Source organism: Neolamprologus multifasciatus, chromosome 4, assembly GCF_963576455.1.
Source record: "Neolamprologus multifasciatus chromosome 4, fNeoMul1.2, whole genome shotgun sequence".
In the NCBI taxonomy this organism is placed as follows: Eukaryota; Metazoa; Chordata; class Actinopteri; order Cichliformes; family Cichlidae; genus Neolamprologus; species Neolamprologus multifasciatus.
In genome coordinates this window covers 16,624,995-16,769,173 of record NC_140442.1, presented here as the reverse complement: position 1 = coordinate 16,769,173, position 144,179 = coordinate 16,624,995, and the positions used below count along the sequence as shown (strand labels likewise).

The following is a 144,179-nucleotide window of genomic DNA, read 5'->3' as shown; positions in this document are numbered from 1 at the left end:
GGAAGCTCCTATTCTAGCTGCTATTCCAGCAGGACTACTATTTTTGACATCTGACAGAGAAAGTGCTTCATGGGTCAGTATCTAAGCTGATACTAATGCATCTAATGAAATCATGTATACCTCTATCACACTACTAATGTTAAATTTATCAGTCCACCTATCTATCTATCTATCTATCTATCTATCTATCTATCTATCTATCTATCTATCTATCTATCTATCTATCTATCTATCTATCTATCTATCTATCTATCTATCTATCTATCTATCTATCTATCTATCTATCTATCTATCTATCTATCTACCTACCTACCTACCTACCTACCTACCTACCTACCTACCTACCTACCTACCTACCTACCTACCTACCTACCTACCTACCTACCTACCTACCTACCTATCTATCCACCTCTCGTTTCTTTATATTTTGCTTCCAAGGAACCAGACTTTCTTGTAAATTTTTTACAAAGACCTGACACATGACCTGAGACATCCAGCTCACCCTTCAGTTGATTCATCTGCTGTTCACATCAGTAACAGTCTCAGTGGCAGGGTGGCTGTCAAGAAGCCTGGACTGGACTGAAAATCAGTGGTAACAGGTCTTATGGAGTGATGAATCCAAACTTGAAAGCTTTGGTTGGATAGAATATGGATAGGAGGTCAGGAGAGAGGTACAACAGTAAGTTTAAGTGACATCTGTCAAACATGGTGGAGGCTCTGTCATAGTTTGGTGTTGTAGATCTTGTCAAAATCGATGCAAATGTGACCACAGAAAAATACCGTACAGAAAACGCATACATGGTTAGAAAAGGACAAAATGGAACACCATCAGTCATCAGTCACCATCACCTTCCCAGAACAACTGATGAATTATTGAAGCAATGTGGGATCATCATGATGGAAAAAAAAGAACAAAGGACAACTGATGTCCTTCAAGAATCCAGAACTATTCCTGAAGACTAATCACAAGGAAGCTTTCCTAAAAGAAAAAAATAAAAGTGGTCATGCCAAAACATTGACTTTTAAACTTGTTAGATATGTGCAAACTCTATTTTTGCCTTATTCCCAGAATTTTCACATTTGCTTATGTGTGTTTCAGCAAAACATGGCAGATATTTTGGTATGGGGTGTTTCCGCCAATGTTTTGTGTTGAGTTTTTCAGCCACATTTCCACTTTGGTCTGATCAAATCAAAGACCTTGTTCCAGAAGTCTTCTAATTCGTTCAGATTCAACTTTGCAAACCTAAGCCATGCTGCTATGTTCTTTTTTAGAAAGAAGATGTTTTCTCTTTGCACACATCTCTGTTTCAAATCTCCATATTTTGTCTCCTTTTCTGTCTTCATTTATTTATTTGTACTATTTTTTTTTTTTAATATGTTCTATTTCTATTGTATATATTAATCGGCATATGCGGGTGGACAGCAAAGAAAGAATTTCCTTGCACAGAGAAATGCCTTTTCTCTTGTGACACATGACAATAAACACTTTTAGTCTTGAATCTTGAATCTTGACAGCCCTTCCAATAAAGCCATACTTCGGTGTTCATCTAAATCTACAGTCATGAAGTTAGCATTTAACATGCTAACACACCTGAATGCTTGCAAACTGTCAAAAACTTGCTTTTATAGTGGCACTCACACTTGCTGATGACCAGGTTGACTAGACGCACCTGGGTGCTACTGTCAGGGTGCTGGGTCTGTGACAAAGCATTTTGAGTTTGCTTTGTATTTTTGCTTTGTATTTTGATATGAATTGCAGAAATGTTAAAGTCTACTGTTTATTATCAGTATTTCCTAGTTCCTAGTCTAGGTTATCACCCATGCTTCCTTGTTAACGTGTCATTTCCTGTTTCCTGTGTAATTCTGTCTTGTCCTCTATGTATGACTTTTAGTTACGCCCGTGCCTCGTCCCCCTTATCTGTTCCCAGGTTCCTCTTCTTGTGTTCCTTTCCGTCACTCCAGTCTGTCATGTGTTTCATGTCTGCGTTTTCCATGTCCTATTGTCAAACACCTGTTGTCACAGACTTCGTCTCATTATGTTTCCTGTTTTATTTTGACAGTCTCGTGTTTCCATGTTCAGTGTGTTTAGTTGTGTCAGCTGTGTTCCCCAAGTGTTTCCACTTCCTACATTACCCTTCTGTGTATTTACTTTTCTTTCTCCCTTTGTTTAGTGTTGGGTTGTCTGTTTATCTTGCCTCATGATCATGGTTTTTCATGTCTTTTGAAGTCTCAGTTTTTTCATGCTCCAGTTCATGTTTGTAGTTGTCATGTCTACTTCTAGATGTTCCCAGTTTAGTTTATCATTTAGTTTTTGCCTCTGTTCGCCTTTGCCTTTGTTTTGTTCTTTGCGCTATCAGGCTAAATAAACGGCTCTGGTGCTGCTTTTTTTTTCTTTTCTGAAGTTTAAAAAAATACACAGGCTTTAGAATCTGGTTAGGGTCTGATAATTTTTCCCTATGTGTTATTATTACAGTATTTATTACTTTCAGTAACTATCATGGTGTTATTTTTGCCTCTTGTTTAGCTTTCAACTGTTGTTCTTTATCACAAAAGCTTCCATGTACCACAGGGATATTATCACTCTGATCATATTATATTATATTGTCCTTCACATTGATGCTTTAACTTTGGTCTTTTGAATAAAATTAACCACTGCTGACATTTTTGTTTTAGTTCTGACAATCAGATCATCAAATTGCCTGCTTGTGAAGTTGGGAGATTTTTTCTAGAAACTCCCTGCCACAGTCTCTGTCTGTATTCTTAGCTTCTGAACTCTTATATTTTCTTCACTGTGTGTTATTCCTGTATTCCTGACTGGGCGTTGTGCAGCTTATCTTGCAGTTTGACGTGTGAACTTAAAGGAAGAGTTTCTTCTGTGACTTTACACTGAGTCACTGCGTTTGTGTGTAGTCAGTGTGTGTATATGCATACATGTGTATCTGATGTTCTTGCTCTCTGTGAGGACGGCTTTGTATCATTGTCTTCGACTGCTACTGGAAAGACTCATGTGGCTCCCCATCCACCATAGGCTGACAGAAGGGCCTGCTGTATGACAAGTCATTGATGTCTAGATGATCTGAGAGGACACTATCTGCTCTCTCTCGCTCACACTGTGCGTGCGTGTGTGCTTGCAAGCGAAAGAACAAGTGAGTTTGAAGGAAAAGTTCAAGCTGATTGCCTTTTTTAGCTACAGAGAGCTGAGATCGTGGCTTCTGATGCATGTGAAAATATCCTATTAAATGTATGTGTCCCCACATGCAAATCTCATTGAAATAATACTGCACAATATAAGAGAAGGAAATGACCACAAAAGCACAATAACACCCCCGCTTCTTTCCCACATTGTGAATGAAGAAGAAATAAAAGGACACACTTACACCAAAAAGAAAAATTCAGTTCTTTACTCCCACTCAAGTAAACAAACACAGTTAATGCCAATTCAAATGAACAGGTGTGAAGAAGCAACAAAGAAGCTAAAAAACTTAACTTTTGCTGGCAGGAGCCTGAAGTAGAGCTCGGTGTTTTAACCTCTTCCTATAAAGTTTTTCCTGAGGAGCAAAAAGTGAAACTAGTGTGAAACCGCAGTGAAATGGTATTTTTAAGTTTAGTTAAGGACTGCGCTAAAAAAAAAATAAAAAAAAAAATCTAAGCACAGTAACAAAAGCACTTATAGAATGAGAAAGAAATGCAGTGTTATATGAAATGTCCTTAGTATGATAAATGATAAGCTTTAAAGTAGGAGCTGAAAAAAAACCTTTAGCATAGAGAAGAAGTGTAGAAGTGTAGAGAAAATTTAGTGCAAACACACACACACACACACACACATACACAGAAAAATTCCGAGTGTCATTCTAAAGCACTAACTAAGCTGCTTTAAAATTACTTTTGCCTGAAGCGTTTTGCCTGAGAAAGTTGCCAAGAAGTATATAAACCTAAGTGATGCAAAGTAGAGGTGTTGTCTTTCTATAAATTTTTTCCATATCTATTATTGCAATAAAGAATAATGACAGTGCGACGGTGCAACAGGCCTCTTCAGAGCACACGCTTTGATTTGTCATACTAAGAAAGCGCTGCAGATGAGAGTAGCAATCACAACAGTGACAGCGAGCCAGCACACAAAAGACCAGAATGGTGAAATTAAAGCAGTTAAATGTAATCTTGTCATCATTAATTTTATTAAATAAACTTCCACTTTCGATAATGTCAAAATATTGTGGATGGAAGTGTTCTCCACACAACTGTGTTGATTAAGCTTGATGAGTTTAATCTCTTCGTCTGACAGTGCCAGTCCTATGAATGTGTTCACCAGTGTTCGGGTCCTTACCACCCAAAAAAGTAATGTATTACACATTCCCCATTACTTTTATGTGCCCCTCAAATGTACTGTGACGTAATTACCAGTTAGTTCCACTCACTGACACGAACCCCTATCCTTATGACGACACCTACAATCTCTCTTTAAGTGTCTTTTAAGTCTTTAAGTTTGACCACAAAGCCAGCAATAGAATTCAAAGTTGAAATTCAGCTCAAAGTGACTTCAAAGTAACTGTCACAATGATTCTACTTCAGAAATATGTACAGACTGTAAATCCTTAAGCCTGACTACACAGCGCTGACTACGTTACCTGTTGTATTCAAGTTCTGGCTGCTGGGCTGATGTCAGCATTCACTTTAACTTCATTCTGGGTTCTTTGCTAGCTTTGTGCTAGCAGTACAATGCACTTGTTTCCCTCCTGGACAAAGTGTTGACTTTACCATTGTGCTCTTGTTCTTTTGCCCAGGAAAACTAAAAACATTGTCCATATCACCACTCCTCAAAAGTTGTAGACCATTCTGTCATTTTGTTTTGTTCTTTTTGTCTACCCACCTTGGAGACAACTGAGCCTTTGTAACACAAGTAACAACTTTATTGCAGTTGTACTGTGAATTTGAAAAATATAACGTGGTTACAGTAACATGTTGCTTTATAATCCTTTGCAGCCAACACTGGTCTTCACTTCACTGAAATCACAGTACAAGGTTATATGGTATTTTATCTAATCTAGTACATGCTCATGCTACAGTGTTGTTTGGTGTATTTATGGAGTTTAATGTGAAATAAAATATGACAGGATTTTATAAGGTGCATAATTGTTTACAATGGGTGATTTTAGCCCATTCATAGATGATTGCTAGCCAAAATCACAACATTAAATCATGTATAATTAAAATTCTGTTTTTGTGGATATAAATGAAATATTGCTCGCATGAAAAAAAATAAAAATTGGTTGCTTTCATAAGATCTTGTTGGTGCTAAAACCAGCTAATTTTAGCCCATTGCTAAGTGGTTACCAGGTGACACAATGGCACCATAACAGATAATGTATAACATGTCTTGAAATTAAAATTATTTATAGGTGCATAAATTCCTAAAAATTGTAATTTTAGCCTTTTGGTAAATTGTTGCTAGGCAACACGATGACACAATAATATGTGATATAGATAGGAACCTTCAGGCGCCTGAGAGAATTCTAGGAGGAGATTTTGTGTATTACAGTAAGATACTAATAAAAAACACGAACTGCTCCTTCTTTGCTGTTACTGTCTGTTCTTGTGTCAGGATTTAATTTAGCGCCTTTTTCCAAATTTCCCATAATGAAATCATGAGTAATTGAATTGCGTGACATTTAGTTAATTTGTAAAATTACACAGCTGCCAATATAAATAGAACCAAAACAGAATGTTTGGCCAGCGTTCATTTCAGTCACTACTGCAAGAGCAGCATTAATACAAAGACTGCTGTATAGTATGTTTACTATGACAGATCAGTGTGGCATAAAAATGACCAGATAGTGCTTACAACAACATTAGACAGCACAATGCAAGGAACAAAGAAAGTCTTAGTTTGGACCCAATGAAATTATACAAATTCAGTTATCACTAAGTACTTGGAAGGCCTTGCAAAATAAAATTATTGAAGAGTTGTTAAATTGATTAACCAGATCCCAGGATGAAAACATTTTAATGATGTTTCACTGTGTAACATGCCCACCTACATATTCAGAAGCCAACTCCCTACCCTTCTGAGCAAATAATAGTTGTTCAGTAAGAGCCTGTGTTTAGTAGACCCCAAGGCTCTTCACATATATTAGTTTTCAACTGCATATGCAAGTAAAGAAAGAAATATCCTTATCAGACCAAAGCATGCGTTTATAACAGGAAGGGCTCAGAACTTAGGATAAGTTCAGGGTAAGTCTTTGTAATTGAGTATATCAACAGGAGCACACCATTACCTGGTTTCTTCTAAGGAAAACTTGCAATTTGCATGTTAATGCAGAAACAAACATTAAATGTGAGAGCAAAGAACCCCGGCTTTGTTGCATTATTAATGGTTGCAGAGAGATAGCATAAAAAAGAAAGGTGGAGAGTAAGACTAGAGGAAAAGAAGACAGGAAGCAAGAAAAATGGCAATTTAGAAAGAAAGGTGAATCAAAAGCAAGAATAGAAAATGAATAAAACATAAATACATGCTATAAATATTACAACGACAAACAAAATAGAAGCAAAAAAAAGTGAATGACACTGGAGAAAATCTGCGAGACGGAAAAAGGCAGATTAATCTCATTTGAGTTTATTCAACCAATTAAACCGACTCCCATCTCCCTTGCTGTTTCTGTCTGTGCCAGATCAGCAAACCGCACAGTCTGTGCCACCCAAACTCTCAGTACCTGAAGCAACGAGCTATTTAAGCACCCATTAAATTATTCAGAAACCTCAGCAGTGTGCTGAACAAACTCTAAAACCGACTTTACCTGAACTTTTCATATCTAGTCTCATGTTGTTGTTGTTGTTTTTCGTAGTTCAACCCCTTATTTCTGTCTCATTCCTTTTATCTTCCTGTTCACATAATGTAAATTTCAAAAATAAGAACAGAAAGTGTCCCTATTTATATAGATATCGTAAGCTTGAGGCACAAGGCTGAAAAATAGGGCATAGGCTGAGATACAGTGCACGCTCTCTACAGTGAACAATGATTTGCAGGGTGAAAAATGATATGTGAGCTGGATTATTTTCTGTCAGGGTGTGAAATATTGTCACAGCCTTACAAGCCAGTGTGATTATGTTTTTTTTAATAACAGATTTCAAACAGATCTTCAATATCTTAAAACTCTTGCAGCAGATGAGCTACATGTGCAACTTTCACATTACCCCAACAGTTCCTTTTTTTTTGTTCTCTGACCCACTTTGCTACTGTCTCCATCCATTCGGTGTCACACCTCCAGCCTCACCTCAGGGGCATCATCCCTTTGGCCCATAATCCTTTATCCACATTGGTTGCAAACAATAACCACTGAAGCTAATTCCTCTTTATTTCCCTTGAGTGCCGTATCGCTCCTTATATTCAATAAAAAAAAGTTTTCGTTTCCTCAATCAAAAAATGATGTCTCCAACCTTTAAGCTTTGTTCATTCATTCTTTACACCTCCTCATATTGTCAGTGCGACTGCTCCGTGTTGGTCTGCAATGAACTGTAGGTTTTATTGCCGCTGTAGATCAGAGTTTTAGCCCATTGGATCCTATGTGGGTGTCTTTCAAAACTCAAAATTGAACAAAACACAGGGGAGATACTAAAGTACAACAGGAGCCCAGTTCTTTAAAGTTGTATTTTACCCAGTGGATATTTGTATTTCTCGCTGTATGAGTCACATGTGAGAGTGTAGATTTCCCCCTATTTTAAAAACAGAAGTTCTGTGACATGATCTTTATAAAGACAGAGCTGGAGTTGGTAGAGTTTTCTTTCCACCTCGTCATAGTGCTACAGGCTGACATGCAGCTCCAGCTGTCAGAAGAGTTCAGGGGAAACACATTCACTCCACACATCACACAAATCCATCCATCACCTCATCCAACCCCCTGACATCCAGCCTTCTCTCTCTGTCAGATTCAAATGCTGTCTAGAGGAAGGCTTGGAGCTGTGTTGGAAACCCATAGCTGGCTTAGCCAAAACCATGAAAAATGAATGTATTTTTCTATTGTGCTCTGGGGGCGGCCATCAAACTATCTTTTTAAGGCACCAAAACAGCTTCCTCTTTGTAGAAGAAAGAACACTGGTTGAAGAAGTCTCGCAGAGGAGGGAACCCATGAAAGATGAAGAGACAATCCGATGCTCCTTCTGTTTTATTAATGCCTGTGAGGAAAAGCAAGATATTCATTTTATTTTTGTTTTTTTGTCACTTGTCATTTGCTAAATTTCCCGTATTCAAATGTGGAAACTACAGTACTGTGCAAAGTCTTGAGTTTTGTCTTATAATTCTGTATATTTTGCTCCCAAGACGATAGAATCTCTTTTTTTTAAGTGATCTTGAGCAATTGTTCTCCAGGTTTTCTGTGTTTCTTCGAACATTGGCAACCTTTTCACTAATTTTCAGTCCAGTTTTTTTCTTTTTTGGTTAAGCAACTTGACACAGAATCACTGAGTTATAAAAAGGTACCTAACTCAAGGGATAAAGCAGAGTTGCATTTACACATAAAGTTTATCATGGATCCAATCTTTATTTTGTTACTAGCATCCTGCCACAAAAAATAAAAAATATCTTCCCATTTCTGTACTTGAATTAATAAAGAAATGACAAAGATAACACAGTTACATGGTTTGAAAGGCATAAAATAGTATTTTTGCACCAGCAAGGAAATTCCTAGCTGAAAATTAGGCACATTTCCGTATGCTGTGCAGTGAGTCCTTTGAGAAAACTGCACAAGTGGAAGACAAAAAAAAGAAGTGGCAGACCTTAAAAAAATAGCTATCTACAGCAGATGAACAATATATAAAAGTCATGTCCTTCACAAAAAGGAAAAGGTAAAAACCTGATGTAGAACCTGAGAGATGCATCTTGCCCGACAGCTGATTCAGCTACTGCTCACTTAAATCCCATCAGAAAAGGTCTCCCTTCTTAAGGAAGCAAAACAGGGAGAAAAGGCCAAAGTATGCTAAATTATAAAATAATTAAACTGAAAGTCAGTGATGACAGGTCTTGTCAAGTGATGAATACAAATTGTCACATGTAAGGTTGGGAGAGACGACGGTGAGTGTCTAGACCTATCTGTGAAACAGCGGAGGCTCAGTCATGGTTTGGGTTGCATTTCTGCCACTGTTGTTTGGGATTTTGTCAAAAATTGGAATTATGGACACATAAAAGTACCATCAGATTTTGATTCACCATGCTGTACCATCTGGAAAGCACCTGAAGTTTGACCACTTTAATTTTGCAGCATAGCAATGATCCCAAACACACTGTCAATGCAGTAAAAACATACCTATATAGAAAAAACACACTATCAGTCATGAACTAGCCGCTCTAGAGCCCAGACGTCAAAATTATAAAGCAGTGTAGATCATCTTAACAGAGAACAGAACAAAAGGCAGCCAAAGTAAGGTGAGATTTTGAATCCTGATATACCATTCTCTGCATGCCCATATGCTGTCAATAAAATGATGGCAGTAAATAGCTTTATAAAGCAAAGATCAATCGGATGACCTTGAAAGAGAGATTTCAATTTTCAATTTCTATCTATCTATCTATCTATCTATCTATCTATCTATCTATCTATCTTATGTATGTCACATTTCTATATCTATATATCTATATATCTATATCTATATACATATAGATATAGATATATATATATATATATATGTGTGTGTGTGTGTGTGTGTGTGTGTTGCCAATACACATCACAGTTGTAAGAATCATTGTGTCAAAGCTATGAGGCTTTTTGCCAGTTTTCGCCCAATAAATCATCAAGTTGACCTTGGTGGAAATAAGCCAACTTTCAATGGATTGTTAACGTGACCCCAATCTACACCTGTAGAAATTTTTTAGCAGGATTAATTTGAAACTTTGTGTGCTATTGTGTTTACAGACAATATCCCACGCAAACTCCACCAAAAACATAACCTTGTAGTAAGAGGAGGTAATAATGGGTGGCTCAAGACTTTTGAACACTACTGCAATTCAATCCATAAACTAAATCATTACTCACTTAACTTCAGAAAAAAGGAATTCAACAAGATACAATAATATTACAACAGGATAAGTAAACAAGACGACACACCAGCTAAACTGGACAAACACGCCATTCAGTGTGTCCTCAAGTTTAAACACAGCCCACTGGTGGCAGGTTCGTAAACAACATATGGACAAAACATATGCCAGCTCCCACACATACGCTTAAAACTGAACATATAGGTAGAACTTGAACACTTTACACCTTACTTGGTATACATATTTCTCTAGATTAAGCTATAGGTGAGTTAAGATGCTGAGATTGTTGTGATCTATAAAATGACTATTAATTGAAAGCATTTTATTTTATATGCATCCCTAATTAACCTTCTTTCTTAAACAGTGAGTATAACATGGCCAGCTCTTGGCCTCTTCTCAATTCATCTCGATACTTTTTTACATTTGATTTTTCCTCATTTCTCTTAACAAATGAGCAAATTTCTCTAACCTTTACATTCAATTCTAGAAAAACTAGGCCAACATAGTAGTGGCAGAATAGAAAACAAATATGTAAGCATGGATTGGTAGAACAGATTGAGGTCAGTTATTCAGAAACCTGCAGTTGCTGAATTGTCACAGCGCCTACTTTTCATACCTGAAAACTGTTATGATGAAAACTACAAGCTACTATCATGCAGAGAGAAACACAATGATCTGTTAGATGAAATTATTAATTCCTCATTTTTATTTGAAAGCACATGTGGAGCAAGACCCTTCTGTTTTATTGAGCCTATATTCAGCAGATTGCGATGTAGCCATTATTCATAAAGAGAGGCTACTTGAGTGAATTGCACAAGCAATGGGATGATATGTCAATCCATCAGTGTATCTCTATTAATTTGAGCTCTTGCTGTTGTTTTGTCTTACTGTAACTGGATGACAGTTTTAGTAATGAAGAAGGCATATTGTCAATTCGGCACGAGTGTCAGGTTAGCGAGAGTGTGTGGGAGACGTCTGTGGAGGGCTGTTACAGGTAGTGAAGAAAATTACTAAGTGCACAATGATCACTGCTTAACAGTTTGATAAAACATAACCGCAGTGAATGCTGCTTCAGAGTGGTGTGGCATGTTAATGTGCTATACTGCGGTTATGAGGAAATGGTGGTGATGAAACATCTCTGCAGGTGTGTAAACGAATCGAAAATGAGTTTTATTCTCAAGGAAAGTACGAGACAAACGAGCATAACGTCGCAATGCGAGGACATAAAGTAGATGACTGAAAACTTACTTGGACACATGTGAAGAGGGAAAACAATCACTCGCTAATTTGCACGCTTGATAATAGAACATTGCTTAGTGTTGTCAATATCTGAGCTCCCCTGCTGCGACTGGATGCTTGAAAAGAGAGTGTGTTATGAGCACTTCAAGTGGGCGATTCTGTAAATAAACAGGAAACAGCATTTGCTGAGTTCATTTTGAGAGCATTAAATAACAAAAACATGACATCACAGGGTTAGAATGGATCAATTAAGGTGCAAATAAATTAGCACCACAAAGAAGCATCCATCCATTTTATTCAGGGTTGGGGTGAGATTGGTGTCTATCCCAACTAAGTTTGTGGGAGAGGCTGTGTATACTCTGGACAGGTGTATCACAGGGCTAGAGTTAAACCTAGTTGTTTTCATGATTTCATTAAAAAAAGAAAGTGGCAGGAGATTTGTCTGGGCCTAGTCAATAAAAGAAATGGCAGGGTTATGTAGTAAAATGTGTTTTCAATCTTTTAAATCCATCATTTTAATCTCTTAAAAAATCCAAACATTCTGTGTGTGGCTCTAGTTGATTGGTTTTAGTCAATGGGCATTCGCATTTGTTGATATATATGCCTGAGCTGTTGCTGTAGCCTTGCATTTAGGGGGGCAATTGTGGCTCAAGAGTTGGGAGTTCGTCTTGTAATCGGAAGGTTGCCGGCAGCCTCGCCTCTGTCAGTGCGCCCCAGGGTGGCTGTGGCTACAATGTAGCTTGCCATCACCACTGTGTGAATGGGTGTGTAAAGCACTTTGGGGTCCTTAGGGACTAGTAAAGCGCTATATAAATACAGGCCATTTACCATTTCTATGAGATCATCATCTTCAATCTGATTGTTCCTTGTGGATTGGACAGATGTGCTGAGATGAGGTGCTCAAACTTGTATTTGTGCCATTCTTGTGGTTGTTTCAGAAGGATAATGCCTTTCCCAGCACTGCCAGAGTGACATAGGCCTTTCAAAATGTCTTCTTTTGAACACGTCTGGTACATGCTGGTCCAATGTGCTCTTCAGAAGAAGCCACAACCTAGGAACATTGCACAACTGCAGGCAGTGTTCACCCAGGAATGCTGTGCAATTCTCAAATAATAGATCTGGACACTTGCACAGTCTGCTTGCATCATGTCCAGAGAAGGTCATTCCTTATATTCCTTGTACACATATTATGGTGTGGACTTAAAATCTGTTTTTCACAAACTTGCACTTCTTTTTTTGACTAATATATTAAAGCTATGCTGGGAATACGTTTTAGATTATTAAGATACTATATTTATACATGCAAAGATCAGAGACTTGCTGCCTTCAGCATGCATGATTTAATGTTCCCCTGTATGAGATTTGTGTTTTAATCAATGTATCAAATCACTATTACTAAGTTATTATTATTCATATAATCATCCATCCATCTTTATAGCAATATCTAGGTCATGAGGAGAGTCCATCACAAGACTAACACGGAGACAGACAAACCACTGTCCAATTTGACTTTAACATCTGAAGAATCATTTCCAAACATCGCATGTTTCTTGGACTGTGGGAGGAAACACAACTGACCAAGAAGTTCAAACCAGGAACCTGGCTATATATGTGCTAACTGGTACTTTTGAATATTTAGGTCTAATTAATAGTATTTTTCCCCTTTACTGTGGCTTAAATATTTTTGGTTTAACTTCATCCTCCCATTACAATGTATCATTTGTGATTGTTCTCCTTTCTATTTTCTTACTTTATGTAGAAAAATGGGTTGGCCCTCCCAAGCTAAAAGAAAAGAAGTAGCTGTTTATTTGCTCAAAGATTGCCTGCTTATCACTGCTCCTTTATTAAATTCTAATTACATCATCATCATTGTAGGTTATTGTATCATTAACAATGTATTACTGTGTAGTATTTAGGGATGGGTACCGGTATCCGGTGCCATAAACGGTAGTAACCAGACCGAAAAGCAGCGCACATTTCGGTGCTTTATTTCGGTGCTTTTTTTTCCTGAGATGTGATACACTTTAGATTCTAGCCAATCATTTTACGTTTCCGAGGATAGTAGGCGGGTCCAGGATCGTACGTTCTTTTAGAGCAGAGCTACAGATTAAAAATGCCCAAGGCGAAGCGGTCAAAAGGCTGGCTGTACTTCATAGCAAAAGATGTAAACTCAGCAGCCTGCAACAAGTGCTTTAAGCTGATACCGTGATACTGTGCAAAGGAGGTAACTCCTCAAATCCGATGAAACACCTGACGACGCATAGCGTTTTTTTTTTTAAAGCCGAGAAATGCACCGTATTTGATAGCTTGCTGCGAGACCTCACACCGAGCACATCTACTGCAGGTGTGGTGCCTGTTTTCGGACCCGGAGTTAGCAACAAAAAACAAAAACCCCTAGCCCTGCCAGTGTAGCAGAAATGATGACGGATGATGATGGCAGCAGCAGCCGTTCTTCTCTGCGTGAGTAGCTTAATGTTGTTCGTGTGTAATTTAGTAGGTTAACCACGTTATTACATTAATGCATGTAAGGTGAACTAGCAAACATCATAGCTACATGCGGCTGTCTTCTTGTTTGATGGCAGATACTCTCTTCACCCTGGCTAAAAAGGCAAGTTAAACATGAGAGGTTTTTGGACAAAGTTTGTGTTTTTTTTTTTCTTCCATTGTTTAAGCACTGTTTCCAGCTAAGAGTGATACCATATGTGCCCTATAGCTGCAGAAAAGGCTAACATTGTTATCTGTTTACAAAAAAAACAGCTGAACATGAGAGGTTTTTGGACCAATTTTGTGTTCTCCATTCTTTAAGCACCGGTTTGAGCACCGTTTAAGCACCGGCACCATTTCAAAAGTACCGGTTTGGCACCAGTATCGGATAAAACCTAAACGATACCCATCCCTAGTAGTATTACTAAATGGTTTTGCATCATAGGCATATGTTTGTGTCCACATTAATACTCTCAGCTTCTGTCCTGCTATTTTGCAATTATAAACACCACCGCATATATAGCACATATCACAATATTACTACGCAATAACAACTGCTGATAAAATACCTTACAGTGCTTTTTTTTTTTTTTTTTTTGGGGGGGGGGGGGGTAATTAAGTAGTAACAACTTGCTAGTTCTGTGTTATTACTTTATTTTCACAAGGTATTACTAGCCACCTTATATTAACCCACCATTACCACAACTGTAACAGAAAGTGATGCCCGTATTTAGTCAAATGTACTTGTTACTATGCATATTGTGTATATCTTTATTGCATTTTTATATTATGTGCATGCAACTCACTGAAATGAAACAGTGGTTTAAATCCATTTTTACATCATATATGGATTATGTTAGAAAACAATGAATTGTTTCTGTCATTTATATTACAGATTCATCACTCAGAGTTCCATATGGTTAAACAGCTTTTTTTACTCATTGACATAATACACACTTTCAAACACACTTTGAAGTAATAGGTTATATTATGCAGCATTTATTTATTTATTGACACATTTAGATCAATGTAAAACACTTGATAAGCTCCTCAAACTTGTCTGTGTTGCTTGTTTTACAGAAATCATTGATTTGCAAAGGCTTCAGCATTGAGTCCAGAGGTTGGTCAGTATAAATGCTTTAAACCTGCAATATATATGAAAGTGAAGCGAGTCTACACTCCATCTAATCAAACTCTAGTCACTCTGTGATGTTCTTACCAGGCCAACTCTGTGTTAAAAAAAAAGATACTAAAAGCAGTCTTCAAGGCTTTAGTGTCAGTGTTTCATGTGAAGGTCTGGATAGAGAAATGCCAGGATGTTACTAATGAACACAAGTAGCAATGCCTGGAGAGCTCGCCTTTTCATGGCTACTCAACGAACTGATTAGCAATTCCTTTTCTGCATTTGAAGCCAATCAAAGTGGCTGACAGAGTGTAATCACTTGATATATCCTTTCATTTCCTGAAGCATTTTTTGTGCGGTTTACATGTTGGTTTTCAATTACACTCTGAGCAGCTATTACTCTTGGGGGTGGGGATTCAAAAATGTGTGTCTCAAAATGTCTGACACTGAGCAATAAACAAACAAATATAGCTGCTATAGTCTCTTGATGTTTGGCACGTGCAGGGATAATAGCTCATTAGGCCCCTAGTGTGTGGATGATAGCATATAGCGCTCGTGATGGGCAATCATTTGCTTTAATTAGAGTAAATGCATTCATCTTTCACTGTGTTCTCTGCTCACACTGGGGGCTCCTTGGGGATTTTCCTACGCTCTTAATTCCTCCCGTCTGCCTCTTCTAGCTGTCGTAAGACGATGTAAGAGAAGAGGTGCACATTGTAATACACTCCTTACTAATACATTTCTCAATATTCAAAGAGACAAGAATCTGTGCCATGAAGCTAGCATAATAATTATGGAGACCTTTTCCATGTGAAAGAGATTGATATCTCGTGGCATTACATCCCTCTGCACCAAGGATGTTTTCACACTAGACAATCTGTACTGTACCCTAGCATGTCTGACCCCAAAAGTTCAGTTAGTTGGACCGTGTGATTGCTGTGTGCTGTGCCTGGGTTTGACTAAGTGTAATGTGCCCTACATACAGAGGTTGGCCCTGAGCACAGTTCAATTGGACTATGGCACATACTGATGTAGTGTAATCAGTAATAATACCCAAGCATTTAAAATTATCAAAATAATAATTAAGGCAAAAAAAAAAAAGAGATGTACAGTTTGTAAAAGCCAAAGTCAATGCTCTTGAGGTCTGGTCTTTGGGGAGACCATTTTATGTTTTTCTATCTAGCTATGGTTTTATTGCATGTATAGTGTGTTTGGGACCATTACAATGTTGAAAAATGAAGCAGTTGCCAATGAGATGCTTTCCATAGAATGTTGCTGGGCACAGAGCATGACAGAGCCATATGTAAGATGCTGATGGCTGCAGACACTCACCTCTCTCCTGACCTCCTCCATATCCAGTATATTACCAGAAGTATTCACTGACCTAGTCATCATTGAATTAAGGTGTTCCAATCACTTCTATGGACACAGGTGTATAAAAGCAAGCACTTAAGTATGCAGACTGTTTCTACAAACATTTGTGAAAGAATGGGTCGCTCTCAGTGAGTTCCACCTGTGCAGCAAGTCCAGTTGTGACATTTCCTCACTACTAAATACTAAAAGACACTTAGCCTAAAACACAAAGCAAGGTCAGTGAATGCTGAGGCACATAGTTTCCAGAGGTTGCCAACAGAGACAGAGACAGTCACTACAGACATTCAAACTTCATGTGGGCTTCAGATTAGCTTCATGGAATGGGTTTCCATGGTTGCATCCAAGCCTTACATCACCATGCTCAGTGCAACATGTTTGATGTTGTTATGTAAAGCATGCCACCACTGGACTCTAGAGCAGTGAAGGTTGAAGACGAATCCTGTTCCTATGTCTGGCAATCCTATGGACAAGTCGAGGTTTCCAGGAGAACAGCACTTCACTGTAGCAGGTGTAAAGTTTGGTGGAGGGAGGATTATGATATATGATTGTTTTTCACCAGCTGTCCTCATCCTCTTAGTTCCAGTGAAACTCTTAATGCTTCAGCATACCAAGACGTTTTGGACAATTTCATGGTCACAACTTTGGTAAGTGGTGAATAGACTGAACTAACAACCTTCCATTTAGTAGATGACCTGCTCTACCTCCTGAGCTACAGCCACCCTGACTTTGGCATTAGTTTGGGGATGGGCCCTTCCTGTTCCAACATAACTGCACCCCAGTCCACAAAAAAGGTCCATGAAGACATGGATAAGCGTGTTGGTGTGGAAAAACTTGACTGGTCTGCACAGAGTCCTGACCTCAACCTAATAGAATGGGATGAATTAGAGTTTAGACTGTGAACCAGGCCTACTCATCCAACATCAGTGTCTAACTTTACAAATGTGCTTCTTGAAGAATGGCCACAAATTTCCATAAACACACTCCAAAACCTTCTGGAAAGCCTTTCCAGAAATGTTGAAACTCTTATGGCTGCAAAATGTCAGCTGACAGGATGTCACTCAAGTTCATATGACTGTGAAAGTAGTTGAACGAACATATAATATAGTCAGTGTTGGGGAGTAACGGAATACATGTACCGCCGTTACGTATTTAAAATACAAAATATGAGTAACTGTATTCCGTTACAGTTACCGTTTAAAACGGTGGTATTTAGAATACAGTTACTTTGTTGAAATAAATGGATTACACGGCAGTACTTTCCTGTTTCATATTGTCGCGGGGCAGAACTGTTTGGGTTTTGTTTGACAGCTATGTGCTGTTGTTCCAGGCGGACGGCAGCGTTATGGTTGACATGGTTACAGGGTGACGCTCTCTCTCTCTCTGCGTGTTTCCTGGGCGAGAGAGCACCTTTTTGTTGTTGTTGTTGTGCTAAGCTAATAGGCAGAATGCTACAGGCATAGCTCTAAAGAATGTAGCCTCATAGGCAGTGTAGTCCGTGCTGCAGGGAGAATGGACTGCCATACACGTTATGTGTCTGTGAGCGCGAGGAGGAAGAAAAAGGGGAGTGGAAAAGTACAAGCTGTCATCAAGCAGAAACGGGAGCTGGAAGCATGTAAATATAATAATAACCACTGCAGCCAAAAAGAGCAGGTGACAAGTCCAGTTGTAAGTAAGCTATTAAGACTCGACTGTACACTGTGTTGGTGTTTTCCTCTGAAACAATAAGTTCCCTTGGAGCAGCCTTTCAACTCCTCTCTCTGTCTCTCGCTAGCAAAGTTGACACAGACAACAAAGTAAAGCTAGTTTTCAGCTACGAGCCCGACACGAACCCGACGTATTAGCCAGAGGTCCCTTTACTACGGTTCGGAGCCGCGGACCTCCAGTAATAATAATAAATCATACAGCAATAGTACATTCATGTAGTTGTAAAAAACATGATAATATATTAAGTAAAAGTATTCAGAATACATTACTCTCATTGAGTAACGTAACGGAATACGTTACAAAATACATTTTGGGGCATGTGTTCTGTAATCTGTAGTGGAATACATTTTAAAAGTAACCTTCCCAACACTGAATATAGTCTATGCTAATGACAGTTTGAACCAAAAAATCCAGTTTTTATTTATCACCCCTTAAGACCTGTTGCCACTGATGCTCAGTGTAGTTCTTGTGTAATTTGGCATCCCTCATCCTTTTCTCCCTATTTCCCATCCCTATGAATGTCTTCTTGACAGACACCAATCCACTGAGACCATTTTTTTGTGTGTGTGTTCCAACTCATCCAGTTTCCTGGAATTTTTAACGACACGTTGCTGAGCTATGCCAAGTTTCTGTCTAATAGCTGTTTGCGAATCACCCTGTTGGTGCAAAAATATTATGTATTTATTTATACCAATAACTGTGTTACCTTAGGCTTATTTAATACACTAAAATAAAGAAATGGGAACACATGCATGTGGTTTGCATATCAGATGCAGATTACAATTGGTTATTTGCTGCGTTGGGCGATCGTGGCTCAAGAGTTGGGAGTTCGCCTTGTAATCGGAAGGTTGCTGGTTCGAGCCCCGGCTTGGACAGTCTCGGTTGTTGTGTTCTTGGGCAAGACACTTCAGCCGTTGCCTACTGGTGGTGGTCAGAGGGCCCGGTGGCGCTAGTGTCTGGCTGCCTCGCCTCTGTCAGTGCGCCCCAGGGTGGCAGGATTGCCATCACCAGTGTGTGAATGGGTGGATGACTGGTTGCGTAAAGCGCTTTGGCGGTCCTTAGGGACTAGAAAAGCGCTATACAAATACAGGCCATTTACCATATGTAAGCAATGCAGATTCATTTTCCTTATTATACCTGAATGATTCATAGGTCATGTTAGGCATTTTAACAAACATCAAAAAACAAAACATTCCTTTGAAAATGGTGAGGAACGAGGACTGGACTTAAAATGTGTTAAAAAGCATACAATGTCCAAAGAGAAACTGCAAAAGACCTTCCAAAACATGGGGAATTATTGATCAAGGCCTTGCGAATATAATTCAAATATACACAACCAAATTATGAAGAAATGAAGGGTTCCTCAATATGTTTCTCATGACCCACTGAGACGGAGGTCTGGCTGTCTTTGCTTAGACAGCTGCCACTGTAACCCATTGAGGGTTAAGGATTGTTAAAACCTAGATGTTTTGCCATTTAGAAAGATCCTTTGACAACAAGCAGTCCTAAAGCAACATTTATCTTCTCTTCTGCTATCCACCATTTACAATTAAGTTAACAGACTGGACAGGTACTATTGACAGCGAGGTAGTTTGCTGGACATTATTAGTGACTCAAATTCTGTCATTGAAACTGTGCTTAATGTTTTCTGTAGACCTCTGACCAGTTCAGTCAAGGGATTGATTTTCCTGCTTTTATAGTCTTAAAAATAGTCCAAACACCTTTTGTAAAGCAGTGTTTACTGTAAAAAGTCATCACTCAATGTTAAGTATAGATCAACAGAAGGTCACTTATGATGCCTGATTAATTTTTTTCCCTCCTGCGCTTCATTCATTACTATAGTTACCATCACCTCTGAGCACTTCTCTGGTCACTTTTTATCCTGTCCCTCTCAGTCAAAAGGTCGATCCTTAGTTATGGTTTTACATTATGAGCGAATATGCAATGACCAATATTTTTCTGTCATTTTAGTGTCATTCAGTGTAAATATATGGCCCTGTCAGCAAGTAATTAGATTTATTAATTTGGTATTTAACCCAAAATGAATCTTTGGTGAGAATTTGTAGATAGCATGTTTATTTTGAGTTCACAGTTTGTTACAGGGCAATAGAAACTGTGCAAAAAGGGATCAGGTGCACCTTGGTATGTCATTGTCAGATGCCATTCTATTAAAAACCACAATTTTGACACACTTTCTCAAAATATTGTATTCTCATGACAAGGTGACACATCTGGCTGGAGAAGAAATCCAATGTAATTAAGTGAGCCTAGAATCTTAGCCTCTCTCCTTGTTTGAACTAATTTTGTCTTGGGAGACAAACATGTGTCTCTTGATCTTTGGGAATGCGTCATTTTTTTGTTTTTCTTGATTGACAGGTTTTCGACAGAAAATATTCATTTCGATTGCTCTATAGCAAGAAAACAATCACTGATCACAGATTTTCTGCAAATTTCACGGGTTTTACCTGAAAGTAAAATATCCTTTACTTCAGCACTAGGCTTGAAGAATCCAGTGTTACTAATGGTCCCATTCACACACTCCTACACTGAAGTGAATGGTTCACAAACATGCGGCTGAAACCAAGCTTTCTACAAAAAGACCTCTATTAAAATCATCGTGATATAATGTCATTCTGTATATGTGTAGTTTTTTGCGCTATTTAACAGAAAAATGCTACTGATAAATGGGATTTGTAAAGCAAATGAACACAATCAAAGTGTAGAGGATAAAAGACTCTGCATCATCATTTGAGACAGAAAATACTGAATTTATTTTGGCCCTTAAACTGTCATTTAGCAAACTGGTGACATATTTATGACATTTCAGTATTATTTGTGTATAAAAAGACAGCAGCTAGTCCTATGTGAAAGTTTCATCTATAAATAGATTGGTACTCGTTGTAACCATATACTATATATGAATATTGAACATAACTACTGAGATATCAATCACTGGTTTTTAGACTCACATTTCAAAGCCTTTGTTTTAATATTGTAATCACTGATACCTTTTACCCTGAAGCAAAATTGTTAGGTTTGATTAGCAAGCTGCTTTCGGTATTGGTACATCACAGACACACACAGAAGCTGATAAGTGTTACTGGCTTAAGTAAAATATATATTCTAAAATTTCACACGCTAACATTTGAGTACAAACTTTTTGGTGGAGTGTGAAAAAATTTATAAAAAGCATAACCATATTATCTGTCAGGTTTTAGAAATGCTAAAGAAAAAGAAAAAACAGACACGCAGTCAAAGGGTCAAGTTCAGAAAACTGGAAATATTTCAGTCAGATGAAATGCAACATGCCCTGAATCAGACTGGGGACCTGTCTGAGGTGTACCCCGCCTCTCACGCTATTATAGCTGAGATATGCTCCAGCCAACCGCCACAAAAAGATAACTATGACTAAGAAAAATATTTGAAAGTTGTGGTAATCTATATCCAAAACTGGTACAGATGTCTAGCACTTTGAAGCGCCACAACACCTGAAGAAATGCCATATGAAAAACTGCAAAACTGAAGATGAAAAAACATTTGCCAACAGTCTTCCTCTTGAACAGAGTTTGATCTTCAGGTGTCTCCTCCTGAGTGTAGTCGCCCTACAAAATGAAATCTTGCTTTTTCTGATAAAAGAGAAATTGAATTTCCCAGAAAGCGCTGCCTTATGGTAAAGGCAAGATGGGAAAGGAAAGAACCGGTTGAGTTAAGGTTTTGGTAAACATTTCAGTTTTCATCAGGAAAACCTCTGAAATGTACTTATTGGGTGTCTAAAATGCTCCGTCCACTAGGTTAGAAAAGGTACAAGTGGAAACTTAGAAGGCAGTTGGACCTGCTTTTTGCTGCTGATCATTGTAAAAGAGACATGAAACATCCTCAGGACCAGAAAAGCAAGTCCATTTGTCTTTGAGTTATTACTTGTGATTCTGTTGCTACATTTCCAAACAGAGTAAACTGGGATTTTTTTAGTCATTCTGTGTCATACAAGGCTCAGTGGTAACTCTGCATGATCTCTGTTTGATGGTTTGCTGGAAAACTATCAAATACCGCAACCAGTACAAGATTGGCAACATGTGGAATATATAATTATGCAAAACCAGCGCAGTCAAATTCAGCTGTAGCAAAAGGAAATATTATCCTGTGCAGTTCTATTTTATCATAGTGTGCAGCAAAATTAAACATCTTTTCTTTTCATGATTAATATACAGCACGTCAATTCCAGGAAAAGGGAAATACAGAATAGCTGATTAGGACAAAGGTTCCTCTTTAAATGTAACAATGTGTCACCGTCAGTACCAAAGCACCCTTGGATGAAGTTCTGATTAGTCAGAACACTTTGCCATCTCTCTAGATACATAAAAGCTGAAGTGTATTAATCATTCATGTCAAAGGTGCAACAGTCTGAAGTACCAGGCAGCAATGGCAATGTCTTATGTCTATGCTTGAAAACCTTGGGACCTTTGAAAGTCTCCCATCACTGTCCATTGGCTTTACACTGAGTTGAAATATTGATTACCTTTCATATGTGCATTTCCATCATAAACATACCACTAACCAGTGAGCTGCTTGTCAGAACCCTCTTAAACTGTATTATTTCTAGACTGTGAATTGCTGCCCATATAGGATTCATTTCTAGTTTAATTGGACTAGCATCAACATGATGAGCTTAATTTTTTGGTAAATTATTGAAGTGCAGAGAAAAAAGAGAGAGAAAAGGGGAGTTTGGATAGTCTTTGTCGTTCAACAGCTTTTCATTTTTCATGTCAGTAAGGACACAAGATAAAGGAGAGCACATTTGTTGACACTCTCATCATTACCCAGAGCTCATGGTCTGCTGAAAGAGACAGAGAGAAAGAAGAAGGAGAAGGTCGTTGCCGTGTTTGCTTCTGTCTCCCCAACTGTGGACAAATATCTTTTTAGCATGCATGGTGCTTCCTTGACCTCTTTGCATTTGTGTAGACTCTGTATCTTTTTGCATGAATTGTTTTTTTTGTTTTTCTGTGCTTTTGTTTCAGGCATGGGATTCATTCCATCTGATGCAACAAACCGATATTGAGACAGTGTACGGCTCACCTGTGAAGACACTTTGACCAGTTTACTGGGGACTGGATGCCCTCCCCGCCATGAAAACTTTTGTATGTTGTGTGGGTTATGAAAAGATCCCAAGTGGTTGAACAAAAAAGGGGGTTGCTGAAAGATTCATAGAACCTTCGTTCAACAGGCGTTTCCATGGCAACACAACAGTCTCTGGTTAAAAAAACCAAAGGCCTCAATGCACACGCAGTTCCACCGCCTCAAAGACCCTTTGATTTCTGTATACACAGAGAAACGCATGCACACATACACATACGGGCGCCTGTTTTTTTTGTGCATTTTTGTTGCATCGCAAAAATTTTGTGTGTTTATTTCGTATACCCCTCTTGGAAATCATTTTAATCTCATTATTTTTTTGCAATAAACACTTGACTTGATTTTTAACAACTCAGAGGCAAACATTGTTTTCCTCATTTGAATGCGGAAAATGAGTTTAGATAGATTTACATGGTGTTACACAACTGATTAGAAGTAATTACTTCAATATGGGCTATTTGGGCAAACGTGGGAAAATTGAGTTTAAAATGATGATCCACAAATTTGTCCTCCTTCACACACACACACACACACATACAAAAAATCCCTCCATCATGTGGGTGATTTGTTTAAATCTAAGCAGTGGGACTGTGTGGAGGCTAGCTGCTCTTTTTGGACATATTTGAGCAGAGGGACGTGTTTCATTCATTTTCCTTTATGACGATGACATGATCCTTTTTCATCCTATCTTCAAATTCCCCCTTGCTATCCAAACTGACTGAGGCAACAAGCCGTCCACCCACGGTGTAACGTTCCCTTATTTCATAAATAAGGCATCCTCCTAAGTGAAGCGATTTAGTGCACAAGTAAGACAAGGAAGAGCCATTATTTTGGCATGTCATCACCTGCAGCTAAGATTTGGGTAAGGTCTCTCTGCATCTCTATCAAACATGCATAGACAGACAAGGGGGGCACACTCAGAGCCATATCTGCTTACAGAGTGTGCATCCTGAATAATAAAGCTAAAGCTAAATATGTCTCTGCCCTGTGAGATCAGCCAATGAAATACTTAATGAAGTAATAAGATGCTCTACATTATTCAAAAGTGAGGAGTCCAGATGGAATTAAGTGAACTCTGAAATGGACTCTCTTCCCACATACTTAGATGCTCTTAGATACAGTGTATGTTAATTGTTTTGATGTTGATGTCGTGTACAGGCAGTGCTTTGGCTATTAAAGGAATAAAAGGCAGGGGTTTCCTAAAAACAAAATAAAGAAAAAAAATGTCTTGATTCTTAAAAAATTCATGCCTGAAGGTGGATGGAGGTGTGTTTATCTGCAGAGATCCCACCCTCCTGTCTGTACTTTCTTGCTTGGGGCATTTCTCAGTTTTAAACTTTATTCAGTAGGTTTGCAGGCCCAAGCTTATAACAGCATGCAGCATGTGAGGCTGGAACTTTATAGAAAACAAACAGTGACCAACTAACATCTCCAACATAGTCTCTTGCTCCAGCTCTGTGTTTCACATTTGTATTACGTCTTGCAGGTCTGTGTGCTGTTTGATTGTCAGCTGAGCTGACGTACATAGTGTACGTAGTGTGCACTAAACTGTAAATTACAAGAGGACATCAGTTGCATTTACAACCATTTTCAGTCTAATCCTCATATCTGACTATTTTCATCAGAACACTGATCTATGAATCACTGAAGTATAAAAATGATGGTCATAAAATCAAGGGAAGTATTGTGTCTACACATGACAGACAACTTGATTTGTTCCAATTTCTTTATTTACATCTACATAAATGCCACAGATAACACAGAGTGATGGGCATAAAATGCACCAGAAAGAGCTATGAGCCATAAGTGCTAAGAGTTGTACTAAATTAGGGACAAAGTAGACTGAAAATCAGTGGCAACAGGAGTAATTAAACCAAATCTTAAAATTTTGGTTCACACCTCTGACATTATGTAGATAGAAGGACAAGCGAGAGGTATAACAGTGAATGTCTACAGTCATCTGTAAAACGAGGGAAGCTCTGTCATGGTCTGGGGTTGCATTTTAGCCAGTGACACTGGGGATCTTTTCAAAGTTTATGGAATTCTAAAAGCAAAAAAGTAACATCAGATTTTGATCGACCATACAGCACCATCTGGAAAGCATCTGATTGGCAACAGCTTCATTTTTCAGCATGGCAATGATCCCAAACACACTGCCAATGTAATAAAAACATACCTGTATGTATGTAAGTTGATGCATCTTTCACTAAATAGGTGAACCTATATCACATTTTCTGAGCAACATATTAAGAAAAGGAGGGGTCAAGACTTTTGCACAGCACTGTAACAGGCATGACTCCTGTTACACCTGTAGCGTGTTGTCTGTACTTATTGAACAGTCATGAAGCAGATAGATTTGATTTATTTGTCCAAATAAATAAAATGCAGCCAAAGCACAAAAGCTACTAATTACAAGGTTCTAGCATTTGTTCACTTTTACTTTTGTTATTTTGATACAGTTTTGTTTGCATTGTTTGAAGTTGCTGCATCCTTGCACTTTGTAATTGTTTGCTTTAAAGAGATAGAAGTACATTGTAAAAACTCTATTTTCATTTCTGCTTTTTACTCAGTTTATTGAGTTTTGTCTGAAGGCCTGTCAGCCAAGCAAGCCTTTAAGCAAAAACCCACAGCACAAACACACACATGTGTCCCTCATACACATGCGCACTTTCCTCTTATCAAAGCTGTTCTCTCTCTCTTACACTCTCTCTCCCTCTCTCTCTCACACACACACACCTTCCCTCAAACAGCTCTACTTTCTCTTCTACACGACATAACCACCCCGATTCGCACTGGAGAGATTAAGAGATTACAGAACTCCCGCTGGGTGTGTGTATGTGTGTGTTGTGTATGCCTGTGTGTTCCTTTGCCTGTGTGCGTGGGCGGGGCATCCTGTGTTGGACCTGTCTGTCAGAGCTTTTATTTCAGTTTTCAGGTTTTCAGTGCTTACACACCTACATGACCGATATGATTGATATGTTTATATCTACATCTATTCAGGAGTATCAATCATCTCTGGCCTCTCATCTTTTCAACCCACATCTATCTCTTTTTATACAATTAGACATGCCTTTTATGTGGCAATGAGTCTGTAATGTGTGGAAGTATCAGGTTCATCTACCTACTGTTTTATACATGTGGATATTTGAAACAAAAGAGTTCATCTTTTACTGCTTCTGTGCTTTTTAAGGGATTGATTAAACAATCCGATATTAAATTCCCAGTAATAATCAGCACAGGCCCTTTTCATTTTTCTCATCTACTAAGCTGACACAAATGTCTCTGCTTTTTTCATCATCACATTTCCAATAATGGTTAAACAGCCTTTTATTTCTGAGTGTGCTTGCTGTACAGAAACTTTGCATCACTGAAGTGGAGATGGGTGATGACGTTAAAGCAGAAGGACACGTCAAGCGTAATCACAACTTCAAGAGAAAATAACACAAAAGCTCAAGGACATAAGAAGTGACAACACGCTCCTCGAACTTCTTTGTGTCAGACGTGAGAATGAATTCTTTTATGTGTATGAAAAGCAGGTATGTCACGAAGGGCCTAGAAGAAAGTTTAGGCTTGCAGAGACCCCTGCTGTCCTCTCCCAAACATTGCAGCTTCATTCTTTCTGTACTGCATTGAGATGATGTTGACTGGCACACACTGGTAATATGTTTTCATGGAGGTCACTGCTTAACTGTGTGACTTTACAATATTTGTTTCTTATGCGTACGCATCTGATAATCAAACAATCAATACTTTCACATTTAATTTAAGAGGTTAAACAAAAGTATTGCATGAACTGTTAAATGAATTACAGACCTTTTTTATGTATATGTATGATCCCTCAACTGTTCTTTACCTTTGAGCAACTTTCATCGCTATTTGTTAATTAAGCAGATCTTTATTGGTATGACATGTTCAACTTAGATTTGGCATCTTTTAACTGGAACGCTTGACATGAGTTCCAAAGAGATAATGATCCGCACAACGGAGACTATCATAAAAGATAAAATAAGCCTATTAGAGATGTCCAATTCAACAAGCTGACTTATTCTTTAAGTGGATGAATGCACTGGCAAGCTCAGAAATACCATAAGAGTACATAGGACAATTGAAGTGGATTTGACTTAATAATTTCCTTAGTTAAGAACACCCCTTCACAACTTCCATTCAGATGAAGACCACTGTTGAGGATTTTAATGCATCATTTTCAAAGCCTGCAATATACAATTTACATTGGTCAAAAGTACAGACATTCTGTACTTAAGTAAAAGTACAGAAACTAGTGTTAAAAAATGGTTTAACATCTTTACTTGAGTAAAAGTAAAAAAGTACTTGCTCTCAAACGTACTCAAAGCAAGAAAGTAAAAAGTAGCTCTTCGGAGGGTGTTTCTTAAGCTTTGCTTGTGCAAAACTAACTAAACCTTGTGTTATATTAATGTATTAATAATAAAATAATATTAGTATATAGGAATACAAACTTTATTTCAGTCTAAATTGTAATTCTAATAAAAGTAATCAGCGTTAATCAGTCAATTAGAACATGAGCAGAGAAAAAGAAGAAACATTTTAAAAAATGGTTTTATTTTTGGTCACCTACATTGTGTGACTTTGCCTCTGAACAGGAAAATCAGCAGGAAAGAGGCTAAAATGAGATTCATCAGGCGAAGGAACCTTTAAATCCACCACAGTAGAGGAAACTAACCTGTTTATCCTACACTAACCTGCAGAGTGTTTTCATACATGAGGGCCCGGCAGCCTCGCCTCTGTCAGTGCGCCCCAGGGCAGCTGTGGCTTGCCATCACCAGTGTGTGAATGTGTGTGTGAATGGGTGGCTGACTGAATGTAGTGTAAAGCGCTTTGGGGTCCTTAGGGACTAAGTAAAGCGCTATACAAATACAGGCCATTTGCCATTTACCATACCACCTTTAAATAACACAGTTAATATACCTCAGTTTGATTTGCAGTATGTTTCACAATATGAAAAAACAGAATGTCACATGTACAGACCCAATATCTAATTTAAAAACATGAGGACTTACATGTAAGCTTTACATTTCCAATTTATCAAACACCACTGAGCAGTCCTTACCTTTAAATCTAACCTCTGTTCTTCCTCTCCTGTCCTGTCTTTCTTATCTTTCTCCATCTCTGAGTGAAGTTAGCTCTCTTTCTTTTCTCTCCCTGTGAAATACAGCAGCTGGACCTTTAGCTAGCAACACACTGTGCGAGAAACTGCACACAAACAGTTTGTGTGTTTGCTCAGCTGATAGAAACACTGCATTTGAAGTTACCTGACACTTAAAAGATATGACTCCCTTTTTGCTCCTCGCTCCTCTTTTCTACCACTAGCTAGATGCAGAAGTAGCACAATACCTGCAGTTGTTAAATATCAGAAAATAACACCCGGAGTGACGTGAAATAATAACTCCCTGCAAATCCATTAAACCAAATGTAACGATCCTGTTTTGAAAATGTAAGGAGTAGAAAGTAGAGAAAAATGTTTTAAAATGTAGGAAATAAAAGTATAAAGCTGTCTGAAAAAAAACCCCCCACTCAAACAAAGTACAGATACCTGAAATCTGTAAGTACAGTACTTTCCACCTCTGGTCAAAAGTATGTCTGCCAATGGCACCAGGCTACTAGTGTTTACTGATGCTGTGACTGCAGATAGAAGTAACAGGATGAATTCTGAAGTGTACAGGGCTCTTCTCTCTGCTCAGATTCAGCCAAATGCTGCAAAACTGATTGCACAGCGCTTCACAGTGCAAAAGGATAATGACCCAAAGCATACTGCAAAAGCAAATCTCAGCTTCTCAGGGGAAAGAAATATATAGAGATATTCTTCAATGGTCAAGTAAGTCAACTGATCTCAACCCAAAAGGAGCAGCTTTTCTGTCACTGAAGAGAAATCTGAGACCCACAAACAAGCAGCAACTGCAGGTGGCTGCAGAAAAAGCCTGGTAGAGCATCTCCAGGGTGAAAACACAGCTTTTGGTGATGCCCATGGGTCTAGACTTCAGGCAGTCATTGACTGAAAAAGATTTTTATCCAAGTATGAAAAGAAATTGTAATATTTAAAAATATGTGGGAAAAATATGTGTGAAATGTATGTGAATTAAAGCTAAAAGTAAGCATTACAATCATATTGGTTGTTTGATTTAAATTTGGCCTCAACTGGAGTAGTAACCACCAATAGCCATTTCAGTGTATTCCTATACACCTTACATCCAAGAGCTTGTCAGGAGGTGTATGAACCTACATCACAACAGAGACCTGCAGACTCACGGCAGTCCCTTTGCTAATGAAGTTCTCCTGGTCAAACACTGATGATTAACGATTGTATTCTTTTTCTTGTCTGCTTTTTTTTGTTTGGCGTTTTCACAAATCTGCGACCATGTTAGTTAAAAACACCAAAGTCATTCGCCGATGCAGAGATTGAGGAAGCAATAGATTGTCATCTCTTGTGTTCTACATGGTAAAATTTATGTTTTTGTCAATGGAGTCTGGTGGGTTTGACAAGACTGATTCAAACATGAACTATGAGGTACTTACTGAACTGGGTGCCAGTCACCCACATTCACATTTGTTGAACAAATTAGGCTTGACAGTGAGCCTAACTTGTGTGTTTCTGTGTACAGTCCATACAGGAAACTCTAGTTTCCCTTCAGTATGAGCATCCCTTTAATGCCTAATGATGAAAGATAATTTCACCAAAATCTAATCTAATTTTTTTTTGTTTGTTTGTTTGTTTTTAAAACTGGGGACACACATACAAAAAATAGACAAAGAACCTTATCTTGTCATGTCTGGTTGTGTGCGTTAAATTATATTGTGTTCTTTTTTTAGTAATAATAGTAATAATAGTAATGTATATTTTATTGATCCCCGTGGGGAAATTCCTCTCTACATTTAACCCATTCACTCAGTGATCATCATATTATTACTTCCTATATTAATTTATATTGTTATCTCTCTTTTCACTTCACATCTGTATTAACTGTCCTCCTTCTGTGGCCTCTGTGTCAGATTGTCTTTGTGCCATGAGTCAGGCGTTCCAGCAGGCTTGTGTAAGTCCTCCCATGTGCCTGAGACTGCCTGTTTTTCTGTTTTTTGACTCTCCTTTCTCCCTCTGCTTTTGTTTGCACTGTTGTTCCACAGCTGTGTTCTGAAGCCACTTTACCTCGAGTAAAGTCTGCCTTTTTGAACTCTTACCCTTCTTCTGATGTTGTATGTTTGATTCCTCATGTTCCTGCTTGTTGATCGTTACAGGCCTGTATTTTTTTAGTTTGACTTGTATCACCAAAAGTAAAGAGAGAAACATCTATCTATCTATCTTAGTTAATTGCAAGACATTGCATTGGATGGCAGTGACTTCTTTAAAACATTTAAAACAATAAGACAATTAGTGCCCTGGGATTAATTTATTCAAGCCAGTCTCAGCCTCCTGTTAATTTGGCATACTTGATCACCTAGTTTTATAATCAAATAGGAAGAGTTTCCTAACTACTAACTTTCTCTGTGAAAACTGTTAATAGAATTTGGTGGGAAATTACCTTTTAACACCTTTCTGCTGTCCCATTTTTAAAAAGGTGACAGTAATCCTTTCCTCTCCTCCATCCACTCGCCACCCTCGCCCCTTTATCCTATCTTCTCAATTACTGTTTCTTTCCTCCTTTCTTCCCATCTCCCCACCCTTTTGACTCCTGTCTTCTCATACCTGCTCCCAGCCCCCTTCCCTGACTGGAAAGTAGTGCGCTCTCTCTCTCTAAGCTTGTCCCACACCGAGGGCTGTGCCAATTAATGGCTGTCATGTTGCTCTGTGGTGGAGCTGCAGTAAGTGGTGCAGACAATTTGTATTACAGAGGGCCTATCTCATGCATGGGTAAGCTGGGTGATGTAGCCTGCCTGTGCTAATAGGCTGTGAATGCAGAGGCCACAGACCTTGAGCACTCCACAACCGGAAGGCTTAAGTTGGTGGTAGTCAAATTGTGCATTCAGAGTGGACAGAAGCTACATGACTGCACAGAATAAAAACTGTTTATATCTACAATCATTCTAGGTGACCCATGCAAAAGTAGATTGTGAGGCAACAAGCTACAGCTCTTTGCAGTCCTTCTTTCTTTCTATTTTATGGCATTCCAAGTTTTATAATTGGATCAAGCACTACAAAACACCTCATTACTTAAACTGAAGAGGCCTGTCTAGGCAGCTTTTCAGGGGATCGTGTGTGTGTGTGTGTGTGTGGTTGACTGCGATTGCATGTGCTTGTGTGAACCACTGTGAACGTGGTAAAAGTAAATGTGTGTCTAATGATTTACAGGAATTTACAGGACATAAAAGCTTGAAACACACGATGCATTACAGTACATGCAGTCTTTTTTTTCTTCATAACAATAGTTCACTGAGAAGAGCACTGAGATTTAAAGCACGTGGGACAGATTGGCTCACAGAAGGCAGGCATGAAAATGATTGGAGTGGATTAAAGATGTCAGTACTGCGTTTGACAGCATGGGAAAGCACTGGAAAGCAGAAGAATAAAGAATAGCCCAGGATTGCAGGCAGATGAGCAATTCCAGATCTTTCTTACTGAACTAATGCATAAGCTTGATGATAATGCGTATCAATCAAGGATCCTTACTGTGCCAGAAGAAATGCAAAATACTGTGTTTGATTTCCCCTATACTGCTCATTTATTGATGTATTTCTGTACCATCCTCACAGGTGGTTGCTGAGACACCTGAAGCAGGGATTTGTGGAAAAGGTCATCTGATCTGCATAATTTCTTATTACTAGGAATATTGGAAGTGATTGAACTGAGGCAGGTGGCAAGTGAGCAATTTATTATTTCATATGTCGCTAAATTAATTATCCCTCACCAAGCTGGGTGTGTACAATGTGGCAATGAAATTTACTTGTTTGTGCTTCTGTGTGTGTGTGCTGCATGTTAAAGGTTACTCTAATCTGCTAAGCACAAGTTCTGTCAAGCTTTTCAAAGATCATAGCTTCATTAATGAATATATCAACACTTCTCTATGTTTTGTCTTTTCTTGAGATGGATAGATGCTGCTCATTAATGCAGATATCTGATCAGCCAACCATATGGCTGCAACTCAGTACATTTAGGCATTAGACATGGTCACAATGGCCTGCTGAGCTCAGCATCAAAACGTGAAATAAAAGTGATTTAAGTTATTTCACACCTGGCATGGCTGTTGGTGCCAGACAGGCTGGTCTGAGAATTTCAGAAACTGATGATCTATGGGAATTTTCCCACATAACTAGTTCTAGGCTTTACAGAGAATGTTCCAGAAAAGAGAGAATATCAAGTGTGCAGCATTTCTTTGGGCAAAAACTTCTTGTTGATGTCAGAGGTCACAGGAGAATAGCCAAACTGCTTGAAGCAGATGTGAAGAATAACTCAAATAACCACTTGTTGCAGTCAAGATATGCATAAAAGCATTTCTGAATTTAAAACACATCAGACGTTGAAGCGGATAAGCAAAAACCAAACCAGGTGCCACTCTTGTGAGTTAAGAACATTAAACTGATACTACAGTTCAAACGGGCTAACAAAAATTGGACAATAGAAGACTGGAACAACTTCACCTGGACTGATGAGTCTCGATTTGTGCTGCAACAGATGGTATGAAGATGGTATGATCTAAACTTGGTGAAAACAACATAAAAATCATTGATGGGTGGGATATTTTCTTTGCAAACTTTGAGCTCCTTAGTGCCAATTGAGCATTGCCTTCAAAATCACCAGATCTCAAACCAGCAGAGTATCTTTGGGATGTGGTGGAAAACGTGGAGTCAAGAAATCTGTGTCAACTGTGTGATCCTATCATTTCAATATGGACCAAAATCTATGAAGAATGTTATCACAAAGAATTAATTATCTGACACTAAGTAGGTGTACCTAATAAAGTGGGTGCTTTACATTTAGGTCTATTTTTATTGAAACTTTTAACATAGCACACTATGACAAAAAAAGAAAAATCATACCTCTTTGTACATGCACACACAAACTGTGAAGGAAAGAAAGTTAAAGTCTTGAAAACCTAAAACAACTTGTGAATACAAAAGGGACACTTATTTGTAAAGTCCATGGTTTATCCAACAGTGTGCTTGCCTCTTCATGCATTATGCGTAAAAACACTTCTGCGAAGAATACATCTGTGCATCCTCAGTTGTTTAGAAGAAAATAAAAAAGGTATGAATGGATTAAAAACAGAGATAATTTTTTTTTAAAAGACAGGGATCATGAATCAGCATCGTACACAAACACATTTTTCCATAGGCCCATTGTTGTGCAAGGCAAAGAATTTCAGCTCCCTAGAGGCATTCCTTCAAAACTGTTATCAATCAACAACAACTGGCTATGTTTTTTTGATAATAAAAGCCCACATATAAATTAAAATGAATATAAAGCAGCCTTGGGGAAAAAGGGAGGGTGTGTGTGTGTGTGTGTGGGGGGGGGGGGGGGGGGGGGGGTCATCTGCATTTTTAAAACAAACTACATTACTCGTGAAGCCTTTATAAGTTGGCACCAGTGTTGGTAATCAGTAACTAATTACTGATTACTTCCCCTAAAAAGTAATCCCGTTACTTTACTGATTACTTATTTTCAAAAGTAATTAATTACTTAGTTACTTTTTAAAAACATGGTTTACAACCTGAATGGGTAATAAAGCGATAGATCTTTCAGCCCAATCTACTTTTTCTGCATAATCCATCATACAAAATGTAATCAAATGGAAAAGTCTATTTTTTAAACTTGTTTTATTAGTTTTAATCTTTTAACTTTATGCATCAAGCAAAAATTAAATTATATGCACCATTCTCTGACTTGAAGAAATTAGTTTAACATTTAAACCTATTTTCTGCACATTCCAGCACATAAAATAAAATATTTTTTGTGTTTACACTCAGTCTTTCAAATAGATGCAAGTAAAACACAGCAGAAAATAAATAAAATCAAAGACTAGTGGTCCTGTTGCTCTATTTTCACCTGTAAAGCAGGATTGGGGTAGGCGGAGGTGTAACGCAGCGTTCCTACGGGAAAGCAATGGTAATCTAATTACCGTTTTTGCAATAGTAATCCCTTACTTTACTCGTTACTTGAAAAAAGTAATCAGATTACAGTAACGCGTTACAAGTAATGCGTTACTGCCCATCTCTGGTTGGCACTGTCTTCATTTGTACCTGTATGCTTTTGTATGCTGTGTAATATAACTCGAATGGTTTCATGGTTCTCAATCTTTTTTTAGACATCTTCTTTTATAGAGGATTTTTTGCACCTTTTGAAAAACACAACCCAACAGGCTTTATATCAGTCCTTTTTTTACTCCTCCAACTCTCGCCTGTGAGACAGGGCAAAATAAATTGGAAGCAGAAAAGTGAGAATGCTGGAAAATATGGTTGATATGGCCAGAATGTGTCATTATTGAAGGTAGGCGTAAAAAGGGCAGGCGGTGTTATAGCTGGAGGAAATAATTTCTCTGCAAAATTCAGATTCAGTGTTTTTGTGCTAATGGGTCTGTCAAGGTGAGACCATCAACGCTGCAAAAAAAGAGGGGTGGACGGGGTGGGGGGTGAGTAATTATAAAAGATGTGTGTGCATGCACGAGTGTTTCATTGGGTTAGTGTGTTTGCACAGGTGTCGAAATCGAGAAAAAGAAAAGCAACAGAAGAGAGCCAAAAACAAAGATAGCTGCTGTAGAACAGTCATTTACAAGCTTTCATGAGTGACTAGTGACACCCACGCGTCATATGTCAGCATTGTACTGAATCATAATGGAAGATGTGTTGCAGGGAGGGTTATTATCATCCCATCCCATTATTTTGTTGTTTAGAGATCATTGAGATGTATCCTCTGTATATATACATATTAAAAAATTTGCTGTATTGATTTATATTACTTCTTAGCATCATTTCTCTTTCAGCGCCCCAGTAATATTCTGGTAAATATACCAAACGACTTTTCCATTTAGTCATAAGTCACTTTATAAATCTTGTAAATTTGTAGTGCTGTGGCTCTTCTGTTGTAACCCAAGAGAAGCAAGGCTTTTTGACACTTTCCTAAAGCCAATAATTCAAAAATAATTGGTTTAGTTTCACTGAATAAGTGCGAGTGATACAAAACAAAAAAAAAAAGCTTAATCTTTTAGATTGGTGCAATTAGTACTGCTACTAACAGTGCATAATGCTGAGGGTGCCATCTGTTATCCAGTTGCCATTCATCTTTTTCAAATTTACAGAGGTGTTTTGTGTGACTTTTGCACACTAGAGGGTGCACACGGATCTCGTCCAGATTTCTTTTGTTGCTTCCCAAACTGGCTGTTGAAAATAATGTATTTCACAGTTCTATGCACACAGATACACGTGTACTTAACACTTTAACCATGGAGCTATGTTAGTATTTTCTCTATACAGTGATATAACAGTTAAAAATGAAAAATATGAACCCTTAATCCTTATCTGTCGAAGTCTGGTGGATATGCTGGCATGGTTTTAATGGATGTTCTGAGTGATCATGTTTATCGTATGAGGAAACATTTGCTTTCTAACTACAGATGCATTTACATGAGAAATGATATATAATTTAATCTGAGCACCTATGAAGAATCTTAGGTGATACTCTCTACCTCCATCGCCAAAGCACCAAATGATGGAGTACCTTAGACAATAGTGGGCAAGCCCCCAACACATGTACATTGACGCTGCTGCTGATCCACAACTTACTAAGACATTTTATGCTGTTTTTTTCCTTTCATCTGTCACCCCTCTTTATGTCCCAGTGGCAGTAAGCCATTGTTTCTAATAAAGCCATATAGAGATTGCCCAGTCTGACTATGGAGCCACTCACAGCAGTCCCCTGAGGCATGGCATCACTCTCCCCTCTCTCTCCTGGCACACTGCTTCAACCCAAGAGAAGAGCTTTTCTGAATATGGATGAAAACCCCATGCTGCCAATGGGCACGCTGCTGTGGAGCAAATCTTAGTTCTGAGAGGAGAGTGGAAAGAGAGGAAGAGAGAGAGTGGATGAAAAAAAGAAAAAGCAAACTGCCAAACAGCAACTGTGATGCATGTAAACATCTTTCTCTGTATTTTAGACTCCAATCAATGGTGTATCGTTTAAAGGGTTATAAATTGTTATAAAAAACATAAAAAAGAGAAATTTAGACAAAAAGCCCAGATATTTTTGAATTTCTGTGACAGTGAAAAAAAATGTAAGGTGAACGTGACACACAGCACAGCCCACTGCAATGTCTTTGTTGTCAGTATCCAAGGCCAAATACACTTATGCTGTTTTTTCAAGTGCTTACACTATGTTCCTCTAAAATGCCAGTCCTTAGTTAAGTTCTCCAGGAATGACTGGGTATCCATCTGTTAATTTTGTGCCAAAAGCAATCACTCTTATCAGCCAGCACCTGCCATTTGCTTTTCCCAGCTGACATTTGATTAATTGACTAAATGATTTACTGGCAAATGTCATAAATGTGTGATCTGTGTGCATGTGTGTGTGTGTGTGTGTGTGTGTGTGTGTGTGTGTGTGTGTGTGTGTGTGTGTGTTTGAGGGGGTGGGCCAAATCTAATCAGGATGAGCTGTAAAGAAAATCATATCATATGCATCCATCAGTACACTGAATATACCTTTTCAGCTGAATATACTGAAAAAAATTGTACCATCTTGTAAAAATGCAGATATTTTCAGTAATTAAAATGTTCTGAAGATCTGAAATACATATATTAAATTATATTCAAAAACTGTAGCCCTAAATCTACATTAAATCTTATATTTTTTTCTATATTTTTGTAGGTTCTAGTTTAATAAACAGTATTTACATGTGTAAAAACAATAGTGAGGTGTGTGGTAGGAGTGGCAGATGGGGTCAAGGCGGGGGTGAGATTACATCATGGAACGACTCTGATCCCCTTCTTGATTACGGACAAGAAGGACAGGTTAACAAATGGACAGGAAGGCGTCTTCATGGACTGTGATGTTTGCAGAAGATATACTGTGATCTGTAGTGAGAGCAGGGAGCAGGTGGAAGAGAGTTTGGAAATGCTGAGGTATGCTCTGGCAAGAAGAGAAATTCAAGTAAATAGAAGGAAGACAGACTATGTGTGTGAATGAGAGGGAGACAGTGTAACAGTGAGCTACAGGGATCAGAGGTAGTGAAGTTAGATGCGTTTATATACCTGGGGTCAACCATCCAAAGCAACATATTGTGCACAAGAGAGGTTAAGATTAGGGTGCAGGCAGAGAGGAGTGACTGGTGAATAGTGTCGGGGTGATTTGTGATAGAAGGATACCAGCAAGAATGAAAGGAAGGTTTACAAGATGGTAGTGAGACCTGCTATGATTGAATGGTATGGAGACAGTAGTACTGACAAAAAGACAGGAGGCTTAACTGGAGGTGGCGAAGTTGAAGATTTCCATTGGGAGTTAAACCGATGGACAAAATTAGAAATATGTATTTCAGAGGGACAACTCAGGTTGAGCAGTTGAGACACAAAGTTAGTGAGCCAAGAGTGAGATTGTTTGGACATGTGCAAGGAAAGTGGATATATTATACAAAGGATGTTGACAATAGTGCTGCCAAGAAGGAGGAAAAGAGGAAGACTTGAAACAATGTTCATAGATGTAGTGAAGGAGGACATACAGAGGGTCGGTGTGACAGAAAAGGATGCTAGAGACAGGGTGAGATGGAGCTGATTCACCGTGGCAACCCCTAAACAGAGCAATAACCGAAGGAAGAAGAAGAAAAACAATGAAATTACCTAATAATATGGTTAAACATCACTATATTACAATTAATCGGTCTTAAAATTGCAGAAAAGTATTGTTATTTGTTGGGTTTTATTATGCAATTTTATTTGAAAAATCTTTTACATTTAATCCATATTTAATATGTTAAATTAAAAAATACTGTTGTAAAACTGGTAATAATGGTTTGTAGTTAAAGCAATCTACCGTTCCTTTTTGATTATATCAACTTTATTTGCAACATTGCTGGCATCATAATTTCAGATTTTTGTCATTCACATTCATGCTCCTTATGTGACAGTGACAGAGAGGAAGTGGTACTTGACACTTGTCAAGTCTTATCAGTGTGTGGAAATGCTACTGTGGTGGTGAACAAAGACAACTGTGAAGGAACATGTGGTTTAGAATTTGAAAGTACTGCTGCTCTCAGTTCCTGTTTGGTGGTTTCTTTGTACCTTTCCATTAATATGACGGCTGTCTTTTTAGTAGTAATCTTGTTCATTCGAATTTGTTAATCTGATATATAAATGATGCAATATTCTGCATAGTAAGATTACCATTTTCTTTACTACTACTATTTTAAGGAAAAGTTTAATGGAAAGTGTGCCTATCAGAATGTAGCTCATTATTACTAATAGAACCTGAGTGACCACATATATACCTCCATTTTGGATAAAAATAATGATTGACGTAGAATGGCTCAATATAAGTGTAAATTACCAGGGGTTGAAAGGCCACCAAATGTCAGCTGTGTCACCCAAAGGGATGGATAGTTTTTGGATTTTTATCAATATCGGTATTAGTACTATTATTGCTCAGTTGATAAATAAAGACATCAGCTCTCACTATGAAATGTGCATGCATCATTTTGATTAGATTTTTGTCAGAAATTCCCTCCTGTCTGGCCGGTGCTTGAGACACTGAGGCTCATGTGTTAAGAGCAGTGAGTCAATATTTAGTAGTTTAGATATTTATAAAACACAAGATAAAAGAAGGTGTTTGAGACATTTGACATGCATTCCACTGCAGGCATCTGTGCTGAAGTTAATGCTTGTAATTTACTGGTGGAGTTTTACTCTATGTGGGTAATAACTGCAAGGTTCACTGAGAATGAGTCTTACCTTGAATGGAACACAATTAGCATACCACTAACGAGCCCAATAAATAGGCTGTCAGTAGTTATAGATTAAAATAAGTAAAAAATATATATATTTTTTCCATTTTCTCACTTTTAACAACAGTAGATAGTTCACTGAAAATCACTGAAAACAAAATACTGTAAAATATGAATATGCAATCTCGCTTCCGTGTGCTGGCTACAGTGCAGGTGCTGGGAGTATTGCAAACAGTACAACTGAGTGCAGAAAACTTCAGAGCTTGGTGCTGCAAGAAAATGACCATTTATATTGACTGGGTCGAAATCAGAGCGTGCTGGTCCAATGCCAGAGGGGAATGGTGAGGGAGTTTGACTCTTCCAGAGTAGCAAGCACTTAGTAAGTAAATTACTCTAATGATTTAGCTAGTGGAGCTATAATAGCCAGTAGGCAGGGATGCATGTCTGAAGAGAGCAACTTTTCTTTCTTACAGAGCATAGTTCTACTTAGGACATCCTGCTGAGGAGATGAGCAGAGCAACGATATAAATAAAATAATATTACCATTGGAAAGTATTCTTTTTGAGGGTAGAGAAAGTAGAATGTTTAGAGATGCAGACTTTTGGGGCTTTCTTTCTTGTGAAAAATATAGTTTTCACAGGACTGTGAAAAACTAAGTGCACCCTTTCTGCTTCATTAGAATTAAGAGGGTAGGTAACAGGTGAGTGCGCCTAATCAGACGAAATTGATTAATTGATTATTAACAAGTCTGATAACCTCTATAAAAGTGGAAGTTTGGGGACTTTGCTCGTCTGGTGGACTCAGATGTATTAGCACAATGCCGTATTGTTGCCAAGAGTGGAAAATTCAGACTATACAGACCTCATTCAGCACGTTAGATGTTAAAGTTCATGCAGTTCAATTAGAAAAAGACTTAACAAGTATGGTTTGAAGGGTTGCCAGGAAAAAACCTCTTGTCTCAAAAAACCCCCAAACACCACATCGCTGTTTGCAAACCACGGGGCTTCTGAAATAATGTATTTTGGACAGATGAGACCAAATGGCTAGATATTTGGCCAAAATGCACAGCATCACATTAGCAAAAACCAAACGCAGCATATAAGCCCAAACATTTCACAGTGGCTGGGTTGATGATTTGGGCTTGTTTTGCAGCCATAGGACCAAGCAAAACAGCCAAGCTTGTTTTGCATGAATCCCTCTGCATATCAAAGATTTCTAGAGAATAACGTGAGTCCATCTGTCCATCAGCTAAAGCCAAAACTGAGTCATGCAACAAGGCAATTATCCCAAATCTACTAAAATAAAATAATAATGGTGTTGCAATGCCCCAATACCATTGCTCGTCCTCCAGACGAGACCTCATCATGATGGAACTGCTGTGGTGGGCCCATAAGAGAGCTGTGGATGAATGAATGTCCACAAATCTCAATGATATAAAGTAAGATTGAAGAAGAGTAGACCAGAATTACTGGTTATTGCTGTGAAAGGTGATTCGACATGCTGCTAAATCACGGGGTGTACTTAGTTTTTCAAATGACTGCATACTTGCCGCTATGAAGTAATTACATTTGACACTTTTAAACTGCTAACCAAAGCTCAAAATTGGTTTCTTTAAGAACTGTGACTATTTTTGTCATCATCAATTAATCTAACTAATAACATGCTGAACATTACAAATTTGTAGAAATAAAGTTCTATAGTATTTTCCACATTTCCCTACAGGCCAAAATGAGACCTTCGCGTTACTGATTTTGTTGCTTAACTCTCCAAACCTATAGGCATTTTGCTTTAATCAATGTCAAAATAACCTTTAATCATATTTTGAGGAAAAGGTCAAAATTTTAAAGAGTGACCTTATTTGAGCCATCAGTTAGAAAATGCTGGTACTGAATGCTGGTACTGGACTTCTGGTATAGAAGATAGAAAGTCAGCAGCCAGGTTACATGGTTTATTACAAAGTTGTGTGGTGGTGTCAGTCTTCTCATATATGTTTGACATCACTATACAGTATATGATATGTAGTTATTCACAAGTTTCCTGTGTGTCATGTCACTCATCACTGGGTATTGTGTCATAGACCAAGGACAGGAGAACTATGTTTTATGACACCGCTGTACCTTCAATAGCTGCCCTGAAGGGAAGAACTGAATATGGCACAGCTGCACACACACAATACCTAATGAAAATGGTGGCATGACAACCAAAGAGCTAAACTGCCTCTCTGATTGATGATGAGAGCATTATGCCACTGTACTGTACTTGTTACACCATACTGAAGCTTCATACAACCTTCTAACATTAATGGGGGCTTTGCGCCACTGGGAAGTTCACTGCAGGCACAGGTCTTGCAACTGGGGAAAAAAAAGTAGTGCAACACAAAAACACTCAGATCTAAGAGAACAGTAAGATGAGATGTGGAGATGAAGTAGAACGGTGGAAGCATAGTAAAAGACAATGAGAAAAAAGAAAGTGGGTTCTTTCTATGCCAAGGGTGAGATGACCAAGTTTCTAATGTGTCAAATTGATGTCTGTCTCTTCCCTCTAATTCTTTCTTTCTTCCATAGTCTTTCTTCTCTGACTAACACACACGAGCAGAGACTTCAGAGTGTTTTATAAAGAACTCCATTCAGCTATTGGCTGCCTAAATTGCCTCTCAATTTTCATTTGGCTCTTCAGTTAGTCTGTGTGCCTGCTCCCCTTGTGTTCTCTCTCAAACCACTAGAAGCGCTGCTTACAGGCGGATCAATGGCACAGCCCCAGGAGTAAAGGGAGAAGGACCGACTGAGGGTGTTTTGTCATTCTTCCTCTCCTCCCTCTGATGGTTTCCTGCATGTGTTTCCAAAGAAGGTACAGCTAATGCTAAAGTTCAAAGAATTGTATCTGTGTGTCAAAAAGCATTGTGCAGATCATTTTGAAAATACTTCTGAAAGTGTTTTCCAGTAATTAATAATTTGAGTTAAAACACGTACAATCTTTTTGATGGATAAAAGTAAAAGCATATGAATGAAATAGTGATGTTGCTACAGTTTATTCATAGTTGTCTATGAGTGAGTCAGGTTGTTTAGTAGTTTAGTAGCTAAGGCATAGATCTGTCAGATTCCTCGGGTAAAAATATTAATCAGGCATATCTGGTGATTGTTATTAATGGACACACCTACTATGATATTGATTTTCAAATGGTGGTTGTGATGCTTCCACTCCACTGATTTACACAATTTACTTTATCATAGAAACATCAATAATACAATAAATAAATTCCATTCATTTTATCTGCCTAGTCTCAAACAGCTTTAAAAAATTAAAGGAGAAACCACCTTTTGGTATTGAGCCATTGATCCTGTACGGCTTACTCTGAAGAAAACCTGCAAAAGATTTTCCCTTATTTGGCGTTGTTATCGTGGTGATGGAGAGCACTGTTTAACTTGTCCAGATTATAAAACCTTCCATGTATGTTTAATGAAATGAAAACATTAATCACTAAAATGTTTTCCTGTTATGAATGAAGTGAATAGAGGCCTTTTTATAATCAAATGTTCAGTATCTTTGACACACATTTAGCCCAGATTGACGGAAAAATATAAATATGAACATAGAAATGTTGTATGCATCTATTCGTTTTTAAACACCATACACCAAACACCATAGTTTTTAAAATGGTGTTTAAAAACTGGAGCAATGGCACTCCAGGCTTCCTAAAGGTCAAAGTTTGCCTTTAAACACTGGCTGCATTTTCACTCATTTTCAGTTTAATCCTCGTACTTGACCATTTTCAGAAGATTGTTTTGTTTGTTTTTTGTAAGCCACTTACACTGACCAATTCAAGTATAAAACAGACACATTGTAAAGGGATGAACCAGTGCTGTGTCTATGCAACAGACAATCTGTCTCTGAACCAACTTTAATTTGTATCTTTAGGCACTTTCTAACTAGCAGCATGTCACAAAAACACATTATCCCATTTCTTTCACAGAATCTTTGAAAAATGTCAAAGATAACATGAGTTGGCAGGTATAAAATAGTATTTTTGCAACAAGGTGAAGCCAAAGAGTGCTTTGATAGAAACCTAGCATACCTTGTCGTGTTGTGCAGTATGTCCCTAAAACAGATTTGAGGAAAGTGGACAAGTATGGTAAAAAACAACAACAAAAAAAACAAAAAACGAACAATCCAGTGCACATAAATAATATCTGAAAGTTATGTCCTTAAGAAATGGTAACGGCTTCATTTTTCAGCATGACAATGATCCCAAACACCCTGCCAGTGCAAGAAAAGGACACCTGGATAGAACAGCACACAAAGACTGCCAGTAATGAAATGACCTCCCCAGAGCTCAGACCTCAGTGTTATTGAAGCAGTGTGGGATCACCTTGACAGAGAACAGAACAAAAGATAGCCAAGATCCAAAGAAGAGCTTTGAATGTCCTTTATGAAGCCAGGAGAACAATTCCTAAAGAAAACTTAAAGAAATTAGATGAAAGCTTTCCTAAGAAAGTTCAATCTCTGAACAAAGAATGAAGAATAAAAGTGGTCATACACAGTATTGATTTTCAACATTTTCATTAGAATTGCAGAAACCTTGTTTGCATTACTGCATTTCCCATTTTCCTAGCAAAATATATCTAAAGAACAGTGACTCAAAACTTTTGTACAGTACTGATTTTTTTTTCTTTTCTATTTGAAACAAGTAAAGGAGAAACAAGGTCAGTTATCAGGACACACAGGTAATTCACAGATAAGTGTGGAATAAAGTGTGCAGTTTATCTTCCTACCAAATATTTAAGCATAATGTGACAGTAATTAGAGTGAGATGAAGCTCATATAAAGACCACACTTCCATTTAATTGGCTCAATATGGCTGAGTAATGAGTGTCTAAATACGCTCATACTGGTGTGATATCATTACAGAGACAGGTTCAATAAGACAGTTTTCCCCTCTAACATTCTCTGCTCTATTTCATAACTTTAAAAGAAACGGTTTCCAAAAGAGTTGACGGTGGCAAAAATAAAATAAAATAAAAAAAACCACAACGCAATAATTGAAAATAGGACAACAACCGCATATACAATTCTAAAACCCATGATGCTCATTTTAAATTTGATGTCAATATCACTTTTCAAAGAAAATTTTAAAGGGGCATGTTTATCACGATGTTGCATCATTTTTCCTGGAGTGACAAATTTGCAAGTGTGGCATCTTTTTACAGTACCTGTAGGTACTATAAACTACCACTGTCATTTATACACCTGTGGCACTGGGACTGGGATTGAAAACAATTACATTAGAATATTAAGAATCGTATCTTGTTGAACACTAATGGCGCAAGCAGAGATATGCAAGATACCCATGCAATGTGGACTAATGCATCTCAGTAACATCAGTGATGCTGAATTTTAGACTGTTGGACCCTCTCCTCTTTATTCTAAAGGATGTTCAGCAGTTATTCCCATAAAGAAGTTCAAATTTTACTTTTCAGACCACAGGACCGTTATCCTCAGTGCATCTGATATAAGACCATGAGAAGGCAGCAGTTTGATATCAAGCTCACAGCTGTGGATGCAACACAGAACTGTGTTTACAGACAAAAGTCTTCCTGACCCCATGCAGTGTTTTCCACTTGAGATTGTGACTTGGTTCTTTTATACAGGGTTTATATATATATATATTTTTAATTAATATTATATAGCAATAAAAATCCTACATGTAGAAAAAATATTCTCATTTTGTTTTTAGCTTTTTTGCCCACAGAGCCTTTCATGGAGTGATAGGTACCTCGTTACCTTTACTTCTGAAAACTGAAATCAGTCATGGACCTGCTGCCTTTTCTAAAAAAGCAATTAAGCCTAATAAAAGATATTTACATAAATTAGCTTTTCTGTTACACTGCCCTCACATACAACAGAAACCAATGAGCTTCAAGCGGCACAAAATTCAATCATTGCTGTCAGCAATAAACTCTTTCCAGGGAACTTTGAGCTTTCCAGGATTCTGTGTTAATGTAAGTGATAGTGCTAAATACAACGTTAACTATGATAATCTATCTGCTTCACTTCTTTCTGTACCTCCTACTCTTTTACTGGCAGAAGTCAGTTGCAGTGCAGCCAGAGGTATTTTGACTCAGACCTAATCACACTACACTCTCCACTTCACATTTTCCTAAGGTCCAAGGCACACGTTTACAAGGACACTGTGCTGATAGCCCGGGGAAACTGCTGGTTAATGTGAAGAAGTCAAGTTCAACAATACACAACATTTGACATAAAGAGAAAAGAGTTTGTGTTTGCCCTTGGAAGCCATATTCTCTCTCGGTCTGAGAGAAGGTTGTTTAGATGCTGTGTTGGAAAAGGGGTGCATATGATTTAATACTGCAACACGCACAGTCCAAGAGACTCATTTATCACAAGAACATTGAGAGAAAAAGAGCATAAAAAGGGAGTGACACAAAAGGAATATAAAGTGGAGAGAAAATAGATCATTTCTTGAGGTGTTTTAGACACATCAACATTTTTCCCCATCATCTGAGCCCCACCCAAGGCCCTGTCCCAGAGAAGCCAGCCAATTATACAAGGGCACTTATTCTGTGCTCACGTGTGTCAAAGTACTTGTGCATATACAGCTTTGTTTATTTTGAGTGCATGCCTGTGTGTTTACAGGTAAAAACATTAAGAGGCAAAAAGATTGATGTACTGCCTCGACTTAACATACGCTGCTGTAAAAGATTGTCTGCCTCAAAGCGATGATCAGGCTGTGTGTGTGTATGTATCTGCGTTCATCTCAGGCTGGCTGCTACATCTGTTTTGCCAGCGTGCTCTGTATGGTCTCAGTGGCTTTAATTAGCATTTTGCACTTATTTGGTTCAGATATAGTTGTGCATTTGTCCACATTAAAGCGTGTCCATAAGGCATATAGGTTGGAGGTAAAATGGGATGTAAGCCAAATCAATGCAAGTTTAAGCACGAGGGAAGTAATAATTGTTTTAATTTGTAAATGGAGAATATGGGGGAAGAGCAGGGAGGACTCTCTCTGCACTGTGTCTGTGTGTATCTGGATGAAAGCACGTGCCAAAGGGTTTCTTATTGATTGATTAGACAGGTATTCACTCTGGGTCTAAATAACACAGGTCCGTGGCCCGTGTTCTTCATTGAATTTTCTTTTCAACATATCATCCATGACATTTGCACACACCCCTGTGCAAAGATGCCAACTATATGAGGCGGTGGAACCACTCCTTGTATGTCCTAACTTTTTTTCACACTTAGTATAATATTTTGTTCATTGCTGCAACCTCTCATACATAATACTCTGTAACTTATTTTGGCGCAGCTTTGAAGCAGCTCTTCAGTAGGTCCCTGGGGCCCCTCAGGCCTGGGTTCCCAAAGCAAGCATGGCTAGTGTAGTCATTATCACTGCTTTTTAATGGCTTTGGTGGATGGTCTTCAGAGAATATTGTGTGTGTATGTGTTTGTGCTTTCTAAGTCATGCCTCTACCATGTATTTGTGAAATGTGTTTTCTTATGGGGATTTCTTATTAGTTTGATGTCTGTGAACCTGTGGTGGTTGCTGCCTGTTAAACAGTTGTTGGATCACCTTACGCTCAGTGCTTTCTTAAATATATCTTACTTAACTTGTCCAGCTGTGAACGCCTCTGTTGGTGGCTCTGTTGTGTTTATACTTAGACTGGGGTGACTTCAATCTCCTTTTAGTCCTTTGGAACAACATGATTTTGATAATATGGGACTATGCATGTTATTAAAGAATACAAGTGACAAATAACCAAAGGGACTTTAGTTGCCCAAGCTATTAGAAAATATGTCCCTTGTGGCATTATTAAATAAGTGTGATGTCGGCTATATTCAGATATTTTTCAAACAGGTAAAAACATGAACTATTCAGATTGAACTTTAGACATTACAGCTACTGCAACTGCTCTTTTAAGCCTCTTAGTTTGTTTGTGCACAAAACCTCGAGTCTTTCCCCATCCAGTGCACATAAAAATACACAAAACTTATGTCAGCACAGCCATTTCACAGCAGTATTGCTGACAATCTACTGTGCTCTTATAAATAATAGCTTTTTCTTTGCAGTTTGTTACTCTCCTTTTGACAGCACGGATGAATAAATCTTTAGATTTTGAGGTTCTTTACATAATGACAAAGTTGCATCAATTTAGACGGTAATTTGCTCCAAGATGTTTCTCTCCAGTATGTTTAGACAAACATAATGAGTACACTGGTGAATAGGCTGCTATAACCTCCATTGATATTCCTGACTTTCATAATGATTGTACTTGCTGAGGTGCTCAGAGGGGTCTTGAGAAGTTTGTTGAAACATTATTTAATATATACAGAATGTTCTACTTAAGCATACTCTGTTAAGTTTTACTTTTTTCAGTTATTGTTTTTATACGTGGGCTCAAAACATATTACAGCATATCTTCCATTTTTAAGCATGAAAATAATGAGTTAATATTTATCTCATAAATCAAGAAAACTACATTTTACCATAAAATCTGTGGCTATTAGATGTTAGTACTCTGGCTCTGATTGGTTGAATTGTGACAGTGTTCTGTGATTGTAAAAAATTTCTACAGAACTCTGCAAAAGTCTTGGGCCACCCAGTCATTTATTTTTAATTTACTAGAAAAAACAGGAAATGGGGCCAGTGATTTATTGAAACAGGATATAAAGCAAAAAAAAAAAAAAAAAAAACAAGCAAAAAACTGAGTTTGTAAAGCTCTAATGAGCTTACTCAATGTTTAGTATAACCACCTTTATTCTTCAGTGGAGGCTGAACTTTCATAAGCAAGCCTTCTTGTCATTTTATTAGGTGGCCTTCAGGAATATTTTCCAGGTTTGTTGAAGGACATTCAAAGCTCTTCATTGTGTGTGGGTTTATTGTTTTTCAAGGTTAGGTATGTTTTTACTGTCATGGCATTGTGTTTGGGATCATTGTCATGTTGAAAAATGAAGTCAGTCAGATGTTTTCCCAGATGGTTCACGGTGAATTTCATTCTGGCAGCACTTTTCTGCTTAATTCCATGCATTTTGACACAACCCATAATAGATCCTACATGATCTATTAAGGAGTGCTGTAAACTATTTGAATTTATGACTCCATAAGCCCTGTTGCCACTGATTTTCTGTTCTTACACAATTTGGCACAGCGCAACCTTTTCTCCCTGTTTCCCTTCCTTATAAATGGCTTGTTGACAGCCACCCTTATACTGAGACCATTTTGGATGAGATTTTGGTAAAGTAGTCATGGATGCAAAATTTAGGACCCAAATGCAGACATGCAGAGACTGGGAAACCAAAAGTGAGCTTCAATTTTGACTTGTTAAAAGTCCATAAACAAAGTCAACAGAATGTAAAACTGTCTGGATAAACAGAGAGGAGGTTAGCAGACACAACATCATAGGATAAAGGAAAGCAGGACTTAAACACACAAAAGGTCATCAGAAGAAGTGGACACAGGAGTGTAACGAGGTCCAGGTGACAACAAGAATTTTTGAGAGCACAAACCTCCACCAATTCTGCTCACTCTCTTTCTCTCAAGATATATTTTGGAGTCAACTTGAAAGAAAAGCAGATGTGAAATCTGAAAACCACATTATAATTTGGATCCAAATTATAATGTGATATTTAAAATCCCCATATACCAGTTTCATTTCCTAAATGTTACCAAAACAAAGAAAGATAGCAGATTTTAAGCACCATTTTAAATATGAAAGACATTTTATGAAAGCTTGACCTTATATGACCTCGAAGAAGAGGCCAAAGGTCCAAAGGTCTAATCTGAAATATAATATCCCTATATGCCCTTATGTTGGCAATAAAAACAATCTCAGTAAGTTTCAAATATTTGAAGTCTACGTCGGGTCTAGCTCCGTGCCAGTTCAAGTGTTCACAGACCATAATCCGCTTGTGTTTCTTTTCCGAATGCAAAACTCCAACCAGCGACTCATGCGCTGGTCCCTCCTTTTACAAGACTTCAACCTGCAAATTAGCCATAAAAAGGGCCTCGATAATGTCCTCGCCGATGCCCTATCTAGAGCAGTGTAAACATGTAGGAATTAAACATGCAGTGGTTGTTTAATTCTTATGGTGGGGGGTGTTACGTGCCTGTGTTGGTGGGTTATCTGTTTCCTAACGTGTGTATGCTAATTCACCTGTGCAGGGGCTCGGCTGTGATTGGTGGACCTAAGGAACGGCCTGATGTAACTGGTTCCTGCTGTGGACACGGACTATAAAAGGGCGACCGAACAGCTGCGGTGTGGGGGGTGTGGCAGACTTCCCGTGCACTTGCCGCAGGTCCAGACGGAGCAGCCGTGGCAATAGCTATTTGGTTAAATGGTCGGGCATGTGTGTAAAGTGCGGAGCAAGTAGGGGTGAGCTGACGATTATTTTGGGAAGCCTTCTTTTCTCCTGTGTTTTTAGACCAGGGAGGTCAGACTGTGTTATTCCTTTCTTTTCTTTTCCGTGAACAGGTCAGAGGAGAACCGAAGCCTAGGTTGTGTTTTGTTTGTTGTGTTGGCCTTAGCTCACCCCGAAATCATACACTCCCACTACCGTGAGTGCCATTGCTGTCAATAAATCATTGTTAAAAGTCCGATGCTGTGGCTGTGTCTGTTTGGGCGTGGGAAGTCACGGGACACCCCGCTCTTGTTACGGTCATCTCGAGCCAGGTCGTAACAAGCTCTATACAAAATCGTTATCAGTTTGACCTTTAGGTCCTTTCTATATGTACACAAAACATACCACACTTGTAAGAATCAAAGTTTCTAAGCTGTAAAACTTTTCGTCAATTTTTGACCAATAAATCGTTAGGTTGACCTTGAAGACCTTGGTGGATGTAGGCCAAATTTTAATGGATTGTTAACATAATCCCGCTCTACACCCCTACAAAGTTTTATGAGAATTCATTCAAAACTCCTCGAGCTATTGAATTTACAGATAAAAATGACGACACCGCCTTGGTGGAGGTAATAATCTAAAACAATGAGACAGCAGGGAAGTAAACAAAACACAAGACACTGTATGACTTATCAAATAAAACAAGAAGTGAAAACCATAAGTAAATGAGGAAATACAGCCAGAAGAACGGACACAGGGAAAAAGACACAGGAGACAGGATAAGATGGAAAACACTAAAAAAAATAAATCAAGATAACACAAACAGTAACTGTAACAGTAAACACTCAAGCCTGAAAATATTAAAGAACAATATGAAAAATGTAAGCAAGAAAACCAATAATGAAACAGAAAAAATTTCATTAAAAACAGAACTTGAAAGTCCAAACATTCAGCACAACGTGTTAAAGACCCAGGACTGTGACACTCTCAGGTCCTGTGTGAGGATATTTTTTAAGGACATGATTTTCAGCCACCGCGTATCTGCTGTTGATAGATTTTAGGCCTGCCACTTCTTTTTTTGGCCTCCATTTGTCTGGTTTCCATAGATTTTGTTAACAAGCCACTGCACACATTAGTGAGATATTTTCTAATAGCTCTTTTGAACGGAATACTTTTGTTTGTGAAAAATACTGTTTTATGTCTGTCAAACTGTGTTATCTTTGGTATTTTTAAAGATTCAACTAAAACAATCAGAACAAAGGATATGTTTTTGTGACAGGCTGCTAGTAACAAAAATACAATTTAAATTATTTCTTTTCTAAGCTGTCAGTTATGTGTAGACAGAAGACTGGTTTATCACGAGTTTAGTGCTTTTTTTATGCTTGAATGATTCGTAGGTCAGTGTTAAATGGATTAATAAACTAAAAGATTTCATTCTTCTTAAAATGGTGAGGTACAAGGACAGGACAGAAAATGAGTGAAAAAGTACCTGATGTGTACAGACAAACTTTGAAAGACTCCCAGAAAGCTTAGAGAAGTATTCCTGTAGTCCATTTTTCTTTTTAAAAATTACAAGAATGTTTGGCTCCTTGGAAGAAAAATATAAAGAAATGAGGGGTTGATAAAGACTTTTGGACAATACTTTGTGTCAACTCAAGCAGGCGCTATCTGTATCCAATGAGAAAGCTGGATGTGGACATTAAAATAAATTCAAGCAGGAAATCTGAAAAAAAAAAAAAGCTTTAGATTTACAATACTAACTGAAACATCTGTTTTCAGCAGCTTCTTAAGCATGACTGAAGGTGAAATGGCACATTTGAACTCAGTGTGCAACAAAAAGCTGCACTGATGTATTTGTGTACATGTGAGAGGCATGAATTTATAACTGCTTTGACCTCATGAAAACTATTTTGTTCACATATTTTAGCTCTGGTGTGAAAAGGTCATCAACTCAGCAACTTCTCTGAGCGTAGGCCGAGCGTTTCACATGACGTTTTTTTTTAGAGAATTGTCGACATTTTTTGTGAAGAATACTGCAGCTTAACATATGCTCTGTGTTGTTAACCTACTCAGAAATGCTTACAAATATATAAATGTTCTTGGGATGCAATGAATCCTCAAACATTCCCCTTTCATTGCTATCATAAGACAGTTCATTAAAATGTCAGGTTAAAGGAAGACAGACTCCAGCCTGCAATAATTCATCCAGCAAATGTCAGTGGTAAGTGACATACATGCCATCTAAAAATGAAAAAAGACAGAAAATTTCCATGTTGACCACAAATTGTCCAACTAATTTTTACATTAACCACACATTTATCTACTTCCCATCAGCGGGTGGTTACATAAATCTCAGTTAATGACGGGGAGGCTGTGAAGAGACCGAGGGAGTAAGATGGGAGCACAAGAAGGACGATGGAAATGTCCTAGAACACCACCCTGTTGTCCTTGTGCAGATTTTTAATAGAGTCATAAATACATGAAGACGTCAAGTGATTCGACTTGGTGGCAGTGGACTGCTTCAGGGCTGTCATACATCCATGTAACACAGATGCAACGGAAAGGCCAGGTAGATGGAGGCAGCTACATCACAGCAGGCATGGTTGATGGCTACTATAGCAGTGTGTGTTGCATGTAGGGAAGTGCAAATATGCTCAAAAATTAATCCACAGACTAGGGTGTCGCTTCCATAAACCTGCAAATATTTGACAAAAACTTTTTGAGTATGTTTTCTTGTTTAGTAGTCTGTACAAAAACAATAGGTTGCCAGTAAATAAATGTCAATGTTTTCCCTGAAAAGGCGAAGGTTAGATGATACCCTGTAAATGAGGATTTGCTGAAACACACACACACACACACACACACACACACACGCTCCATACCATAAATTACTTTTGAGAAAGAGAGAGAGAGTTTACAGTTTAGGAATCTATATAGCTTAGTTAGAAATTCAAATAAAGCTACAGGTATCAGATTGGGTTCTAACTTTTGCAGTGCTTGTGCACATTCTTTTATCAGACTTGCACCTTTATTCAGTGCAAAGCACATTTGAGCAAGTGATGTCCCAAGTTATCTTTCTTTACGGTCACTTTAAGAATAAAGGGATTTTTCTTTTGGCGCTCTTGTCTTGAATTACTGTTAGACCTCGCATTGGTAATTGCTAATAATCAGTTTTAAAACATTTGTTGAGTTTATGCCAAGCTGCAGCAGAAGGCTGTGGCCAGATGTCATTGTACAGCACTGAACAGGATGTGACTGCTTAGGTTGACAGATGGGCTCTGTCCCTCTATCTTTACTTCTCTTTGATCTTTGCTGTCTGTGACTGTCAGTCTGCTCCCTTCCAGCTGTTGCAGGCAGGGTGAATGCCAGACGATGCAAGACAGTTGCCGAGATGCCAGCTGCCAGACTGTCCTCACATGGGAAATTCTAGAGGGACTAAGGTGAAGGTCTGTACTTCACCTTAGTGAAGTACAGACTTCACTAAGGTGAAGTACATGTATTCATTAATGTATATGAATTAAGAATTCCAACTAACGTTCTTGCTGTGAGAATGTTATTCTTAATATTACAGTTGTTTTAATGGCAATGTTAATGTAATATTACTTTTAATATGATTATTGTTAAAGTTCTGTCACCTGACAGGAAGAAGGTTCATGATTCAAGTCACCTGGTCAGCTTTAGTCTTTCTGTGGAGTTTATGTAAGTGTAACCATGATCTGGAACATCATACCAACAGCTTCAGTTAATGAGTAATTAAATCAGATATGCGGGTTTCTGCATATTACTAATGAATTGGTTAATTTTTCACATGCTGCAGCCTGCAGTTGCTTCTTGTGACTCCATGTAGGTAAAGGCTGAGTAATAAGAAAATAACGTCATACCTAGGCCCCTTACACCTTCAACACATGCCCTTTCCCTTCTCATATGTCTGATGCTGTCACGGGTTGCCGGGGCAAGCCGTGTGTGAATTGTTAAAGGACCCAAGATGCAGACTGCTTCGGAAGTGAGCGAGCTTTATTAACATAACAAACAGGAACATGGTGGACAAAACAAAAACCTAAGAGTAACCTAAACTGGGAAAAGCTAAGCAAAAACAAATCTGAATCCTTGAAACATGAAACAGAGATGCGGGAGGAACACCGCGGGGAGAATGCACAGGAAGACGGAGGAAGATACACAGACAAACCAGCAACACACACAAGAAAACACAGGGCTTAAATACACACAGGGCAATCAGGAAATGGGAAACAGGAGGGAGGCACGGCTGGGAGTAATTGGATATAACAAGACAAGGGGAGTGAAACTAGAAACACTGACGAGAGACACAGACCTACAAAATAAAACAGGAACTTACACATGCAAGGACACAGACTTAGGCTAGGTTCACACTGCAGGTCTTGATGCTCAATTCCGATTTTTTGATCAAATCCGATTTTTTTGTCTGCTTGTTCACACTACAAATAAAATACGACAGCAAACGTGGTCTAGCGTGAACGCTCAAAGCGGCCCGCATGCGCAAAAGAAGATGCCACACACAACGCGCTCTGTTTAGACCCAGAGCAAACAATATTGTTTGACTGATGGCCCGTAATATAAAGACTTCGGACTTTACGTTTCCCAATTTTGCTTTAAGTTATTTTGTTATTTACATAATAATGTAGATAACCTAATAATGATCCTTATTGCTGTTTTAGAGGAGCGGTGCTTCAATGGATAGTTGCAGATTTCTGTCAGAATCTGCAGATTATACAGTACAAATAAAATGTTCACGTTTCTCCAACGCTGTCTTCCCAACAGTTTCACTGACATCTACACTGGATGGGCAGGAAGCGTTCGCGATGTCTTCTCGGGCGCTGATAATTGGCGTGTGTCTTGTGTCAGTGACGTAAAAGACGGATTTAATGCGACATGACCATTCAAACAGCAGTCGCTTTCTAAAACATCGGATATGTATCGGATTCAGTACCACAAGATATGCTCAAAAATTAATCCACAGACTAGGGTGTCGTTTCCATAAACCTGCAAATATTTGACAAAAACTTTTTTTGAGTATGTTTTCTTGTTTAGTAGTCTGTACAAAAAAAAATAAGTTGCCAGTAAATAAATGTTAATGTTTTCCCTGAAAAGGCGAAGGTTAGATGATACCCTGTAAATGAGGATTTGCTGAAACACACACACACACACACACACACACACACACACGCTCCATACCATGAATTACTTTTGAGAAAGAGAGAGAGAGTTTACAGTTTAGGAATCTATATAGTTTAGTTAGAAATTCAAATAAAGCTACAGGTATCAGATTGGGTTCTAACTTTTGCAGTGCTTGTGCACGTTCTTTTATCAGACTTGCACCTTTATTCAGTGCAAAGCACATTTGAGCAAGTGATGTCCCAAGTTATCTTTCTTTACGGTCACTTTAAGAATAAAGGGATTTTTCTTTTGGCGCTCTTGTCTTGAATTACTGTTACTGTCTTTCTGCATTGCACAAAGACACAGTATAATGACACCGCAGAAAGACACGGAATATCTCTACATGTATGGTTCTACCATGAAGCATGGAGGAGTAAGTGGGATGGTGTGGGAGGCCTTTGCTGATCACACTGTCACACTGAACCAGCATGGCTACAACAGCATCCTGCAGTGACATGCCATCCCATCTGGTTTGCGTTTACTTGGACCACCATTTATTTTTCAACAGGACAATGACCCCCAAACACACCTCCAAACTGGGTAAGGGCTGTTTGACCAAGAAGGAAAGTGATGGAGTGCTGCTCTAGATGGCCTGGCTTCCACAGTCACCTGACCAAAACCCAATCAAGATTCTTTGGGATGAGATGCACCGCAGAGTGAAGGCAAAAGAGCCAACAAATGCTCAGCCGGTGACTACCTCATGACATTCATTGAGAGAATGCCAAGAGTGTGCAAAGCAGTTATCAAAGCAAAGAGTGGCTATTTTGAGGATTCTAAAGTATAAAACATGTTTCAAGCTATTGTGTATAGGACTATGTATAGGACTTCCCTTCATTTGGCGGACAGCAGTTAAAAGACGGACTGTAACCAATGAATTTGCAATCACCAGAGTACCAATTAAACAAAAAATTAGCAAAGTCCTAAGTCCTAAAATCAAGAGAAATATGAGTTTTACCAAATTAAATCTCTAAAAATCAATCAAAACAATCTCAAGGCAGTAAAAACAATATCAAAACCAGAACTGCACAGAACACAATTAGTAGTCAAACAATATAGTGTGCCCATGGCTGGCAGCCTTAACACAAATACTATAGAAACCATTCCAGGAATTTGCTAAAGATATATCTTTATTAGCCTCATTAGGGTCTTTTTAAAACGGTCTGCTGGGTCTGGCTCCCCCTCCATGTCTAGCCCTGGTTCCAAAGAGCAACCCCACAGTTTCCCAGTCCCACATTTCCTTGATGTTCATTTAGCTCCTAACCCCTTTGCTCTGCTGTGCCTGTGACCCCCTGTGTTGGCCTCCTGTCTCCATTCTTTAAAGTGCCGCACAAGGGAGATGTAATTCATTGCATTGATTAGAGGAGATGTAGGTTGGAAGTAAGTTATTACATTTCAAAATAAAAGCATGCAAGGTATAAAGCAACCAAAAATCCATACCAAACACATTACAGAATTAGTATGAAGTACACATTTGAATGATAAAGGCCTGTACTAGAACACAGCTGTCATTTTCAGCTAAATGCTAACATCAGAACATCAGTTTTATTACAAAGAAGGAGGATGACTATAATCAACCACGATTGCCGCTCAGTCATTTTGCCCCATTATCTGTCTGTCCTTTGAATTTGAATTTGCTTTTTTTCTTAAGAAAAACTACCTTATGGCGCAGTAAAGTGGGTAGGAAACCACTAAATAGATCAGACTGACAGAACAGTATGATTTTTGACCGCCCTTTGCCCTTTTTTTAAATCTAATTTGACTCCACTAAACTTGCTGACAAACACTTTAAAAATGGTTTAGTGGTTTCAGACAGCAAAGGCTCCCATCTTTCAGTCACACATAGACTATTAAGATTTGAGTGCAGTGCAGTGGAGGCATCGCAAATTATAAACAACAGCAGATGCATCAGATCTGTTTAATTTTGAAACAATTTATCATTGTCCACAAAACACAGAGTAACTTACAGCAACATAAAGTCACGGGGAAAACAAAAATTATAGTTGAGGATCAACAAGGATGGGATGTATATGCCAAGATACTGTGTTGATTAAAAGAGGATGAAAATAGAAAAGTAGACAAACAAGCTGGATATGAGAGCCTGGTATTTCCAACACGCGGGGTTCCTGCCAGTTCTGGTGGAAATGAAGGTCTGGCCTCCCCCATCTTTTCTTTTGGTGTCTGATCCTGGCTCAGACACTCAGTCTGTGCTGCAATTTGTTTCCAACAAGTAGAAAAATTTAACACATGCACTCACAAATCTCTGTACAAGCTTGAAATCTGGCTGTGTCTTTCATTCTGCTTGCTTGCTTGTTTGTTTTCTTATCATCTCTCTTTTTTTGTTTTGGATGCAATTTTCTGTCTTTTTTGTCTCTGTTCATTATCTCCGCTTCCTTATTTCCTTTTCTCTTCAACTCTTTTCTCTCTTCAAGTCCTTGTGTGCCTCAGAGACTGTACTCCCTGCCTTGCTTCATTTCAGGCTTCAGGCTGTTTTAATGCACCAATTAGTCTGTTGTCTTGACTCATACAAAGTGAAAAGAGAAGAGGGGGTGAGGGAGCAGATTCTTCGGGACAAAAATTCCTCACAAGGTTTTACTGAGAGACTGAATGGTAACAAGCGAATACAATGCAGCTAATGGGCTATTGGTGTGGGATTTATGAAGATTCAGTGCCCTTAATTTGTGTGACTGAATACTGACATTGACATATGCACACATACACAAACAGGACCTTTGACCTCAGTCTTGGCTAGGTGGAATTGATTTGATTGGCCTTTGGCTCCCAGCAGCCTCCCACCTGCCCGGGGTCAACGGATCATTGACTTCTGGCACAACATGGAGGCTCAGAGAATTTGGGCTCTTACAGAAATCTCTTGTGGGCTGCTATCTAAGAGAATCCTCGCAGAGTTAAGTGCGTTCAAAGCCGTGACCTGCCCCTCTGACATCCCAGCAGAAACCTTATGCTGTCATGAATATGGTCATGAATATTCAGTGGTTGCTTTCTTTTCTTTCTGATGGAGTCAAGAGGAAAGTGCTCAACCGGCTGTTCTTTACCGCAGACTTAAAGAGTCTGCATATGGTATCTTTCCATATGCTTTAAAATGTCAGTCCTTCGCGTAGGAAGCTTTTTACAAAGTGCACTGTTTAACTTCTGCTCTTTTTTTTGTTTTTGTAAAATCAGTGGAGATCATGAACGATTTTATTCTTCATTGCTGAGCTGGAAGACTTGTTCAGAAGTTCAGAAAGTTAGATTCATGAAGCCCAGAAACATTTTGGTTGTTTTAATCATACAAATATCACACAAAAACCCCCAAAACAAAAAAAAACCTTTTGCAATTTTGGAAATCACATCAAAATATACCTGTAATAACCCTGTGAGGTCTAAGCCACATCCATAATGACAAGTAACTCCACCCAGAGCTCATATGATGGAGATATTATAAACCCCCTGAATAGCTGTTATCTGTTGTTTTCTGTCTCATAAATATTGCCAGTGGGCACTGCCGACTGCATACCAACAGAGAAATATAGTGCTGTGAAGTTACATTTGGACTAAATGGTTTGAGTAGAAGTTGGTTAAATTTACATTAAGTTTGCTTCACTTGTGTGATTTTTTGGGGGGGTTATTTTAGTAACTAATTCTTTACTCAAATTGAATTTATCTTCAGGCATTTTGGTGATAATCTTAAGACTGCAGAGAAAGGCTGACTCTCTTCATGACTCATATGGCAAGACTCTATCTGGAGCACTCATGGATTTAATTTGTACCCATGAGAAAATTGTGAAATGTCACAAAATCTCATGTCAGCTAATCAAAATTTTGTGTGTGTGTGTGTGTGTGTGTGTGTGTGTGTGTGTGTGTGTGTGTGTGTGTGTGTGTGTGTGTGTGTGTGTGTGTGTGTGTGTGTGTGTGTGCCACAAAGGCACAACTCTGCCCATGAGTGATTCTTGTGTAATTCTACCTTAAATGTTGGTTTGGAATTTTCACTGAAATCATCTGTTGTATCATTAAAGTTTGCTTTTCTTTTCTCTCATAGTCATCCGGTATTCTTTTCAGCTTGCAGTGCTTTGCAAGCTCTAACTTCATTAGCTTACCATTCATTAGCTACATGTTGAAGGAGGTCATTGCATTAAACTCACTTTTCTTTTCCAGATATCGCCTATTGAACATAAAAGTGTATATAAATCATAGATTTATTTAACTTCTCCAACTGCTTTACAACTTTATCATGTTTCTGCATTAAACCTAACCTTAACTGAAGCAATTAGCATGAAACTGGTAACAGAAAAGAAGATATTGCTGATGCATTCGTCACATTTTCATCAAAATGTTATGACATATATAATTTATATAAAAATGATTTCCAAATGATGTCTTGATGCTTTTCATGTTCCTTTTTCAGCATTAGATGTTTCACAGCCATTATGCAATCATTAAAATAACAGTTCCAGTTTTTATGAGAGCAGTAATGATTCATATCTTGGTCAGTCACACTTTGGAATTCTATTTTTTATAATAGTGAAAAGAAAATGCTCATAAATCACATTTCCTTTCTTATTCATAGCATTTGAAAAAACATATTTGTGTCGAATGGTGAGTTCATACCTGTTTCATAAATTATATTAGTCCTCCTCACCTTCATCTTCACACTGAGTTTCCTATGAAAACATACAATTGTGCATTATAATCATACACTCAATTTGGGTGATAGTCTTGCAGCTCTGGACCTCAATAACGACAGGTAAATTCATAGTTTTAGGAAAAAGTTGGTTCTGTACATGGATGACATTTATAAACCTGAATAGTAAACATATATAAGTAGATAAGGACAAAGAAAGAATAAAAAAACAGTAGCATCAATTTAATTTCTCACTGACAGAAATAAGATCTCATATGCATCCACTGTGTCCTATGAAATGACCGGTTTGAACTTCATAGATCAAACCGGTCAGTTTAGATTTTCTACCACTCTCATGTACATTTAAAATTGCAAGTGAGATGAGACTATTTAATTTTAAAGAGAAATAAAATAGAAGAAGCCACTTGTTCAGAACGGGACAATGTGTGGTTTTCTCTATATTGCAATAATTTTCTCTTATCGCAGAGAACTCTGACACCAGACAAGCTTGTCGTCTATCAATCCCAAATTCCTGCCGGCCAGGTCAGACATTAGCCAACTGAGGTGCCAAAAAAATGTGATGAAAGGGGGAAAATAAACTCAACTAAAGTGCTCAGAGACCTGTCAGACTCCCAGTGTGTGTTGATATATTGGCCTAACCTTCACGGGCAGATTTCACACTCTCTGTCTCACTGCTGTTCCATAATTATGGTGCTTGGACCAGTCGTTGGACTGAATGTGTTCTGAGAAGTAATACAGTTAATCCCAGATTAATTTACATGCATCTGTTGTTTTCAGTTGCCAGCCTTGCCCTGATTAACAAATTCTCACATCCAATCAATGGGACCTTAAATCGCCTGGTAAGAACCAGAACTTCTCCAGTAGCCTCTAGCCTGGCTGCTTTTTGTTTCCTACCATCTGCCAGTCCAAAAATGGTAAAATTAACAATCCATTGTGTAACATTGTACCACAACAGACTGAAAGCAATATGTTACCTATCAAAGAGTTTGTGAGAGTTTACATTTTAGGCACGGCTTACATTATTCAAGCACAAAGGTATGCATATACTAAGCACAGTGAAACAGCGGTACATCACATTTCATTGCCTAACTGTAGGCTATTTGATATGGCTATTTATACTAAGATCAGTTTAAGTATCAGTTTTAAATCTTCCTCTTCTGTCACACCACCCTCATGCATGTCTTCCTTCACTACCTCTGTGAATCTTCATGTGGTCTTTCTCTTTACCGCCTTTGTCAATATATCCATTATTCCTCCTTTGCACATATCCAATCCACCTCAGCCTTGCCTGTCCAAATTTGTCTCCAAACCGCTCAATCTGAGCTGTCCCTCTATTCATTACTAACATTGTCCATTCTGGTAACTCACAGTGAAAATGATAACATCTTCAGCTATATCACCCCCAGCTCTTCCTCCTGTCTTTTTCTTTGTACCACTGTCTCCTAACCATACTGTACATCAAAGCAGGCCATATTGTAAACGTTCCTTTTCACTCTTTCTGCTATCTTTCTCACTCCTGACACTTGTCTCCAGCCATTGCACCCTGCCGGCACTCTCTTCTTCACCTCTCTTGTGCACTGTCCATTATGGGCATATTGATCCAAATATCAATAGTATTGATACCAATGCTGGTAATGGTATCGGATTGATACTAGCTTGATAGGATTGATACATTCTTTCTATTCTCTAAGTAGTCCACTTAATTGTGCTAAACAAATGTCCATTTCTGGAAATGAAAAAATACATCAAACGTGCACCAGGAAAAATGTCAGTGTTGACTGTCATGTTTATTTCTAAAGTACATTAAGCCAAAAAGTTTCTTTTATTGTGTTAACTCATTGTTGCGCAAAGTAAAAATCTGTTATTTTATAGTCATTAATGTGTTCAGAATATGCAAATTGATAATGATTCATAAATCATGACACATTGATCTCCACTACATAAATTGACTTTGTGAGTTCAAATGATCAGCATCAGTATTTCTATCAGCAGTAATGGCCCTTTATTTATTCAGTATTGGATGGATTATAACATTTGCAGTATCACTCACCACTACTGTCCAGTGCTTTGGATAGCTGATCCCAGATATTTAAACTTGTTCACCTTAACTGCCTCTACTTGTCTCCCTCTCATTTACACACATGTATTATATCTTGTTTCTTCTGACTTTCATTCCTCGTCTCTCCAGAGCATACCTCCATATGTCCAGGCTCTCTTCTACCTACTCCTTACTTTCACTACAATTCACAGTGCTGTTAATTAACAATTAACGTCCCCAAAGACTCCTGCCTGACTTCATCTGTCAACCTTTCCATCACAATTGCTAATAAATAAATAAATACTCTGACCCCCACAACCATTTAATTTGGGATCATTTTCAGTCTCATTCATTCCTGTTAAACAACTGTTAAGAAAATATAGAATTATTTAAAATCGTCTGTTATTGGATCAGAAAAATAAATATTGAAATGCCGTAGGCCTTAAATTTCCTTACAATATTGCACTGAACTATATGTAATAACATTAGCAAACACCTCTGACTGTTATCTCAAAAGAGTCCACAGGATAAATATGTGAATTTCTGCCTTTAATGATGAAAATGAAGTGGTCATGTTTCCCTCAGGTTTACACTGCAGTGCAGCTTTTAGAGAAACATAGAGATTTATAATCTCATTCATCTTGGCCAACAGCTATTTCTTTCATCTGCTTGAAAACAGGAAGCAGAAGTTCAAAAGACAGCGAATGTGAATCAATAACACATACACAATTTTTCACATTAACACATGCTAACAAACACACATACACTAACACCACTAAGTAGCATGTTAAGTGATTTGTATTTTGAGTCATTATTCCAGGAAGTATTTTACTCCTGGGGAGGACAAAGCGTGGAAAATTTATTGCTCTGCTTTTAATTAACAAAAGCTGATAAGGTGTTCTAGGTTAGCTGATGGTGTGTTTGTTTTGTCTGTGTATGTTCAGTGTTTCATGACACCGGTTTTTATGCGGGCTGTTCAATAAAAGGCTTGATATTCAGCTAGACACTGAAATGTCACAAAATAAACAACAGGCATTTATCCTGCAGAATCTAACCTCACATCTATTCCACTGAAAAGATTTAAATACCAATATTTTTCAATATATTTATACCCATCAGGGATGAATGCATCCGCATTTCTGACAGTTATTTTGAAGTTTAATTATTAAGATGATGCTGTGGATATACAGTCTGTGAGCGGCAGTGGCACTGATTTATCTGCATCATAAGAAAAAGATGCTGCCATGACACAAGACCTCTTAAATTTAAATCTCTCCTACAAAAACACACCTCAAAACCTTTAAATCCAGTGTGTCATGTGGTCATTGGTTTTTTTTAATTCCAACACATCTAGTTTCTGGTCCAGTATAAAAGCCCAAGCAGCTGTTATACTGAATGTTTAGGCCAAGTTCTCTTTTTAATAGAGTGCAGGTCAACATTACCTATATTAACAATGACATTATATGTGGTCATATTTCATTGGCTTATTGACATGTCTGACTTTTAAGTTCTGTGCTGAGAATTTTGTTGAGAAATTGAGAAAACCTGCAAAACCATGTGCTCAAACCCCAGATGCCAGCAGTTCATTACAAGCTAAACCAAAGTAAATGTCTATATGAAGCACTTAAAACACAAGTGGTCTGGTTGGTTGTTAACTGCTGAATTTATTAATGTAGTAATGATCATTAAAACACAAAGAAACCTCACTGTGCCTGTGCTCACTGACCGGCACCATGAAGCCCGACTGGCTTTTGCTATAGAATACCAGAAATGGCAGGTCCACCACTGATGCCCTGTACTTTTTACAGACGAGAGCAGTCTCGTGCTGAGCGATGTGACAGATATGAAAACACCTGGAGAAGCTGTGGAGAATGATATGCTGCCTGTAACATTTTGTGTTGACGCATGCTCTATGATCATGGGTAAGGAAATCCCAGAAAGCTGGTTTTGTTCATCTGGACATGGCCTCAAATCTCAGGATGTACCAAAATTCACTGATCACATTATCCCTGGTTTACAAACACATCAAGTTCCCCAGGGAGGATATGAAAAGTGACAAAAGTGACAGTGACATGAGGGACATATAAAAGACGATGTGTACCATGAGCCAACGCATACGGATCAGTATTTTTAAGGTTTGACTCTCATCATCCACTTGAGCACAAACTGGGTGTCATCAGGAACTACAACACAGAGCGAACACCCTCTCCACAGACACAGCGGCCAGGGAAGCAGAAGAACATATCAAGAAGGCCCTGAGTAAATGTGGTTATCCCACCTGGACATTTGTCAAAGCTGGGAAGGCACCTAAAGAAAACTCCAGGCGATCCAGAAGAAAAGACTGCAGCCTTAGCAAAAAAACTTAGTGATCCCTTATGTGTCAGCTGACATTTTCTCTAAACACCGCGTCTCTGTGGCTTTCAAACCCCAAAACAAACTGCACTGAAAATTGATCTACCCCAAGAATCTGGTCCTCTGTTAAAAATCAAGTAATATAGTATGCTGTTAAGTGCCAGAAGGATTGTCATGATATATACATGTACTTATGGCTACTGATCAATGTTCATGACAGTTTTCATATTCATATTAATGATCATAAAACTGACCTCGCGGCCTATTGTTAGTTAGTGGTGCGACTTTTGGTCATTAAGCAAATGTGCTGTTTTTAAGGTTGGGGAAACCGGCAGTCAGCTGAGACTGAAGGAGTCACTTCGATGACTGACTAAATGCGTCCACAGAAAAACGGAAGCAACTTTCTGGGGTTGCCTATAACTGGTTTGGTGGTGGGTCATTGATGGTCTTGGCAGATATATCCATGGAAGGACCTCTTGAGGCAACAGCACCTTGACTGCCATTAGTTATCAGGATGAAATGTCACACACTATGCTGGTGGAGTGGGTCCTGATTTTCTCGTGGTGCATGACAATGGTTGTCGTCATGTGCTGAGAATATGAAGACACCGATATTATTACTGGTTCTGCGCTGACCTGAGCTAAATCCAATAGAAGACCACTGTACAGGACCTCAGTGATGCTCCGGTCTGGATATGGAAGAATTTCAGGACACCATCTGCGGTCTCATTAGGAGCATGCTCCCATGTTGTCAGGCATGCACGCATGCGCTCTACAATCTCCAGTACCATTTTGACCTGCTGCTATGAAATTTCAGCAAAATGGATTAGGTTGCTGCATCATTTTTTCACTTTGATTTTTGAGATGTCGTTGAATTCTCCCTCTGCAGGTTGATAACATTCATTTCCATCAAGCGATGTTGCAGCATTTCATTCCTAACACATTATCCAGTCAATATCAGATATGCAGCGTGATGTTTTTCCCCCCATTGAGATCTGATGTGTTTTCAAAGTGTTCTTTTCATTTTTCTTTGGCAGTATGTATCAAGTCCACACTCATATAACAGATCTTAGAATGTATAAAATGAAGGCAACACACCACACCTCCCTTTCTTTGTGTGATTGTAAGGAAACGGAGCACCTCAACTTTCAACAAGGGGTGCAATGTTACACTTTAGAAATGTAATCATTAAGTAAACATGCATCTAACGCTACACATCCAGTCTTCAGCTAGTGCTGGTGATGCATTTTTCTATTCCTTGCTAATGAACACGGAATGAGTCATGCACACCCCCTCGGTGTACATCTGTTTGAGTGTGTGTGTTCTCATAAAGCAGCTTCTGAGGAAATAATTTTAGACATTAGGAGTGAATATATGTGCATGTGTGGTTTTGATGTAATTTCAGATGGCTCTTCTCAGCTGCAAGATCCAAACTTGTTATGTCCTCGTTAATGCAACCACATACTGCGACAGAAACACAGGAGATCAGGGAGTCGGTGATTCCAGAATCTGATTATCCCCCGTATTCCTCTGAGAAAATACATGTTTACCTTATTATTATAAAGCTGTGCAAAGAAGAGAAAAAAAATACAAAAATGAGCTTCTAGTGAAGCCAAAATTGTTTTGCACCAACCTTCCTTTATGGTTGCACAAATTTTAGTTTTGTGTTCAGTCTCTGTTTTTTAATCTTATTTAAAAACAGGATTGCAATCTGCACAGCTCGTGTGCCTAATAAAGGGCCTGTGTTCTGTGGGATGATCACAGTCAATTCAATTTGGGATCAAAAGGTATCCACAGCGAGTATGAAATGCTAATGGCACTAGGAGAGGAAAACAGCTTGTGATATTGGACAACACTCACACTTTAACATTTTTTGAAAACACACACAAACACTGAAGTGAAAGGTTGCATCTAAAACCTTTTTGCACTTCTCATTGAGGAAAGAAACACATCAGGATACAAAATGTAATAAACGTCTTCTGGTTACAGTATAGGAAATGTAATATTTAGTTCAGCTGAATCAGTTTTCATGTATTTTGGGTGTGACTGTTACAGACACGCAGTGCTTCAGGGGAAAACTCTTTTAGCACATAGAGTCTCCGCCTACTCAGAAAAATCTAATTTATACATTCTCTCTGATAAAAGACAAGTAAAGGAGATCTATCGTGTTTCACTTGCGATGAATGGACAACTGCATAAAAAAAATCTATTTTACATTTTAGTTATGTGAGTAGACTGGACCTTGATTTATATGCTTAAAACATCCTGGCTGGGCCTTTACATAGCTTTTATGTGTTTGACTTTGAAACTCAAGAACAGCTGTAGGCATGTGGACCCAGCTGCCTCCTCTGGTTACTGTTAATGAGTTATGTACTGTTAATGGTAAATAAACTAACTGTGAACAGTAACTGCTTGACCTCACATTTTCCACTTTTATGAGAAGTCAGCTCTCAGCAGGTGCACAGATAGCAATGTTTCTTCCAGTTTCCCTGAAATAGGTGTTAAATTTATAGCATGCTTTATGTTTTGTTGGTTTTCAGGATTACATTTACTGTGCCAGATATGAATGTGTGATTTCTCTTTGTATACGTTTCTTACAAAACAGAACAATGCATATTTTAAGAAATCTGACAGTGGCATATCAATTTTATGATAAGAGCTAAATGTCTAGAATAAATTAAATTCAAAGGGCACACCGCCCACTTCTTTCTGCCAATGCAGCTCCGGAAGAACTTGCTCATCACAGAACTTTTTACATTTAAAATGCAAGGGCTGGTAAACAATAGGCATGACAAAGTAGACGAGCTCTCTGTGTGCAGAGTATCACTGAGAAAATATAGTGCAAGTGATAATCAAGAATATATTGCTATTATAGTCCCATAGAGCTGCTGTTGATGTCTCACACTCTTGATGTTCAGAGAAATTTTAATGGATAATCAAGGAACACAAGCAATGGAAGTATGAGGTAACTTCTTTATTAAATGGAGTTTTGATTAAAATGTAGTTTTATCATTTAACCACACACTGATACAATGCTTTACTCTAAACATTTTAAGCAATTTCTTTTAAATCTCACATCCACAGCCAGTTTGGTATTACTAGTTGACTTGACATGGGCACAGAGAGAACATGCAACCTCAAACAGGAAAACCCCAGTCAGGGTTCAAACCAACAACCTCACTGTGAGGTGACGGTGTTAATCACTATAGCCTCAATGTGACTCACAGATAATTTGACAAAAAACTAGAAGTAATACAGAAACATCCACACCAAGACTGGAGAAGGTTCTGGGGCAAAAACGAGTCAATGAAAAATAAATCAACAGCTTTTTAACTATTTATCGTGCCATGAAAACTCTGATGTTTTGAGTACATGTGGTCTTCAAAAGAAAATGAAAAAGCGTGACCTCCTGATTTATACTGACCCGAACCCTCAAAGCCAAGTACAGGAGGAGGAATAGTGAATATAAGGCACAGTGGATGTTGAACATCGAGCTGCCAGGAAAAAGGAAAAAAGAAGTTTCATGGATGTAAGAAGGAGGGCATGCAGATGGTTGGTGTGGCAGAGGAGGATGCTAGTGAAAGGGTGAAATAGAGGCAGATGACCCCTGCTGTGGTGACCCCTAAAGGAAGTAGCTGAAAGCAGGAGTTGAATCCTCAAAGCACAAGCTGAGGAGGATGATAAATGGCATTGATTTTTTAAAGTTTTATTTTAATTCTAAGAGATTTTGTGTGATGTGGTACTTAGTTCTGATAATAAAAGGGATTCTGATGTGCATGGCAGTCACAACAGTGCACTAAATTCATTATTAGACCCAACTGGCTTCTCTCAAAATGCAAATAAGTCAACTCACCATTCCAATAATGTTCTCAATCTCATTCTCCCATATGACATATCAACCTTTAATAGTAGTAGACCCCTATTCTATTACTATTTATTTAAATATTTATTTAAATAAATATTTTAATTGAAAATAGCTGACTAAACAGCATTACAGCAGAAATGACCCTTAAAGAAGATAACACATAAGCCGAAAAGGAAATCCAGCTAGTCCGGAAAGATCATTTACTACTTCTTTTTTTTTGAAATCCATAAATCTAAGACTATTTCCAATTTATTTTGACTGCTTTTCTCTTATTGATCTGCGTTTACCTCAATAATGACTTCATCCAGACCATGCATGTGTTTATTAGACCCCATCCATATAAGAAATCTTACCATTAAGTAATGCTTCAATATTAAATTGAAGCATTACTTAATGAGATTTAATGAGATTAAATCTCATTAAGTGTACACAAGCTTTTGTGGTGCTTGTAATTAAATACAATAAAACTCCATGACTGCATCCTTTCATATGCACGGTACTATCACAAAAAAAAAAATAGTTCCTGCATTTATTAGTTCTAGTTATTGACGTTATTGAAGCTGTTTTGATCCGAAACACAACAACAGGAGTATTAAATAAGACTAAAAATAGTTTTCCCACAGTAACTTGAATTTAAAATTAACACTCAGGCCCCATCATATCTTAAAAGCCTCATAGTGCCATGTTTTCCTAATAAACTTTCTCTCAGACTGCAGCTTACAGTACTCACTTCCTAAACTATCCATAAGAGGAATGGGAGGCATAGCCTTCAGCTACCAGGCTCCTCTCCTGTGAAACCTGCTCCCAGTTTAAAACTGAAATGAATAAGGTCATAAGTAAATACTTGCTCAGGATTTTTCTTTAAAAAAGCATTAGGCACCTCAAATGCTCAGGAGCCAATGTTGTCTGAGGATTTGTCTCAGGAGGCAGGTAAACATATGCATAGGACTGAAGGAGCCTGTGCGAATTCTGATGCTTACATCTGGACCAGGTTTGGATAGGTCCCAGATCTCTGACTGGGTGACAGCTTTGTCTCTGAGCCAAACTGGGCCAGCTGAGATGGGGGTTGTGATGGTGGTGGCCGGGAGTGGGGATTAGGGGAGTGTCAGGCGTTGACAAGGACAAACAGGACAGCCAAGCATCAGAGTGAGCCTATCTCTGCCTCTCTGCCTAATTCTCTCACCCGCTTTGTCTCTTTCTATCTCAAACAAGAACAAAGACACATAATTCAAGCTTTCAGAAATAAAATTGAATGTTTTTTATTTTAATGGATTGTTCTGATTGCGTCCTGTTTTTTCCTATTTTCAGATATTTCTGTCCATCAACCATTAAATTCCCAGTTCTAACTTTAGCTGCTGTAAGTGTTGTGATTTTCACTCTGATTAAAAGTGAATATCACATTGAAACTTTTTAATTCTTGCAAATTATTATCAGCGTGCTTGGAGCGGAAAACCAAATTTAATAAAAGAAAGCCAAACATTCCAACACGATAGTCCTGCCTTACAGACTGCAACACTGTGGTGAAATCAATGAAAAGAAACAATGTTGTCATCAGTTTTCAGCTTTCTTTCTTTTTGTCTATGTGCATTCGAGAACATGTGTGTGCAGTGTCAAATGTGTGTTTTCCATGAGTGTTTTAGTTATCTTTGTCGGAGTATAATCTGCTTTCTTTGTGAGAAACACAAAGGCAAGGGTTTCCCATAAACCCCAAAAAATATGATTAAAAGTGGTATAGAGGCACCATGTAGCAGCTGCAAACCTCCCAAAAAGCTGTAATTACTTTTGTCATCTTTCCATCTCACACCCTCTCCTAGAGTCTGATTACTTACCTAGGAGAAAATCTAATTGACACAGCAAATTGGAAAAAACACTCTGAGAACTTCAGCACCAAGCCATTTGATCCTAATTGGGAGAAATATAACTTTGCACTTTGCTAGGTCTTTGTGGGAAGGTTTAGAAGGGGATGTGATATCTGTCTTTTCACACTGCTGATTAAAATCAAATAGAGTCAGTAATTAAAGATTGGACCACCACTGGGAAGGCTAAAGACCGAGAAAGAAAAAGGATGAAGAGCTATTTCTGAAGGCTTTCTTTACTTTGTTAAGGTGCACACAAGACTCACGTTAGAGTTCTTTTTGTTGGCTCTGTTTGCCTGTGTGTTCATTTTGTTCTTATTTGTTTCCTCCTTATCCCGACTCTGGTACTGGTGCCAATGAGAGGTGGGAGCTTTTCTCTCAGGTGATAGATAAGCTCTGTCAATTTCACTTCAAGGTTTTGTAGGGGATGGAAGTTTTGGGTCAGTGGTGGTGTGTTTGCTTTTTAGCCCACAGTTTGTGTTTGTTGCTTAACTTTGGTTGAACTTGTTGAAGTACATTCATGTGGACTCACTGTACAAGGTGAAGCAGGCTATCACTATTTGCTATGTTGTATATATGCTAAAAGACTGTCAAGACCATTCTTATTATATTCGCTTCATCTAGCAAGAGATACTATAGAGCCGTTTTTTTTAAAGGGCAGTGTGCGTGATTTCATTTTATCCAACTATCTGAATACCTCTCCCTTTCTACATGAGTAGAAGACTTTACATCTCTTCAAAATAAAACCACAAAAGGCCTTATCCTGCTAATGCTAGCTAGCTTAGTTGGGAAGCTACATCTTGACATTTTCAAAATACAATGCACAGACATATAAATAAGCTAATGAGTACCAAGCAGGATAATAGTAAAATTTCACTCATCAGAATGGTACAGATCATTTTGCACTACATAGCAAGCCACTGATAATGGTCCTAGAAGCATCAAGAGCACAAGCCGAGTAAAGCGGTCCAGTTTATCTTTCCTTACTTCAATTTTTGGTGGACCCTTGTGAACTGTAGCCTTAGTTTCCTGTTCTCATCTGACAAGAGAAGCACCTGGTGTGGTCTTCTGCTGCTGGCCATTCTCCTCTGACCTCAAAGTATTTTTTTCCTAGAGAAATGCTGCTCACTCACTTTCTTTTTGGACCATTGTCTGTAAGCCCTAGAGATGGTTGTGTGGAAAAATCCAAAAAGACCAGCAGTTTCTGAAATACTCAGACCAACCCATGAGGAAATAACTGCCTTTGATTGTGGTATAATTGTTATCACCCTTCTCCCCGATTCTGATGCTCACTTTGAACTTCAGCAGGTTATCTTTATTACCTCTATGTGACTAAATGCATGGAGCTGCTGCCATGTGGTTGGCTGATTAGATATTTGTTTTAATGAACAGTTTAAGACACATACCTAAAGCATTTGGCCAGTGAAGGTATTATAGATACTTTTATACAGTTATATATATTAAAATAGTTTTCAAATATGTAATTTTTTAAAGGAATATTTACAGTAGTGAAAAGATACTTTTTCCCTACTTTAATTAATTAGCTAAAGTCATGAAATGGGGATTAGGTAAATGAAGGTAACAGAACTGGGGAAAATTAAGTTGAATGTAAAAATTCTTCAAAAGGACAGTCAGCGAGACAAATGTGCATTCCTTCCATTTATTTTTCAGTTGGAGTTAACTGAAGAGGCTCTCCAGTTAACTCAAACCTACAGCTGTTGAAAATGTTTCACACCAAAGTGAATACAAAGAGAATTTGGGAGGCACATCGAAAGGAAAGGCATTATTGATCATAAGTCTGCATGAATAGAAGCTGAATTTAGTACTAACCATTGTTAGAGAAAGAAATGCTTTTCTTATTATAAGTACTCTATTTATCATGTTTTAAAGGCTGTAACTCAATTGAACCTATAATAATGACACACACCATTATTTACATCATGTCTCTTTTCTTCTGATTGCAGCAGAGTTTTATGGGAGTTTAATTTCTCTAACAAAACATTCCTGATAGCTTGGCAAAATGCTAGTTTTATCAGTATAATAATATGTGTATAAGTTCAAAGTTGCATTTTAACTTAAAAGAATTAAAAACATTTTTTTTAATAGTGTACATATAAAAAGACCCTTTTGCAATTTACAGTTTTAAAATGAAGACATGCAACTGTGGACCATGTCTGAATCTATTTTAAAACTAGCATACACGCTCAAACAGAGTTAAAGACTGATGCTACAGACCAAGGTCTGCAGGGTTTCAACATGAGACAGTTCTTCAGAATCAACACACATGAGTGAGAGTTATTTGTCAGTTAAATTGTCTGGTGACAAGAAACTGCTAGAGATTCCCTTTCTTTCTGAGAAAAGTTGTAGGCATGTCAGACTTGTACAGCTCTGGCCAAAGGCTAATGAATGCTAAGGAGAATTCCTATTAGAAACTGTACAGCTCAGATCTTAGAAAGACACTGACTTTGAATGGCGCAACTCACTTGGTTGTTCTTCACATTTCCTTAGTAGAAAACAAAATTCCAATCAGCAAATGGGCATGAAAAGTAAATCAATGCTTGCTACAATCAATACTACAATATTGATGTTTTCGTGCCCACTGGCTGCATCACATCCACCTGGAGTGTTTGACCTTTGGTTGCTCTCTCTGTCTGCTTGACTGCACAGTGAAGCATCGGGGAATTAGCCTAGTTAGTGCACAGGTCCTTTGCCACACCTCTTCCCAAAGTGTAAGATTTGTGGCAAGCAGGCTCCTTAGGGTGCCTTCCCCAGCACTGTGACCCCATTGACAGCAAGAGGGGAGGGAGAGTGTAGATGAAACACTGAAGAATACAAAAATGGATTTGTGTGAGGCAAAGAGGGATGGAGGACAGAGAGATAGGGTGCTTGAATGTGAGAAAAAGAAAGATAACAGAAAGAGCGCAAGAAATGACAAAGCTGGGCAAGAGGGACACAACGTGAAAATGAGACAGAGATGGAGTAAGCTGAGTGCAGAGTACAAAAAGAAAAAAAACATAAAGTGACAGAGAGAGAAAGGTGTGACAACTGGAGAGTAAATCTAGAGAGACAAAGGGCCAAAAAAGAACGAACAGAGGAGCAAAGCTGAGTGCAGCTGTGACTGTTGCTCCATGGAACACCCCTACAGGCCATCACAGACCAGTCCTCCAAATGTCAACCCGGTCAGGACCACCCTGGGAAGCCAGCAAGACCCCCCCTGGGAACTCCAGGAAAGTAGATAACAACTGACATGGGAGAGCTGAGCGGCCACTTGCACACACAGAAGCACAGTGCTGCCTGTTCTTGTACTTTGTGATCCAGAAGCAAACATGTCCAGGCTAGTTGTGTTGTCAGGTCTGAATTTTATTCCATTATCTACATGGGTCAAAGCCTGTGTTCACTGTCTCTGTTGCAGTAAAGCGGGCTTGAGTTTTCTTCAAAACCTAATTCTCTGAGTCTTGCAGGAGACTTGGTTTCTGCCGTACTTAGAGGAAGATCGAAGATGATAGTAAAATGGCCTCATTCTTTCACTCTCTTAATAATGCAGAGCTGAAGAAGAAATGAAAACTGTCCTGTTGAGGAAGCTGTCAGGGAGCAGAGAGAAAGAGAAGGCGATAGTCTAGAGATGGAAATCCACAGGCAGAGATAGAGAAGCAGAAAACAAAAGAGATAGACAGAGTGGGAACAAAACATCTTCTCTCAGCTCTGAGACAAAGGAAGAAATTAGAGCCAAGGGAAGATGAGAAAAAAAGAGGAGAGCGGGAAAGAGCAGTCTGATTAATTGAGACAGAGTCAACTGACCGCAAGTCATTAAGCTGCCACTGGGCTGAGCGCCAGTCACTATTCATTCTCCTCACTACTAGTCTCTGTTCCTCCGCTCTGAGCCCTGGATCATCCCTGCATCACCTCCCTGCTTTTTTCACACACTCTGTAACACATGGGCATAATTCCTTACAGACAGGAAACTATTCTCAAAAAGAGCTTTTGTCTTCATTAGGCATCCACTAGGAAGGATCATTTAAGATGGCTGTTCTTGTGTATGGGATGATAAATTATTATTGTTTCACTGCGCCAAGACCAAAAATAATGCTTTTTGCTTTTATTAAGAGATACAGACAATGGATGACATAAAGCTCTTGTTAGTTGTGATATATGTATAAGGCAGGTAGTCTTTGGAATCCCATTCCATGCCTCTATTGTGTCTCTGACTCTGAGTTTTGCAATTTTGAAAACATTATTTATACATGAAAAAGGCAATAAAGGTGGTTGCTAAAGAGGTTCACTATTGGGAAAAAAAAGCAGCAATACCACATTAGGAAAGCACCTAAATACTTAAAATAAAAGAATGTGTTATTGTTTATCAATGCAGATTTTAAAGGTCATATCCTGTAAAATCATACTTTTGTAGATGGGCTGTCCAGTGAGGACGACTCACCTCTAAAATCCAGGTGTTCATGAGCTCAAAAAAATACTTGAATTAAAAAAAAAGTAAATTAAAATATATGAATAAAATATTTAGACACACACACACACACACACACACACCTACACACACACACACACACACACACACTCAGCTTAATTAAAAAGGCTTGGGAACTGTGAGAACTGTGTCTAGAACTGGTTAATCGACAATATCTACAAGGGGATTAAAAATATCAATCAACAACAACTCATACACACTAATCTAAAAATGCTGGTGCAACCTGCACCAGCTAAACTTGCCTGTTTACCCAAACCTGACAATGTAGTCAGGTGATGGTACTCTCTCCAAGATCTGAATTTCCCCTGGGAAGGCTTTCAATGTTTCATTGTTAACATGTTAAAGGAGTTATTCTTCACACTATACTCTAACACCTCTACATTATGCAACAGAAAATGTATCTGCTGAGATGATGAATCAGAGAAAAATTTACTTTTTTACTTGCAGTTGCTATCTCTGTTTTAACTCATCTGTACATGTGTGTAATATGCTGAAACTGCATAGGATGGAACACTGTTTGAGATGTAAGGTCAAGACTTTCTTTCACTTTTTAGAGTTCACTGAGCATTTCAGTTGCCCTGAAATAATATAATCTTTGTTATTCTATTCATATCAAAGGCTGCCTTTTAATTGTACCCATTTACAAATCACTTTCAGGCTCAAAGTAAAATTGGTGAGGCTTGCTCAGGCTCACTCAATTTAGTCCATTTAGATAGCTTTCAGTCAAAGACAAAACAGTGCTGGTGAGAGCATGGTGAGGAGATATTAGTTTAGCATTAGTTTGATTAAAGCTCACTGCACTCTGTGCCAGGTAATTTGTCTTCAGCTACTTTTACTTCAAATCAAATGCTTACAAAACCTTAGCATTTTATTTAACGTTTTTTGATTTAATCAAGAACTGACAGTATTGCTACAAGGCTACAAGGATCAAACTGTTAAGAAGAGGGTAAGGGATTTTTCACAGCCTTCTTTTTCCTGGGTGAATGCAAGCTGACAGCTAGGCATGGTCTCACATAATTATGCTTTATCACACAAGGTAAGCAGGAAAATTAAGAAACTCCAAGAAAATAAAAGAAAAAAAGTTTCAGATAATTAAAATCTACTACAGAAAAGACCGTACAACAGATTAACTGGACAATAGTGAAGAGGCTTTAGAACCTGTTTCAGAATCTTACAGTTTTAAGATTCCTTCAGCATTAAGTAATTGTGTTAAGTACTCCAATGACAATTTTCAGGGTTTCTACTGCTATGGAGCAAACAATGACAGTTGATAGTTAATTTGGCAAACTTCGTTTTCCAAATTGTAAACATATACGGTTTAGAATAGCAGCTGAGTTGCTAACATGGTGTAAATCCATTTAATGCAGTAACCTAATCCTGTGTCCATTACAGAGGCTGTGGCATCACTACTTTATAAGTGAACAGTCACATTAGGACCCCTCTTTGTTTGGGCTCCACCCTCCAAACTGTCAAAACTGTTGATTTGAATGAGCAGGATTCAGCACCGAGAGCAGAGTTAACCATGAGAGCATGAATCTGCTGCAGCACTCGCAAAGCAGATACTCTCGTATGTGTGACAGGTTCTTTGTGGAAAGCGCTGCTGAGTTCTTCATGTGTGGGTTGCTGAATTTACGCACAAAGGATTTAATTGCATGAGAGGCAAGGAATACCTGCGCTTGTGAAATGAAATAATTTTCTCCTGGTTTTTTTTTTTTCTCACATGTGACTTTTGACCTAAATATAGTTCCATGGGAGGGTTCTCTGCTTTTACATTCAGAAATTTTATTTTTGCTGCTTCTTAAAAATATATTTCTGCAACTGTAAAGCATACACCTTTAGACTAACACATGCCAGTGTCAAACTTTATACAATCCAGTTCCACTCTCTGCTTTGTGTGATTTGTTCCTTTATCATTTGCGTCACTTACTGTGACAGGACTGGTTGTCAAAGGAAATGACAGCACTAACGTCATCATTTTGCTTCAGTATGTCTTGTCTTACATGACTTTTAACAAACAGTCTACAACAGTAGTATATATAGACAGCTTTAATGATTGCCCCTCAAGGTGGAAGCATGTAGTGACAGGCTGAAATTTGCCAAGTCTTATGAATGCTATGAAGGAAAGTACCAAGAAGATGGTTACATGATTTAGACTTTGACAGGAGAATAGTTTTTGACATTTACAAGGTAAGTTGAACTCAGTTTTATTTATATAGTGCCAAATGATGATAAAAGTTGTCTCAAGGAACTTTATTTTGTAAGGTAAAGACCCTACGATTATATAGAGACAACCCCAACAATCAGACGATGCCATATGAGCAAAGACTTGGCGACAATGGTAGGGAAAAACTCCAGCACAACCAGGCTCAGAGAGAGGTGTGCCCCTGTGGGTGAAACTGTAAACCAGTGAAGATACTGCATATGCTGCAACCAAAACACTGTGTACTTGGGCCAACCACAGCAAAAACTGTAATTGTTCACTTAATGCGTCTAGATCAGATAAGACTTATCTTGTACACAAATAATTTGTTGGACAAAAGGCACATTTGTTATATGCATAATATCACAACTTAAATAAATCACCTGAAGTGTAGACTTTCAGTTCTAACTCAAGCGGTTTCACAAAAATGTTTATTTATATTTATTATAGCCATTTTTATACACAGGCCCCCGATTTCAGTTGCTCAAAGGTAATTGGACAATTGAGTAATAAGCAGCTTCACAGGCATGTTGTCTTGTTATTTCATTTACAAATTAAGCTAATGCAGAAGATGATTAAAATATATAAATAAAATAATACGTTTTATAAATAAATAATAAAGCTAAATGTCTGCATTTCTGTCACAACTTGATTACCTGATTTGTGGTAAAAGTTATATTTTTGTTTGTTTTTTTTTAAATCATGGACCAAAAATTATAGACAAGACTAGACTAAACTAAGATGGTAAAAGTCATACAAACTAAAATATATTTTCTTTGTCCCGTTTGGATCTTTAGCCATCAGAATTGTTGTCTTAAGGCCAAGAAAGATGCCAAGCGGATTTATTTTACCAAGTGGATCATCATGGCCTTGCCATATTGGTCCACTTGATTGACCTTTATTATAATTATGTATTTATTTTATTTTCGGTTGCTACAAACGGGACAGACATGACTGGGGGATAGGACAGGGAGAAAGAATGAAAGAAAGAGAGGGAGAGAAAGAAAAACAGAGGGGAGAAGAGACGGTGAGAAAGGGGGGAAGAAAGAAAGAAAAACAAACAAAACACCTGGATCCTCTGTATGGAGAAAAAAAACAGAAGAGAAAGCAAACAAACAAAAAAAAAAGATAAAAAAATTCTTAAAATAAGCTATGCTATGCCTAAATTACTACTCAGGATTACAAATTTAAATGGATTAATTTAGCATGACATTATAATGTGGTGAAACATGGTAAAATAAAATATTTGATGTGTGTACTTGTGTGTAAATGTTTGTACATAAATTTGTGAGTGTGTCTGTATATCTTAATACATTCTGTACTCAGATGAAATTCAGTAATGTCAGTTTTTGGTGGCTTAATATCTTTGTGTGTACGTCAATCTTGAAGATGCATTTCAACCTGCCTGCCTGTGCGTCAGTTCTGGGTGGAGGTGTCTCATTACGCTGTACAGACTTGTTCTTCTTTCTGCCACCCAGCACCTTAGGAATGGATTTAGTTACTGGCTAATGGTTCTCACCCACCCTATCTCTCCACTGGGGACAACATGACCCAGGTCCGCGGTGTTGTCTCTGCAAGTCACACAAACCCCTTGTAACCCAAAGATATCTGCCTCCCACAATCTGAGGTGTGGACTGTATTTTCTTTATCAAAAATAAGATTTGCATTTTTTAGTTTTTAATGTTTAAGGGCAAGGAGTGTGGGGTTTTTTGTACTTGTATGATTTTACAGGTAGGCATGTATTTTTATATTGGCTGTATAGTCAGGGGAGTATTATTTAAAGGTCACAACAATGACATTCTGGGGAATCTAACCATTTGAAAATTTAAAGACTCAATATATGAACAAATTAAATAAAAGACTCCACAACTTTGAAAAAAAAAACACCTCAGCAAAAGAAATGGTTGAAGTGATAAAAGTATACAGTAATACAATAAAAGGTTAAAAATTATAAAAACACGGTTAAAATAAACCGCATAGCGCTGGCTAAATGGTGTCCTAAAACTAAAAAAATAAACAAAAAGAGGCTCCTAATAAAGACGGATGAAAAACACTACAACTTCATACCCACGTGCCTTAAAATAAGGGCAATGTGAAAGGGGGCAGCCAACAGAAAGGCCATGCTGCTACTGGCCAAATCCAGCAACTAAAAGAATCAAACAAAGCAATTAGTATTCACTAAGCTGGATTTTACAATCATGGACACTCAGTGCACAATCAAGTGCTCAGTCATTATACATTATTACATTATACATACATTATTACAATAAAAGAAAAGGTAAAATTAAATACAGGCCAACCAGTGTTAAAAAGTCACAATAGGCTGCCACCTGAGCTTGGCTACACCTACATATTCTGACTGTTCTCATTCTGTTTAAAACAGAAACGGTTGGTTGGTGTTTCACGATGTTTGGCTCGCTCACAGCAGCACTTAGGGAGACAAGGCAGGCATTTACTAATGCTTTTAGTAATATTTACAGTCTATTCATACACTGACACAGCTGAGTCTGATATGTATCATTTTAATAGCCATCAACATAATAAAAAGACTAAAGACATATATATCTAAAACATACCATCCTCCTTGTCAAAGTATGTATAACAATCTATCCACAGTTCAATAAAAAAATACTTTCCAAAAGAAAAAAAGAAAAACCTGACTGATATAATAGCCACATATTACAAACACTCTACAAATGGTTTTAAAGAATTGTCTGTTTTGTGCTCTTGCACCTAACCCCTTTAACTCAAACACACTTCAAAAACACTAAACAAAATGTTACTAAGCACGCTGGGTCCAGGTCAGTTAGCTGTAAAAGAGACCATTTTACATGCATTTAAACATAACCACTCTTCCTTCAAATATTCTTTTAAATAACTTGCCATTTGGAAAGTCGAAATCTGTTGAAGAAAATATAATTGCTTGCTTGTTTAAAACAGCATCACAGTTCACAAGCTTGTTCAACCACATGCTGTACTATATTCTGCCAAATACAAGATTTGCCTTTTACAATGATTTCTATTTGAACCTCATGTAACCTAAGTACATGCAATTGTATGCAATTCACTGACACCATGGTCAAAACGCTCGATCTGGAACGTCAACATAGAAAGAAGAAGAAACGAGCTTTATTGGTCACATACACAATCATACAGTGTACAACATGCAGTCAAATGTGTCATGTCTGAGCTACAGACGTAGCTGTGCCATTCCTGGGCATGGCGTTTGGCATGGGTGGCCTAGCCAGGACCCTTACTGGATACTGGGAGGGAATTGAACTTGCGCTCCAAAGGTGTGTCCACATTAGTGGATGGCGTCATAGTGGACGGCATCATAGTGGAAGGCATCATAGTGGTTACCTCCAACTCCAGTGTACAGTTTATGGCATTGCCATGCAGTGACTTTTGCAGAAAGGCAAGCAGGAAAAATACACTTCAGTCCACTCAACTGTTCAACAAAACAAACTAGGCAGGATTAAAATGTGTCATTTTATGACTAGTGCATGTTGATGCATTCTGCATGGGCATTTTCATCTTTCTGCAATCCTGAAAAATAGACTGACAAACTCTCTAAAATAAAAATAAAATTAAAGCAATCCTTTAATAAATGTAACAAAACACTATGAAAACACCTCACTACACAAACAAACTGCGTGTTACTGGTAAATTGTATGTTATCAAAAGTAAAAGTATTTATTCTTTTGCAAAATATCCCCCATTTTTTTATATGGACTAAGATTACTGCTGAAGATGTGTAAGGTTGTGCTCACATTAAATATTTTATATTCTGTGTAATTTACAGCAATGCATCATTTCAGTAAAATCATATGGTTGTATTATGGCTGTCCTATGATCACATATATTGCTATACATACACACTCTGTCTGATCAATTTCCTGTCAAAAACAAGAGGTTTATCAACAAATCCATATGTAAACAGTCATCTAATGCTGCTAACCTCATAGTTTGCCCAGATCCAGCTTTTGCTAACGTGCAACTCAACCTGGTAAATTACATTTCCTAGTTTCTAACTTTTGTTTCTTTTCTTTTATTAAAAAGGTCCAACAACTGAATATCCAACCTATAAGCTTTTACTCATTTCTATGCAGGTAATATTTCAGAACATATCAAGAGGTGATCATTTAAATGCTAGAACACTCTTACTCATCTCTTCTCTCTTATTAAAGCAGTTAGATAACTTCTCTCAGCAGCTAATGGCATCTCATTCTATTATCTGCCCTCCACTGATGTGCTTCCACAACTCAGCCAAAAGGGATAACCAGCAGAGCCTTCTTTATTTTCTTTGAATCCCTGAATCAAGTAGTAAGACTGGTGTTTTATGCTTCGATGAGTAGTCAGTACCCCTGGGTAAAACTTCTAGCCAGCTGATCTCTAGCAGTAAAGCTCTTTGAAATAAAAATGTATTCCCTCTGCTAACAGGCTGAATAAATAGCTAACTAATACAGACCAAAAGGATAGAGAAAAGTGAAGATGTGTCATGGCAATAAGTCAGAAGAAGTATTACGATCACTTTTAAATAGCACACAGCAGTGTGTGTGCGTGTGTGTATTTCACTGGCTTTCTGTCCTTATCGCCATCTCTTATCTTGATCTCTGGTTCTCCTTCTTTTCCCAGCTACATAAAATTTACAGTTTCCCACAGCATGCATTTACAGTGCTTTGGTGTTCCCACATTTCAAAATTGAAGATATTCTGTCAGCTTCGTAGGTTTCATCTCCTACCCAAAATGTGTGCCAGGTAAACATTTTTTCACAAGATTTTATGGAATAATTAGTAACTGGAATCGCTGATTGACTGATTTGAATGTGGTAGTGTATAAGATAGATTTGTACAGTGGTAAATACATACTAAACCTTTATTGCTTATTTGTTTTACTAAAATTAAAACTCCTCAGTTGTTAGTAGATAAATATACATTTAGTAACAAAACTCAATGCTTAGCTTCATGTCATGAACCCATCACTAGTGTCAGGTAGTGGTCAGGTGGCCACAGGGATTGGCTTTAAAAGGAAGCTCCACCTACGCGTTCTCTGCTCAGATATCATTCCTTTCATGTCTGGAGCTCAGATACCCTCTGATCATCAGCCGTCAGAGTTTTCCACTCTGGATTTGATGTTCAAATGTCACCCTTCTAAGTACTCCACCTCCTGCACTAAGTTTGCAATGCTAACCTCGCTTTTATCTGGTTGTTCCCAGGAGTGGGTAGCAGGTGATGTGAAGTCACCTGCCTGCATTGATTATGCCCAATTTGTGGAGTAGTTAAAGAAGGCCTTTGTTCCCGCTAGCAGCGAAGTGGAAATGTAGTCACAATTTTGTCTCTGAATTCTGCACTTTGGCACCTAAACTGAACTGGGGAGACGCTGTAGGCCGGTCAATTTTTATAGAGGTATTGGCTAATTCCATATGTTGACTGTACGTGAGGCTCCTAAGACACTGGATGAGACTGTGTACGTTGCCCTAAAGATTCATCAGTGAGCCATGTCACAACCTCATCCTGCTCCTTGTACCTTTAAACTCCTTCGGTCCCAAAGGTCTATAGCTCCTCCATCTCCTCCCTTCTCTGGAGGGGTAGTTGCTAATTCCAGCAGTTTCTCAATCAAGAAACCGAAGCAACTGAGGAAGTTTTCCAAAGAAGAACGAGAATGACACTGACGTGAAGACCTCTGTTGTCACGGTCAGCAAGGCAGACCGTGGGGAATTTGGGAATGAGGACCCAAAGGTGTGTGTGATCACCCTCTTCTGGTGTGGCCCGCCTCCAGGCCAGCAGGCCTGATGATGCCTGAAACCCAGTGCTCTGCCACACCCACACACACACCTACTAATACACACCAACATGGAAATGAGGGACAGCAGCAACAGATGTACACATGTCCATAAATTATTCAAGGACCCTGGATCCCCAGACCCAGGTCCTTGACATCTGTACCTACTGTGGGTCGGCAAAACATCACTACCCCCAGTGTCCCTTGCTTCTGGGAAACGGCGAGCCCAGGTAGACATCGGGGGAATCCTGGCTGGACCCACCCATTCCATCGACCCCTCTCGTTTCCAGCTTAAGGTAGTGTTTCAGCTGAAACACAAACTGATAACTGTTAAGGCTCTCCTAGATACAGGGACAGCTGAGAACTTTGCTTCTCAACTTGATATCCTTTTGACTTTAGTGGACCGTTTGATTCCTGTCACCTCTGTAGATGGATGTCTTCTCCAACCTTACCCCATCCAGGACCAGACTCAGCTTTATATACATGTCCATAGGGGAGTACCCGGGCTGGGTTTCCAGCTATCTATATTGTTGTCCCATTCACAACACACCCCTGCGACAAGGCCATTGAACTCCTCCGTGGAGCTCTACCACCCTGTGGTCGTCTGTTTTCCCTCTCCTCCGAGAAGAACAAGGCCATGGAAGAGTACATCACAGAGGCTCTTCAACAATGGTTTTACAACCCTCCACCTCTCCAGCCACTGCTGCATTTTTTGTTAAGAATAAGGAAGGGGGCTCTGTCCCTGGACTGACTATCAGGGTTTAAACAAGGTCACCATTAAGAACTGCCACCCCCTCCTTTGCCTCTAAACCTAATCCTGGCTGGACCCACCCATTCCATTGACCCCTCTCGTTTCCAGCTTAAGGTAGTGTTTCAGCTGAAACACAAACTGATAACTGTTAAGGCTCTCCTAGATACAGGGACAGCTGAGAACTTTGCTTCTCAACTTGATATCCTTTTGACTTTAGTGGACCGTTTGATTCCTGTCACCTCTGTAGATCTCTCTCTCTCATGCCAGCATCTTTACCAAACTGGACCTGTGCACCGCTTACAATTTGGTGTGCATCAGAGAGGGGGACGAGTTTAAGACAGGCCATTTGGCCTGTGCAATAGTCCTGCTGTTCCAACAACTTATTAACAATGTCCTTCATGACATGGTCGGCCAGTAGGTGTTTGCTTCTATGAATGACATCCTGATCTACTCTCAATCAAAAGTAGATCATGTCTGCTCTGTTAGGGAAGTGCTTAACAGATTGCTTGAGCACCAGAGCACACAACATCCATCCTGCTCCATCATAATCCTGCGAATGTGGCACAATAAAAATCAGTTATTGTGCCACCGCCATTGTACCGTTACTCTTGTGTACCTGAGCTACTAGCAAATAAACTAGAAGGGTTGGCTTGGAGAGTACTTTCCTGAAGTGAAACAAACTGAACCCTTAAACAAGTGTAAAAATCACAAGTCTCAATTTTAAGCGGTGTTGTGCTATTTTTATGCTCTGAGTGGTGGCCAGCAGAAACTACAGAACACTACTCCATCTAGCCAGAAAGAACACCAGCAAATTAATTTCATAGTGAATTCTTGCTTTTATTCAAAACATGTGTATTAGTCAACATGTTAATTGACATGTTTTGCTACTTTTGCACCATAGATTGCAGACAAATAATTGATGCAGTCTGTGTGACATTGTGTATGTTTTTTTTAATACAGATCTAAACACTTAGATGTTGCTTCTGCACATCCATATTCATTATAATGTTAACCAGGATGCTTTTGATAGGTGAAAATGGATTTACAACAAAATGTACTTGCTAAAAAGAAAGCAGCTGATGCCCAGAAGTTTATATCAATCTATGCCCACATGATAAACCGGGCATACAGTCAAAGCAGTCACTTTTAAAAGCATACCCAGCTTTGTGATACATTTAGTATTTATGGGGAACGCAATTTATAAAAGAAAAAAAAAATCTAAGCCTTGATGCTCCAGTTGCTTGCAGCTTTCTCTTTAGAAATAGACAGGAAGTGGTCCTATCTTGTTTATGATTTGGCAAATAAATAAAAATAAAATTAATAAGAATGAAAAATAACTATTCTCTTAAGGTACCGATTGCACTTTGTGCCTGTAAACCATTTTTTTTATTAAATTAATTTCAAAGTCTACACTTTCCTTTATTGCTTTTTCTCTCTTTCCTCTCTGTCAGTCCCTCTCCACCACTATCCAAAGTATTTTAGGATAATTTATACAAAGTTTTTGCCCCCTGTGTAAATCAAGCTGCCGTAATAGCGCTTTCTAACTGTGGTAGTGATTTGAAGGTCATAGGTGGCTTGTTGAGCAATGAATGGCTTTTAATTAAAGGCGTAAATTTTCACCAGGAGGGCCATTAATGCTGGCTGCTGAAAGACAACAGATTAATTATCAAGATAATAAAGCACGTTCAGCATCAGCCCCTAGTCTTGATTTGATTCATTGAGAGGGTTGTTGCTGAACAAATTGTCTGGAATCAAGACAAGCTACTAATGAAGACACCATTTTTTCAAGACAAGTCAGTATAACTAAGTGTACGTAGACTTAGTTATACTGTATCTTTATAAGGGTTCCATTAATAAAGGCATATCTCGTAACCTTACCTGGTAATCCCCCTCTTCACTTTTGTTCGACATATTGGGCTGATGCACTTTTGAACTGTATTAATATTTCATGGTCTTGTTTATAGGCTTTGCATTTTACTTATTCAAAGTTTTTCTTTTAACTTTGATCACACAATTTAGCGTTACTGCAGGCTGAAAGGGTGAGACAATTCTTAAACCAATGTAAAGTTACTTCAGTCACACGAAAATGTAGATGTCAGTTGTGGCAGTCTTATTTCAGGTGATTCTTTAGAAGACACACGCACACACACACACACACACACACACAAACCCGTTCAGCTATCTTAATGAAGACTTGCATTGACATAATGCTTTCCCTAGCCCCTTACCCTAACCCAGAGCTTCCCAAAGTGTGGGGCCCACCACACGCCCCTCTGCAATGGCTCTGCGCCCCCCCCCCCCCCCCCCCCCCCCCCCCCAGAGCCATTGCAGAGGGGCGTGGTATGAAAAGGAAAAAAAAAAAAAGAAGAACGCTTGGACACTGCTAGCACAATGGACAGCTTTTTGACAGGGCTCCCACACAAACGCAAAGCAGGAGATAAAGCATCTCTGAATATGTTTCCAAACCAGCTTCCTTCCAACCCAAAGACTAGAAAATATTGTGAAGCATATCTTCACGTGCACAAGTGCCAAGGTAGGTCTCACCTGCAGAATTGGTTTTCCCTTCATCGGGAGCACGTGCTGGGCTCTCCAAATTATGGACAAACAGTATCCCACATTCATGATTTTTACTTCACAAACACTTGCTGTAATGATTAACTACTCCTGACATTTTGGAGATGTTAGCTCTTTATACAGTAAAGTTACAGTGGGATACAAATAATATCAGGCTGATCCTGCCGCAATTTGTTCCCCCTGTCTAAATCACGGACAAACAGTATCCTACAGCTGTTTATGTTTTTGAACCCATTTTGCACAGAGAGGCATTTTTTTTGATTTGATAGCAATGGTGAATATTATTACACAGGAAAAAAACCCAACTACACCTAACCTAATTACACCGTGACGCCTCTGCCTTTCTAATGGAGGGACAGGCTTGCGTGTGTATATGTAAGCATGTAAAAACTGCAGATAGTCAGATTAACAGTATTTTGTCTCTATCTGCCATTCTGCAATTCATCTCATGTAAACAATAACGCAGCACACAGCATGACGTGAAAAAAGGCACATACCTTTGACATTGCGTGACGAACTCTGTATTCCTCGTCCACACGTAAACGCAAAAAAGGACATTTAAAAAAAATCTAAATTTTCAGTGATTCTAAACGCAAGGACGAAAGGCCCAAACGCATAGAAACAGCTGCGTTTTCAAAAATACCTGTGTAGGTGTGGACGAAGCGTAAAATAGTTAATAGTGTATTTTATTACTACCTGTAATTTATTGCAGATTACTTGTATTTGATTAATTGTTTACTAAATGTTTGAGGTGTGAAATAAACCGCGTGAACATTTTTCTTGTAAAACAAAGGGGGGCCTAGCGAAAAAAGTTTGGGAACCACTGCCCTAACCCTAACCATTAAAAATGAATGCCTAACCCTAACCCTTACCCTAATACCTAACCATAACCTAATTGTAACCCTGACATTAAAACCACATTTTGAGCCTCAAAAAGGCCTTCAAACTTGTGAGGACCGGTGTGTGTGTCCTCACAAGTGACTGTTGGTTCTCACAAGTATAGTAGAATGCAGATTTCGGTCCTCACAAAGATAGCTAGACAGGAACACACACACACACAGACACACACACACAGGTTCCCACTGGCAGGTTCCCACAGTCATTTTTTTTTGCTAAAACAGAGTGGATTTTTGGACTCCAACAGAGATCTCATTTCCAAGGCTTCAAACTTCCACTAGTATTCATATGGGAAAAAAAAGGAATTGAAACCTCAGCATAGCTCAGAACACCAGAGTACTTTTTCAGTGTAATGTGTTCTAACAAAATAATCTCAGCATTATATGAATCATAGTTTGAGCTTGCTTGTAATGGGACTTATCTGGCCATCTGCCTTGGTTCCCGAGCCATGCTCAGTTTAAGAGAGACACGACCTGGGATTGTCAGGTTTTGACATACAACCACAGCAGAGCAGCATGTGTTTGATGTGTAATCCATTTCTGGAAGCAGGAAGATGTTATTTCTTTTTTAATATGAGGAACTTATTGTATTCCTGTGTGTACCCATTAATGTGAAAAAGCTAGATACTGACATTTATGTACATGTCAAAGAAGATGGAAAAAACATCCTCAAAGAGAGAATCCATTGTCAGTCGCTTGGGAGAGAGGATACGTATTTAACATGTTAATCCAGAAATAAGCGGCAGAAAATATTGGAAGACCTGTCACTTTTGTATTAAATATTCTCCATTTTATGAAACATATATGTATTCTTCTCATTTGTTATAATCTGCTATCCCATTCAGCTCAATAAATTCATAAGACCTTTAGCTGGTTGAATGTGAAGAATGCCTTATTATAATCCCTGGCAGAGGCATTCATGAAAGGTAGCATTTGTATTCAAAGTCAAAGTGCATTTGCCATCAAAGAGTTGTATAAGAAATCCATTTGTGTCTGTACTTCATTTAGGCAATAGAAAGATAGGGAGGAGTGAAGATTAAGGGAAGCGAATAGAGAAGAAGAAACGTGAGATAAAAAGTAACCTCTGGGGATTAGCACTTTCATATAGTATGCTCACAGCAAGTTAACGATTTAAATATTACTTTCTCCGTTAGCATTCATTCTCAGTCATTTTGTGCAGATGTATGTGTATATGTACTGGTGGAACTGCAGGAAGGTCTTCAATATGCATGCTGAGCTGCTGCTGCTCCACCTATTTAGCATTTGGAAGAAAAAAAATAAAGTACTGATGAAGGCAGCTGCCAACTTCTCTTCACTGTAATGTATTTACAATGGCAGACTAAAACACACAGTGGCATCAAGCCAGTGGAATTCTTGTTTAAGGCCAAGCATTGCTCCCAGGATGCATTAAGATGGAGAGTTACTTAGTCATTCTGACACTTTGTTCTGACCTAAAAGTCATCTTAGACTCACAGTTATCTTGTGATTGGTGAACTCTTTTTCAGCTTTAGGAAGTATCACCAGACTTACAGGAGTGAAGATTCATAAATATGCACAAACATGGATCATTTATAGATTCATGAAAACAGATTTTACATTTGCAAACTATGCATTCTTTTGTTTTAGTTTCCAGCTAATTGAATTCGCCCCTTGCCTTTGAGGTCTTATGATACTTTATTAGCTTTATAAATCCTTAATCCAAGATTTCCAAATTAAACTCTGCCTACCTGCTTCTTGAAGATTAACAGTGAAGTTTTCACATCCTCACTTTCTTTTAAACTGTTATATAATTCTTCACTAGATAACATAATTTGGCGAGTTGTAAAACACTTTTAGTCATTGATACCAGTACAACAAAATTACACGAGTCACAATATCAAAGCAAGACAATTATCCTACATACTTAAAGAACTCCTTCATTAAAAAAGTTGATTTAACCTCCTAGGACCTGGCATCCACATATGTGGACATCACATTTTCGGTTGTTTAGACAAAAATACTAAATTTTGCTCTACATGGACCTGATATCCACTTACGAGGACATTATACTGCAGCTGTCCTATTGAAATTTCAAGCGAATGACTTCATATATGGATCTCATTTTGCTCAGAAACAAAAATCAGATAAAAAAAAAAATCCAAAAAAAAAAAATCACGTAATTCTTTGTTTTTCATTCATCAGGTTCCAATCAGCCCAAATAGCAGAGAGAAATTAAAAACTATTCCATGAAAGAGTTAGGGTCTTTGGAGGTTAAGTCACTAACATGCAGATCATGGCAGGTTACAGATTGAAATGTCAGGATGGTTGCTGTAAGGCACAAAGTTAGCTAAATTATTTTAGCTTAAGCATTTGAAATATAATACTAACCCCTGTAGCGATTGTACCCTAAAGCTGGGCATACACTGTGCGATTTTTGGCCCATTTTGAGCCGATTTTTCAGTTGTGTGACCGTTTTGGGGATCGGCCTGAGTTTCGCCTTCATCGTGTTCCGTGCATCGTAGTATACATGGGGTAACGAGAAGCGATTAACACCTCACGACCAGCTCCTGATCATTAAGAAAATCAAACCTGTTTGAAATCCTGTCGGCCGTCGTGAGGGTGTCACTACAGCCTCTCACACTGCGCATGCGCAAACACAGAAATGAAAGTGAAAAGCGGAGCAGCATAGCAGTGCAGCGTGTGATCTGGACACAAGCGATGAAAGCACAACTTGTAGAACTTTGGCAAGCTCATCTCAGCCTTTTCGATGTGGCCTCACAAAATTATCACGACCACAACAACCGTGAAAAGAGTTGGATGGACATTGCTGCTCTATCACAGCTGCCTGATCAATGTTTTTTATTAGCAATTTAGCAAATTTGACAGAGAGGGAGAGCGAGCGACAGATTTTCTGTTATAACCTTCATGTTATGGACGCACAGTGTGAGCACTCAGGTCGCATCAGAGCATCGGGCCGTATAGTATGAGACCCTGCATCGTGAACCTCTAACCCCCGTGAGTCAATCGTACAGTTTGAACAGGAACTGAATAACGCGACTGAAAAAATCACACAGTGTACGCCCAGCTTAAGGAACATAGCTGACTTTACAACAGCAATGCTCTAAAATTGGTAACATATATTTCAGTTACTGGATGTTGAACTGAAGCTAAATCAACTTGAATTCTTATGTCACGTTTGCCATGAGGCAAAGCAGGACTAAAGTTCAGGACTGCTTCAATACAATGAATTTATTTACAGTGAAAAAGCGTGACAACACTCCCAAAAACTCAATTTCACAGCAGTGTTCCACAATAACTCCTGATTCCAGGAGGCAGTACACAGGAAAAGGCAGGTAGGTTTCTTCACAGATAGCAAGAGATACATATAACACCAGTGCCAGGGATACACTGACTGTAGTCATTCAACCATTCAATACCGACTAAAGCTCAGGCACTCCCCTAAGTAGTCGCTTTTAACTACGTCATCACAGGCAGATGCATCATTGCCAGCAGGTGTGCCATACCAATAGGTGAGAAAACTCCACTGAGTCCTGCTGCTGCACAAAAACCGGCATACCCACATAGAAACACACAAACAGACGTAAAAACAAACCGGCATCGAGGAGGAATGAGGCACAGAGCATTTGATTAAGGGAAAGGCAGAAACTAGCCGGTCAGCACAAAGAGGACAGAGGGATCGTAACATCTTGAATCTTGGTCTGGATGCCAGTCTTTTAGATACTTCACTAAATTAAAATACTAAATTCTTTTATCTGAAAAGTATACTAGCACACTAGCAACTGTGTCCAGGACAGAAACAACTACATTATACTGCAAAGGTAAGTCAGGTCCCTGACTCCTATTTCTACTGTCTGACCTTTGTTTTGATCTCAACTAACAACCTGAAAGGCTTTGTGATTGTCTCTTGTGAACTTATTGTCCTATCACTTTGATATACTCTAACCATCAGCCTATAATTCACTTCAGTTTAATTGTATTTATATAGTGGCAAATCAACGCATCAGTTGCCTCAAGACAGTTTCTATTGGAAGGTAATGACAATAATACAGAGAAAACCCCAACATTCAGATGAACCCCTCAAGCACTTGGCAAAAGAGGGAAGGAAAAACTCCCTCCCAGGGTCATAAAGGGGGGTCATTTCCTTCAACAGGTTAAGGGTGATAGGGAGAAAGACAGGACACACATACAGGAAAAAACACACTGTGAAAGAGAGACAAAGATTACTAATAACTAATGATTACATGCAAAGTGATTCATATAACACAAAGAGAGTGGGAGAAGAACAACCACTCAGTGTATCATGGGAAGGTGCCAGCAGCTTAGGCCTACTGCAACATAATTATAGGAGGGTTCAGGGTCACCAAAACTTATTCAAAACTTGTGTTAGTTCCTGCCTCAGTAGACTGGTCTGATGACAGCTAGAATACTAATATAAAATAAAAACGATGTTATGTTATGCTCCAGAAACTGCTCTGAACCATACTTTAAATTTACAAAGACTCAAATGAATAAATTAGAGGGGAAAAAAAGCAGCAGCATTGATTCAGAGGCAATGAAATATAAAAATATAAAATATGTAGCAGCCATTTCTACTCATTCTTTCCTACCTTTGCTTTCATTTTCCTAAAATTCTGAGATGTAATATGATCTTCACAGAAGATATAGCATGAAAGGATACACATTACTTCCTATTTCTCTGCAGTGGTCACAAGGTTTTCAAAGGGTTTTCAGCAGGTGGTTTTCAAAAATCACATTGATAACATGGAAACTGCCTTCCCATATCGAAGGTCAGAGTGATACATTTCCTTTCTGATTGGCTTGAAAAAAATCACAGCCTCTGTCTCTCGTGCTCCATCTCCTCTGTTAGGTAATATTGATATTTTGCTCAGTCTGAAATCAATGACCTGTCACGCCCCATTAGGTGAGATAGGAATGCTTTTTTGTCCTTTGCAGACTGTTGCCGGGTCTGGTAGTGAGTGTCTCTGTGATGCATGCTAACAATGGGTCCTTTGTGGTGACTCAAGGTCAGAGGGAGATCACAGGGGTCTTGGATTAACTCCCCTCCGGAGGTTTTTCATCTTTGTGAAACAGAGAATATATACTTGCGGTTTGACCTTGGGAAGCTGTTTTCTTCCCATCAGGTTCCGACAACATTTTCAAGGCTGTGGTCAGTGGCTTCATGCGCAGGTAAACATTGAGAAAATGATCTGGCAAAGTGAGATAAATTGTCCAGTTTTTCTTTTCCATCTCAAACTTCTCCCAAGAAATCCCTTTGCAACAGTAAAGGCGTGTACGTGTCTTACAAGTGAACAACATACACACATTCTCATATGAATCTATTGATTGCTTCACTTGAAAAATATGAGCTGGGAATTGTGCCGCCCTGTTCTTTGTTCTGAGGCAAGATGTCTGTAGAGTGTAATATGACGAAGGCGAATTGTAAGACTCACCAGACATTCTGTAGAGGATCAGTTGTTCTTAAAGGATCAAGTGTTTGCCAAACATGAAAGCGTTTTAAGATAAATTTTCACAAAGATACTCAATCTTTTCTTCTTTCATATTTCTTTTGTGGATTAGTTCATTTATAACCAATAAACCCTTGCAGCTAATATATCCAAGGAATTCAGTGAAGATTTCAGAGAAGACTGTTTTTTTAACTGATGCGTGTCTTGATGTTTTACTGCCAGAATTTTCTTTCATCAACTTAAAAGGAAATCTTGGCACGACATGAGTTGTTACCACATGCAGTAAGACAATTGTTTCTTTTTATTTTGTTTCAGAAAGGATTAATAGAGACATCGTCTCCACAATCTCCCTCATGCTGGTCCATAGCAAAGCTTTTCAGTATTTCATGATTTTTGTTTTTTCCACCAGTTACAATCACTGGTGGACATGCAGCGAGGCCGTATTGGCTCCACAGAGTTTGTCTTTTCTTACGCATCTTCCATCTTATTTTTCTCTTTTTGAGGTAAAAATGTTTGGAGGTTGTTGCCAACCGAAACCTGATGCATTTTGCCAAGTACACTTTAACAGTCACAGTTAGTGCTGAAGAAGATGCCAGTCCTTGTGTCTGGTAATACCAACAGTAGGAAATGTCTACTTGTCGTGTTACATTTATTGATGTGATTGCCATATTGGAAACTGGAAATTTAAAGTTTTTAAAAACTGCCCCACAAAATCAATCTGAAGTATTTTAAGTTTTCAAAAAGGTGTATATGGACATACAAGTATCTGTCATGATCCTCGGGTTTTGTGCATTTTCAGTTTCTAATGAATTTCTGACCTCGAGTTTCTATCCAGGTTTGTTTTGTATCCTTTGATGTTTGGAGTTTTGTATTCTTATTTTCACATACTCTGTTTTAGCCACTTCCTTAGTTTTGTTTCAAGTATGTGTTTGTTTAAGGCTGTAGGTGAGGTGGAGGAGTCGGTTTGGGGCCTTTCACACTAGAGACCCAGGTTTAAGATATACACATCACTTGCATTTTAAATACATTAGTAATTATAAATATGTTATTTGTTTAGGTATTAAAGAGTACTTGGTTAGGTTTAGAAAAAATAACCAGGTTTATTTGTATGCCGTTATGGGTGCATGTCTGATGCAGGGGCGTTAACACCTTTCTTATATCACCACTATGAAGACCGATGAGCGTTGTCAACAGGTTTACTGATATTCAAAAGGGTAAAACTAAAAACAAGACAAAAAATACAGTCATGACATATATATGTGCAGCATAATATACATTTATATACTACAATGCTACTACATAGCATATGTCTAATTATGTCAACTTTTTAAACTACTACTGATGCTATCCCAGACGACCTCCAAAATCGCGGGTAGCTAGCTTAACAAAAGGACTAGCTTTACAGCCAAATACTGCATTAGCGGGGAACATATTGTACAAAAAACAAAGTTGCAATTTATACTTTAAGTACATACCGGCGATACAACCATAAACCGAAGATTTGAACAGTATTTTTTCCAACAGGACACCATAAACTGTGTGCCGATATGTTTCCCTTCTTTTTGCCTTTCTTGCGCCGACTTCCTGTTCAATAAAGTTGTTTCAAAATAAAGCCGTTTCTAAAGCGCATTACTTGGAGCAACCACAGAGGGCGCTGTAAACACATAATAAATAACAGGTGACTGAGAATAATATTTTAGTGATACAACATTTTACAACTTTTAGTGATAACAGAACAATTTGAACTTGCCACATGTTTTAAAATGCTGTGGCTCTCTGATTTCTCTTCAAAAAGGTATGCACACAAAATACAGGACACAAAATACATTTCAAATTGGAATGCAATACTTTCAAAATTGTGATGACTGACTCACACACACACACAAACAAAACAATTTGTGTCCATGAACATGAAAAGAACAGATTCTTTTTTTCGAGACTATTTCACAAACTGCTGTAAGTCCAGGTTGTTCCAAAACGTTCATGGGAAATAAAAAGTGGTTGACGTTTATGCTCATTCCCTGAGATTCTGAAGCTGGCAGGTACGAGAGCCTGGAAGCAGCACCAGTGTTGCCTATGTCTGCAGGATTACTTCTCCAAGGTCAGAGCAGTTATCTTTTCCCGTTTCCTGTCCTTCTTACCCTCCACTTTTCTCATTTTCTACTTCTGACCAGAAGGAGAGTCTTAGCTGTGAGGGGGGAAGACAGATCAGGTTGTTATTCATTATGGTTTCTGACTGATGATTATTGCAAGAAAAAAATCAGATGCCTATCTTCTTGTAAAGATGCCACATTATTTATAATTGGTTCAAAGAAAATACTCAATTTGTTACTGACATTGTCAGGCAATGGAATGGGCATGGGCATATTTTATTATCTAATTGATATATGAGGGAGTGGAGAAAGAGCCCCATGTAGTCAAGGCAAGATGTAGATAAGGGATATGCCAGTGGTATCGGTGTATAAATAATACGGATGATCTGATATATTGTCGTGTTGGTGTTGTGTTGTTCCAGGATCAACATTGCAAGTGACCATTGTTCATTGTTGTGACATTATTCTTTGGCGCGCCAAGCCATTTGTGCATTTATGAAATTTCAATGTTGTAAGGACAATATCAATTCTGCTTAGTGTTTATTAAAGGGTTAGGGTCAGGGTGCGTTGATCGGCGGACAGAGGCGGTTTCTCGCAGCTTAAGTACAGTTTTTTGTTTTACGGCGGTTTTTCCCGAAGTCGCAAAAGTATGACGTCACAACATTCTGATTGGTCACTTGCAATGTTGATCCTGGAACAACATTTACTATGGTGATCTGGGAACAACACGAACACGACGATATCAGATCGTGCAAATAATACACTACTGTGCAAAAATAGTGTATTATTATTAGTAGTGTAGTATACAGTTTCCGGGCTTTTTGAAGGTCTATCTTGTCTAAAGGTTCTTTGGACATTGGTTACGTTTTTATTCATTTTCAGTCCAGTCTCGTACCTGACCATTTTCTGAGGAAGGCTTGTTTTTGTTACAGTAATCAACTCTGCCCTATAAATCATTCAATCATAAAATAGGCACCTGACTAAGGGATGTTCAGTGAAGGATCATCAGAAATGGTTTCCATGAAGGGTGGTCAAGAAGATATTCTTAAGGAACGGATGAAAATCAGTGAAAGTGGTTCTTATGGAACAATTAATGCACTGATGAATCTCACTATAGATAGTGAGTGTCTCCAACCATCTGTAAAACAATTGGAGCCTCTGACATGGTTTGAGGCTGCATTTCAGAGGGTTGTGTTGGGGATCTTGTCAAAATTGATGAATACAGAAAAGTACCATCAGATTTTGATTCACCGTGCAATACCATCTGGAAATCCTCTGATTGGCAGTGGCTTCATTTTCAGCGTGACAATGATCCCAAACACACTGCCAATGTAGTAAAAGCACATCTGGATAGAAAAAACACACAGTGGAAGACAGCAACACAGAAGCTGGCCTCCTCCAGAGCCCCTGGCTGCTAACATCCAAAGTAGACCTTTGAATGTCCTTCAAGAAGGAAAACTATTCCTGAAGACTACTTAAAGAAATTACAAGAAAGCTTGCCCAAGAGAATTCAGGCTGTGTGGAAGAATAAAAGTAGTTATATGATATTATTACTGCCTGTGTACGTCACTGGTTCTGCATGCAGCTCCTAACTGGCCATACTGGTATACCTGCAGACTCTTTTTTTTTTTTTTTGAGGGGAGGCATTATTGTGAAAAATCTGGGATCACTTTCTATTTTTGACAGATTGGTTGTGATGTCTAATGTTTGGGTTTGTGGACCACCAGATTGATGCATTTTAACAGCAGACAGCAGCATATGCTGGATTTACTCCTGTCAGTCATGTGAAATCACAGTATGCATTTTAGGAAATAATAAAGGGGAAAGGATTCTGAAGAACTGTTACCATAGGTTTTTTAGTCATACTATTACTCAACTCCTGTTAATATTGTACTAAGCTGTCTCGTAGAGGAATACTTGATGATGATTGGTAATTTATTTCAAACATGTAAACAATATACAGGTACATTTAGAAAAGAAAATAAGAGAAAAAAATACTATACAAAAAAATCAATACATTTCAATATAGCTGCCGTTCTGATTAATTTACATGTTAAAAGGGAGTACTTGAGAACTGAATGAAGATTACTTTAGATCATGTGTGAGAGTAGAGGCTGGTGAGATAAGAATCAGTTCTGTCTGGACCAGACTGCAGCTGCCATGTGAAAGCAACAGTGGTTGTATTGATAAAATGGGTAATGTGTAAGAAAGATATTACAGATAAAAACATTTTATGCTCTGTTACAAAAAAATGAACATCAGTGTAATATGTGATTTAAACTATGTGTTGCAATTGTTTATGAAGAACAAGCTCCAGTTCCTGCCTTTTATAGCACACTAGTGCACTGCATTGCCTGCTGTCAAAGGCATGTTGGCATCAGCAAAGGTAGATGTCACAGTCACTGGAGGTTTATTTAAAAAAAAAAAAAAAAACTAAAACCTTGAGGTCAAAGAGGAGTGTTACATAATGCATGTGGTCAAAACTTTTTGAGGTTTGTGAGATTAATATTTGTTTGGTAATTAAATATTTGGTTGCTGCCAAATATAATCTGATAAAAAATCAGTGTCTGACTTTCTATTATTGGTTCATAAATTTATAAAACATGGAATGAGAAGCCCAACAGTGTCTTTCAAACTGGTAAACCAGCATTCAAGAGGAAGAAATTCCTAAAGATCAGAAGGAAACAAAGTCATGAATTAACAAACTTAATTTGGATTTTAATTTTACAAACGCACTTTTTTTGTCACATTCATTGAAAAGAAACCAAATTGACTGTCCCTAATACCTCATTTCTATAGGCAGCAAGTTGACTGTTGCTCTTAAAATAGGAGTAACATCAAAGCTTTTCTCCCAGAGCTTGCATGTTAAGCCTCCTGGGCACCAGCTGGTCCCTGGGGTCCTGGCAGGATGACAGCCAATAGGCTTCTTCCCAAAGCCAATGCACTTAACAAGCTATTAAATTCTGACTCTGCCTCCTATAAACATACACAGTGTCAATATATGAGACATGCTGACATTACTACACGTATACAAAACACAGGGGAAAGCTTTGTACTTTTATTAGAAAAAATATAAGTACAATTAAAAAAAAAAAAACAGGGATGCAAGGATACACCTCATGCATCGTTCTCTACATCTAATATGGAGTGGTTGGGATTTTTTTCGAGGGGGGGGGGGGGGGGGGCAAGTCAGGACTCACCAGCTTTGCCTCTGCATGTTATTTCAGTCCATGAATCCCGAGGTTCTGAACTGATTATGATATGCACTGCTTGGGAAGGAAGGAACTTGATATGTATCAAACAAATACAAAGATACAGGTACACAGACACACATTCCCTTTCATGTTTTCGTCCAAACTGTCTTCCCTCCCATCTTGTTACAACGCATGGCTTCTTGCAATTTGTTACTATATGAGGGTCATCCATAATTCAGGGAAATTTGCTTGGAATAGCAGAAAGCATGTTTTTTGCGGGGGGGGGGGGGGGGGGGGGTGTTCATAACAAAGCCAGAGATAGCTGAAGACCGGCGGGGCCTGGAGCAAATCCAGCAGTGACCTGTGTGCTGTTTTCATCTAATGCATTGTCAAAACCCAAAGATAGCGGTTTGAAAAATACAATCTAAATACAAATAAAAAATACAAATAAAAAAATAGATCATTTTTAACCTAAAATATGTTTTAGATTAAACACAAGTGATGCAGATTGTGTCATTCAAGAAATACAAAGAATTTGGACTTTATCGATTGCTTGATAGAAGTTTGCTCGTGCTTTAACCAGGGGGTGGAGGATAGTGCATGCTGTGAAAGAAAGGCTGTAGGACCTCTGCTGTCCCAATATTGTGTGGGTGGCTAAGTGCTGATTCACAGCAAATCATCATTGCTTTCATCTGATGTGAAGTCATGCCAGGGCTTAGGGTATAAGACTGGCTATCCAGCAGCATTGATCAACACTTTGTGCTGAATACGCGTAAAGTGTGTGTATCTGTGTTTTAAGGGGATTAACTAATTTGATCTATTTTTTTTTCTTGCAAGGGTAGGTGAGAGAACAGATTGTGAGAGTCTCCTGTTATCCATCACAAATACGTGTGACACTGCAGGGGTCCAGTTAGTGACTGTTTTTACCCTCTTTTGTTCAAGGTGTCAGCATAATGCAATGACAGAAGCTCTTCTGGGTTCTGTTCTTAATACTGCACAGGCAGGACTCTTTAGAAGGGTTGTAAATCTGGGCTGCAGTCTGGTACTTAAATGCTAAACAAACTGTTTTAGTTTCCCTCTTCAACTCACCTGGAACTCATTATCATGTGTCATTATGTGACATGCTTTTTATATGGATGCACAATGATCCTATTTTGTTAATAACTTTGGTGTCATTTTCAATATAGTGGCATCATCAGGTCAACGTTTTCATTTGTCTACTGCTTTATTTCATGATCTGGGACTTGCAAAACTAAGGTTGTTCCGTTCCAAGGAGAGGGAGGAGAAACATGTATTTTAGGTTCTTCATCTAGATGTGTATCCACCACCTTAACCTTTATCTACCCTTATTTTGAACCCTGAATACTTAGGGAATGCTAACATGCCAAAATTACAGTGACACACTACAAAGACTGGACAGATTTTCAGCCTATGACAGGTTGCTGAGTCTGTTCCCTTCCATTTCTTGCTGCTCTGAGCACTTAGCTAGACGTATTCTAAAGAGCTCACCCCTTGGGAGCTTTGTGCCTCAACAGATTTGGCTATTTCTGTAATTTTTGTAATTATTTCAGTGAAGAAAAAAACTATATAATATTATATATATATTATTGTTTTTGATTTTTTGATTTTCTTTTACAGTCCTTTAGTTTAGAAGCAGAATAGCATCACCTCTTTTTTTAACGCCATGAATTTATAAAATTATGAGAAAGTAATACTGAAAACCTGAAAGTATGTCCTTGACTCATTGAGCACTGTAGAGGAGTTCAGGCAAACAAGCATTAATATTATATCAGTCCCATTGTTACTTTCATATTATGCCTGAGCGAGTAAGTGGGTTGCCATGGAGTTTTCATACAGAAGGAACAGAGAGAGCAACGGCTTCATGGTGCACAACCCTTTGAATTCAATGTTCCTCACATGTGTTCACAGTGTGTGCAAGACTTCGGCACTGCTCTCAACTGAAAACTTCTGTTTCATCTTTGGGTTATGACCAGAGACCCTGATGTGATGTCCATTGTCAAAGTACCAGTACATTATATCGGTGTGACCTGCTCTTTATGGCTTGAAAGTTTCACAACACCCCAAATTCTGACACCTTTAATGGTTTCCTGGTCCTTGATTCTAGACTTTCAGATTTGTATTTTTGGACCTTGAATTCATTATTAAGCACTCGCTGTTGTGGTTACAGTCCTTGGTTTATGATTTTCATTATTTCTTTTACAATAGTCTCTGTTGGTTATAAGGTCATGTTTTTGTATATTTGTCTCCGTTTATTTTAGTTTCTAGGTTTGTGTAATTTTTTGTTCGTTCCTTTTGTTCTTTACGTAATGGGAAGGCTTTAGGACCCAGGGGACCCAAGGGAGGGTATAAAAGAGGAAGTAGCAGCAGGTGCTCTTCTTCTCTCATTTGTACTGATGAGCGGCTGTGAACAATGGTTGTGTGAGTACGTGAAGAGCCTAAGAAGTTTCGTCTTCTACACAAACAGTTGTTTTAAGCTTCTACAGCAGAGGTTCGAGGTACAGGCTGTTTTTCTTTTAGTGCTTTTTTAAATTCATTGAAATGTATGTGATGTTTATTGTATTTTATGTTTCTAGCAGTGATTTTAGAAGACAAGCCAGGTGTGCAGCAAACACAGTTTTCTGCTGGAGGTATGTTAACTTAATATATTTGACATTAAAAAAAAGTATATTTATGCACTACAATCTAATTTATATTGTATTGCCTCCTGCAGGACAGGCTGCACATGTGAATTTGTCACTGTTTTTTCCTCCTCTCCTCTAACACTTACTAAAATAAACAGGGCCACACAAAAATAAAAACAAAACGCCGTAACTGATATGACCTGGATCCTGTCGACAACAATGGAAATGCACATGAAACTAAACGGTAGGAAGGCAGACAGAACACACAGAAAAGGACTTAACGTGTGTCCAGCGTCAGAGGTGGGTCAAATGTAACACCAAGGTTTCTAATGGGGGGTTTAATATAAGAAGCAAGAGGGCCTAGACTTTTAACCACGAGGGGAACAGATTTCTCAGGAGCAAAGACAATGACTTCAGTTTTATCAGCATTTAGTTGAAGATAATTATCAGCCATCCAATCTTTTTTGTTGTTGTTTGTTTGTGTTTTTTTTTTTCACAGAGGGAAGTGACGGAAGTGACAGACAAGGTAAGCGACTCATGTTGTAACTGACGTCAGACGCCGGAGATGTTGGCGGAAAATTAAAGTGAATGGTAGTTTAGAATTGAACAAATTCCTTTAAGCTTCAGTATTACCAAATACACTTATCAATTGTCTTATAGAAAACAAACATATTCAGGAATTAGAAAAAAATATCAAATCCCTAGAAGAAGCCTACGTGTCACACGAAGATCAGGAAACATTGAACAAAATACGCAAAACAAAACTAGAATTAAATGACATAATTGATAATAAAAAAAAATTCTGAGTAAAAAGACTACGCTTACAAAATTATGAATATGGTGATAAATCCGGTCAATTTCTAGCAAACCAGCTAAAAATAAAGAAAAAAAACAACTATGTGCTGTTCAAGATTCATCTGGGAACACAATATATGACCTGAAACAAATAAACAAACATTTCAGGGATTTCTATAAAACATTGTATTCACCACAAATAAACCCATCTAAAAAGGAAATTGATCAGTTTTTGGACAACATAACTCTTCCAAAATTATTAGACACTCAAGCAATGGCACTGGATTCCCCACTGATGCCAGGTGAACTCCAGGAAGCCCTGATAAGTATGCCCAATAATAAGGTTCCAGGTCCAGATGGCTATCCTGCAGAATTCTACAAAGAATTCTGGACGATTCTAGCCCCAATTTTTTTTATAGAACGTTGTTGGAAATCAAAGAAAAGGGCAGACTTCCATCAAATATGAATTCTGCAAACATTAATCTCCTGCTAAAACCAGGCAAAGACCCTGTATATCCCTCAAGCTATCGTCCAATATCCCTTATAAATGTAGACCTTAAAATAATCTACAAAGCTCTCTCAAAGAGATTAGAGAAAATAACTCTCCTCTTAATTCATCCTGACCAAACTGGTTTCATAAAACAAAGGCACTCATCAACAAATACACGTAGCTTACTTAATTTGATAGACTACTCATACAGTAAAAACATTGAAACTACAATATTTTCTTTAGATGCAGAAAAAGCATTTGACAGAGTTAACTGGAAATTTCTATTTGCAACTTTACACAAATTTGGTTTTGGAACCTCTTTCATTAACTGGTTAAAAATATTATACAATTCCCCAACAGCTTGTGTCAAAACAAATGAACAAACATCCTCCAGCTTCTGTCTCCTGAGGGGCACCAGGCAGGGATGTCCACTCTCCCCTTCACTGTTTGCAATGTTTATTGAACCACTAGCAGCAGCAATTAGACAGAATTCAGTAATTAAGGGCATAAAATGCAAGAACGTGGAACATAAAATCAGCCTTTATGCAGATGATGTGTTACTTTTTGTCAAACTCAATAACCAATCTCTCTGGGGTGATTGAATTGATAAACTCTTTTGCAAGAATATCAGATTACTCAATTAACTGGTCAAAATCTACAGTCCTTCCGATTAATTGCTCCTTCCATAATTCTTTTTCTACACCACCGCAATTGGGAAATATAAAATATTTAGGTATTAATGTTTCTCCCAAGCTTGCAGATCTAACTAAATTAAACCATATCCCACTTTTAAAGAAAGTAGAAGGCAATCTGGCTAGATGGAAATGTTTACCCATATCACTCATGGGAAGGGTTGCCGCTATAAAAATGATGGTCTTACCAAAAATAAATTATTTATTCTCAATGATCCCAACTAAACTGCCACAAGATTGGTTCAGATCTCTAGATATATGTCCAAATTCCTTTGGAAAAATAAACCCCCACGCATAAGCTTAAAAACACTACAAAAGACCAAGGATAAAGGCGGATTAGAACTACCTAACTTTCAGCACTACTTCTTAGCCAACAGGCTTCAATTTATCTCAGGATGGCTAAAACATACCTTCTTAGATGAACCTTGGCTAGATGTAGAACAAGCACTTTGCAATAATCTAGAGATTTCAGACCTACCATTTATCAGCTCAAACATCCAACAACATGAATGCTTCAAAAGCATCAGCATCAGCTCTTCTCTGACAGCATGGTGAGGGTTTCTAAAATTGATGTCTTCACTAATCCCATGTAAACGTACACCTATCTGGAACAACCCTGACATATTACAAAACAATATGATAAACTTTCCAGATTGGAGTGGTAAAGGAATCAAATACTTAGAACATATATTGGAAGGAACAGAATTTATTCCATTTGACCAACTAGTTACACAATATGGGATCAACAAGAAAAGTTTTTTAGAATATCAACAAATTAAATCCATAGTAAAAAAAGAAATTTAAACCGGGTCAAGTTGAACTACAAACACCACCAAGTGTGGTACAATTTCTTACTCTTAAAACCCCAAAATTACTTTCCAAAATATACAGAATGCTTTCTAAAATAGATGAATCAATATCACTTCATATTGCAAAATGGGAAGCGGATTTATCAGTTAACTTGGACCAAAACTTCTGGTCTCAGATATGCTTAAAAACCTTTCATTTAATTAGAAATCCCAGTCTTCAATTAATTCAATACAAAATACTACATAGAGTACACTATACAGGTCATTGGATGTTCAAAATGGGCTTTACGTCTACCAACTGCTCACACTGCCAAACCAATTCACCGGACAATTATATCCACGCTCTTTGGTTCTGTCCACCAGTTCAGAAGTTTTGGCGTGAGATATGTGAAGACTTATCGAAGCGTCTGAAATTTAACATTCCAACTTCCCCTTTAGTGTGTTTGTTGGGCAGCTTAGATAATGTCACTACAGAAAAAAAAAATAGCCCATATGGTTTTTACTGCCCTATGCATAGCCAAGAAAACAGTCCTCATGAACTAGAAAAATAAAAAGATCTTAATTCTAACCAATATAGAAATTATCTATTAGATTACATTAGTCTTGATACAGCCTTTGCCACCACATCAGATCAATTGCTCTGGGCTCCTTTGATCAGCTCCATAACCTAGTGGGGGGTCATATTTTGGTCCTACCTTCGCTGTTGTGATTGGTGTGGGGGTAGGGACAGGCTTGGGGCGTCGGGGGATTCCCCAGGAGCATCTTCCTTGGAGGGCTCAAGCCCCGGCTGGGCCTTGGGGGCTTGGGTCCTGGTGGGTGTATGGGGCCCAGCCCTGGCGCAGGGTGCCGCCAGTGCATCGAGCCACCTGGGGAGCTCTTCAACTGGTGGGGGAGGCTGTTACATCTTGCAGGAGGTCTCCTCTCTTCAGGAACTCGCTGTGCAGGTGGGGGAGATATAGGAGAGGTGGAGGAAGATCTCAGCCTGGGCGTCTGTTGTCTTGTGTAGTCTGGAAGATGAGTGGATGACAGGGTGGGTGTAGTTTTCTCTGTGGTGGGGTCAGATGGGCTGTCCCGGGCTCTGTGGGGCTGAGTCGGGGCAGTCTGCTTCTCTCCACCCCAGGGAAAAGGGTAACACTACCTGGGTCTGGGTGCAGTTTTCCCCTCCAGAGGCAAGGGTACCTTAGAGCAGCGGTCCCCAACCCCCGGGCCTTGGACCGGTACCGGTCAGTGAGTCGTTTGGTACCAGGCCGCGAGAGTTGAGGCTCAGGTGTGAAATGTATGGTTTTCAAGGTTTTTATTGGTTTCAGCATTATTTTGTTATCGTTTTTATCGTTAACTCGGTTTTCCTGGGTCTTTTCACATGTGTTATGAATAAATCTTCTTTTTTTGGTGCCAGTACTAGTTTTATTTTGTTGTATTTATCCGCAACACCTTAAAGGCCGGTCCGTGAAAATATTGTCGGGCATAAACCGGTCCATGGCGCAAAAAAGGTTGGGGACCGCTGCCTTAGAGTACGCTTGGAGTGTGATTGTGTGTACAGTGTCTCTTTATGTCTGTCTCCATGTTGGGTGAGTGCTGAGTAATTGCATTTAAGAGCATGAGGGTGGGAATGGATGTTTGTATCTATGTGTGCCGGTTTGTCTGTGTCTATATGTCAGGTTGGGTATCAGACGCCACCTCTCTAGGGACATCTCAGGCCCTCCAAGGTATGGAGGCCTATCTCCCCCCACCACTTCCCCTGCCAGTGGCAGATCCCCTCAGACATCGGTGCATTGGCAGTTCTTTGTGTCTGGGGATGGGCGTCCAGGTACACACCGGCTCACTCCTGGTGGCTGCTAGCCTGGGGCTCGCTCAGGCCACTTCGGCGGTGGGGTGCTCTCGGCCTGGGGCTCGGTCACTCTGGCACAGCTGGCTGCCGGCGGAGCTCACAGGCACGTCACTGCAACCCCCCCTGGTGTACACATGTGTACACAGGTGTACACATGGGTGCTCACACACAAACTGCACCCTTTTTGGCTCCTACCGCAAAGCACACTGTGCGCTGTCGATCTTACATGCTGCACAATAATGTTTAATATTTAGTATTTACTGTTATATTCCCATAGATCATCGTGATGTTGTTTATTATATTGCTCTTTTTTTCCGTCTGCTTGTTTTCTCCATGGAATGCCATGGATGACCCAAGTGATGAAGAGGATTCCGGGGAAGACTGAAAAGCACACGCTGAACAAGGTCTTGGTGCTGGTCAGCTCAGTGGGACTTATCATGAATAAGGATTTTGTGTCCTATGAGAAACTGAAGGACCTACTCCTGAAGCTGAAGATGACACAGGCAGAGCTCCAAAAGTACAGGATCCTTTCGACAGCAGTTTGTTAAAATGTTTTCGGCTTCACTCTATAAGCTCCACTACAATATCCTTTATAGAATGGGGAACCCAAAACCCCATACGGAGAAAAAGAAGCCTCCAGACCTCCCCCTGGAGATGGAGGAAGAGGATGCGCCTGTTCTTGAAGTTGACGAGGAACCTGACCTATTGCAGACAAGAGCTGTGTACGTGCCCGCGACCGTGGCTCAGGGGGTTGGGAAGCATATCTGTAACCGGAAGGTCGCCGGTTCGATCCCCGGGCTCTCTCTGTCCTGGTCGTTGTGTCCTTGGGCAAGACACTTTACCCTACCACCTACTGGTGTTGGTCAGAGGGGCCGATGGCATGATATGGCAGCCTCGCTTCTGTCATTCTTCCCCATTGACTGTAGAAAACATGGACAACGTGACAGCTCCCCAAAAATGAAGCCAAAACGTCTCTATCGCCCTCTGGTGTCTGGCTGCAGTATAGGTCATAAACCCCGCCTCCTCCATGTTAGCGGACAGGACTGGGGTCGGACTAAAATAAATTAATTCTCCTTAGATAATTTTTTTCCAAAGATTCTTTCTTTTGTTTTCAATAGTTCTCATCACGCTGATTGATGTCCAAGGGGTCTCCTTTCCCATAAGTTTGATTCTAATTCCTACCGCGGTGATGTTAAATTGGGGTGAAACGTCATCATAAGAGCTTTGACTGACAGCTGCAGTCACGGAGAAACTTGCGTATCTCTGTTTGCGAATAGCAGATAGAGCGTAGGCTCTGAGAGGAGGGCCAGCGTTTACGCTACGAAAACACGACAGAGTGTTTTAACCTGACAGCCTGAGGTGTTCTTCAGTAAACTGGACTACCCGACAGAAGGACCCGAGGCCCCGCTGCACTTTTTCGGTAAGTTAAACGTGTTTGTAAGCTAATCCGTAACTACAGTCCTTGGCTCGGTCCTGAGACCTAGCTAGCTAAGATGAGCACTCGGCTGTCAGGGTTCGTTTAGCTGTACAGGTGAATGAATTTACTAAAGAAATCAAGAGAAACGCTCCGGGCTGCTCAGTCACTAATTACTGTTACTGTACTTTTATTACAAGTATTATACTGTAAAAGCAACAGGCTGCACACTGCTGCAGCTCCTGTGCAGAGCTGAATATTAAAGATGTGCAAACAACAGCATGTTTTCAGTCTCTTGCCACATCTGTAAAGACGGTAACAATTTTTTTTAAAAGCTTGTACTTCAGTAACTCCTCATTAATCAGGAACTATGGATTAAAGTACTGTAGTGTACTGTAATACTGAAAAAAAATGTAAGAGAAGAACTTCAGATCCTGAGTGTGTGAGGACAGAAGAATCAGCTTTATTTCAATATTGAGGGATAAAATTTATATTTGGGTTTGATGGTTCTGTTGTCTTTGTGATTACAGGAGCTGCCCTCAGATTCAGACCTCAGCACCACCCAGTGACAGCAGACAGATCATCCAACATGTTCACTGCAAAATGAACTGATGAAAACAGTACAAAGGTTAAAGTACCACACGTGCTGTAGTGAAAGCTGCAGCTGTTTTATTGATAAAGTTAAAGACAAAAAACAAAAGGATTAATCACTCATGTAATTGTGTCACAATATATCAGCATTAATAGGACCTCAGTTTGGTGTTTCACAAAGCTGCTGATCTCAGACCTGCACAGCTTCTGTTGATGTACACTTGATGTACTCAGCTGCATGAAGAGCATATGACACAATTAAATAAAACCTGATGAAGGTCAAAGGTCGTCACTTGTATGTTGAACTACAAACTTGTCATCTGGAATTTTTTCAGGTTTTTTTTTTTTTTTTTTTACACATAGTGTGTTATTTACCATAAAGTGATTCAGAGTCATTCATACCAGAATAACCAGAGAGGATCACATATTTTTAAATATATAACTTTCTACAGGACTGAATATAATATCTTTATGTAAAAGTCCAGAGCCTCTGGGGAGTATCTGAGTATTTATAACATTACACAAACCAAAGGTCTCATCACAGTGTTGATGAAATGCTGGGTTTATCCATCTCCTGGGGCGGGCCTACAGAGGAGTGCTGAAGATTTCCCTGTGAGGGAGCTACTGGTGAAGATCATGAGTCCTGCTTGATCAATGTGATGAGCTTCAGTCTTTCTGGTGTTTCTTAAATGAAGCCTCTTACAGCGGGTCAACAGAACTTATGGCACAGCACAGCTATGATGAAAGAAAGGGAAGAAGTTTCTCCAAACCTCTGGACCCAGGAAACCCAGCTTGGTCCTGATGGTCTCCCTCACTAGTTTCTCTCCAGGGTGAATGTAGCTGTTGATATAATATGGACTCTATTATTAAATGAAAAGAACAAATTAGACTACACTGAAACGTTCTGCTGATGTTTTTAGAGTCTCCATGTTACCAGGATGTAGAGGGCTCTGAAGATTTAAACAGTTTTAGATCCATTACACTCAGTCTTATGTTAAAATCTCAAAGGACAGCTTTATATTTTTGATATTAACAGTAACTCTGGGCCTCTGTAGAGTGTGCAGCTGATCTCATCGCTGTCTAAAAATGGATAAAAAAAACATAAGTGTTGAAGACTATTAGAGTAGTAGGTGTGTAGCATCACTAACTAGCTAGCAACAAGCCTCCAACACAGTGCGTATGCTAGCGGCTAATCTAACTAACGAATTAACAACAGAGTGATTTTAGAACTATAAGATGTGTCTTTTGTATAACAGTGACGTGGTTGTATTTACCTTAATTAAACGAGTCGTCAGTCGTGGTAAACCAGCAAAAAAACTCGAGCAGCCGGGCTACGTAAAAAGTGTAGGGGGGCGTGTTTGCGGTCACGTCCAGCGGGTGTGTGGGCGGGAGCGTTACACAGTCGCTCCACCTCAAGTCACTACTGCGCAGACTCTGGCTCCAAATTTGCAAGATGGCAGCCTCCACAAGCGGGGTATTTTGGCTTCATTTTTGCACAATGGTAGGAGGCGGGGTCGCGTCGTCCATGTTTTCTACAGTCAATGGTCTGCCCCAGGGCAGCTGTGGCAACAACTGTAGCTTGCCTCCACCAGTGTGTGAATGCGAGAGTGAAAGAATAGTGCCATTGTAAAGCGCTTTGGGTGCCTTGAAAAGCGCTATATAAATCCAATCCATTATTTGGGAGAAAGCGAAGAGACCTTCTCAGAAATGCATAGGCATACAAGTTGATTTCCTGTTCTAATCATGTCCTTTTTTTTATTTTGACTTTATGCTTAGAACTAGCAGAGTAGGACATTTTTTTGACTTTAAGACAAGTGTGAATTTGATTTCTGTTCTAGTTGATCTTGAAGAAGTGTGATCTCAATTCATGTTGTGGTGTTCACTAGTTCCACTGTACATAGAGGTATTTAAAAAAAAAAACAAAAAAAAAAACAGCCATCCAATCTCTAATTGAATCAAAGCAGGACTGCAAGATTTGAAGCTTAGAAGCATCAGGTGGACTAAAAGAGACATATAGCTGAATATCATCTGCGTAACAATGATACGAAATATCCGTAAAAGAGCTAAGAAGTTGAGGGACTAAATACAACAGAAACAGCAACGGTCCCAAGACAGAACCCTGTGGCACCCCATAGGCGAGAGAGCTGATGGAGGATCTGAACTTAGAGGTAGCCACAGAAAAAGATTGTTCAGACAAACAGGATTTAAACCATTCCAATGCGGTACCCAATATACCCACCCAGTGGTTTAATCTATCTAACAAAATATGATGATCAACCATGTACCAAGCAGAGGTCAGGTCCAGCAACATCAAAATAGTGCACTCTCCAGCATCAAAGTCCATCAAAATATCATTAGACACTCGAAAACAGCAGTCCCCAACCCCCGGGCCATGGACCAGTTTTGGCCCGGGGGTTGGGGACTGGTTAAAATATCAATACTACAGTCTAAATATCAGGAGAACAAATCAATATGCTTTCAGATGTGTGGCTACATGTTGGTTTTACCAGTTTTTGTCATGGTTGGATCATTTTATTTTGTTGTATTTATCCACGACACCTTAAAGGCCGGTCCGTGAAAATATTGTTGGAGATTAAACTGGTCCGTGGCGCTAAAAAGGTTGGGGACCGCTGCTCTAAGAAGTCCAGTTTCAGTAGAATGACCCTTACAAAAGCCATTAATTAGTATTTATAAATGCTTTATTTACACAAATTAAAATGGTCTGCTGTTTATGCAGTGTAAAGCTTTCTCTTGATGGTTAAATAATTTCAAAATTTTGAATAATATTTCAGTATTTGGAAACATGTTTTAAATTAGTCTTACAAAAGCTGACTTTAAAATGGAGTTTTCCCCTGTTGTCAGCAGAACTGTTTCTTCTTGATATTGGTGGATGATCTCTACATAGTGCTTTGAACATAATTGATAAAATTTTCAGATCAACCAGATTATGAATTGACTTGGACCGTCCTTGTGTATTATCCTAATTTCTTGTATTTGGCAATTGTTTTAAATTGATGTCATATGCTTCACCCCATAGCTCACTACAATAAGTGAGATAACGCAGGATTACAGAAGAATGCAATAATTTTAAGTGTGTTGTAGTCCAGCAGACGTTATTAACTCGCCATTATTTCGAATTTTTCAGTTAATCTTTAACAAATGCTGAACCTGAATATATTCAGTACATTAAGGTTTGATGCATCTCTGTCCCCAAATAGTGATAATAAGCTCAGCCATCCCCACTAAGTGGGAAACATGGTAGACATTATCCCTGCAGTCCTAAACACAAGGATGACAACAACAAATTATCATGCTGCTAATTGATTAGGTAAAACGCTTCTCTGTAGTCTCACAGGTGTGACGATCCCTGCCACCAACATAGCTGGACTCCTCGTGTTGTTTCTTTGAGCTTTTAGTTGTCTTGAGTGAAAATCTTTTCAAGCAACCTTTGAAGTTATAGAACTGTAGAAAAAGAATAGTATCACCTTTTTTTGCCAAACTTGTATAACTCTATGGTATTATTAAAAGAATAATTAAATAAAATAAAAATGGAAAATGGAAAGTATGACCTTGTCTTATTTAACACCATAAAAAAGTAAAAGCAAACAAACATTAATATTGTATCAGTCGCATTGTTCCTTTTCTATCACTCTCAAGAGAGTGGGTTGCCATGGAGTTTTCATATAGAGGGAACAGAGAGGTGTGAACGCCTACTCTAAGACATAATCACAGAGGTGGAGTCCTAAACCAAGCTGAGAATGAGAGCTAAAACAACTCTTTCACCAACCTCTTTACTTGCTTGCATGCAAATTTATGTTGTTCTGATTTTCTTCTAGAATCCAAAGTTGCCATCTAATTACCATACTTGTCTTGAGGAGTTTTCATTTCTGACACTTTTTCTTTCTTGCGCAGCACTTTTGGGATTACAATTGTTTCTATTTTGTCTTCATTGGTGTATGGAGATTTTAAGCACTTTCAAAAATACCTTGAAGGCACTGATATATTCTCCTAGTTTCTTCCACGTCAAATGCACCATAATTCATGAACCACTGCTGATGGGCAAAGTTTTCTCCTGCACAAAATAATCTAAAACATTTGCCAACTACAACCTAAATCTCATCTTTCTTACTAGATGACATATTTTAATCAGCAAATCATCTGAAGGATATTATCTGAAACTATTCTGGACTTTATATCCATTTATCTGTTAGTCTGATGAATCTGAGTTGGACATTTTGTACATAATCCTTCAAAGCCGATGAGATATAATAGATGGACTGCAGCTGTATGCACGCATGTGCATGCAAACGGCCCGTATTTGACTGGCAGGCTGCTAGGTGTGTCAATAAAACTGATTATTAAGGAATGACAAATGTTGTGAATACAATAACCATAGCCCTAATGAAATGTTGACTGTGATAAAAGGTGATTCAAAGCAAATCTGAGTTTCTTCTTGAATGACATCTTGTAGCAACCTTTAGGACTTCAGAAAGTGATTTCTGAAAGATTCAATGTAAAATAAGTTCAGCATTTACTCCACCACCTTCTTCTGCTCCAGCACATTAATTCATTACTGAATGACTGGCTAAGTGTCATGGCTAACAGCATTTACTGAATTCTAAATTCATCAGCATGTTGTAAAATTCTGACTGAGCTGAATAACATAATGAATCCTTAATGATCCCAGTGTGAGGTTAAAATTAGAGTATGGCAAGTGAATAATGGTTGTGTCTATGAGTTCCCTCTGGGTGATGTATGAAATTATTATCCTCTGGTGTGAACTAATTGGCATGGTGCCTGAGGGTTGACAGATGAGCTGAATGAGAGAGTATGTGGATTTTCATGGATACAAGTTTGCACGTGATCACAAATTTAAATCTTGGCATCCAATTCAATTATTTTCAGTTACAGTAAGTTACTGCTATGGAGACCTGAATGTGGAAAACACAGGTTTTTGTCATACTGACCAACACTGGACACTCCATAGAACTGCAGCACAGACTGTCCAAAGACCAAAACCAACTTTGCATTTATGTAAATGAATACAGGTTTAGGGCACTTGCTATTGTTAAAAAGTACCCACCATAATATAAAGCCAATGTCAGAACTTTACTTCAACAGTGTTTACATATGCTCACCAGCCATTTTGTTAGGTACAGCTGTTCAAATCTGTTCTAATGTAAATATCTTAACAGCCAGTTACACTGCAGCTACTCAATGCATTTAAGCATGTAAACATGGTCTAGACAACCAGCTGAAGTTCAAACTGAGTATCAGAATAGAGAAGAAAGATGATTTAAGTGGATTTAAATTGACTGCAATCAGTCAAGCTGGTCTGAGCACTTCAGAAACTGGGATTTACAAATTCATTGAGGTTTACAAAAACCTAAATCTAAAAAGAAAATATCTAAGGAGCAACAGCTTCATGCATGAAACCCAGATGTGCAGAAGAGCATCCCTCAATATAGAATACTTTGAACCTCGAATCAGATGGGCTACAGCAGCAGAACATCACACCGGATGCCACTTGTATCAGTTAAGAACTGGAGCTACATTTTCCACAGGCTCACCAAAAATGAAAAATAGAAGATTGGAAAAATGTTTCTCGGGCCGAGTCAAAATTTCTACCGTGACATTTAACACGGTAAGGTCAAGTTGTGGTATAAATGACGGTGTGGAAAGTATTTGTAACAGCCGACCATCAGTTGGAACTTTGTCAGGAATAAAAAAGGCAGTTCTGAAGGTGAAAGAGGGTCCAACCCAATTCTAGCAAGGTATACCTTATAAAGTGACTGGTTACATGTATCTTGTGTAAAATATTTGCAATCTAAAAGGGTCAGTAATGTTTCCATTTGAGAGGTAATACTAAGTAGCTTCTTCAGTGTTAAAGCAAAAAGGAAGAGCACATTAGTTAAAGCAAACTAAGTTTCTCAAATTAATCCAGTGGTCATTCATTTTAGGGTCAGTCAGGATTCTATGGCAGTAGTAAGTACCTCAGCTGGATGACATAAAGCTAAGCAAAAATTACGTCCAGTGTCAGTTTTAGAAGCTTACACTGATAACCTGAGTTTCTGTGATGGAGGGATGATGAGATTTGGCCACTGTGCAAGAGTTTGGAGAAATCTGTTCTCTGCAGTGCCATGCTTTTGCCCTGTAAGCAGTTGTCTGCTATGCCATTCTTTATATACTGTGTGTTGCTTGTAAACTGCTAAATGCAGCATAACATAATTTGTCTCACAAGCAAACTTTACTTTCATTTTTCTTTCACTCTTGATTGTCCTCAATAAAAACCACATCAGTGCCTTAGAGAGGTACCAAAAAATATGAAAAAGTATAGGAGAAATGAGAGCAGATGTGCCAGATTTCCATTCTTGACTTCAGTGATCTTTCCTGTAATTCTCAGCACACCATATTCCGCAGCCAGTGGGGAAATGTGAGAAATTTCACAAGGTAATTTACAAGTTAATGTCTGTTTTTTCCACAGTCACATTTTCCTTACTTTCAAAGATATTACCAAGAGGCTTATATTGAGTTCTATGCTTCTCTCCCCCCTAGAATAGAATGACATGCTTAGAATAAACAACAAGCCAGCAGTCTCAACATTCAAAACATGGAGTCAAGATTAATGTAAAGCTGTAAAAGTAATCAAAAGTCTGAAACACAACCGAACATGCAGTAAGCAGAGAAAGAAATATCAACGGTAATATGTGGGCTTTCATTTTAATATGATGAGTCAGGAAAGTTATTTTTATTCATTTTCTTTTCAGATAAAAACCATGGTAAGCATGTGGCTTCTAGATTCCCATGTAATCGTAAGGTCACAATATACTCGCTGTGAGAATTGCTGTCTAATATTCATGCCAAAGTGAAAGGAAACCAATGGCTAGATCAGCTTTCCTCACAGGGAGCCAAAGACACTGGCAGAAAATTCAGCATTAGTGCAGCAAAAGAAAATCCAATCCTCTCCAAGTTGTTCTGAACAAAACAGACTTCATCTGTTTTAGAGTCTGACAAAATTCCAATTTGAGGAGAACTGCTGATAAGAAAAAAACTCAATGTTATCAGTTATCAGTGACAATCCACTGACATTTCCTGGTTTATCATAAAAATCTGTTTTACACATCATTATAAATCTCATGGTATGAATTATTGACATTCACTGGTCTCACATTTACAGTAAGTTGCCTTTTCCTTACCTTTGCCACGTTTCATGTCGCCCTTTTCATGTCTCTCGTTGTTCAGATTTCTTCCTCTGTATTATTCTTCAGTTCTTCTGTTTTCTTATATCTCTCCTCACCTCAGGCCATCCCTTTCTCTTTCCCTGTATCCTAATCGGAGCCTGTGTGGTTGTCCATGCTCCATTGCCCTTTATGACCTGTAATCCATGCTTATTAAACAAGGTGCCTGTGCCATTAAGACTGGAAAATGAGCCCTAATGGTAACGCCACTGGCAGCGCCTGCTACCTCAATGCCATTTCGCACTTATGGGCAACGCTACATTAGCACCCTAATTCAAGTGGCCTTGCATCACTGCCTCTGAAAATATTTTCATCATTTTCCTGTCCCTCCACTAACCCTCCACTGTGTCTAGATTGGTTGGGAAGGCTGCACTGGATTGTCAGGTCGTTCGATCCTCCCGGTGCCCTGAAGGGAGAAAAATAGGTTAAACCAAGGTAAAGCTACTTTATCAAGATGAATTTATCAAGGGGACACACTACATCTCTTTTGTTTGTAACCTCTCATGCCCCATATGGGAAGGATCTTAGTGAGTTATTGTGTATTTATTGTAGTGGTGGGAGTCTGATGGAGGGATCTGGAATGGCACGGGGAGTTGAAGGTTCCCTATGATTGCAAATTCATTTATCTTGTAGTCATTTACACTCCAGGCAACAAATCAGTGAGGACAATGGGACACCTTCAGGTACATGGACTTTGTTTTATGAATCTCATGAGGATAACTGCTTTTAATCTCTATGTAGAGATTCAGATTTCTATCAAGCTCAACGCTGACCTTATTTAGCTGATTGGGTAGGTCAGATGTGACTGATTGAGGTTAACTGCAGTCTTCTATAAAGCACTCTGATGAGCTGTATTTGATATGTTAAACCACTGAAGATACTCATCACTTCCTGCGTATGCTTACAGGTACCATATTTTAATGTGAAAGAAGTATTAGGCCTCCTCTGTAAAATCAAAGGTGTTGAAAAGATTTAATTTTTTCTTCCTTTTTTTTTATAAATTGGAGGTTATTTGATTGGATCAAGCAACAGAGAGACTATGCTCATTAAGAGAATATTTCTTTTATGTTTTCCAATGTCAAATGATTAAGTAAATTACAGCAATAAAGCAGACGGAGGATAAAATATCAAAAAAATGTTATAAAGTACAACTATACAATGAGAAATGTCAGCCATTAAAGAACTATGACAAGTAGGGCAAAGATAATAAAATAATAAAGCTAGAACTTTATGTAAAACCATTAATGAAGCCATTAAAGTATAATTATACAGAAAACACATTAAATTCCAAATATAGAAAAAACACTAACTTAAAAAAAGCTTTGATATTATCAATAATCGCTTTGATGTTTTTCTGTGAGCACAGAATATTTTCTCAACTCTATTTTCATTCAAATGAAAATTAATGAATGCAGTTCCATAACCTGTTTTGCTATGTTAATCCAGTTTATCGCAGAGATTAAGATCTTCACCATTTCCCATATTAACACCAAGTGAGTCAGAGTAATGTAGCTGACATGATATTCAGTCTCAAACCACCCTTCAAATGGGAAATGGAAAATAGGTGTAGTGATTTATTGAAACCTCTGCAAACATAGATAGAAATACAGCATATAAAGCAAAATAGACAACATAAGACAATTCTCACAAGGTTGGAAGTTATTGTTTGTAATTTATTCTTCTATCTCTGGGGAGGGCACTGTGTTTTTCCATTTTGTTTTGTTTTTTATCTGATGTTTTTACTTCATCGGCATTATCATGTTGAAAAAATGAAGTTGCTGCCAATCAGATCCTTTCCAGATGATAGTGCATAATGGATCAAAGTCAGATTATACTTTTCTGTGTTCATCATTTCATCAGTTTTGGCAGGATCCCAAATACCACTGGTTAAAATATAGCCCCAAGCTGTGACTAAACCCCCACCATGATTTACAGATAGCTGTAGACACTTATCAGGTGTTAGGGTTCTACCTGGCCTGATGCCACTGACTTTCAGTCCATTTTGTGCAATCTGACATACTTCCCTGTTTCGCTTTGGTTTTTTTTTTTTTTTTAAGAATTGCTTTTTGACAGCCACCTTTCCACCAAGGCCATTTCTGATGACGCTTTGGTGAACTGTAGATGGATCAACATAAAGGCCAGATGCATCTCTCAGGTCTCATGTCGGAGCTTTACTTGATTTTTTTTCCATATCTCTTAACCTCCTGAGAACCAAGGAAAAACGAATCTTGAACTTTTTTGTGATTTCCTTCCTGTTTGGAGAAAAGAGGCCACCTAAAGACATCAGATATCAACGGAAAGCCCAGAGTGTCCTCTATTTACTACATCAGAACTTATTAGGGTAGCTCAAATAAGGCAAAAGATCTTATGAAAAACAAATGTCCATTACAGAGGACATAATTGAATAGCTGATTCTCAGGAGGTTAAGGACTTTCAGGTGCTGTTCAACTGCTCTAGATGTTTGGTTTTTTTGACCTGCCATTTCTTTTGTCCTCTACTTATCTAATTTCCTCAAAGTTTTTAATATATGCCAAAATATTTTTAGCTGATACCTCTTTGAGAAGAACCTTGTTGGCATATTTTATGCCTGTCAGGCTGCTTTTTTTGTAGACTGGACTAAAAAAATGGAAACAAATCACTGGTTTTTGCAACAAACTGTGAGCAACAAAGTGCCAAAAGGTACAATTTTTAAATTGATTCTTTGCAAAGTTGTCTGTTATGTGCAGACACAAAACTGGTTGACTCTGGTACTCTACAGGGACTCTGGTCAGGCTGTTTAAAAGAAAGAACAAGTTTTCTTGTTTGTTTTTTGTTCAATCGCTGTATTTTGATCTCATTTAACTGAAATCATACAGCGTGAAGAGTCTGTCAGCTGGTGATGAACAGCCCTTAGATCCTGATTGAATTGCATTGCTTAATTCTGTTTACAGTATATTAGATCAGTATATCACTCCTAGCAGGTAAAGTACTGTGGCACATTAATTAAGGTTAATATGCAGCTAACGGGAAAGGCCTGTGGGGACTACTGTCAAGCAAATGTGGTACTGAGGTTGTGTGAAAAATGCTCTTAGCAAACTGTATTGAGACATTGGGCTAAAATCACAAAGCAGGAGGTTGAAAGTGGGCAGAAGTTCAGAAATGAGTCACAGTGCCAGAGGCTCTGTGTGTTTGTGTATGAGTGCTTTGTGTATGTGTGTGGGGGTGTCAGTTTGTGCAACTGATTCTGAAAATATTTGTGTATACTATGAATTAATGATGTGTCCTTACTTGGACTCGAATGCTCTCTTTATGTGTGTTGTTAAATAATTCCAATCAAAAGACAGGATGTCTTACTGACTTCTGACATGAAAGGATCAAACCACTGGCAGCCAGTATTGTAGAAATGTTCATCAAAGAAACGTTATGTGTACACGTGTGTGTGTGCATTTGTGCTTATGCTCCCGCGCATCTGCACCAGCATGCTTTGTTTTTAGGATAATGGGAGTGAGTCTGTATTTCACTATCATCTGCTAATCATGCTTTATAGCTGCACTCGTCTGTTCAAGTATCCACCACTTCGTTTTTAAGTAAACAGTTTACTTGAGCATGAGTAATATTTGCTTATCTATATTTAAAGGCCTGACTGAACACAAAGCAAATAAAGGGTAAAAATTGCTTTCTGTAGCTTTGCCTCGAAGCTACAAATTTTTTTAGCATTGCATTAGCGCCAACACACACAATAACCCCCACTTTGAAATGGATTAACAAATGATGATAATACATCTGTTATAAAGCAGGCCAGATTTTCTTAAATATTTAAATGTGTTGTATTATTTATTAAAAATTAATGGAAAGAGAGTCCATAAATATGTGTTTCAACTGTTACACTACTACACTACATTACATAAATAAAATGTATATTTACTGAACAAATGTGTGTGGTCTCAGGTGTGACCTGACCCTGAAGTTCACAGAGGCTACATTTGCTCACATTCTCGGCTAAATTTGCGAAGCATCATGTATCCAAGGATTTGAATTTACACTCTGATTTTATTCCTCTGCACATCTCTATCTCTAATAAACATCTCTCTACATGAAGGGCTTTCTCGTCCAATCTCACTTTCAGTGACCCTTAATGCTCTACAACATGCAGTCTTTCGCTGGCATGCTATGAAATATTTATAGATCCTCTACAGGGAGCTGCATTCAGTAGATTAGGACTGATAATTGTTCTACAAGTTGACCTTAGGGTGCTGTTGTCATCATCTTCTCTCTTCATCTGTCATCTAGCTACTGCAGACCCTCAGATTTCAAATTTGTAGTCCGCTGATTCTTTTCAGCAGGTTTCACTTTTGTAGCCTGAATATTCTATCTACATGGTAACTTAATAATATTGTATTTATTGGACTGAGCTGAGTTCAAACCACCACGTCACGATCATCTTGGATTTTCTGCCCAATTAAGTTTTTTTTCACAGGGCATACATTTTCTAGTCTTTTGCAAAACTGGCACAAATGACCTTCGTACCGAAAACGTTATGAAATGGATTTTTATATTTTTATGAGAATTTGGCCTCACATCAAATTAAAGTTAATGGCAAAGCTGCCTAATGGCTAAAAGGATCTCAGTAACACTTTGATTCAAAATCAAACTTACAAGGAGACATTTTGAGCCCATTTAAAAGCTGTCACAAATTATGGCCACTAAGGAATACTAAAATATATTTTTTAAAGAAATTAAAAGCTTTTATTAGCCCCAAAATATGGATGAATATTTAATATATATGAATATACATTAAATCTTTCTATTGATATAGAAAATTGTATGTGCTAATGCTCGGGGAGGAGCCGGGGGGGGGGGGGGGGGGGGTGTCAGTGACTATCAGTTGCAATGGATACAATTTTTCGAAGATTAAGTTTCCATTTCCTGTTTCCGTCACACTTTTTCCATTTTTACTCCAGTAAATGGCGAGTCTTTGCAGGCAAGTCATCATTTTCCATGCTGGTGTAGCATCCTTTTTTTTAACAAATTTCAACTAGCAACAGTGAGCAACTTACATCAACAACTTTGCAAATGGTGGGAGAATTTTTTTTTCCAGACAACCAGAGATTGGGCCAGGGCTGCTGACTGGTCTCTATACTTGTGAGACTGAGGCCTTACACGTTGCAGATAACGTGGCTTTATTAACTTATAATGGAAAGTAATTGCATTTCAAGAAGCTCAGCATACAGCTTATGCACCTCAAGGTGTGGAAAACTGTTGTTCACTCTCAGTAATCATTGAAAGCAAAGTACATGTTGCTGATATGGCAAGAAAGCAGAAGCAGGATGTTTCACTGAAGCAAAACAGGAATTTCTAAGAGTTTATCCTACAAACCAAAAATGACCTTGCTTACTTTCCTCTAAGCACAGTCTTTCCTTTACCTCCATCAAGTATGTTATACATAATTTTAATAATGGAAATATACAAGTGCTGTAGGAATAATCTTTGTGTATTACTACGTTATTGAACATAACATAGAACAACATATTGTTCTATGTTTTTGTCTGTTTTTTGTCTGTGGCTACTTTAGCACACTTGTACAGATAGCTGGTGTGCAGTTGATTTGTTTTCTCCCTGACCGCATTAATCAATTCTTTATTATCGTCCCCAATTAGGCTACCTAACAGTGATCAATGTTTTCAACCTCCAATAGCCTCTGTTTTTTTTTTGTTTTTTTTTTAAGATGGGAGGTTAGCCTGCTTTATCCTTTTGCTTGCCTCAATTCAGATGGTACAAGAGGACATTCAATTTGCATGCATTTAAACACAAACCAAAAACAACTTCCATCCTTCCATCTGTAGAAGCAGCAGTCATCTGACCCTGTTGGCATATTAAAACAAAATCAGAAATGTGTTTTATCATGATGGACCAAAATACAGGCCGTCTGCAAGCTGCTGATAAGTCAGTGTACCGAGATAATCAATCTCAACTTAACTACATGGGTTTTCGTGTCCTTGATATCCACCTACAAGTTTCTGTGAACTCTTAGCAATATGTAAATTGCACAAAAGCGCTGCTGAATCCTGAGACTATTCCTCATTTGCATGACTATTTTTGGAGCGTGGCAACTGCAAACACATCATTCATTTTCAGCTTGTTCGGATAAAAGTGATAAAATTGAAAGAGCAGGGCGCAGAATATTTCTCTGCTTTACTTTCCATATCATATATATATATATATATATATATATATATATATATATAAATTATGAAATGACTGCAGAATGAAAAATAATTTAAAAACACATATGCATCTGCACAGACCACCATCACATCACAGGAGAAAAAAGTTTGGCTTGAACCAACCTATGAATTAATAATCAGCATATACCAGTCGTGTCACAATTGTCAGCAGATTGCATTACAAAACCATCTCTGGAAAACCACACATTACCCCAAAGGGAGTCAGGAAGGAGTCTAAGAGTTAGGAATGCAAAAGTGGTTTACGTGTATATGCACTAATTACACTTTTTTAAGTTTTTTTAAGAGCAGTCATTATTATCATTTGGGAAATCTTCTGTAACACTTCTGGAGTCGTTACAGTATACTAGGACCATTTAGGTTCGACTACTAGAGTAGTAATGAGTGTAGCATGTAATAAAGACCACAGACCAGAAAATACGTTTAAATTGCCGGCTTGTTATTTTGTGAAGACAGAGAATAGACAGTTAACACACATCACATAAAACATCCAACATCACACATTTAAGGAAAACAAGATATTTTCTTTCCCCTTTTTGTTCAGTATATTCTGTTAGTTTATCCTATTTATCTCAAAACCTTTTATTTGGCTTTAAAAGGATGTTATTTTCAACCTAGGTTATTGTCTTATTTATTTCAAGTTCTAAGTTCAAGTTTATCCTTTGACCTATTTGCATTAACACTGTGTTATTTTAAATCAAGTTCAGTTCTTTAGGCCCAAGATTTAATTTAATCTTGGTCTAGGTTCACCTTTCAATCTCAACCAGTTCTTATTTTGTTTTAACCCAACAAACTTATTTACATTTCCATTAACACCATTAGAGCATTAAAATGTGAGGTTGACCAAAATAATTTACAAAAACATGTAAAAACTAAAAACAATTCAGCAAAAGGCTGAATAATCCCCTTAAACAAACAAATAAACAAAAGAAAGTTGTCTCTATGTCCTTTAACTATTAATCCTGGAATTACTCCAAATGATTATCCAGTGCTTTGAAAGTCCGCTGTTCTTTTGCAGAGGTGTATGGATTAATCCTACCAGTTTTTCAGCGAAAGAGCTCAACGTCCAGCAGGGGGCGTTTTCCCTTTTCCTGCTCGGTACAGTTCAATGGGTCCGTGGGTGGCTCGCCATCTTGTTTCTCGCTCAGCAGATCAAACTCCGATTCTAGCTCGGCATTTCCCGATCCAAACCTTAATGGCCTACCATAACAACAAAATAAAGTGCATAAACATTCGAAAATAACACAAGGGTAGCTCTTAAATAACAGTAAAAGTCCATTTTTCCAGCTTATTTAGCCGTGAATGAGGTGACGCCAAAATGGCGCGCTGAAACACCGTCAAAGGCCTTTGAAGTACAGCCTGTGTGTCGGTTAAGCACGAATCCACCGTGTTTAACATAAAACAACATAAATCTGCTACCTTGGCTCTCCGTTTGCATGAAATGAGCAATATAATACAACAAAACATTTCTTGCATGAAATAAAATACAATTTCTAAACTCACCAAGTCCCGTTCGGTTATGTTCACAACGTCACCGAGGCAAGGACAGGTCGGAAAAACAAAAAATATATTCTCCAGAGTACAAAAATGGCTTTATGTAGATTTCTGGCTCGTTTTTAATCTTTTTTCACTCGTTTAGGCAGCAGCTCCGCAAGGACTGTCTGCATTTCTCCCTCTCTAGCATCAAAAAGAATGAACAACCCGATTGGGTGTGGCTATCACAGGAGTCACGCTGCAGCGTGCCCTTTCACAATAAGAGTCTCAACACATATTTTAGCCATTTTACCTGAATTAACATAAAACACCATGAATTAGCAAGTTTTGTACTCTTTTAACATGTTTTTAAACACAATGAAATCCTATAACATGAATTATATCATTGCTGATGTTTTTAATGAATTTTCTAACCCTTATGATCTATTTATTTATCACCTGTGATATATTTCTTATGACTGTTTTTACTAACAGGCTTTTATTTATTGGCAGTTATGTTAACCAGGGTTACACCCTCCCCTCTTAAATGTATGCAAGCCCCTTTGCATAAGGCATAAATCAGACTACCTGGATATCATGGATTTCAATAGAGCCTGTGACAGCTTCACTTAAACTTTGGAACAAAGACTGAACTATGCCAACAAGAGGGTTGCCTAATTGAGGGTATGTTAAGTGCTTGGGCTTTGTTCTCTCTCGGGATGATCTTCTGACTGATTGCTCTGCTTCGAGGTCATTTCTTTCAGTTTCATTGTTTACAGGTTCAGTTCCATTCACGTGAGTTTGAGTTGCTTCCTCATCATTAGTTTTCGTTGAATCCGATGCATTGTCCATTTCATTTTGTTGCGTTATTTGAGCTCCTTCCTTTGCAGGTTCAGGCAAGTTTTCCATTTCAGGTGGTTTCTCCATTTCAGGTATTTTGTCATTTTCAGGTAAGTTTTCCATATCCGGTAGGTTTCCACAATCAGGTAAGTTTACAGTTTCCGTCATGTCCATGTGCTCTTGAGCAATATCAGGCACTGTCACACTTTCTGAGACTTGAGAATTGTCTGATTTGGGTTGCTCATTAGCATGGTTTGACTTAGCCTTGGGAGGAAAGACTACTTCGTATTCCTCAATCGACCATGAGATCTCTTTGGGAGGAGGTGGAGGGTAATACAGAGGGTAGTTATCCTCCTCAGAGTGATATTCAAGTTCAGGTTCATCGGGATCAGTCGTTGGGTGTTGACGTGTGCTTGGCCGATGAGGCTTTACTTGGACTGCTGGAGGATTTTCAGGGGCAGTTGACAAAAACCCACAAGGTAACAAAAGGTCTCTGTGGAGAGTTCTAGTGGGACCATGGTGATGCTCGGGTTTGACTGTGTATACTGGGAGGTTGTCTTTTTGACTTACAACCACGTGGACGATGGACTCCCACTTATCAGCCAATTTGTTTTTTCCCCTAATCCGAACATTCCTTACAAGCACGCGATCTCCGACACCTAAGACAGATTCGGTTACATGTTTGTCATATCTAGTTTTGTTACGTTCAGCGACTTTGCTTACATTTTTGGTAGCCAGTTGGTAGCTCTCCTGAAGGTGAGATTTGAGGGCTTTAACATAGTGTGAGTGAGATTGCTGCTGGTGATGGTTCAGGGGGACATTGAAAGCAAGATCAATGGGTAACCTAGGCTGCCTGCCAAACATTAACTCGTACGGCGTAAACCCTGTACTTTCATGTTTTGTGCAGTTATACGCGTGAACGAGTGGCTTAACAAAGTCACGCCAATGTTTCTTGTCTTCGTCTTTGAGTGTACCCAACATGTTTAGCAGGGTTCTATTAAACCTCTCCACAGGGTTTCCCCTGGGATGGTAAGGCGAAGTTCTGACCTTTTGAATCCCAGCTAGGTCGCATAACTCTTTGATAGTTTTTGACTCAAAGTCTGCTCCCTGATCGCTATGCAACTTCTCGGGAAAACCGTAGTGGATTATAAAGTTTTCCCACAGGGCCTTGGCTACAGTTTTAGCCTTTTGGTTGGGAGTTGTCATTGCTACAGCATATTTCGTAAAGAAATCTGTAATAACTAAGACATCTTTAGTGTTGCTGCGATCTGGTTCAATCGTCAAGAAATCAATACACACCAACTCTAGAGGTCTGGTGACTTGAATGTTTACTAGGGCCGCTGCCCTCTCTGGCAGGGTCTTTCTGCAAACACACCTGCTACAGCTTTTGATCTTTTGCTCTATGTCTGAGGCCATTTTTGGCCAGAAAAATCTGGTTCTGGTTAAATCAAGGGTCCGGTCAAGACCAAAATGACCCATGTCATCGTGAAGGCTTTTGAAAACCATAGATCTTAGACTTTCAGGAAGAACCAGCTGGTACTGGGTCTCTTCACCTACTTGCCTTTTTCTGTACAAAATCCCGTTCTGCAACTCAAGTTTGTTTAACTCACGCAGAAGGATGCTAAGTTGTGGGATCTCGTTGCGTACAGTAGGAGGAGATGTTTCACCTGTTTCAAGCTGGTGTATGATTTCACTGATAGCAGGATCATTTGTTTGACTTTGTCTTATCTCTTCTTCTGACAAGCTTGGAATGACAGGAAAAGGATCACACTGGTCGAAACTGTCGGGAACAGCATCAACGGACATAGACAGTGAAGTTACGAGTGGGCAGGCGAGAGCATGGTCTGTGTCAAGAGACTGGAGGACTAGATGTTTCTCACAGATTGCACTGACAGCTTGAGTGGGAACGTGAGTGAAAGGATCGGTGCCAGGCAAGTGGTGTTGCACAAACTGACGGATCCGCTCCTGTTCCTTCAGGGAGACAAGGTCATTTAATGGCTCGAGATGCGGACGACGAGATAGGCCATCTGCGTCCATGTTTTGTTTGCCTGCTCTGTACCTAAGCTGGAACTCGAAAGAGGACAGGGCGGACAACCAGCGATAGCTCGTCGCGTCTAACTTAGCAGTGGTCAAAATGTAAGTTAGAGGGTTACTGTCAGTTATTACTGTGAAAGGACTGCCATATAAGTAATCACAAAACTTTTCCGTTACAGCCCATTTGAGTGCAAGGAACTCAAGCTTATGAGCAGGATAACGGCTTTCGCTTTTTGATAGTCCTCTACTGGCATATGCAATTACTCGCAACTCTCCCTCCTGCTCTTGATAAAGAGCTGCCCCTAACCCAATTGTGCTTGCATCTGTGTGTAATACGTAAGGCAACTTGGGATCAGCAAAGCCTAAAATTGGGGCAGAAGTCAGTTTGTCTATAATCGTCTCAAACGCTTTCTGACAACTCTCTGTCCATCTCTCCCCGAAAGGAGCTTTTGGCTGAAAGTATTGGACGCAGTTGGACTTCGAGCTATTGCTTTTCCGCAGTGGGGGGTATCCGGCAGTTAGATTGGTAAGGGGTTTTACGATCTTAGAAAAGTCCTTAATAAACCGCCTATAATACCCTGCAAACCCTAAGAAGGAGCGGAGTTCTTTCAAGTTCTTGGGACTTGGCCATGTTTTTAACGCTGCTACTTTTTCGGGGTCTGTTTCTACACCGTTTTGGGAGACGATGTGCCCTAAGTACCGAACTGACGTCTGAAAAAACATACATTTTTCAGGCGACAGCTTCAGACCGTATTCTTTGAGACGATTAAGCACGTGGAGAAGGCGGGTCTCATGTTGTTCGAGGGTTTCGGAGTAAACTATAAGGTCGTCTAGATAGACCAGGACTTCCTTAAGGTTGATGTCGCCCATACATTTCTCCATCAGCCTTTGAAATGTGCTGGGAGCGTTTGTTATGCCTTGGGGCATCCGGTTGAACTCGAAGAACCCCATCGGACATACGAAGGCTGTTTTGTGCTTATCTGCCTCATCAACCTCAATCTGGTAGTACCCGCTTTTGAGGTCAAGGACAGAGAACCATTTCGATCCTGTTAAGGCGGAGAACGCTTCTTCCAAGTTAGGAAGCGCGTAGGCGTCTTTGATGGTGTTCAGATTCAACTTACGGTAATCTACACAGAGTCTTACGTCTCCATTCTTCTTCCTTACCACCACTATCGGTGAGGAAAATGGCGACTCGGATTCGCGAATGACACCTGCATCGCTTAGCTCCTGCAAATGCCTCCGTACGGCGTCAAGATCTTGTGGTCGTACGGGACGGGGTCTGTGCTTAAAGGGGGTTTCATCGCTCAGTTTGATTTGGTGTTTTACTTTGTTAGTGCAACCAAAGTCTGTATTGTGTAGCGCAAAAACCTCCGACATAGCACTTAACTTTTGTGTGATTCGTTCTTTCCATTCAGCAGGGACTGGAGAATCAGCAAAGTTAAGATTAAGCTCAGCAGGGTTCGAGCTGGGAGTCTGTTTGGACTGCTCTGTGATCTGACTGTTTGGTATGATCTCTTGAATAGCATGCATTTCAGCAATGACACTTTTCGCAGGGATAACTATGTCATGCTTACTTTCATTTCGCAGGACCACTGGAAGCTTTTGTGAGGGTTTCTCAGCAAGGGTAAGTAGACAGTTGGTGACCAAGACACCACCTGGCAACGAGGATGTAGAGGGGGTCTCGACTACTACCCACTTGCCTGAGTGTTCAGTTTTTGCGTGGACTAAACCCTCTAACACTCGACTTTGGCCTGCAGGAATGACTTCAGGCTCTTTCCCTGACAGAGTGACAAGACCGAAGCTGTCGTCCTCTTTTTGCTTGTGTCTTTGTTGTAACACGCTCAGCACTACTCTATAACCATAAGGCAGGATACTGAGGTCTGTATCAGCCAAGGAGAGGCTTTCAAAGACAAGGTCAAGAGTGTTAGTGCCAATTAAGAGAGAAGACTGAACACTAGAGCGTGTGTCTGGAACAATTAATGAAAGAGAAGACACGGTAAGTTCAGTACCAAAACAGTTCTTTGGAAAGGTAATGTCGACACAAATATAGCCTGAATATGGGACATTCTGACCATTTGCAGCTTCGACTTCTAGCAGGTCCTGTATTGGATGGATTTCAAGGTCTGCAAGATTGTTTTCATAGAACGATTGGGACACTGTAGTCACTTGCGATCCGGTATCAAGAAGGCAGTTGCAAGCTTGATCATTGATTTTTACTTGAGCAGTGTACTTAGCTCCAATTAGACCCTTGGGTAGTTTCGCAGTGGCTGATTTATTGTTTGAGAATCGTTTTCCGGGTTTATGTGAAGGTTCAGTGGGACTAGTTTTATCCGTAGCACCCATTTGTCCCGCAATGAGGGCTCCCTTTAGTTTAAAGGCTGTGTTTGCTTGTTTTGTCTATCCCACAGTAACTGTTTTTCTTTCAACCGTTTCCTTTTGTCAGTGACTAAAGACGGGTTTGGGTCATTTGGGCATACAGAGGCAATATGGCCGTCTTCGCCACACTGGAAACAGTAACCAGGCCTGGGCCTACTCTTCGCAGCTTGGGGTGTCAAAGGGGTTCGTTCTGGTACTTTAGAGTTGGTCTTAGCATTAGCTTTCGGAGGGTTAGACTTTTTCCTAGGAGGGTTCAGGGTTAATGTTGCGAGATGGCTTTGAAGCTGACTGATTTGTGCCTTTAGTTCTGTGACCAGATCTTTTTGAGCATCTACTGATGGGTCTACTTTCTGGGGTTTCAATCTTGTCAGTTCACTCTGCAGCGCAGTTATTTGTGTTCGCATTTCAGTAAGATCGTTTTGCATGGTGAGCGCAGGAAAGTCAGCATTTGCAGCAATAGAGTGAGAGGCTACTTTTGGTCTGGTGGCAGCAAAATGTTTTTTCATTCGGCTTTCTTTTGCAGTATGCTTGTCCTCTTCTACTCTCAACTGTAGCAGCAGTTCGGTGAATGAGGGGGGTTTATCTTTTTTCTTTTCGAGCTGAAGATCTGTTAACAAGGCATTATCCCAACACCCCCGACAGAATTGACGCAGAAGGTGCCGGTCCGCTTCACCAGCTACGACACCACCTCTTTTCAGAGCTTTTGAGAGAGCTGTTTGCAAGCGATGGAGGTAGTGTGAAGGCTTTTCACCTGCATCTTGTAATGTGTTGAGGAATTTGGCGAAAAGCTCATCGCCATCCTCCACAGTGCCAAAAGCTGAATGGAGTAGTTCAAGATAAGCTGAAGGCAAGGCTTCAGGGCCCAGAGGTTTCACCACGTTGGCAGCAGGCGGTACAAGACTGTCTAAGATTTTCCGCGAGCGTTGCAAGTCAGACAGATTGGGATCTTGAAGTATGAGCTCTACACTGTGGCGCCATGTATCAAAGTCCACCTCATGACTAGGACAGGGCAGTTTGCCTGAAAAATTTCTGAGGCGGAAAGAGGCGCTCACTGGTGAGACAAGAGCTTCACTTCGCACTATGTGCTCTACTACAACCTTTTGCACATCAGGGTGTGTTATAAAGCTCTGTGGAGTAGTAGTTTGTAGATCTGGTTGTGTCTGGTTGACTGACTCAGAATCGCTGATGCATATGCTAGCTTTGATTGGTTCTGCAGTTTCACTTTGGATAGGTTGGTCATTTGCTTGTACTTGGGTTGTTGGTTCACTTTGTAAGTCTGGGATAGTTGCTTCTGTGCTGTGTGTGACTGACTGAGCACATTGGGAAAGGTGTTCATGCAGAACAGTTTCAAAAGATTTGCCACTAAGTCTAGCAATGCTTTGCAGTTCATTGAAAAAACTGTTGGTGGCGACGTTGGTAACAGCTGCGATGTACTCAGGTGACAGGGCTCGTATCTGATAAGTGACTTCATTCGGACATTCAAGTGTGTAGGGTAGTAAGGGTTCAAGTGTCGACAGAGCAGCTCCACTCTCATACTCTACAATAGCATTTTTGTGGTAAGAAGACTTAGGGTCATCTATCTTCAGAGTTCTCGCTGTTTGACCATATCTGTTTAAAAAGTCTTTTAAAGCTTCATCAGCGTCTATGCCTGTAATCCCACTAACAATAACTGAGTTTGGGATTTTAACATTCTCTCTGTCAACTATTTCCATTTTGCTGGACTTGGCCTATTTTTGAGGTCTGGGTCAGGAAAACAAGCTTGAGGAATCAATTACTACTCCTGGCTGGCTCGCCACTTCTGTAACACTTCTGGAGTCGTTACAGTATACTAGGACCAGTTAGGTTCGACTACTAGAGTAGTAATGAGTGTAGCATGTAATAAAGACCACAGACCAGAAAATACGTTTAAATTGCCGGCTTGTTATTTTGTGAAGACAGAGAATAGACAGTTAACACACATCACATAAAACATCCAACATCACACATTTAAGGAAAACAAGATATTTTCTTTCCCCTTTTTGTTCAGTATATTCTGTTAGTTTATCCTATTTATCTCAAAACCTTTTATTTGGCTTTAAAAGGATGTTATTTTCAACCTAGGTTATTGTCTTATTTATTTCAAGTTCTAAGTTCAAGTTTATCCTTTGACCTATTTGCATTAACACTGTGTTATTTTAAATCAAGTTCAGTTCTTTAGGCCCAAGATTTAATTTAATCTTGGTCTAGGTTCACCTTTCAATCTCAACCAGTTCTTATTTTGTTTTAACCCAACAAACTTATTTACATTTCCATTAACACCATTAGAGCATTAAAATGTGAGGTTGACCAAAATAATTTACAAAAACATGTAAAAACTAAAAACAATTCAGCAAAAGGCTGAATAATCCCCTTAAACAAACAAATAAACAAAAGAAAGTTGTCTCTATGTCCTTTAACTATTAATCCTGGAATTACTCCAAATGATTATCCAGTGCTTTGAAAGTCCGCTGTTCTTTTGCAGAGGTGTATGGATTAATCCTACCAGTTTTTCAGCGAAAGAGCTCAACGTCCAGCAGGGGGCGTTTTCCCTTTTCCTGCTCGGTACAGTTCAATGGGTCCGTGGGTGGCTCGCCATCTTGTTTCTCGCTCAGCAGATCAAACTCCGATTCTAGCTCGGCATTTCCCGATCCAAACCTTAATGGCCTACCATAACAACAAAATAAAGTGCATAAACATTCGAAAATAACACAAGGGTAGCTCTTAAATAACAGTAAAAGTCCATTTTTCCAGCTTATTTAGCCGTGAATGAGGTGACGCCAAAATGGCGCGCTGAAACACCGTCAAAGGCCTTTGAAGTACAGCCTGTGTGTCGGTTAAGCACGAATCCACCGTGTTTAACATAAAACAACATAAATCTGCTACCTTGGCTCTCCGTTTGCATGAAATGAGCAATATAATACAACAAAACATTTCTTGCATGAAATAAAATACAATTTCTAAACTCACCAAGTCCCGTTCGGTTATGTTCACAACGTCACCGAGGCAAGGACAGGTCGGAAAAACAAAAAATATATTCTCCAGAGTACAAAAATGGCTTTATGTAGATTTCTGGCTCGTTTTTAATCTTTTTTCACTCGTTTAGGCAGCAGCTCCGCAAGGACTGTCTGCATTTCTCCCTCTCTAGCATCAAAAAGAATGAACAACCCGATTGGGTGTGGCTATCACAGGAGTCACGCTGCAGCGTGCCCTTTCACAATAAGAGTCTCAACACATATTTTAGCCATTTTACCTGAATTAACATAAAACACCATGAATTAGCAAGTTTTGTACTCTTTTAACATGTTTTTAAACACAATGAAATCCTATAACATGAATTATATCATTGCTGATGTTTTTAATGAATTTTCTAACCCTTATGATCTATTTATTTATCACCTGTGATATATTTCTTATGACTGTTTTTACTAACAGGCTTTTATTTATTGGCAGTTATGTTAACCAGGGTTACACTTGCACCTCTCTGTTTAATTTATGAAGGTTCACAGAAATCATAACATATCCATATTCATCATATGGGAAACATTACAGCTGATTAAAACTGAGAGGTACAGGTAGATGTAGAGATTTCTGGCCAATACCTCTTTTTTGTAATTTTGCTTGTATACACCATCACGGTGGATTTTAAATCAAAGGAATCAAGTTGTGATTGAAGTACAGACTCACAGCTTTAACTCAAGGGGTTTAACAAAAGTATTAAGTGTTTAGGGATTACAGAACTTTTATACACAGTCCTCTGCAGATTTTCAGAGGTTCAAAATAATTGGACAAGCTAACATAATTTTAAATATAGATTGCTTTTAATACTCGAATGAAAATCCCCTGTAGTCAATGACAGCCTAAAGTTTAGAACCCATGGACATAACCAAATGCTGTCTCCTCCTTTGAGATGCTCTGCTAGGATTTTACATGTTTTACTGTTCTACTTTTGTTCATTTCCACAGGTATGTAACACTGACATACACTAGAAGTGAGGTTTGCCACAAATAACTTCTCTGTACAACATACAAGGAGGGCCAAAGAGGAAGAAATTTGACCTGCAGTTGGCCATTGAACAGAAACACTCCAGCGATCCACCACAGTGAATAACTAATCCTCCCCTACTGTTTTGCTTTATTCCATTGCTTGAGGCAGTAGAAGACAATGTTTCTTCTCTACCCACCTGCACTCTGAAGACTTGCTTCCCCACTTTTAAATGTGACTAACTCCTCGAAGTGATGTCTCCTTGATTACAGAGAATAAATATTTGGCAAATGTTTTGTCTTTTTTCCCCGTCTCCTTTCCCCCTGAGACAAGTAGCCAAACTTTGGTGATCATCTTAATAAGGTGAATCACACTAAAGTGTTGCATTGCTTTAGTAGGAACTCTGAAGAAAACTGAAACTGCTGACTGTGGCAGAACCTGTTGGCAGATCTTCAGTGGGAGAAAGCTTGTTTGTAATTGCCTCAGCTACAACGTACTTCCCCTTTGAAATAAAGACTCCACTTGACTTCTGTAAGTAGAGTCGATCCGTGCAGTTTTGTACTTTGATGAGAAAGTGGTTGGTAAGTGGGGTGTGTTGTGAAGAGGAGAGGTAAGCAAAACATTTCTGCTTTAGGAATCAAATTTTTAACAAGCTCAAAATATGTGTGTCTATATACATAGATATAAGTACACACTGCATACACAGCTTTGGGATCATACTAGAACTAATCACAGGTCTAACATTGATGCTCTCATTACAAACCTTGAGGCCTGGCATTCATGTGGATGTTACCTTGACGTGTATCTAGTTCTACAGTCATCAGCCAAGTTGGACCTCCATGATACAGATTCAACAAGGTGCTGAAAAACTTCCTGAGAGATTTTGGTCCATATTGACATGATAGCATCACATAGTTGCTGCAGATTTATCAGCTGCACATCCACAATCCTCTCCACCACATGTTGAATCTAAATTTTCTGTAGGGCCAAATATGAGCGTGACTCGTTGTCTAGCTTTCTTTGTTGGCCCTTTGATGGACTGGTGCCCTGTCAAGGGGTACCTCACCTCTCACCCCACAGCAGCTAGTATAGACCTTTCGCAATCCTGAACTGGTAACTGAAGTAATATTCTGTTATTTATGTAGCAGAATAGTTTGGTAACAAACATCTATTAACTTGCAACAAACCAAGTACTCTTATGAGAACTGTAATATTTGTTGCTTTAAAAGTAGACAAGTAAAAAATGAATTAGTCAATTCATATTGTAGCTATGTGTACCCAAGAAAATGAAATATTATTATTAGAGTTAAATTATGTAGTTACACTAACGCATTAGAGCATACATTGCCATATTCTGCTGCATAAAGTTAATCCAACACCAACAACAGCAACATTTCACAAACAGCAAGTACATGTCAGCCTGGTTTTGATTCAGACTCAGATGGTTCCAAATAGCTACACGTCTGGAGAAAACAACAAATTTCACCCCATACCATGCACTGTTAAACTGCACTGCTACCCTCTCTTTTAGGCCTCACTTTGCAGACCTCTCAGGGTTCTGACACTTAACATCCTGCTGATGGAGGCAAAGTGATCCTGATTTAACTGCAGGCAGCTTGGCCACTGAGCTGAGGCTGATGACTCACATCTGCCTCTTCGCCTCCCAGAAGCAGTTCAATACCTGTATTTCCTCCACATTTCAGATCTGAACTCTATCCCTGGTGGCACTGTCAAGGCTTATATGATGTTTGATATTGCTGTAAATGATGATGACAAGTGTATGTGAGCTTCCAAAGTCTGACAGGGAATTTTTGAGGATGACTTCCCCATAACTTATCTAAATCTTCATTCTGGTATTAATAAATACTATTTTCGTTTGTGTTGACTGGGATGAGTTACACATTAATAATACATATTTCACTGAACAATTTGATATTATGCTATACTGTATTATGCTGTAGATTGTGAGTCATGAGTCCATTAAGAGACTTTTCCTGTTGTGCACCCAGCAGTGCAGTAGTATGTAATTTCTTTCAGAAAATATAAATGCCTTACATCTTGCACATCAACTTCAAGCAGTGCTCACAGGAAAGACAAAGACAAAATCATTAGTTTAATGTTGCTTGCTTTTTCTTTTAAATCATGATTCAGTAATATTACCTTTACTTTAAAATAGATAAACAGCAGTAATGTCTTATTCTACTCATTTTACACTTTAACCTTCCTCTCGTGTTAGGGTCGGCACCGACCCATTTTAAATTTCAAATGCATAAAACAAATCACAAACATTTGTTTATTGTATCAAGGCTTTTTGACTTTGTCAGGAACCTCTATTTCTACAAAATAAAACAAAAAAAATTATTTTCACTAAATTATAAAATGCCCTAGTTGAAATTATGGCCTTTGTGTTGTTAGGGTCGGTTTCGACCCAGGTATAATATTATGAGTATAAAGCAATAATTAATGCCAAAACTGAAATCATAAGTGCACTGTCAGCTAAAACATTGACAGCAAGCTCCTCTCCTAATCATATGAGCTTTAGGGGATTCTTATTTTGCGTGTTTTTTGCAGTATACCTGCACAAAAACAAAACAAAATAAAGACGGGACATGTCAAGACATGTGAGGTGAATTCACTCATTTGAGTGGCCATTTGACTTCCAGAGTGCACATTTACAATTTGCAGCATACAAAAATGAGAAGAAGATTCACAGTGAGCCAAGTTCTGCATCATATTTTTGGTGAAAATGAAAGAGAGGACACAGAGCAGCATAGCGATTCAGATGGGCAGGTTTCTAGGAGGAAGACAATGTGGACTATCATCCAGAAGACACAGACACATCTGATCATTTTCTGGGCAACGATGTCACTTCACACATTTGATATCATTTTGATTCAGGAGTCCTCAGATTTGACAACAGAGAGACCAGACCGAGGTCTGACAAGCTTGCTCCCATCAGGGATGTCTGGGAGAGATGGGTGCAGCTTCTTCCCCTGATGTTCATCCCAGGGTAAGAGGTGACAGGGGATGAACGTCTTGTCCACTTTTCGAGGAAAATGCCCCTACCGGCAATACATACCCAGTAAGCCAGGGAAATACGGCAGAAAAATCTGGGAAGCCTGTGATGCAAAAACCAGCTATGGCTAGAATGTACAGATTTTCACAGTCAAAGCTGTGAGTGGCACCCCTGAGAACAAACAATGAAAATGTGTGGTCCTCGATATGACCACTGGACTGCAGGATCACAATATCAGCTGTAATATTTTATTTTATTTTTTACCAGATATGACCTCGGACAAGAACTTCACAAAGGGAACTTCACAAAGATGTAGCTGTATCATTGGGAAATGATAAAAAGCCCACAATTACCCACGATTATAACCAAAAGAAAGGAGGAGTGGACTTTTTCTTTTTTTTCAGTTGATATTAAATTATTCTACTGCTAAAAAACAACATTTTTTTTTTTGTCTTTTCTTGATGTAAATATCTATGGGTCGAAATTGACCCGTAACACCATAGATGTCATTTTAGTAATTAATCTTAAAATGAAAAAAAATCAATAAAACAGATTTATTTAAGAGATGTGTCCTATACCCCTCAGTAATAGTCAGGTAACACAAAAACCTTTTATTTATTAATATGATTCTCTTGAGGTTAATTTTACAATTTTTTTAATCGAAATCGAGGGGTATAGTGACAAAAAAAGACCCACAGGCCCACACCAAAAGTATTAAAACCAACACTTTCATGGATAAGGAAGCCTAACAAGATAACCAAGAGATGAGAAACAAATTTAACTTATTGTTTTTAGTGTATTTTATAACTGATTTAATTCACGGGTCAAAACCGACCCATTAACATAAGAGATGATAACAGAAAGCTAACACAAGAGGAGGGCTAAATTTGAATAATCAGTAAAGTACGTTCCTGGACGTTCTTTTAGATAAAAATACATGTCAGTTTTTGTACCTGTTCTTAGGAATGTGGAAGACAGGAGTGGGGACACAAATGCATAACGTGGGAGGCAGATAAAAGGCAAAAATACCAAAATCCAAAAAGTGAACAAACAATAAGCTAAAAATGGAAAGAACCGGGTCTATCACAGGGCAACCCACAGGGAGCATAACAGATGCTGTGACAAAGACTGAGGGGAAGATGGGGCTATTTATACAGAAAGAGCTGCTTAGGGAATGACCTAAAGGAGGGTAACGAAACACAAGTGAAAACAATTGGAGCAATCGGGGAGATAGAAAGTAGAACCAAGACACGGAAGAAAACCTTCAGAGTAAATCAGGAAATAACTAAAGAAGACTATGTCCACACGTACATGGGTATTTTGAAAGTGTGGCTTTTCTATGCATTTTGCTGTTTCGTCCACACGTGAACGTAATGAAAACTTAGTTTCTTGAAGATTTTCAGGAACTCATGTAAACTTCTGGGAAAACTGAGATTTTATCTTGCAGCATCAAAAGGTGTGTGCCTTGATCAACTTTGCTGACATCAGAGTTAGTACTGCGTTATCATTTATCGGCCAACATTTCACGTGCAAACATATCTTCATTTCATTTACCGCCAGGTAGTTTTATTTTATTTTATTTTTTATTTGAATGGAGACATTTTTCAAAACAAACTCAGGAAAGTCACCCATGTATATGTGGACAGTGATGTGAAATAATATCTCTCCTCAAAGAAAAGTAAGAAGTCTGTTCTGAAAATTTAAGGAGAAGAAAGTACAGATATCTGTTCGAAAATGTAGAGTGCAAATGTAAAAAGTTGTGCAGATACCTGAAAAATCTACTTATAGTACAGTAACCAAGTATATCTTTTTAATACATGTATTTTTTATGTATGTATTTAATTATAGGAATTTTTAGTTTATGAGAAACAGAATACTTTATTAATCTCTAAATTATCTTAAGTAAAGTATTAATTAAGTATTAATATTAATGGGCATTATCAGGGGAGGTATCAGACTTGCACATTGCATTCTGCACACAATATGCAAGCAGTAAGGACTTCATATTCAGACATCTGGTGGCTTTCTATACGATGAGTTAAGGGGGCACTCGGTTTTCAGCAGTGAAACAGTAAAAATGATCATTAAATATTTAAACAGATGTCATGACACAGTGCAGTTTGGACTCAAAAAGACAGACAGACAACGGGTTTATTGTTTACTTAGTTTTAATGGGGAGTGTGGTGAGTATATTGGGATGAGTGAGTCACAACTCAGAGAAAATCATGGAGACTTTGCCAGAGAAGAGAGTGAAAACGGGAGGTTTCCAAACAGGATAAGGTAATAATAACAGGTTGTAAAGGTCAGATTCAGTCGTGTACTTGCAGAGAAATAAAGTGAGGAATGGGTGTTGAGCCTGCAGGCGAGTTCCAGAATTCGGGCAGGTGAAGAGTGCTGAGTGAGGTGAAGCAGGTAGAGGCCCTAGCTGCTATGGAGGCACTGGCTGGTTGTTAACTTCCAAAGGTGGACTACCAAGAGAAGGTAAGTGTTCTTTCAAATAGCCAAGATTTCACAAGTGTTTTCAGGTGACAAACACAGAGATGGTGATCATCTGGTGAGTGACTGTGACACCAACTGCCAGGAGACGAGGAGAATCTACCAGGAAAGTCCACCTCCTGGTGGAGACCACGAACTGAGGCTGCTCACCAACTCCACTTGAGTAAAAACCTGAAAAAGTAGAACATAGACATACCTATGCGAGAAACCAAACAGACCTGCCAAAACCATGGCAACAGATTCCAGCCATCAATCTATTTTCTTCATCTTATTCAATTCAGGGTCAGGGGGCAGCTGAGGTTCAAGCCTATCTCAGCTGTCATAAGACGAGAAGCGTCGTACACTCTAGACAGCTTTATAATCTATTGCAGAGCTAACACAAAGAGACAACAATTCACACTTACAGCCATGGTAAGTTAAGAATCACCAGTTAACCTAACCCTGTGCATGCTTTTGGATTGTGTAGTACCTGAAGAAAACCCAGAAGGCACAGAAAGAATATATAAACACAGGAAGATAATATAAAAGGCCCCAGCCTGGAGTCAAGCCCAGGACCTTCTTGTTGTGAGACGACACTGCTAATCGTCATACCAATGTACCAATGTACCAGATTCTAATAATATTCAAACAAAGAGCTGGAAAACCCATAAAAAGCTCTACTAAGGTAAACTTCATACAGATGATTACTGATTGAGCAAAAACATACAAGACATGTAATTGATCGGTTGTTTTTAGTACAGTATTTCTGTTTTGAACATTCTAGAAATGATCCTCATATATATTTTTCACTCCTGGTGATGATGGACTGACTTATGGATTAGCAATAAGCTGGAGTTTGTTTAATTATAATGAAACAGACCTATACTGCCTCAGCCCTTGGTTCAGTGCAGTGAGAGAGAGAGAAAGAAAGAAAGAAAATAATCAGATTTATCACAGAGTAGCTTTATAATTATTTACTCCATTAGCCATTAGTGGTCGGCACAAAGTGCACTGACTCGCAAAATTAGAATCCTTATCTGAATGTTCCAGAACCTTCACTGTATTTTTGAAGGAACGTGTACATGCAGCAGGATGACTCCTAACCAGGAAGCACTGGGTAGACATGGACATCTCAGTTTACATGGTACAAGGATGTTTGTTTAGCAACAGCTGATTCGTGGGAAACTTTGATTAAGAATGTTATCTGAACTAAATCTTTTTTTTTAAATGCCACTTTTCCAGTGAATGAAATAATGCTGAAAATATTTTTGTCTCACTTCATTTTGTGATTTTATTTGTAATTAAGAATCCCCTTTTCATTATAGAAGCAAATAGGTCATTTGCTACTCTTTAATGTTAAGGTCATTATAAATTAATTCCAGCGTATATCAGTTCTTCAGATTTGCATTCTATTTAAAAGCAAACTTCCTGATAGTTCATTTTAATGTCTCTTTTGTGAAGAATGACATGCCAAGGATGAACTGTTTCCATTTGTGTGGGAGGTAGAAGGACACATGTATATGCTCAAATTAAATAAAATGACTCAAGGACATTATTACTTAATGTTTTTGAACGGCAGCTTTTATTAAAGACTCGACATTAAATTTGCTGGTCTTTTCCTGGATTTGCTCCATTACTGTGTGCTATCACCTTTCATCTAAATCTTTTTTGCCATGGATGATCTGCATGGCATACACACTTAAATCCTCAAACAGGAAGTTACTGTAAATAAAGGGCCAGGGTTTAAGTGTAAGTCAGCCAGCACCTAATCCATGACTATCCATCGACCCAATCTGGTAGTCAGTGGAACCTTTTCGGTTTGTTGAGAGAATAATTGAAGTTGTGGCAGACTTCCTGCATACAGCATCCACTTCAAATTATGATATGATCAATGATTAATTCTTTTTATAATTTTAAATGAGTCAAAACATTTGATTTAATTGAAAATTGCAACTAGAATTTAGAACTCATTGTTAGAACTACAGGCACCAACAAATGTAAAAGTGATGGAGGAGTTAAGAGGATTTTCTGTGTATCAGATTCAAAGGACCTCTATAGACTTTCAGTAGTAATTTGCGCCACCTTTTAAGCCATAAAAGCAAATGGCAGAGAAGGGCAGGACACATTTCACAGTCACAAGGACTTTGCACAGAACTTAAACTCTGTCTTTGTGTCTTGCTTTCTCTGCCAGCACAGGGAAACTTCAAGTACCTCGTCAGCTCAAAGTCTCAAGTGCAGCTGAAGTGGGATAGTGCAATCTTTTGCAATTTCTGAACGATATTACAGTTTACAGTCAGTCTGTGTTGTGGCTGCCTTTTCACTTAAAATAACTGAGCAGATGGGATTTTGAAAGTTCACTTCAAAGGCTGAAATGTTTAAAGGGGGTTATAATGAGAGGAGCTGTGGTTACACAGGGATTCATACGACATTATTGAAAGCTTCAGCTTTGAAATGTGACAGCCCCTTTTTTTCACTGTGTCAGATTAAGGTGAGTGAAATACTGATCCGGGAGGACTGAAAGATATCAAGTTATTATTAAAACAACATGTGTCAGAGCGTCCAGCGAATTCACACCTTTTCCACTTCCTAAAATGAAACAGTCCACACCAGTGAAATGCTTCATGGTTATGTTGATTACTATAGTTGAAGAAATGCCTTAAATGTTTTCCACAAGAGACATGATGGAGTACTGCTCATTAAACCACTGACAAGACATAAAAATTTACATCCTATCAATCATTTTTAAGACTTATGTCAGTGAGTTATAAGTGTTAATAAGAAACATGTTTTTCTTGAATGATCACCAAAAAGATGAGCTGACCAATCCAAGTTTTGGGAGTTAATTTGGATACGAGAACCAAGGAAACGCCTGAAATCAGTGTATATTATTTCTGCACTTATTAAACCTTCAGTGGATAACTTTTGGCACCCTAGTTTTTTTAACTGGTATTACAGCAGGCACTGTTGCAAAGACATCATATTGCTGCATAGGGATGAGAATCAAGAGAACCGGTTCACAGTAGTTCAATAGATTTCAGTTTGTGTGCAGCAGGAGGCAAATAGTTTCACAGTCTACAGCATGGAGGTGGACACTGCTTTTGTTTTTATCGCACAAAAGGATGAAAGGGTGATGGCAAAGTGCAAACTGCATCCAGGACAGAAACAACTGGATTATGCTGCTAACACAACTTTGGCTCTTTTCAAGGACTTGCACAGACAGCATGCTAGTGCTAAGCTAGCCAACAACCCAGAGCTATGGTAAAGCTTAGTGAATGCTGACCCCAGCCCAGAAACCAGACCCCAAACTTCAACATGTAACAAACTGATGAGCAGTCAGGCTGGAGCCTCTGTTTGTAAAGCAGAATCACCATGGCGATTACTTTAAAGTCTCATTGTGCTGGTTTTCATCTTTGCTTTGTGCTTTCCAGACAAATATTTTTTTTAGAAACCAACTTCACAGGTCAGTGTTGGTTGATATTGAAATATTTGACTAATTACTCTTTTAGTGGTAAAAAATGACTGTGGTGTAGCGATTAATATAGATCCCCTGTTTAAGAATGGGAGGGGACACATGGCCTCATGGGTCACAAGAGGTGTATTCCTCATGCCTCTCCCAAGCCCAGATAAATAGGAGATTTGCATCAGGAAGGACATCTACTTTAAAATCTGCACCAAATCAAATATTCATCTGCAGCAGCAACACCTTTGCAAATAAAATACCCCCCAAAGTTCTACTCAGTTAATGATGAAAGTGTTTGTTCAGTTCAAGGTGCTGCTGTGAGTGCACTCATTACATTTTTTAAAAACAGCAGTACCATTAAAACTAAAACACAAACAAAAAACAAAAAAACAACAACAAGGAAAATCCCCTTCACATAATTTTAATAAAGTAGCTATTCAAAAAACAATTAACATAGCAACAAGTGCATGATTTCATGATTGTTACTTCTTTCTTGAGGGATTGAGTGTGCTGCGCTTTATCTAACAGAGGCAGCAGCTCTTCTTTTTTCATTACCCCTTGTAAATATTTAAAACTAATTATCTGTCCAAAGCAAAGTGACAGAAAATAATGTAGTGAAGACAGTTTAAAACCCTGTTTTGTGAAAGATTTTCATCACTACGGTTAGTGAGGAAAATCCTGTGTGTGACTTTTCTTCACATTTTTATCATGCCAAATGCTTTTAGTGTGAAATTCTAGCAGTGAGAAATCAGTTATCATCAACAGTAATTTAATAGAGCTTGCATGGATTCCCTGTGCTAACAATGACAACTACATGAAGCAGACAGATCACTATTTTCCTGGAAAGAAAATAATATGATAAACATATAGCTACCTAATACTTTAATTGCCTAAATTCAAAATATTACCCTGGCACAAAACATCATGTATCTAACTGAAAGTCTCCTTCTGTTCTGAAAATCTCTGTCGTAATAGTGCAAAATTGAACCACCGCATTACACGCAGAGCATGAAGGAGAGCGAGACTAGGCGTATGGGATCTGACTGTCAAGGTGATGCCTGTTATTGAATTGCCTGCAAAGCGTAAAATTGATACGCATGCATGTCTCAAACATGTAAGAACCCCAAGGTCACGTACATGAGCGTGATTTTCAAATAAAAAAAATGTTGGACTATGGTTCATGGCTTAGTATTGTAATCGTTCCAAACATGTTTTTTTTTTCCACTTCTAATATCTTTTAACTGGCATGATGAATTTTAGTAAAACTAGATATTTTAGTATTTGTTTATTCAGGTTCTTTTTCAGAAACAGTCATTCTTAATGCTCGCTGTGTGTGTCTGTCAGCCACTCGAGGCAGGAAAGAGAGGCACACAGAGGGCAACTCATGTAAAAAGGGACTGTGTTGACCTTACACATGGCACCCACAGGGGAGCAAAACACTCTGGCTAAATGAAGGTCCTGTCAGATAGGCATTAAATGGGAATGCCGTAAGCCCTTCTCCATCTCAGTATCCCCCTGAGACCTGCTGCAATCAGTGTCTGTTCCTCAGTTACAGCCCCACACTCATAAACACTCTCACTTAGGCTTGTGCGATGCACTGCAGACACATGCTCACACATGCAGATACTGTACTGTCTCTCTTTTAGTGAAAATGACAGCTGCCTTACCTTTAATCTTTGCCTTATATCAGCAGGTACATTCTAATTTTCAGAGACAGTAATACAGTTTTAAAAAGGGCACCACTTCGTTACTGTATACGAGCCTCGCCTCATCTAGAAGCATGTATAATAGATCCATATGTCACACTATGCATGCACAGTTATTGAACCAAAATGAATTAGAAAAAAGGTGAAATTGAACTAAGACTGAAAATGAATATAATATAACATGCTGGGATATATATTCTTGCTTAATTCACAAGTCATTTTTGCAATTGGCACCCCTAATTAAAATAAAATGTATGTATACTGATTTTAAATGGTAAATGGCCTGTATTTGTATAGCGCCTTACTAGTCCCAAAGGACCCCAAAGCGCTTTACACGATCACCCCGGTGGTCTATATACCTAGACCCATATACTTTTATGTCTCCGATTCTTCTCAAGCTCTCTTCATGAGAGGACACTGTCACATAATACAATCTTGAGACTTGAACCTCTAAAGCACTGTCCTCCTGTGGTTAGACGTCTTGGGTGACCACTTAACCTCATATCTTGTCCTTTGGCACCACATGACATTTTAGAGACTACGCCAACACCCAACCAGACTCCAGCAGCAGCAACCCATCATTTCTGCAGATCCCCGTCTGACCTGAAGCCATGCAAAAGCCTTGAGGCAGAAACAGAAACTGTGATTTAAACTATGACAATAGCAGCTGTATAAAAATGCTTTTCCAAAACATTCAAGGAGATCAAATATAGCAGAGAAAACAACAAAATTCCTGCTGGACTACAGAGTTTTGTTTGCTTTTTTCATTTTTGGTTTTAAATGGCATACATATTTTATGTGCAGACCTCTTTAGTTTAGACAGTTGGTGGAGTTGTTTACTTTTTTACTACTTTTTTACTAACTGCAGTAACGGTTTGTGTGTAGCGCACTGTGATGTGGTTTACATCCAAATACAACACTTGCCTCAAAATACTTTTTAACTGCCTTTGCATCATCCCTTTAAAAATCACAGCTCTTTCTTGTTTGTGATGCTGACTTCAGTTGGAAACCTCTTCTTCAGAGATGCTGCCTCTGCATCATGTTGTCTCTCAGAGGTACACTTTATTCAGAATTCATTATTAGCCTTAACTTTATTTTCAAAGTTCTCTCACTCTCCTGTCTTAACACATTTCTCTACAGGTATTTATTATTTAGAAAGCAAAACGCAACTATTTCAAAGGTGCCTACTGTCAGGTTTGCCTTATTTGCACACAAAAGACTTGGATAATAATTTGCCATATAACACTCACTAGACTCCTGCTAGGGCTCCTACCTATTGGGTATGCATTTTATTTTATTCCTCTCTGAACATATTTGGGAGTTATACATCAGTCACAGTGTTAACACACTAAGTAAAGCAATGCACTTCTTCGCTTCTTCAGTTTCACTCTGAACACTGCACAGCTGACATGACAGGTGTCATGACATGGTTGTTGGTGCCAGTTGGGCTCATCTGAGTATTTCACAAACTGGTGATCTACTGAGATTTTCCTGCACAACAGTAATTCAAATAATCTTTCACTGAAACCAAGGTATGCAGAAGAGCACCTCTGAATGTAGAGCATATCAAACATTAAACCAGATGGGCTCCAGCAGCAGAAGACCACACAAGGCGCCACACCCATCAGCTAAAAACAGGAAACTGAGTCTACAGTTCACATGGTCTCGTCAAAACTGTAAAACAGATGATTGTGAAAATGTTACCTGGTCTAATAAGATTTCAGATGGCAAGGTCAGAATTTGGCATAAACAGCATGAAAGCATGGATTCAGCCTGCCTCATATCAACAGCTCAGCCTAGTGTAATGGTGTGGGGGATGTTTTCTTGGCACACTTTTGGCATCTTACTACCAAGTGAATATGGTTTAAATGCCACAGCTTAGTGTACTTTTGTTGCTGACCAAGTCAATCAATTTATGACAACAAGGTGTCACAGAATCTGCAATAAAGAGCGTCCAGTTCACAACAATAGTCCTCTCAAGTCATCTTATACTTTAATCTATAGCAGAGGTTTCGGCAACCTTCAGCATCAGAAGAGCCAATTTAACTCTTCCTACCAAATAATTAGAATTTAGAAGAAAAAGAGTAGTACACTGCAGTGACACGGGACAGGCGGGAAGATGACCGATGTAAATTAATAGGATAAATTAATACATATACCATATGTATGGTATATGGTTAACCCTATTCCAAACCCGTGGTTTGCAAGCCTCATGTGGTTCTGTAGTTGCAAATGAACCACATGTGGTGTGCGAGCCACAAGTTGCCAAAGAAGAAGAATTTTATTTATTTAAAAAGACGAAATATCCCACAAACTGTGAGCTATATCCAACTTTTACAAATTCGAAAAATAAGCTTCAATGATATTGAATCAAATATTCAAACATCAATATTGTACTCTATATACAGTAATCAGCTCAGTGCCTGTGACAATAACACTGACTAGACCAATATGTCACAGTAAATTTAAACAAAGGGGGAAAAAGAGAAAAGATTGAACAGTCACGCAGATATCTGGAATTCAATACTTTCATATTTGTGTCTCCCTGCAGCCTACACATCTATATACATTGATCTGATATATCAGTCTCTGTACACAAGACATGTCTGGACATTTTAAGTTAGTCATCGAGAGCGCATCTAGAAGGAGCACATGATTATTTACTTTAAAAAGCTGCTATTCAGGACAGCTGCCAGAAAGTGAAAGAGAATATGTAATGGCCTTTATAACTGGAAACCTACCCCTGATACCTTGACATTTGCAAAGCAGAGGATAGATGCTCTTCATAGCCTCCTGGTCTTTCACTCAGATTCTCATCTCAGCTAGCAGATATACTGTATATTTTGTCAACCTAGAATGGAAAAAAGTGTGGATAAAGGCCTTCAAATACATAGCACACTTGCAAATATTCATTGCAGCATTTGTCAGGTTACCCTCTAACATTTACATGGGCAAAAATCTATTCAGTGATTTATTTTTTTTTTATGACTGACACTATTTCATAGCATTTGAAAGACCAGTTTGAAGGGCAAAATATGCTCCATCAACCGAGGATTCAAAACATTCTTGGAAAGGTTTTTCAGTAACTGGCAGGCAGCTACAGATATTTTTAACCCTGTTATTTCCAGTTGAATACCATCACATCTATCTACTTCAGTGACACTGATGGAATACTGATGAAGTAAAAGTTTATATCACTTTAATTGCACAAACCATTATCATACTATGTTTGACTCATGTCAAAAAATTCTGATGGCTAGAGTAGATTTTGGACACACAGGAATATTCAGAAACAAACCAAACAGATTTGTGTGAACTGAGTGTCTTTTGATAATTTCCATCCATCCATCCATTTTCTTCCACTTATCTAGGGCCGTGTCCCAGGGGCAGCAGCCAAA

The 144,179-nt window shown here is 38.7% G+C and overlaps 2 long non-coding RNA genes across 3 annotated transcripts; one reads left to right on the top strand and one right to left on the bottom strand.

The window, feature by feature from the left end:
* Nucleotides 1-49,530: 49,530 nt before the first annotated feature.
* On the bottom strand, nucleotides 49,531-104,017 carry LOC146520165 (uncharacterized). Its single transcript, XR_014873741.1, has 2 exons — nucleotides 100,277-104,017; nucleotides 49,531-49,652 (listed from the first exon to the last, which is right to left on the bottom strand). It is a non-coding gene; the product is annotated as an uncharacterized LOC146520165 (long non-coding RNA).
* On the top strand, nucleotides 97,195-100,293 carry LOC146520166 (uncharacterized). 2 transcript variants are annotated; one of them, XR_014873740.1, is made up of 3 exons: nucleotides 97,195-99,198; nucleotides 99,280-99,330; nucleotides 99,483-100,293. It is a non-coding gene; the product is annotated as an uncharacterized LOC146520166 (long non-coding RNA). The 2 variants fall into 2 exon arrangements; XR_014873739.1 differs by having other exon boundaries at nucleotides 99,277-99,330.
* Nucleotides 104,018-144,179: the final 40,162 nt, after the last annotated feature.